Here is a 106,120-nt window from a genome sequence, read left to right as displayed (position 1 = left end):
TCTGCAGATATTCAGCTCATGTCGGCGTGCAGTTCCACGAACGGTCAGCAGATGGCGCAGTGTGTTGAACTGCCAGGTGTGCAGGTGGGACTTCGGAGCCGCACTTCTCAAATGTATGAATAGTTTTTTAAAATGACAGTTTGGATGTAATTTACTCCAAATCAAGAGTTGTAGTTTTAATTTAGTGAAATTATGACACAAAAGAAGCAAAGAAACCTCAAAACGCTCATCACCAAACCAAAATAAATCCCGCTGAACAGAAATTATGCGGCAGGATCATAAAATGAATCAACTTAAATTTACTCAAAAAACACAAATTCATCAGACATTCGCAAACTCTAATTATTTAAAAATCATTTCAGAAGCTCAGCAGAAAGCATCAGGTGCAGTTCCTTCCTCCAGCAGCAGAGGGCGGCGTGGAGCCGCGGCAGGTTGGGCAGCCGCTCAACGATGCCTTATATGGGCATGAGATGCGGCGCGAGCGCTGAGAGCGGGCTGTTTCCTGGTGACAAGGTGTTGGGGGAAAGGGAGGGGTGGTCAAAGGTCATACATGCCCGGTTCTCCATCAGGTGTTCATTCAGCAGTAAAGTCCATTACCTGCATTATCCCCGATCCGGACTAGGCAGCATCATGCTGGGGATTATAGGATAATCATCACCATAGCAACATAAAGACCAAAGGAAAATAGTTGCTGGTTCCACAGCTCCGATCCCACCAGCCCATCTTTGTCACCATGGAGATGGATGTTCTCTAGATGAGCTCTGAGACCAGAACCAGAACCAGCTGGACTCTGGAGCTGATCAGGTGATTTATTCATTTAGAGGTTGAATAAAGTGCACACCGCACTTTTCAGATCTTTATTTGTGGAAATGAATCTTTCTCCTCCCAGTCCAAGTTTTACTTTGCTGTTTGTGATGTGAAAAGTTGAAATCAGACAGGTTGCCGGTTGAATGCCGTCCCAGTTAAACCCAGTTAACCCAGTCAGTCTAGCTGACTGCCTCCCTGTTGCGGAGCCACAACAGCTGATTGGCCGGGCCCGGCTCTGGCCCCGCCTCTCTGCAGGTGAGGACTCATCTTTAGGCTTCCTGCCTCGTCTGACTCCTTATATGGTAAAACTATCTGCTGAGCCGCTCAACAGGAAATTCTTCATTTGAATGAGAAGCTTGAAAAGCAGAAGTGGCTCTCTGTAGTCGCTGACCTCTGACCTCCACCTGTCCAGAGGAGCTGCTGCTGATGGAGCAGCACAACATTCATATTTCTAACTGTGCAGAGCGGATCGGAGGATTCTGCGGTTTTAAACCTGAGAATGGTTTTCTACTTCCTGTCTCTCCTCCTGCTGCTGCCAGCAAGTCAGAATCTGGACGACTGAGCAGATTCCCAACCAGCTGTGAGGAAAACCTGAGCTGCTGCCGCCTGCGTCTCGTCACCCTGCAGCTAGAGCTGCGTGCAGCAACACGTTTCTGCCGAGTCGATAGTCTTTCTGTTTGCAGACGTTTCCCACAACTTCCTCATTCTGGTTGTTCTGAGAGCAGCAGCTCAGAGGATGCTGAACCCCCGCGCTAATGCTACACGATGCTACTGCTGCAAGATGCTAATGCTGCACGATGCTACTACTGCAAGATGCTAATGCTACACGATGCTGCTGCTGCAAGATGCTAATGCTGCACGATGCTACTACTGCAAGATGCTACTGCGGCACGATGCTAATGCCACACGATGCTACAGCCGCAAGATGCTACTGCGGCACGATGCTAATGCTGCACGATGCAACTACTGCAAGATGCTACTGCGGCACGATGCTAATGCCGCACGATGCTACAGCCGCAAGATGCTACTGCGGCACGATGCTACTACTGCAAGATGCTACTGCGGCACGATGCTAATGCCGCACGATGCTACAGCCGCAAGATGCTACTGCGGCACGATGCTAATGCCGCACAATGCTGCTGCTGCAAGTTGCTAATGCCGCACGATGCTGCAAGATGCTACAGCCGCACGGTGCTACTGCGGCACAATGCTAATGCCGCACGATGCTGCGGCAGGATGCTAATGCCACACGATGCTACAGCCACAGGTGCTAATGCTGCACGATGCTAATGCCACACGGTGCTGCTACGGCACGATGCTAATGCAGCACGGTGCTACTGCGGCATGATGCTACTGCGGCAGGGTGCTACGGCCGCACGATTCTACAGCTGTACAGTGCTAATGCCGCACGATGCTAATGTCGCAAGTTGCTAATGCCGCACGATGCTGCAAGATGCTACAGCCGCACGATGCTACTGCGGCACGGTGCTACTGTGGCACGATGCTAATGCCGCACGATGCTGCTGCGGCACGGTGCTACTGTGGCACGATGCTAATGCCGCACGATGCTACTGCGGCACGATTCTACTGCGGCACGGTGCTACAGCGGCACAGTGCTAATGCCGCACGATGCTGCTGCTGCAAGATGCTGCTGCTGCAGGATGCTACTGCGGCACGATGCTGCTGCCGCACGATGCTACTGCGGCAGGATGCTAATGCCGCATGATGCTACGGCCGCATGATTCTACAGCTGTACAATGCTAATGCCGCACCATGCTACAGCCGCACGGTTCTACAGCTGCACGGAGCTAATGCCGCACAATGCTAATGCTGCACGATGCTACTGCGGCACGTTGCTAATGCCGCACGATGCTGCTGCGGCACGTTGCTAATGCCGCACGATGCTAATGATGCTGCTGCTGCAAGTTGCTAATGCGGCACGATGCTGCAAGATGCTACAGCCGCACGATGCTACTGCGGCACGGTGCTACTGCGGCAGGATGCTAATGCCGCACCATGCTATGGCCGCACGGTTCTACAGCTGCACGGTGCTAATGCCGCACAATGCTAATGCCGCACGATGCTGCTGCGGCACGTTGCTAATGCCGCACAATGCTGCTGCGGCATGATGCTAATGCTGCATGATGCTACTGCAGCAGGGTGCTACGGCCGCACATAGCAACCATTGTTCATCTGATGGACAGAGAACCAGTTTTGGTTCAAGAACCAGAAAGGATCAACTTTCCCCACAAAACAAGCCAGACTCTGGTTTGGGTCGGCTCCAGAACAATAGCCGGGTTGTGATTGCTGTGGCGTGTGGGGCCTGCTGCGGGAAGGAGGCGGCCCGAGGAATGCAGCAACGTTCTGCCGGTCCTTGTTCGGACTCCCACAGGTTCTGCATGCCAACATTCCCTTTGCATGCAGAGCTGCGTCTCTGACCGGACCATCTGCCCGTTGGCCCGCTAGTTACTGCAGCTAACCACTGATTCTGATGCAGTGTAACCGGAGCCTTTCTGCGTTGTGCTGGTTTTATTGATTGATCAGGCTGTGACACAGTTTGTCTTTAAAATGGATGATTTCTTGATTTATTCTGACGAGAACAAACAGAAAGCAATCGTTACAGGCCGCCTGCTCCAAGTCCTACACAAAACAAAAATACATAACAGAATTTAACTTAATAAATCTAACAGTGTTGTGTCATCAGGACTCAGTAGCTCAATAAGCAGCGTTGCTGCAGATCCTTCCTGCAGCTGTTAGATTCCAACCATCGCTGCCTCCACCAAACTGCATTAGTATTCAAACCCCTGCAGTTTTTATTTTCTCTTATCGACAATAATCTAATAAAAAATAAAAAAAAACAGTTTTTTGAGTGTAAAAGTTGCATTTTTGATAAAATTCAACTTTTGCTGTTAAAATCCTCGCTTTACTGGATATTATTTTATTTGTTTTTATTTTTCATGTTTTATGATACTTTGCTGATGTTACACCTGAATTTTCCTCCTGAGGAACAACTTACTGTTTTACTTCTCTGCTGTTATTGCACGTGTATTTTTTACGCTAAAGTCATTATATTCTGTTCCACTTCCTTTGGATCATGAAGACGATATTTCTGTTAAACTGTACACTATGATATTAATGTATTTATAAATGTTTGACCTTTTGTGTGACCTTGGTGTCTGTTGCAAACCACAAGCAGCTTCATGACTCAGAATCCAACCTGGAAGATCAGCAGACATAAGATCTTAAATTGAGATTCAGACACACAGACAGAATCTGGAAAATCCAAACATCAAATTTTATTTTGAAATGACTTGTTTCTGTTTTCTTTTTTGCATGGTTTTTTTTGGAAAATCTTCACCAAATGATAAAAGATAGAAAAATGAAAACAATAAAACTCTTGTAGAAACTAATAAAGACAGAAAAATGATTCTTTTTCTTTATTCTTGGGGCAGGGAGAGTTGAAACAGAATAAAACCAAGCGCCTCACATCCTGCAGGAGCAGCCAATCACAGCGCAGCGTCTTCCAGCTCCCATGATGCACCTCTCTCCACTAAGGCAGCCGCATCACCGTTTGCATGAACCGATCTGCATTTTCAGAGTGAGTCCTGAAGCAGCTGCTGGTCTCCATGGCAACACAGGAGCTAAAGCTAACAGCTAGCGGCTGCAGGCCTCTGAAGATGGAGGCAGGTTCTGTCCTGGGTGAGCTGGTCCAGGTCAGAGGTCAGGCCCAGCTGAGCCTGCGGCGTGTTGATGAACCTCAGAGGCCTGGATGACGGGTTTCTTTAAGGTGCCGATAAAACCTGCTTTTAGTTCAGTAACAAACCTAAATGCCTCGTTTGCTTCACTTCTAATGAACAGGATGAAATGGGGTTCTACGGAGCACTTATGGGTATCAACTATATTACTTTACAGGCTAGCTTCCTCCACAGGCTACAGCTAATGGCTAGAGATTTTAAAACAAGTCCAAACTAAATATTTTTATGAAGTTTAAGAAAACATGTAGTTTGCTGTAAATTGTTGTCACATGGAAACGTTCAGAAGAAAACTTGTTAAGCTGAAGACTCTCCTGTGATGAAGATAATAGCCACTCATACACACTTCACAGAACCCCAGTCACATAACATGAACTATCCCTTTAAGACCTTGGGGCTTCAGCTGTTAGCTTTGTCAGAACATTAGCAATTTCAGCTAACAATGTTAGCTTTACATCAAGAAGTGGAAAAAATGGTTGAGAATCATTTTTATAAGACCGATGGAAGCAAAATAAACCTAAGACTGAAGCTCCAGGCTGGATCCCCGATTTCCAGTTTTGGTGCTAAGATAAGCTAGGCTACCATTTAGCGCCCACTAATCCCAGCTTCTCCAGTAAAAGCTCTTCCTTTAGCAGGTGCAGAAAGTTGTTTCTGGTACCAACAGGTTAAAGTGGGGATATAAGCACCAGACAGACGACACGAAGCAGACGGCGTTTCCTGTAGGATCAAGTTTTCATCAAGTGGTGTAAAAATCTAGTGGTCATCTGTGCTCTCTCCCTTCCTGAGAGGTAGCAGCCCCGCCCCAACACTCCCTCCCCCCAGACCCCGAGTCCAACCGCACCCCGTTCCCCGACCCGGTTCCCTCCACTGGACCTCCTCTACTCGGCCTGAGCGTCGTAGTTGGCGCCGCCGGCCTTCTTCAGCTCGGAGCGCAAGTATTCCTCCTCCAGTTCCCGCGGCTCGCTGATCATGAACTCCTTGGCAAAGTTCTGCAGAGAACAGAGTTGCGGTTAAAAGAAACCTCGGGGTACCGACAAGCAGCTGGTTCTGCTCTGGGCCCGGTTCCCCCGGTTCCTACCTGCACCACATCCTTGACGAGCGTCTTGTCGGTGCTGATCTTGGCGCGCTGCAGGCCGCCGACGCGCTCGCCGATCCAGGTGATGAGCGTGAACTTGGCCCGCTTGCTCAAGGCGTCGCCGGTCGTGAAGCGGACGAAGCCGAACAGAGGGATGTCATCTGGGGACGAGGAGAACGTGAGCGGTTCTGCAGAACTCCCACCCAACTAACACCAGTCTGATCCGAACCACCAACTGGGTCCGGAAACATCAGTACCGGAACCGGATTCTCATTCCTGTTCTGGATCTGCAGCATTACGTTAAATTCAGGTTGTTTCAGCGCGACTCGGTCCGAGTCCGAGTTCAGCAGATCCGAATCTGGATCCGAATCTGGATCAGAATCATTGTAAATACAGATGATCCAGATTCAGAGCAGAATGAAAACAGCCGTCACAAACTGGAGCCGGACACAGACCCGGTTCTGGTCCCGGTCTGGAGTCAGTTTTCTCCAGTCCTGCTCCTCCCCCACCTGTTGCTGAGGAGAGCGAAGCAGCGCCACCAGGAGTCTGATGGCGGTAGTGCAGGCTAACACACCAGCCATGTGGCTCCAGAACCAGCAGAACCAGGCGGGCTGACCAACTGGACCCGGAGAAACCGGAACCTGGATCCAAGGCAGCGGTTCTCATCGGATCAGTATTCGGGTCAGAGCCAGAACTCCCTGGAGGTTGTTTGGAGAAACGACTGAAATATCTGAAGCAGTTTGAGCTCAGAGGTTCCGACCCGGTCCAGTAGAAGCTTCCAGAACCTCCATCAAACAGCAGAACTACTGGACCGGGTCAGAACACCGAATCACCGGATCGGAGCAGCTCGTTTATTATTCCTGTTTCTGTCACAGATTGAGGAACCAGAACCAACAGAACCCCGCAGCCCAACCCAATCCCTCCACCGCCTGTACTTCTTCAGGCACTTCCTGTTTCGTGGCTCCGCCCCCAACTCGAAGGAAGCAGCAGGGAGCCGATGAGGCAGCAGAACCAGAACCGGGACAGATTCTCCTGACAGTTTCTATTAAAAAACTAAAAAGTCCAATTTTCTCCTGTTCCTTAAAGGCATCACAGCCAGGAACTGTGTTCCTTGATTCATCTCATACAAACCAGAACCAGAACCTCTAAGAACCTGGACCTCCTCCAGCCTTGAGGCAACGTTTCACATTTCGCTTTTCAAACAATATAAAAACTGAAATATTCAAAATGTGAAAATTAAATCTAAGAGCTGGAGGCTCGCCGGTCGGGTTCTGGTACCGGTTCTGGAACCACGAAGTGGGTTTAACATCCCAGACAGTGTGAGAAGGAACCTGCTCTGAGCTGAGCCGTCATCACTTCCTGCTCTGCTGTCATCACTTCCTGCTGCTCTCCAGGATCTGATTGGCTCCTCCCTCTCAGCGACTCGCTGCTAAATAAGGAGCTCAGAGACCCGAGAGCCGCTGAGCAGGAAGTGATGCAGCAGAACCGGGCCGAGGCTACAGCAGAACCCGGCCGCAGCATCACGGTCACTGAACACCTGGCTCCCAGCTCACCTGTGCACAGCTCCTTGAAGTCCTGGTAGTTGGACCCCACACCCGCCGGGACGATGGTGGAACCTTCGTACTTGAACGCAGCCCTGCAGGAACAGCAGCATGTCGTTACTGCACCGAATCACCGAATGTCACCAGTCAGAGATCAGCTGGGTTCTGGTTCTGACTCCAGAATGGGTCCAGGTGATGGTCGGGATCCCCCCTCCTAGAATGGTTCCTGTGACGTCACAGCCTAAAGCTCCATGAATACAGGACAAAGTGAATTAGTTCTGCCCCGCTGGGCCTCCCCAGCACCAGAACCGGGCCGCTGGCAGCCGGAACCGGACCGGAATCGGGAAGCTGCGTTAGGAGGTGAAGCAGCAGGTGCGGTTCTTTGTTTGTAATCAAATCTGTGAATTAATGAGGCAGAAACAATCCGAGCTCCTCTAATCTTCAGCTTCAGCTTCAGAATCCGCTTTGTGTGAATGAAGCCGCTCAGATTTAAACAGAAAAACCAAATTAAAGGGTTCGCCCTGATTACATGAAATAAAAAGGGTTGACAAGCCGAAGAACTTCGAACTAGTCGATGGTTCCGATTCTGGCCCGCTTTATGTCCGTGACAGATTTTGTTTAGAGAATAAAGAGCAAAATGTGTTTTTTCTGAATGGACTCACCAGCTGGTCTCCGTGTTGTCGTCCCGAACTTGGTTGTAAGCTTCTCTGCAGGCCTCTTTATCGATCTGGGTCGTCATGGTTCTGGAGGAAAATACACCTAAATTGGACCGAACCGGGTTGAAACAGCAGCTGAGTAGAGCGGAGGATGCTGAGAGGAGGACGGGAGTGTGCGGGAGAAAACGAGTGGCGGTGCGGCGCGGCGCGGCGGGAGTCGCTGAGTTAACGGGACGAAGCGGCGCTTCTGCTAGAAAGTGTCTTCATTTCCTGGATGGGTCCACTTTATGGGCGTTGGTGCTGTTAGTCAACCAGGCTGCAGGCACGAGACGCGATCACCTCCTCCTTCTGGCCGCTCGGCGTCTCCAGGGGGCGCTGTCAAGCTGTGCCAAGACGCAAACACAGCTTCCGGGACTGAGTCTTCAAAATAAAGTCCACAAGAAACCTGGAGAGACCGACTCAAATAAAGACTCGGGTTTATTAACAATTTCGATCATTCGAGCTGAATATTTGACTGATGATCATGATTACACTAAAATTAAAAACATTTTGAATATTATTTGGTTATCTGGTTCTTGTTTGCAATGTTGCCATAAAGAAGAAGGAAAAACTCCAAACTCTTTAATAATATCCTGATTATTTGTCAAAAAGCTGAATGTGAACAGTTTAAACTCAACTTGATGTTTATGATGAAATCCACAAAGACAAACCGTGAAACCACCAATCCACAGAAACTTTACGGAAACAATAATTCAAACATTAAGAACGCTCCAGGATTATTTACAATACCTGACAGAACCACAAACACGACCTGGCATCAATTACATCACAGGGAAAATTATATTAATCTGCAGATCTACAGCAACCCAACACCTACAGCAACCCAACACCTACAGCAACCCAACACCTACAGCAACCCAACATCTACAGCAACCCAACACCTACAGCAACCCAACACCTACAGCAACTCAACACCTACAGCAACCCAACATCTACAGCAACTCAACACCTACAGCAACCCAACATCTACAGCAACCCAACACCTACAGCAACCCAACACCTACAGCAACCCAACATCTACAGCAACCCAACACCTACAGCAACCCAACATCTACAGCAACCCAACATCTACAGCAACCCAACATCTACAGCAACCCAACACCTACAGCAACCCAACACCTACAGCAACCCAACATCTACAGCAACCCAACATCTACAGCAACCCAACACCTACAGCAACCCAACATCTACAGCAACCCAACACCTACAGCAACCCAACACCTACAGCAACTCAACACCTACAGCAACTCAACACCTACAGCAACCCAACATCTACAGCAACTCAACACCTACAGCAACCCAACATCTACAGCAACCCAACACCTACAGCAACCCAACACCTACAGCAACCCAACATCTACAGCAACCCAACACCTACAGCAACCCAACATCTACAGCAACCCAACATCTACAGCAACCCAACACCTACAGCAACTCAACACCTACAGCAACTCAACACCTACAGCAACCCAACACCTACAGCAACCCAACACCTACAGCAACCCAACACCTACAGCAACCCAACACCTACAGCAACCCAACACCTACAGCAACCCAACATCTACAGCAACCCAACACCTACAGCAACCCAACATCTACAGCAACTCAACACCTACAGCAACCCAACACCTACAGCAACCCAACACCTACAGCAACCCAACACCTACAGCAACCCAACATCTACAGCAACCCAACACCTACAGCAACCCAACACCTACAGCAACCCAACACCTACAGCAACCCAACATCTACAGCAACTCAACACCTACAGCAACCCAACACCTACAGCAACTCAACACCTACAGCAACCCAACACCTACAGCAACCCAACACCTACAGCAACCCAACATCTACAGCAACCCAACATCTACAGCAACCCAACATCTACAGCAACCCAACACCTACAGCAACCCAACACCTACAGCAACCCAACATCTACAGCAACCCAACATCTACAGCAACCCAACACCTACAGCAACCCAACACCTACAGCAACCCAACACCTACAGCAACCCAACACCTACAGCAACCCAACATCTACAGCAACCCAACATCTACAGCAGTGGTTCCCAAAGATTTTCTGGCCCCCTGTGGAATACAGTAGCAAAAAAGAAAAGAAAATCAACTGGACACACATCTTTCAACCAGACATAAATCTTTACACATATTTTGTTTTCAAACTCCACTGAAGTTTATTTCACTCTACAATTTGCAACAAAACAAATTACAAACCATCTTTACAGTCAAACACTTTTGTGTAACTGTTGTTTTTTTCATTCATCCATACCGCTTCCAGCGCCCCACTGCAATGGCACTGCGCCCCCCTTAGGGGGCGCACCGAACACTTTGGGAACCACTGATTTACACCAACCCAACATCCAAACGTCTCATCAAGAGGTCAGAGGTCATATGTGGGGTTCCCCAACGCTCCACAGGACCCCTCTGTTCAATATATATGCTCCCAATGGGTCAGGTTATAACAGGAAGTAAGATCAGTTACCATGACAATGCAGATGATTTACATTATTATGTCACCAGATGACTTTTCACCGAATCCAATAACTGAATAGATGCTGACAACAGATCAGATGAGTGGATGAGACAAAATTTTCTGAACAGAAGCTGAAGTTATTAAAGAGGAATGATCTAGAATTATAGATCTAGAATTATAGATCTAGAGTCAACACACAGCTTCAGTTCTTACAGCTGGAAACTAGAGATTAGGGTTCCTTCCTTTTTTCTTTTCTACCTTCCTTCCCTCCTTCCTCCATCTTTTATTCTGAAGGGTGAATGAATCATTTCCGGTTCCGGCTTCACTATATCGAATCTGATTTGATTAATTCCTGTTTCAATGGATCATATTCTGAATGTTTAATAAAAGCAGCTCTAGTCACAGTTTCTGTTTGTCGTTGATTGTTAATTATTAGTGAAAACATGCGGTTGATTTCAGGCTGAGAGCCTCATGCAGCAGCAAGTGCTGCTTCCGTCCTCCATCACTTTCACCTGCTGCGTGGGAGCAGCAGCGTTCTGCCCCCTGCTGGTCACTCAGGTGTCTGCAGCTGAGACACAAAATCACTTCAGTTGATTTAAATTCAAAAATCCCAAACAGAAATTATAAAATGTCTGTAAACAGATGAATAAAATGTGCTTTTGTTGTTTGATTTTGAGTTTAGGTTCAAATGACATGACTTTGATGCCTAAATCAGGATAAATGATCTTGTTATTTTCTGTTTCATTCAACATTTTTGACCAGGAGGTCTGACAGGAAGTTGACCCGCTGACCTACTTCAGTCAGTCTGAGGTCAGAGGTCACAGAGGTCAGGGAGTCACTGATCCAGGTGAATGTATCAGATGGGACAGCTGGTTCTGGTTCTGGTTCTGTCTCTCCAGTGGGGATCAGAAAGTCATGGTGGGGAATCATTTCTAAAACTTAAATATTTATCATCATGTTAAAAGTAGAACATTTTGTTGAAGTTATGAGAAATATATGTTTAAAGTTCTAGCAGATTCTCATAAAAGCAGGTTTTTCATAGAATAGAATAGAATAGAATAGAATAGAATAGAAGTACTCTATTCATCCCAGCAGGGAAATTACTTTGCAGTTACAGCATAGAGACAAGACACAATAACAACTACCACTGAGTAGTAGTTGTAGATAAAATAAAAAATAAAAATAAAATATAAAATGCTATGAGTTGTAAAAATATAAAATGCTGTTAATATAAAAAGCAACTTAAGAGCAGTCCTTGCAAAGATTTTAAAAAAATGCAGATATGTATATGTAAATATATGTACAGTAAGTGTGCCACAGTGCAGTTGTGCAAAATCGGACTGATTAGTGCAGAACAATGATTTAGCTTTTATTGTACAGTGAAATTCATGTTTTTAATCTAAATTTTAAAAACTCATGAATGAGAGTTTTAATTTCTAATGAGGGTTTTATTTTACAGTGATAAACTGTGAAGATGCTGGATGGAATAAATGATCACAATAAAGGCAGCGTGGAAATATCAATAATAAAACTCATAAATCTGATGCCATGAGGAAGTCAGGCTGATGAAAACCACAAATAACTTGTCGACTTGTTTTCCTCATTGGCCCGGTGCCAGAGCTCAGCATCCTGCGCCTCTGTGAAGAGTGGGCTCAGTCAAAGTCACGTCAGGGTTCAAGGTTCAGGGTTCAGGGTTCAGGTTCACAAGCAGCAACAGTGTGAGGATCGGGACAGAACAGCCCTGGCTCGTAACTTCACATCCAAAATGGCGGCACTGGTCACTGTTGAGGCATGCTGCTGTTAAAATGTACAACTACAACAAAACAGATTCTTTTAAATGTGAAAAATAAAAAGACTAATGGAACTAAAATGTCCTTTTTAAAGAAACTATGAATGTTATGACTTTATTAACCAAAAATGTAACAATAGATTAATCAGTTTTCTCCTTCTCTAGTCTGAGAAGAAAACATTTAAAAATCATGACAATAAGAACCAAATAGCTTTCTATTCCACTCCCACAAAAACTTAAGATATTAAGATATTAATTTCATAATTATGTGTAAAGTTTTCTCTATAATGACTTTCTGCAAAAGAAATTCAAAATAAATATCAATTCCTACATTTTGTGACATTTTGAGATAATAAACATTTTTTCAGTTGAGAATTAAAGATTTTAGAAAGATTTCAAAAAGTGGATATTACACAAGAAATCTATTCTATATTGAAGTTTTAATATAATACAATTTGGTCTTCTAACGGGATGATGAGTTAAATAATGATGTAATTTATTCACAAATACGGCTTTCTAGAAATCACCTCCATTTTTAAAGTGAAATAATTTTATTTTACAGAGTGCTTATACGTTGCAACGTCACAAAAGCCCAATATTTATACCAACATGTTAATATCTTAATTTAAGATTTTAAATTTGTCTTGCATTTGTGACATTTTGTTTTACTTTTGTTAGTTTGTGACTATTCTTTTTTACTTCTTTTTTTTTCTGCTGTTTATCAAATCAAACTTTTTTATTATTAATGTGCCCTGACAAGTTATTTTCTTTAAATTTTCTATTAAGACTCGAACAAGCAACAAAACATTGCCATAAATTCGCCTTTTAACTCAAAACGTCACATGCAGCAATGGATTGTGGGTAATTGTGGGGACTTTGGCAGTTCGCCAAAGTCCGCCTGCAATTACTGACATGGTTTTTTTAAAGTCTTGTTAACATTTTTAGTCTTGAACGCTCACACAAAGAAGGCAAAACTTCCGGTTGAAATATTTGATTTAGAAATAAAAGAGACAGGAAAAACGTTCCGATTTCTTTCACAAAATAAGTATTTTTCCTCGTCCTGTTGTCACGTTTGTAGCTACGTTTTACTCTGAATTAAATTATTTTAAAGTTTATTTTAGTTTTATGTTTTGATGCCCTGCGGGCTGTAGTACACATCGTAGACTGAAGGGGGCCAAAGATGGACGCTGCCTATATCACCATGGCAACAGACTTTGTGAACAGAAAGAAAACAAAAGAAAAAACACAAATTTTCTTAGGACCTTATTTTGAAAGCCCTTAACGGAAGTTAACAGTAGAGATAAGCTGACATGAAAACTAGCAGCGGGTTTCCTGCTTGGCTCAAAAAGAAAATGTCCCCCTTCCCGGTGTGTCCCCGCCGCAGGTAAGGACTCTGTCTCCTCCTTGTTCGCTGTCTTTGTCTCTCAGTGTCTCTGTCTGTCTCTGTCTTTGTCTCCCAGGTGATTGTCATGGACGGACCGGACCATCCGGGTCGGTTCTGCCGGGTCAGCGAACCATCGCAGGTGAGAGCAGTTCAGCTGCAGCAGATACTGGGGCGTTTCATGGTTTGGACTGTTGCATTCTGGGTAATGCAGTTCTCCAGTCCCCTCTGGTGTTTTCATCATAACTCCATCCTCTCCACCACCGAGTGCAGCTGATTGATGTTGGTTGCCATGCCAACGGCCGTTACCTGACCATACCCTGTCTGGCCCGGTTCTGACTGACCCAGTTCTGTCTGAGCCGGTTCCACCAGAACCAGTGCAGCATCTCCGGGTTCTAACGGGCCTCTGCCTCCCTGCAGACGTTCCGCTTCCTGGACCAGGCCCTGGAGGTTCTGCGGGGCTTCAGCGATCAGCGCCAGCAGACCCGGTTCTGTGACGTGGTTCTGGTGGCGGCGGGCCAGCGGTTCCGGGCCCATCGGGCCCTGCTGGCCGTCTGCAGCCCCTACTTCCGGGCCATGTTCACCCTGGGCATGAGGGAGGAGCTCCAGCCGAAGGTAGGACAAAACTATTCACACCGTGGAAACACTCAGATTCTGATGGGACCGGATGGTTCTGATCGGACCTCTGCCCTCTGTGAGTTCAGAGACAAAAATCATTTATTTCCAGCAGAACCAAACAGACGTGTCCTAGTCAAAGCTTCATTAATCAGTTCTTGACGTGTCCCAGGTGCAGCTGGTGGGCGTGTCCTCTGTGGGCCTGGAGGCGGTTCTGGACTTCCTGTACAGCGGACAGCTGCAGCTGGACAGACGAAACGTCCACGACGTGCTGCAGGCCGCGCACCTTCTGCAGGTGAGACGCTGCCACGGTACCGGGACCAGAACCAGGACCGGGACCAGAACCGGTACCAGAGTCAGTGGGCGTGGCCTATTCAACGCTCAGACTTCCTTAAGTGAAATCTCCTCGTTTGATCCAGTGGCTGTTTCTCACCACCAGAATGTTCTGGTTCTGGTTCTGGTTCGGCAGCTGTGGCGTGCCGTGGATTTCTGCTGCCAGTACCTGGAGCAGCAGGTGAGCGAGGAGAACTACCTGGACCTGCAGCAGCTGGCCCGGTTCTACAGCCTGGAACGGCTGGACAGCTTCATCGACCGCTGGGTTCTGGCCCGGTTCTCCAGGCTCCGCCTCACTCCAGACTTCCTCCAGAACCTTCCGCTGCACAAGCTGACCTCTTATCTGTCCAGCAGCCAGGTAAGACTCCTGAGCCTCAGGTCCAAACGTTTGGCACCAGTTCTGGAGCTTCTGGTTCTGCCTCAGATCCAGTACGACAGCGAGCAGAACCTCTTGCAGGCCGCTCTGCAGTGGCTGGGCCAGAACACGGACCGGACTCCCCAAGCCAAGCAGCTGCTGACCCACATCCGGTTCCCCCTTATGCCGGCCGGAGACCTGGTGGGCCGGGTTCTTCCGGCGATCCGAGCCCAGCTGCCCGACGGAACCGGCTGCCAGCAGCTGGTGGAGGAGGCTCTGCGGTACCAGGCCCGGCCCAGCGCCCAGCCGCTGCTGCAGACGGACCGAACCGCGCTGCGGGGCGGGGCGGAGCGGCTGCTGCTGATTGGTGGAGAGGTACTGCCGCTTTCCTCCAGACCAACCTGAAACATGAGGTCAAAGGTTAACACCGGTCTGCGTCTCTCTGAGGTGGGCGAGCCCGGCCAGGACCTGAGCGGCAGCATGTGGCGGCTGGACGGCGAGTCGGGCCGCTGGGAGTTGCAGGCAGTGGTGCCTGCGCCGCGCAGCCACCACTGCCTGGCGGTTCTCGGGGGCTTCATCTACGCCGCGGGCGGCAGCGCCTCCAGGGACAACGACGAAGACGCCGCCTGCGACCGGCTGCACCGCTACGACCCGCGCCTTGAACAGTGGACCGAGGTCAGAGGAAGTCCTGCCTCTTCCCCGCTCAGAGCTTCCTGTGCTGACCCGCCTGTCTCCTAGTTTGCGCCGATGAACCAGCGACGGGTCGACTTCTACCTGGCAGCCGTTGGCGAGTCGCTGGTCGCCGTGGGGGGCAGGAACGCCGGCGGGGCGCTGGCGTCCGTCGAGTTCTACCGCCCTGCCGAGGACCGCTGGGCCTATGGGCCGCCGCTGCCCAGGTAGGGACCCTAGTTTAGGCGCTTTTCCACTAACCCGCCTCTAACCGGTCCAATCCCGGTTCTGCTCGGCTGTTTACAGATTTTCATACTTACTTCAGGGATAGAACCAGCAGCGCCCAGGGCGCCGAAACGATTTGATTGGCTGCTGGCCGCATTCACTAATTGGCTCGTGATTTACGTTTCCATGCCGACTGCTACCAGAGCTGCTCAGTCGGAGGAGCAATCAGAGTTTAACCAGCAGCAGCGCAGTAGCACATGCGCTAAGTTTAGCAGCAGAATGAATTAGCAGCGCTGTTAGCTGTTAGCCGCTCTGAAGAACAGACAGCAGTAAAAACGAGAGAAACGGTGAAGCTGCTCAGCTCTCTGACCTGCAGTTTAGCACAGATGGTGTGAAACACCAAAACTACATAATGTAAACTTGTGATGTGAATTTTATGTATTTATTTTTTATTAAAATATAATAAAGCTTTCGGATTTTGCATCAAATAGGATTGATAACAGATTCAAGTTATGGATCTCAAAAGGATTAACTACCTATTATTCATTTGTCCACAAAGAGTTTCAGTTTTGAAACCTTACAAAGGATCATGGACTGGAAAAAATGATTTTTTTTAGGTACCTGCAGGTGAGACATTATTTTCATAGACATTTTAAAATGATTCAAGTTTCATGGAGGTGTTTCTATCACTAATTAAATCCAGATCAGACAGCAGAATTATCTCTAAATTATATAATGCCATACAGCTATCTAAACATGAGAATACAGAATACATAAAGAGGAAAAGGAAATGAAGGTAATAATCTCACAAGAAGGCTGGGAGGAAATCTGTCAGCTGCAGTGGATCTCGACCGGATCAAACACATGGCGGGAGTTTTGCTGGAAAAACCATTTTTTTGTTCCACCCATTGAGAGACGATATCAAAGCAACTTGGTGGCTCTAACGGAGCCAAACCACTTCCATGTTTTTTGGACTGCCAGGTAATAAAACCATATTGGGAAGAGATCCACAAGCACATTGAAAATATATTCAATGTAAAAATTGAATATATTATGTGCCCTGCCCTTGTATGCTCTTGTGGTTTTTATTGATCGAGATGGTGCAATCCCCATTATTGTTCAATTCTGTTCATTTTTGTTATCGTTTACAACAGAAATTAGTAAAAGTTTATAAAAGAAAATACCAGAAATGCAGTATGGACAAAATCACTTGGACTCTCTGGTTGTAAACTCATGTACGATCTTAAATGGGTAAAGCTGTAATTAACGAATGTGATGGAAATCTGGCTTTCTAAATAAAAAAATAATTACAAAAAAATATATATATAATAAAGCTTAGGCGTGGCTACTAGTTTTTTGTTTTTTTTTTGTAATTCAAATTTTTTATTGATTTTCTGAAAATTATCTCACATAAAACACAAATACAAAACAAAAAAGGCTGGTGCACCACCCCCCGCCCCCCAATACCCAGGGTACAATCATATATTATATGTGTATTACAGTGTCAATTCAAAAACATTCAGTAGTTGAGAGAAAGGTAATTGTCTGGGAAAATCAGACTTCATCCAGATACATTACTCGAAGCCATAGTTCTTTTCAATGAGTCCCAAAAGCTATCCCATTCCATGTCCCTGTTCCCATCCATGTTGTTGAGCATGACTTCATAAGAAGCTGTATCCATCATTGATTTAATCCACTCATTTAGCTCGGGACACTTTGTGGTCTTCCAATGTCTTAAGATGATCCTGCAGGCTGTCACCAGACCGACCATCACAACTGCAAAAGCTCCTTTTGGGGTGTTTGGCATTTGAGATCGGTCTCCCAGTAAACACAGTTCTGGAGTCTGAGAGATCTCTGAGCCAAGCCATGAACTCAGAGCCTCCAAGATTTTAATCCAAAATGGTGAAACCAGAGAGCAGTCCCAGAAACAATGCAAATATGTGCCCACTTCTTTCTTACATTTCCAACACCTATTGTTTGACATTATTTTCATTCTATGTAACCTCGTAGGTGTATGATAATATCTATGTAGCACCTTATACTGTATAAATTTGCTTCTGGCCTCTTTCACATATTTACCACTCTCTGACATTACCCTCAACCATCCTTCTTTTGTATACTCTTTTCTCAAATCTTTTTGCCATAGGAGTTTAATATTTGACGATTCACCACTCAGATTACAACTTAGCAGCTTATAAAATTGAGAGGCAGTGTGTCGTTCACGCGGCATCTTAATATAATTCAATATATCATTTTCTACAATCTTTTTAAATTTTGAGGTAACACAATGTCTCATCTGTAGATATTTCCAAAAATTTGCTTTACCTTCCAAATTAAATGTGTGAGTAAGTTCATTGAAGGACATGAATTGTCCATCTTTGTACAAATCACCAATGACGCATATGCCACGTGAATGCCACTGCCTCCAAAACACAGGTGTTTTACCAATACATATCTCAGGATTATTCCAGAGAGATGCATACTGCTCTGCCTGATGTGGGAGCTTTAACAGTTTGTGTACCTTTGACCAAACTTTACAAGAATGAACATAAACTGGGTTTGTTGTGTCGATCTTTTGAGATAATTTGTGTTTAGGGTCAAACAGCAAACATATATCCCTTTCAATATGTAACCATTCCTGCCCATTCTCACCTTCCCAATATTTTACTAATTTTGCCATTTCAAATGACAAGCAATAGAGCTTAAGATCTGGAAGTTCTAGGCCGCCCTTTTCCTTAGGAGCATATAATTTTTCTAATTTTATTCTCGCTCTTTTACCTTCCCACAAAAAATGTTTAATTAAATTTTCATACCTTTTAAAAATATCAAGTGGAATTGTAATAGGAAGCATCATAAGCAGATAATTAAACTGAGGGGCGGTAATCATTTTTATAACATTAATCTTACCCCATAATGTTAGTTTTATCTTCCCCCACTTTTCAAAATTTGTTTTAATTTTTGAGAGCACCGGATCAAAATTTAGTGAAGGTAACGCTTCCAACTCCCTACTGAGCCTAATCCCAAGATACTTCATACCTTCAGTTACCCATTTGAATTTAAAATCTTTAACCATGTGTGAATTGCATAAAGAGGATAATGGCATGGCTTCAGATTTAGCCCAATTTATTGAGTACCCTGAAACCGTCGAATACATCTGCATAGTGTCCATCAGGTGCGGCAAAGATGTAAGCGGATGTGTTATAAGTGATAAAATATCGTCTGCATATAAAAGCAGTTTGTGTTCTTGTTGTCCCCATAATATTCCTTTGATGTCCTTATTTATCCTAATGCTCACTGCTAAAGTTTCAATAAACATGATGAATAATAATGGACTGAGAGAACAACCCTGACGGGTCCCCCGTGATAAGTTATAAGAGGATGAAATGGTGCCATTGGTTATGACAGCAGCCTTTGGTTCTTTATACAATATTTTGACCCATTTAATAAAAGAGGGTCCAAATCCAAAATTTGAGAGAGCCGAAAAAAGAAAGCTCCATTCCACTTTATCAAACGCCTTCTCCGCATCTAAGGAGATAGCAACGACTGGCTCCTCCTTTGACTGACTCAACCACATCAGATGTAACAATTTTCTAATGTTATCAGAGGAGGAGCGGGTTTTCATAAAGCCTGTCTGATTCTGATGAATAATACTAGGAAGGACTTGTTGTAAGCGCACAGCCAGCGCCTTGGTTAATATTTTACAGTCTACATTTAATAAGCTAATTGGCCTATAATTTGCCGGGTCCGTGCTATCCCTATCCTTTTTTGGAATCAAGGATATCAGAGCTTCATTAAAAGTAGGAGGCAGCTGTCCTCTCTCAAAAATCTCTTGATAGACCTTTTGTAACACTGGAGCAAGAATATCTATATACTCCTTGTAGTATTCTGATGGAATACCATCATACCCGGGGGATTTCCCCACCTTCATCGCTGAGATTGCCTTCCTAATCTCCTCTTCAGTAATTGGTGCTTCCAACCACTCTACATGCTCCTGAGATAGCCTTGGTAGCTTGAGTTTGGAGAGAAAAGCATCACTTTCTCTTTGGTTTGTCTCGTTAAACACTGAAGATGTATACAATGTTTCATAATATTGTTTGAAGCCATTGTTTATGTCTTTTGGTAAGGTTACTAAAGTATCTCCTTGTTTAATGGCAGGGATTGTGTTCAAAAAATCCTCTTTTTTAACTTGTCTTGCTAATAATTTGCCCGTTTTCTCCCCTCCCTCATAAAATGAAGTTTTTAACCTGAATAGAGAATATTCCACTTTTTTGTTATAAATTTAATTTAACTGAAACTTAAGCCCACAAATATCTCGATAAAGTAAATCATCATAACACCTAGCCAAATTGCTTTCTTTAAGTTTGATTTCTCTTTCCAATTTACGAATTTTACATAGACTCTCTTTTTTCTTCCATGAAGTGTATGCTATAAGTTTACCTCTCAGAAATGCCTTAGAGGCCTCCCATGCAGATTGAACATGCTCTGTACTGCCAATATTTATTTCAAAAAAGTATCTCAGGTCCTGCCCCAACTGTTCTTTAAAAAGTTTGTCCTGTAAAATCGAGACATTCATTCTCCATCTTGAACCTCTTATATTCCCCAGTCCTAATCTTATGCATAATTCTGTAGGTGCATGGTCAGTGAGTGCAATAGTTTTAATATCACAACTCCGCACATTATTTACCATGAGTTTTGAAACCAAAAACAGATCGATCCTAGAATAGGATTTGTGACAATGAGAATAAAATGTGTACTCTCTTTTAGACGGATTGATTAACCTCCAAACATCTACTAGACCCAAATCTTCCTTTAACATATGGACTGCATCTCTTCCTTTAGAGCTAAGTGAACCTTTTGGTGCGCTTTTATCAAGTATAGGATCCATAACTTCATTAAAGTCCCCTGCTAATATTATTTGTCCTTCCATATCCCCCAATATACTATTTATTTTGTGGAAAAAATTAGGGTCCTCCTTATTGGGTGCGTATATGTTGCAGAGTATGACCTTTACCCCTTCCAGCATTGCTTCGACGCAAACTATTCTTCCCTCTGTATCATTAGCTTGTTTTATCAATGAAAACTGAATATTTTTCTTAATAAGGATAATTACTCCATTGCGAGCACTCGAGTGAGAGCTATGAAAAATATGTCCTACCCAACCCATCTTAAACTTGGACTCTTCCCCCTCATTTAGGTGAGTTTCTTGGAGAAATATTATATCGGTTTGATTCGTCTTTAAATACGCCAATATTTTGCGCCTTTTGGCTGGATTTCTGCATCCATTAATATTCCAAGATGTGAATTTTATATACTTCCCAGTCATTGCAGATTATAGATTGATACACGTTTTAAACCTGTAACAAAACACTCTGAACTGATATATCTATACCCCGGTCCCCTGATCCCCAACCTGCTCTGTGAGTGCACCCAGCCAAAATGAAAACAATTTACATGGGCAATAAACATTCCCGTCATGTAAACGGATAGAAACAACATAAAAAACAAACTTAAAACCTACTCTATTGCTGCTGTCTACCGCAGCTGAAAAAGAAAAAGAAAGAATAACTACGAGAAAAAACCTTATCAGGTCCGTGGACTCTGCTTCTCTCTGTTCATGATGACAGGTGGCGAGGTCCGCCTCCCAACAGTCAGACACAACATCTTCTATGGGCTCCTAGGAATTACATCAATCAGTTGAATTTGGGGTGTCCTCCCCCTGCTCGTTCTCCTCCCGGCTCTCCTCATTGAAAAACTTCTCTGCTGCTTTCGCCGAGCTGAAACTTATGTTTTTACCCTTCCACCTCAGGCGCAGCGTGGCTGGAAACACCAGGGTGTATTTAGCGTTGCGCTCTTGCAGCTTCTTTTCCACTGCGGTGAAAGCCTTCCTCTTCTCCGCCAGTTCTTTAGACATATCTGGAAACACTGATAGCCTGCATCCTTGCCACTCAAACCCGCGCTTCTCCTTAGCTGCCATAATCACTTTGTCCCTCGCTGATTGCCTCAGGAATCGAATAAGAACCGGTCTCGGGGCTCGATTCGGGTCGGGTAACGGTGCGAAGACCCGGTGGGCTCGTTCAATCTCGAACTCGGCGTCATCGCGAACTCCAAGACCCTCGATTAACATCTTCCGAACACAGCTCAAAAGTGTCCCATCAGTACCGATAGTCTCTTTCAACCCAATAACTCTCACATTATTCCTCTTACTGTGATTTTCGAGAACTTGCATGCGGTCCAGCATGGCTTCCATTAGCTTGCTTCTCTCACCAACTGCGGTGTGCAGCCGCTCCGAAGTGTCCTCCAAGCGGGAGATACGTGTTTCAGCCTCCGTTAGCCTTTCTTGCATTGCAGCCACCGCTGCATTCAGTTCCGACGTCGTCTGCTTTATTGTGGAGACATCAGCAGCTACGCTTTGTAGCATGTTACTCATTTTAACCACTTCCGAGAACAAATTCGTTATATTAGGAGGAGAAGGTGTTTCCCCCTGTTCTTCCTCATGTGGAGGGCTGTGACGGGTCGACATGCGGCCTATACTCTTTGAGTGTTTCGTTGCGGCCATTGCAGGATTAAAGTACTTTTTTCCCCAAAAAGAAGTCCACAAGCCTATACTGCTCCCTCACTTGCTGAGAACGGTATCAAATAAGAGCCCCTTACTACAGTATCGTCGTCTAATTACATGTCGGGAAACGGAGAGCCGTTAGCCAGCTGCCATCTTGTTCGCCTGCCCACGTGACTCCCTGGCTACTAGTTTTTATCTTCTGACCGCATTATCTAAATCCAAAAGGTTGCACATTTTAAAAAATAAAGTTCTAGAATGTAATTTTAAGGAAGAATAATTTAACTTTAACTTTGGACAAAAAGTTTGGCCTCTCCTTCCTTAGAGTCCCGGAATCTCTGGCAGGCGGGCTGCGGCTGGAGGAAGTGAAACCACGACACTGCGCGTTGACGTCACAGATCACGGAGTTTAATCTCATACAAAGCAATCGACAACAAAGCTGCAGAGGAACAGAGATATACATTATATCACAAAATAAGACACACAAGGGAAGACAAACGAACACAGAGACAGACAAAGGCACCACGTGGAGAAAAGATGAAAAAAACTCTCCCTCTCCGGTGATGACCCGAAACTATAAACCAAAAGGGTGTTTCCCTATTTAATATATGCAGTCAAGGCGTTCCGTTCTTTGACCAATTAGAAACTTAGAAACTCCCCTCATCACAGCCCCGATGTCTGGTTTTTGTCTAGGCGAAAAGGGGGGACCACTCCGTCTTGGGCCGTGCCAGGTACGGGGAGAGGCGCCAAGAAGTCTCTTCTGCTCTCTCGGAATTGTAAATTTTATTGCTGTGTCTGTCAAAAGGGGGAGGAAAAAAGGCCCTGCTTTGTCTGCTGAATTCCCAACTGCTCAACAGAAACTATTCCAAATTAAAGTGTTGGCTATACCTTTACACATGTCGTGGATTAGCTATATTAAGCACCAAACAATAATTATTTTCTTTACAATTCCCCCTTTTGAGGTCTTCAAAAAGACCTCAATAAAAATTGATTAAGCCTTCTAATGCAGAACCAAAACTATGTATTAAAAAAATAAAACAAAACAAAAAAATAGAAAACAAAAGGTTGACGTAGCCTAATTATATACAGTTCCCCCTTTTCAAACAAAACCCAAGGGTAAAAACGACTTATCCTTACAGAAATATAAAATCATAAAACAAAAACACAGGATAAACAAAACCCAAAGTGCACAATGAAAAATAAAAAAATAAAACAGGGACATACATAGTAAAATTAGTAAGAAATGCTCTGCAACTTAAAAGACAACATTCACCACCCAAGTACAACCTGTCAAATGAGAAAGACACAAAATTACAATCTGTTGCTCGTCCTTGTCTGTTTTTTTTTTTTTTTAAATGTCCATCGACAGTCTCTTAAAAAATATGAAGTCTTCGTCAGGAATTGTTCAAAAAATGCGCGCAAAAAACAAAACGACAGTCCTTTCCAGAGTTCACAACGAACGAAAAACACGCAATAAAAGTTTATGATGATCCTCTTGCAGCTTGATCTTCTTCGACTGGAAACCTCAAGAAACGACCTGTCACAGGTCATTACACAGACATTTTGTGTTCAACATGAATTTCATTAGCATCAGAAACACAATTACCACATTCTTTAATATCATCTTCATTACAGTCAGCATAATCAAACGATGGTTTCACCTAAAAATAAATTTGTTTTGTTATTTTCCATCCAGGGAAATTATTTTAATCCTTTTTATCAAAGAACGCAGACTTTGAAGGAGACCACATCCGCAGGGCACCAGGAAACCAGCTGCAAAACTATAATGACAAAACAGAGATCAGATTTATCCAAAGGCATCATTCATTTGTGTAATTCAACACAAACATCTTCAATTCACTTTGTGTTCAAGTGAATCCTCCAACGCTCGTGGCTCTGTGGCTGTTATCTTCGAAATAAGTGTGAAGCCGCTTCTCCAAGCAGCCCCACCCCCGCCTCGCATGACACAGCTTGTATGACAGAGTCCAGAGTCCTGGAGCACCGAGCTCCAGGGCAGTCTGTGTGTAAAACCATGAGCAACACATCACGTGAAACCTTATCTCCTACTCTGTCCAGTTCTGTTCATCAAATGGTGGATGTGATCCCTTCAATTTACGTTTCTATTATAATATACTATAGCTCCTAACCGATGGAAAACACCAAAACCCTGTAATCATTTGCTTCAAAAGACATGTTTCCAAAGTAACGTTTTGCCAGAATATCAAACAAATGCAGATCTTTTCTTAAAGCAATCTTGTAAAAATAGGATCAAACAAACGAAACAAAACAAACACAAAAACCTAAAAATGTAGTTGTAAAGCTTACATTTACCATCAAAAATGAAAATCAATGTAAATTAAACAGTCCAGTTTAAATTACTTTTATAGAACAAACTAGATCTTACTGGTTATTTGTCTAAATCATTTTACATGCATTCCTTAAACAAAATTCAAAAAGTTAGACTTGGAGAAATTATAATGAAACAAATCCAGACATTTTCAAAATATACCGACATTACCTAGGCTTTTACTTGTCGTCGAATTTAAAGTTTTATCCAAATTCGTTGTAAATGAATGTAAATCAAAAAATCAAAATCAAGTTTACAAAAATCATTATAATCCCGCCTATGTACTTTTACTGATTAGTGATAACTTTAATCAAGAACAGATTCTTCAAAACATTTCTTAAAACATTCATGCTCCATTAAATTAATGCTCTGAACATGGCTGACACAATAATATTTTAATTTCTATAATTATTTTCCCAAGTTAATTAACCAAAATGTGCTTCATTATCACTATAAATTTATCTATTTTCTCAAAATATGTTAGCCCATTGTCAGAAAATCTTTTAATGGAGAACAACTCAAACCTATTTAAAATAAGCACATATATTACCAGAAAATATTTTCCTTTCACTTTTATGTGTAGCACAGATCAGACATGTTCTTCAAAAATTTGTTTAAGTATTATAAAAGATGAACCCATGCATCTTCTCCCCCTTTGATACATTACTGGCTAATGTATCACTATTTCTAGTATGTGAAATAACGATGTTGATGAAACAGGGTTATTATTCAAGCTAAGAAAAATCCCACCGATATGCAATGTTGCCCTCGTCTAAAAAGTAAACCTTTCAAAAACAAACAGAACAATTTATTGTAGCATGCTTTAAACCTTCAAGATTATTATGTTCAAAAAACATTTCACATTACAGTTTCAAAACTCAGTATTCAATTTAACTCTCATGATTATCAAATAATTCGTTGTAGAAACTTCTCAAAAATTTTCAGCAGTGTTTGACAAAACGTGTTTACCAATTAAAAACTCAGTGAAGGTTATGCATAAACCAGGCAGAGAGACGTTGAAAAAGGAAAAAAAAAAAAAAATTCAAAATATATTCTTAAGAAAATCCAAAAATGATAAATTTTGACAAATACTGGTCAGAATATTACCAAATCAACAAATGAAAGAAATTAAACTGAAGACTGAATTTCCCCCTCCCCCTTTCGAACGGGTCAAGAGGAAACTGGTAACTCAAAAGAAAGAAATTAATTTGGTAGATTTAACAAAATATAAAGAACTGACATTTAAAATTAACTAAATGGGAGTCAAACCAATGAAAACAAATTTTAGAGAAAACGGTCCACTAAATCTAGGAAACCAAACTATATCAAATCCTGCGTAGTGTAACGCTAAACACTCTCTACAACTTCCTATACTCTACAGTGGTATGCAAAGAGGCTCCACATGTTAATTAGTGGAATCTAGTGGGGCAGCCTTTACAGCTCAGCTCTGTGGCCCTCCTGGAGCGGCTGCAAGTCCCCTGATCTACATTATTCTCTACAAAAGTCCCACCAAATCCTCTTTCATTAACCCATAAGTTATTTCTAACTTAACATGATCCTTCAATAACAAATCTTGTCGATGTTATCAAACTTGTCTATATTTAATCAATTTCTATTTAACAAGTGAGTTACTTCCATTTTATTCTGTCTTATTATCAGTAAGTCCTGTAGATTTAATAATATTTAAACTATGCTAAAGTGTTGGTCAGTTTGAAAAAGACTGATTGTGAAACTATCTAGAGTCAGTTGCATATTGCAGTTTGTTGTTATCTGAGCAATTCCTCTTACAGTTAGAGCCTGTTTCTCTAAAAATCTGTTCTGTTTTTTGTCTGTATCCTCAACTCATTGAAAAGGTCCTATTTTAACTCATTGTATTTTATCCTATTTTTCTGCTACCTTCTCAGCGTAGAAGGAATAATTAACATTTTATCCACAATTTTAGTTCTCAATTCTATACACAGTTTTATTTTATTTATTTCTCTACCTAATCAGTCATGTATTTAGCCATTTATTCATTCAGGATATTTATGTATTTAACTATTAATTTGCCAAGACAGCATTTCTAGAATCCTCTGTGACCTAATTTTCTTGGCTTATTCTTTCTTTCTTTATTTATTTATTCATTTATTTAACCTTAAAACCCATAAGTTATGTTCAAGTTGTTCAGATGATTTATTTTATCAAGATACTACCCTTTAATCACCTTCCTAACTTTACACTGCAGTGCACACTTACTGCTGTTATCGTTTAATTTTAAGAAGTTAGTTCAATTTAACACAGAGGATGTTTGTAAAATCTAGAAATTTTGCACCATCATACAGCACTGAGAAATTGCTCTGTATTTATATGACATAAAATACCAAATGGTATCTTATCTCCAATCACACACTCTTTCAGACCAACACGAATGACAACACAAACGAAGACAAACAAAACACAAAACACAACACATCTGGCCAAGTTTTATAGTCAGTCAAAATTTCCTCAGTCCCCAAGTGTCAGTCTGTGGTCATTATTCTATCAAATTTAACTATAATTTTTATCAAATTTACTGAAGCTTCAGGAATTGTCCAATGGTTTGTTAACATTTTTCACGAATTCAATTAATTTTAAACTCAAGTCTTCAGGAACGTATGTAAAAATAGCGTGCACGTTTAAAAAGAGACATCTCAGAATTATGTTAAAATTTAACCACAACCAATAATTTTGTTTTCTGGTACCAGTTTTATGTACTTAACTCCTTACCTAGGATGTTGCGGAAGTAAGGCAGCGTTCGGAGTTTGACGTGGCGACAGGTCCGGCAACGCACCCTCTTGTGCAGCAACCGGTGTGTAATGAGGACACTGCCGAACCCAGTGACCATCCTCACCACAATAAAAACACCTATCTCTGCGTCTCCCGCCCCGTGCACCTCTTTCCCGGACCCCCGACCATGCGGGGGCTCCTCTTCTACCCCCACGCCATCCTAGAACACCAGGCTGGCAGGTCGGAGCAGCATAGATGTGCGGACCAGATTGCGTCACCGCACCCGGGACCCCAGCCAGAACCGAAATTAAGCGAGCAGCATCTGTTAGCATAGTTTGAGCCTCCCTCTGTTTTTGTCTTGCTTGACGAAGCTTCTGTCGTGCTTCACCTAATTGAAGCCGTAGTAATTGTGTCTTAAAATTTACTTGCTCCGTCTCCGCCTGAGGGGAAGAAGCTAAAGCAGGTGTGGGGCAGCTTAACCGGTGTGTAATATGAGTAATGCCCGGGGAAACCGCAGAAGGAGGCAGAGAAACACAAGGTTTTCCACGCAGGTCCTGATCTGCCATAGGAAAACTACCAGCACTGATAAGGTCCTCCTGTTTGCGGACCGCATTTTCCAATTCATCGGCCTTCACATTAAGCGAATCCAGACCAAGCTGTTGATCATACATATTAAGTAAGTCAGCAATCTGGTCCCGCAGACTAATCCGCGGAGCCAGATTACCTGGACGGTCTACATCTTCGTATGTCAACTCAGTGTCCATAATAACTGCACAATAAAACGCAGCAAAAGCAATGCAAATTCACACAAACAGCTTCTCACTCTGCACAGACACACAGCCAGCCCGAACTCGCGCACGCGCACACACACGGCCACACCGATACACACGCAGCTACGCACGCAGATACACATACACACACTCTGGAGACGAACCCAGTGTCAGACGAACGTACGAGACAGAGGGAAAAAATAATCAAAGTCTACCCCAAACTATTTTCAGAATCTAAAGCCTACCGCAGACTATGTTCCAAAGCGTCCCGTAAACTATTTTAAAAGCGTACCAAACACTACTGACAAAGCTTCCCGCAGCTATTGTAGCTTCCCGCAAACTATTTCAAAATGTACCACACACTCAGGAAACCTACCCCAGGTTATTTTACCGTATTATTCTGAAAATCTACCTCAAAGTTTGCCTCAAGCTAAACCAAGAATTTACCACAAATTCCATCTGTCGGCCTACCTCAGACCTATCTAGTTCAAAAACAAAATACACAAAGCTTGCCTCAAGCTAAACCAAGAATTTACCACAAATTCTGTCTGTCGGCCTACCTCAGACCTATCTAGTTTAAAAACAAAATACACAAAGCTTGCCTCAAGCGAAACCAAGAATTTACCACAAATTCTGTCTATCGGCCTACCGCAGACCTATCTAAAGTGTACCACACACTAATCCTTAATTCCTAAAACCTACCGCAGGCTATTTTCAAAGTCTACCCCAGACTATTGTACGCACGGAAATTCATTTTTTAGGGACCCAGTCATTGATTCCCAGGGCACAAGAACACAATTAACAAACCCAGCTGTAACGACGGAGGGAGCGCAAAATCCTCCGTCTGAACCCGCCACGGTCCCCTGTGGTGCGTATGTCTATAAAGTGTACAACACACTACCCGTCAAAGTCTACCACAGACAAACATTCCAGCCTTTTAATCCAATTCTAAGTCAACAAAGTCAAGTAGAAACAATCTATCCTCTCCTACAGCTCCGAACTCCGAACAGCTGCCGCTGACTACGCCAATTCACGCCGGCCCAACCACAGACGACCAAAAAATAATCAAATAGTATCTTACCGCATCAAGCCGTCGAGCCGAAACAGGCCGATCCGCCTGCCAAAACTTCAGAACCGGACGAAGCCCCCAATTTTTAAGGAAGAATAATTTAACTTTAACTTTGGACAAAAAGTTTGGCCTCTCCTTCCTTAGAGTCCCGGAATCTCTGGCAGGCGGGCTGCGGCTGGAGGAAGTGAAACCACGACACTGCGCGTTGACGTCACAGATCACGGAGTTTAATCTCATACAAAGCAATCGACAACAAAGCTGCAGAGGAACAGAGATATACATTATATCACAAAATAAGACACACAAGGGAAGACAAACGAACACAGAGACAGACAAAGGCGCCACGTGGAGAAAAGATGAAAAAAACTCTCCCTCTCCGGTGATGACCCGAAACTATAAACCAAAAGGGTGTTTCCCTATTTAATATATGCAGTCAAGGCGTTCCGTTCTTTGACCAATTAGAAACTTAGAAACTCCCCTCATCACAGCCCCGATGTCTGGTTTTTGTCTAGGCGAAAAGGGGGGACCACTCCGTCTTGGGCCGTGCCAGGTACGGGGAGAGGCGCCAAGAAGTCTCTTCTGCTCTCTCGGAATTGTAAATTTTATTGCTGTGTCTGTCAAAAGGGGGAGGAAAAAAGGCCCTGCTTTGTCTGCTGAATTCCCAACTGCTCAACAGAAACTATTCCAAATTAAAGTGTTGGCTATACCTTTACACATGTCGTGGATTAGCTATATTAAGCACCAAACAATAATTATTTTCTTTACAGTAATTATAGTGAAATATTCAGCTAATCTGAGTCTTTATCATTATGTTCGGGCGAGAAATGAATTTCTACAAGACAAAATGAACTAGAAAATGTGCATTTTCTGCAAAAAATACAGTGTGAATGCTGTATTCTGAATGTTTTTTAAAAACAGTATTACTAATACAAACAGTATTACCAATATGGAGGACCTAAATAAAAGCATAAGCATTTATGCTTTTATTTTTTATTGTCAGTTGTGGTCCTCCATATACCAATTGGTGCAGAACAGTTTTTTAAACCTATTCACTTTTCCCCAGGTGTTAAAAAGCTGTTTACTGCCCAACCTCAAAATGGCTGCTGCCTTGTTTCCTCCCTGACAGCTCTGAACCTGCCTGGTTCATTGTAGTAGACAGGAAATGACCTATGACATTTTATATTGTCATTCTCAATCCTGCCACAGGAGGGAGCTGTTGCTGTTAGTCCATTCATTTCAATGGGGCTGAAAAAATTCCTAAAAAGCTGAATATTCTAAAAAGTATAAAGTTTATGAATACCAAAAAATATAGCCAACATTAGCAGAACAAGCTGAATGGTATAAAAGTTGAATAGTAAAAATGGCACACAGGATGCAGAAGAAGCCGCGCCCCAAAAAATATCTGGTCTGTTCTGCTCACTGATGGACTCTGAGGTTCTGCTTGTCTTCCAGGCCCACCTATGGCCACGCCGGCGCCGTCCACCATGGGGCGATCTACATCTCTGGGGGTCACGACTTCCAGATCGGGCCGTACCGGCGGGACGTGCTGAGCCTAGACCTGGCCCGACCCGGCGAGGCGTGGCGGAACCGCCCGCCCATGTCCGTGGCCCGCGGCTGGCACCGCATGGCATCACTGCACCACCTCGTCTACGCCATCGGGGGCAGTGACGACCATGCCGACACCGGCGAGCGCTTCGACATCCTGGAGGCCGAGTTCTTCGACCCGCGGTCGGATCAGTGGACCCGGGCGGCGCCACTACTACGGCCCGGCAGCGAGGCGGGCCTGGCGGTCTGGGCCGGCAGGATCTACGTGCTGGGCGGCTACAGCTGGGAGAGCGTCGCCTTCTCCCGGGTCACGCAGGTGTTCGACCCGGATGCCGGATTCTGGTCCCGAGGGCCCGACTTGCCCATGCGCATCGCCGGCGCCGCCGCCTGCGTGTGCATTGTCAGGGCGGAACCGCCGCGTCCGGAACAAGAGAAGAAGGAGCCGGGCTGAGGAGGCGGGAGAGCATCGCCGCCTTAGTTGCGCTGATTCTGCTGCTGCTGGGTCAGAACCACTGGAACCACGAGTTCTGCTCTATAACTTATGCACATTTTATTCTCTATTAGAACCAGGCCCAGTTCATCTGCTGCACGTCTACCAGGTCGGGTCGGTCCACCCAGCTGCCGCTTAACCTTCATTGATCATTGCAGAAATGCCTTCAAGACTTTTATTGTGAAAGAGCAGAAACAGGAAACCAGCTTCTTCAGATTTATTTAAGATCAAAGGAAGAAACAATCTGATCAGATGTTTGCTTTTTAAAATGTTTCCAGGAGAACTAAAGCGCTGCAGACGGTTCTGTTCCGGAGCGGTCCAGAACCACGGGAAGGAAGCGGGTCTGCAGGTCCAGACAGAACCAAGTAGCTTTTGATACCTTGTGGTTCTGTCTGGACCTGCTGCCAGGCATGGTAGTGGCAGCATCGTGCTGTTTGAGCTGAATTGAGAATATGGTTGTTGGACCCAGAAGAACCCCGGAACCAGGCGGGTTCTAGACTGGAAGAATTTAGATTTAGTGGGAGGGTATGTAAACATTTGAGCTTGTGTGTATCTGAGAAAATCAACAGCAAATTCAAAGATGGCCGACAGATTGAAACCGAAAGCCGACATGACGCATGCCGGGTCGACAGTTCTGGTTCCAGGTCTGTGGTTCCGGGTCAGAGGTCAGAACAGACTTTGTTTTTTAGCTCTAAGCAGAAACTCTGGAAGAATCAAAGTATAAAAAATGAATCGGATTTGGCGGTTCATCAGAACCAGCCAGACTGGACCTTTACACTCCAGAGGTGTTTATGTGCTCAGTACTGTAATAAAAGCATCAGAACCACCAGAACCAGGTTTTCGTTTCAGATTGGGTCATGTCGTTCTTCATCTCCATCATGCGGTCCGGCTGGCTCCGCCCCCTCCGTCACTCGAACGGGTAGTAGGGGTGGGACTTGATTCTGAGGAACACAACCACAGTCAGCATGTGGACCCGAGCAGCCGGGTCCGATTCTGGTTCTTACTCACTCGTCCAGAGCGCAGGCCTTCCAGCCACGGTCCAGGCCTCTCAGGGCGTCCATGTCGTCTTCGCCGAGGTCGAAGTCGAAGACCTGCGAGGTTCAGGCTGGTTCAGAACCTCAAGGAGTTCTGGTAGAACCGGGTCCGTTTTCCCAGAGAGCCTCGCCCGGCGGCGCCGAGTCGGGGAAAATCTATGAAAGGTCGGCCTGCCTGGCGACGGGGTCGGCATGCCTAGCGACGGGGTCGGCATGCCTCAGCGACGGGGTCGGCATGCCTGGCGACGGCATGCCTGGCGACGGGGTCGGCATGCCTCAGCGACGGGGTCAGCATGCCTAGCAATGGGGTTGGGGTCGGCATGTCTAGCAATGGGGTCGGGGTCGGCATGTCTAGCAATGGGGTTGGGGTCGGCATGTCTAGCAATGGGGTCGGGGTCGGCATGTCTAGCGACGGGGTCGGCATGCCTCAGCGACGGGGTCAGCATGCCTAGCAATGGGGTTGGGGTCGGCATGTCTAGCAATGGGGTCGGGGTCGGCATGTCTAGCAATGGGGTTGGGGTCGGCATGTCTAGCAATGGGGTCGGGGTCGGCATGTCTAGCGACGGGGTCGGCATGCCCGGCGGCGGGGTTGGCAGGCGCGTCTCGCCGTTGGGTTTCCTCCCGGTCGTTCTCGGTAGCTGAATGAATCTCTGACAGGAAGCTTTGGGCCGAGGCGGGGGCTCTCTGGGAGGATCTGAGGAAACGGTCCTAGGAGCGGTTCTGGACCGGTTCTGTTGGGCTCTACCTTAGTGTTCTCCAGGATGTGATGAGGTTTGTCACTTTTAGGAATGACTGGGATACCCTGCTGCACATGAAACCTCAGCAGAACCTGCAGAGACACGATTCAGGTCAGCACACACACACACACACCCTGCAGCACACACACACACACCCTGCTGACCTGTGCCGGGCTGCGGCGGTGCTTCCCTGCGATGGCGGCGACCACCGGGTCCTGCAGCAGCTTGTGGGGGTCGGCCTCGCCTCTCTTCCTGCAGCAGAGCAGAGAAATAAAAGGTCAGCTGACCTTGGATTAAAACCCTCAGCACTCTAAACCTGAACCAACATTTTAACCTTTAAAAGCTCCAGAAAAACAGAGCAGCAGGGCCGACCCAGATTCACTCAGGGCCCGCCTCCTGTCCGGACTGCAGAGAATAATCTTATTTTCTGTAAAGTTTAAAGGAAATGTAAAGTTTTCTTTAAATATTAAATTCATTTACTTTATTGATGCTGAAAACATCAAATCAACCAACATTTTCTGCGGGGCCCCCTGGTGGCTAGGGCGCTTATATCTAGGGCCGGGTCTGTGAGGGCTTCAGTGATTGGCTGATCAGCTAGAGCGTTTTCTCCACCAGGACGACTGCTGGCCTCTGTGGCTTTCTCTCAAACCGCTGGTCGGCATGGAGACAGAGGTTAGAGGCTACTATGGCAATCCCAGGATGAACTCGGTCTCCCCAGTTCCTAAAGAACATTCTCTTGTTTTCCAGCTTTTGCACAGTGGCTAAGATAAATAACTGCTGTATTCCAGATGAACAGTTGGGGGCGCCATGTGTGGTTTAAAAAAAAAACGGAGCTTACTTCTGCCGAATAAATTAAAGATATTTAACGAACATTAAAGGTTGAATTTATGAATCTGTTCATTTAACAGTTCAGTTTAAAGGCTTCAGTCACTGCAGTTTAACAACAACAAGACTGTTTCAAGTTTAAATGATAAACAGACCGACTTCCGCTTCCGGTATGCCCGAACAGAGACGCTTAGAGCGCGCTCTGACCTTCATACCTTAAATTGCCGTAAATCCACCTCTATAGAAAACTATATCATAATGACATCCTCACAAGACGACCAGAAGAGAACAAAAAGCGAGGAAAGATGATTCAAAAGCAGCTAGCGCTAGTTGCTAACTTAGCTGAGAAATGCTAATGCTAACAGAGCTCCGTAAATTTCGAGAAGAGTCTGAAACCGCGCAGCGAGACATCATGGATGGAGGAGCTCTAGCTTTAGCTAATCACCTGCATGTAGGCTATTCTGACAGCTATGGTAATCTGATGGAACATCGGATTAAATGTTAACAAGACGAGCTATAGAACAGATATAAGGTTAAATGGGATCACAGCAGATTCAGAAGGAAAAGAGATGATCCTTTTGTTACAGATTTTTAAAAATTTGCGCTGAAGGCATTTGGTCACAGAGCAGCAGCACTGAGATCCAGGGCAGGTGTTCTGTTTATCTGTGCTACCCGTAAATCCGTCCTACCTTGTGGTAATGTGCACATCGATGCTACGCAGGGGCGCCGTGTAGGGGGGAAAGTTAGGACAATTCCAGGGGCCCCTGACCAACATGGGGCCCTTCACTATTTATTTATTTATTGTTCATAGAAATGTCCGTTCTCTGGCTAATAAAATGGACGAGTTACGACTATCCATCACGAGTGACAGACGGATTATGGACTCAAATGTCATGTTTTTCACCGAAACATGGCTAAACAACAGCTGCCCGGACAATGCTATCCAGCTAAGTGGACGCCACACACACCGAGCCGACAGGACAGCAGATGACTCCGGCAAGACCAGAGGCGGAGGTTTGTGCATTTATATTAACAAAGCTTGGTGCACAGACTCTGCTACTACCGAGAGTCACTGCTCACAGAATGTGGAGTTTTTAATGGTTAAATGCAGACCTTATTACCTCCCAAGGGAATTCACCTCGATCATCCTCACTGCCGTGTACACCCCCCCGGATGCTAATGCCAAGCTAGCCATGAAAGAACTCTATGCGGCTATTAGCAAACACCAAACCAAATACCCCGAGGCTGCTTTTATTGTTGCAGGTGATTTCAATCACTCCAACTTGAAGACAGTTCTTCCCAGATTCCACCAACATGTCTCCTGCCACACCAGAGGAGACAAGACCCTGGACCATGTCTACTCCAATCTGGCTGGAGCCTACAATGTGACACCCCTCCCCAACATCGGACAATCAGACCATCTCTCCCTGTTCCTCACACCTCGGTACTTACCACTCATCCAACGTGTGAAACCTACCGTGAGGACAGTAAAGGTGTGGCCAGAGGGCTCAGACGCTGTGCTCCAGGACCGGTTCAGGAATACAGATTGGACTATTTTCCATCATACAGACATGGATCAGTACGCCTCATCTGTACTGAACCATATTTCCACCACCATAGAACGTGTCACCACCTGCAAACGCATTACCATGTACCCCAACCAGAAACCCTGGATGAACCGAGACGTTCGTCTCCTGTTGAAGGCCCGCAACATCGCCTTCAGGTCAGGGGATGTACAGACTTACAGTGCAGCCAGGGCTGAGCTGAAGAAGGGAATCAAGAAGGCCAAACACCACTACAAAAGGAAGGTGGAGGATCATTTTTCTAACTCCAACCCCCGACGTATGTGGCAAGGCCTTCAGATTCTCACAGACTGCAAGAACCCCAATACCACCCCCGCTTCTACTGATGTCTCCTTCCTCAACGAACTTAACAACTTCTATGCTCGTTTTGAGAGAGGGAATACCACAACTGCAACCAAAGCAGCTACCACCCCAGGCCAACAGCCACTGACTTTCCTCCCCACTGACGTAGGAGCGGCTCTGAGCAGGATTAAATCCCACAAGGCTGCGGGTCCTGATGGCATACCTGGACGTGTCCTCAGAACGTGCTCTGGGGAGCTGGCAGGAGTGCTGACGGACATCTTCAACCTGTCCCTGGCCCGCGCTGTGGTACCGACCTGCTTCAAGTCTACCTCCATCGTCCCAATCCCCAAGAATCCCAACCCAACCAGACTCAATGACTACCGCCCGGTAGCCCTTACCCCCATCATTACCAAGTGCTTGGAGCGGCTGGTCCTAGCTCACCTCAGATCCTGTCTCCCCCCCACACTAGACCCCCACCAATTTGCATACAGACAGAACAGGAGCACAGAGGATGCAGTCTCTATAGCGCTGCACTCTGTCCTTTCTCACCTGGACAGTAAGAACACTTACGCCAGACTGCTGTTCTTAGATTTTAGTTCAGCATTCAACACTGTCATCCCATCACAACTCATTACCAAACTCACAGACCTCGGCATCAGTCCACTCATGTGCAACTGGTTGCTCGACTTCCTGACCAGTCGACCTCAACATGTCCGGCTGGACAACCACTTCTCATCCACCATCATCATAAACACCGGAGTGCCACAAAGCTGTGTGATGAGTCCCTTCCTCTACTCCCTCTTCACCTACGACTGCAGACCTGTCCACGGCTCTAACGCCATCATCAAGTTTGCAGATGACACCACGGTGATCGGCCTCATCAGAGATAATGACGAGGCCGCTTACAGGGAGGAGGTAGACCGTCTGGCTGAGTGGTGCGACAAAAACAACCTGCAGCTGAACACCGAGAAGACCAAGGAGCTTATCGTGGACTTCAGGAGGAACGCTGACCCACATCCACCCATCCACATTAAGGGGACAGTGGTGGAGCGTGTGGACACCTTTAAGTTCCTGGGAGTCCACATCTCCGAGGACCTGACTTGGACGACCAGCTGCTCCAAACTCATTAAGAAGGCGCATCAGCGCCTCTTCTTCATGAGGACCCTGAGGAAGAACCACCTGTCCTCAGAGATCCTCACGAACTTCTACCGCTGCACCATTGAGAGCATCCTCACCAACTGTATTACAGCTTGGTACGGGAACTGCTCTGTCTCCGACCGGCAGGCGCTGCAGAGGGTGGTGAAAACTGCCCAGTATATCGCCGGGGCACCGCTCCCTGCCATCAAGGACATCTACAGGAAGAGGTGTTTGAAAAGGGCCGGGAAAATCACAAAGGACTCCACTCACCCAGCACACACACTCTTTTCCCTCCTGCCCTCTGGGAGGCGCTACAGAAGCCTATGGACCAGAACCACCAGGCACCGGAACAGCTTCTTTCCCACAGCTGTCACGCTTTTGAACGCCTCCTGACATAAAACATAAACTATAAGGACAGTACTCCCCTATCCTCTCATACAACAATAACACATGGACTATCCTCACACACACACACATCACGGACTGTTTTCTTCACACACACATACAACCTGTAAATTTTATCTGCCATTAATCTTGTATTATATTATATACAGTACATATATAATCCATTCCCTAACATTCTTGTATAATCTGTATAATCTGTGCATATAGCTCCCATATTTATACTTATACACAATATCTATATCTCTTGCTATAACCCCTTATAGTCCATACATACATAGTCTTGTACATCTGTAAATAAATATTTATATCTGGTAGAGCACTTCTGGATAGATGCAAACTACATCTCATTGCTTGTACTTGTGACAGTGCAATGACAATAAAGTTGAATTCTATTCTATTCTAAAAAAAAAAATGGGGCCCTGTGAATTGCAAAATTTATCATAGTGTATTTTCTCAGATTGTTTTTAGCAGTAAAAATGAAATGTTCCCCTTCCCAGACCAAAAAAACACACATTTGCCCTGAACCTCCTGGATCTGCAGGAAATGGTTCCTTCCTGCTTGACTGTGACGATGTTCAGCAGCAGACAGTAGAAAACAAGAACGGCTGTGGCTGTTTCTATGCTGCTAAGAAAAATAATAAAGTCAGGTTTTCAAAAAATAGAGACAGAGAGAGAAAAATGTAAAAGTGTAAATTTATAACCCAGTTTTTCTCTGAGAGGTGGGTAGACTGAGATTATCAACCATTTAGCATAGTTAGCTTAGCTACAGACTGTTTGCCTCCATTTCACTAACATTTAATGAATTAAGGAAAAAGGTTACAAACATATTCATATATTTAACTTGAACCTTTTACCACTTAACAACAGGTGAGTCAGTCAGCAGCAGCTCTGACCTCCTGACCCGTCCTCTCTCCTCTCCTGAGAGATAATCTGTGAAAAATCTATTTCCTCTGCTTTCTCCCAGTTCTCTCTAGAAACAACCAATCAGAGACAGGAGTGTTTTAGTGCTGTCAATCACAATCTCGTGGTGCTGCTCATCCCTATGCTGTAGCTAGCGCAGCCTGTTGTGAATCCTCAGTCTAGTTAGCATAGCTACCAGTGACAGCAGATAAACATTTTTCCTGTAATGGTAAGTTGTTTTTCCACCATTAGCATATTTAGCAGCGAGTGAATGAGTTGATTGACAGCGCTAAGACCCTCCTCCTGGTTCTGATTGGTTGTTTTGGTCGGAACGTTGCATTACTTTAGCTAGCAATAGCAGCTCAGGGAGCAGGTGGAGGAGATTGATTGTTCTCACAGATTATCTGTCTCATAACAAACTGTCATGACATGATGACAGCTTTAACAAATATGGAGATGTTTTATTAAAGTTATAAACTACAGATTGAATAAAATGCAACTACATAGCATTTATTGAGAAGTCTGGATGCTTCATGTATATTTTACACGTTGCCTCTGACTGTTGCTGGTGGGGAAACATTTCAGTATCTAAAACTAACAGAAAAACTTTAAGCAACCTACTGCAAACTGTACGTATGTGGACCGTTGGATGTAAAATTCATGAGCAGTAAATATTGTGTTAGTTATCAGTACTGGACCAAAGAAAACAAGGCAGTTGCAAGCCTTTAAAATTGTTACACTTTTGATGGGTCAGATAGACTCAAAACATTGTAACAGCAGCTGCGTGGGGGGCCAATTTAATTTTTTGTCATGGGGCCCCAGATTCCTGGCAGCGCCCCTGATGGTACGTCACATACTTTGTCTGCAAAGTCATTACTGTAAACAAGTTATTATTTGGCGGTTAATCAGGACAAAAATACGTTGTTTTTTGGGCTATTTTGTCCCAATACTTTAAAATATTTAGTTTAATTACACTCTTTTTTTATTACTAAACTTTGCTAAATAGAAGTTAGCGATACTATGTGGGATTGATTGTAATAGCCGTGTAATATTAATGTATATTAATCATATCCTATCATTTCAGTGACACATTGTGGCTGCATTTAATAAAGTCTGTCATACAACAGATTAATGCACAAAAAAGAGTTGCAGTGATCTGTATTTGTCTTTAATTTAATTCCAATAAAAACCTGTTTCCTCTGTCTGATACTGTTTTATCCTTACAAACCTCTGTATCTAAAATCTTTTTAACAGGTAGGATATTCTAGTAAAGGATTAGTGCAAACATCTACAGCTTTTCATTTTAAACAGGTAGATATTCAGATGAAGGAAGTCATCTTCTTGTGGTTTCGTCATGGATAGAAATTGTTCCAATGCTAAGCTAACCATAACTGCTAAGCTTCCACTTCAGTCACTCTAATATTGTTATCCAATATATTTAACAGTAACAACCTGATATAGTTTTCTGATTGTAAACATGACGGTAGCAGTTTTGGACGCGTAGCACCGACAGACAGACTTAGCCATCTATCCATGCTACTGTAAAATCTGATGAGGTAGCACTGACGGTCAGAACACCGGTTCTGTTTGGCCTTCAGCTGGTGCCGCAGCCGGCGAAGGAAACCAAATCAATACATGAAGTTTTTTAAAAAACTGGAGGAGAGCATCATCACGGCGCAGTGTCCATTCCCAGGAAAGATTTCTAAATGCTTCCAGGCTGAATTTTCTCATTTTCAGTGGAACCGTCTAGTCTTTGATTTCTTAAGCTAAGGAAAACGTTTCCTGTTTGACGTCCTTGTGTTGCTGTAACCATAGCAACAAAACAACGGCCAGCTAAACCAGTCCACTGACTGGCTTAAGAGAAGCTGGAACCACTGATATGTGTAACATATTTTTCTGTTAATATGTAGACAAAAGCAGCACAGCAATATCCTCCCTTTATTTTAATTGATATTTTTTATCTCCTCTAAACTGTAGAGAAAATATTTCCTAGGATTTCAGCTTGTTGAGATGTTCGCATGTTTGGTTTTACTGGAAATGATGTTTGTGACTTGATGTGCTAAATATGGAGAATGGAACATTTTTTTATAAATAATAAAATACAAGGAGTCAGAAAACTGAACAGATAAAGATGGCCGCCGCTCCCCAAGTTCAGATCAGAGGAGATCTAACAAACCGGCTCTTACAACTCTGAGGGTCTTCCAGGGGAGCCAAAGGGGCTGTAGGCCGTCAGCGCGATTTTTTTGGACCTGCAGTACTCGACCAGATCCTTCTGGACCATGTAGGGATGGAGCTCCACCTGCCAGAGACACCGGATCAGAACCGGGTCCGAGGTGGACCAGTTAGTTTCAGATTACAGCCCTTATCCTGCCGGGAAAATACAGTGGAAGCAAAACATGAAATCTGGAGACATGGGCTGGTTCTGGCAGCACCTGGTTGACAGCAGGAGGAACCCTGCAGAGGGCCAGCAGGCGCTCCAGCTGCAGGACGCTGAAGTTGGACACGCCGATACTCCTCACCCTGCCGGCAGCCTGCAGCGCCTCCAGACCCTGGAGGGACGGGAGACAGATGGAAGGACCGGTCATTCATTAATACTTGATTTATTGATCTAGTTACGCAGATACGATGTTCAGTAAGAGTTGAATAAACATGGCCACCGGGTCTCACCCGCCACACGTCCACGTAGTCCGTGTCCGACGTCACAATCTTCCCGTCCTTCCTTGGAAACAGATCGTCTCCCGATTTCTGCAAAACCAGGAAACATTTTGAACAAAGCAGCTGCTGGTCCTGAGCTGTGGAGCTCTGCAGCTCCTCCAGAGCTGCCGGTCTGTCTGTGAGGAAGCTAACATGCTAACGCTGATCTCAGGACCTCTGTGTTAGCTCTGGCAATTCAGTTACCATGGTAACGGACGATAACGCTGCTGCTGAAAGCGCTAACCTTCCGGACAGAACCTGAGCTTCCTGTAAGAGCCCTCTGAACTCTGACCTCTGATCTGACCTTGAAGCCGACGGGGAAGTGGATGAGGTACAGGTCCAGGTAGTCCAGCTGCAGGTCCTGCAGGGAGCGGTTGAGGCAGACGGGAATGTCCTCGGGCTCAAAGTGCGTGCACCACAGCTGGAGGACAGAGCAGAGGAATTTTAATGGCGGCGGCGGCAGCGGCGGCGGAGGCTCTCTCACCTTGGTGACGACGAACACGTCCTCCCGCCGGATGATGCCCTGCTCCATCTTGGAGCGCAGCGCTTTGCCAATCTCCACCTCGTTCCCGTAGCTGAAGGCGGTGTCGATGTGGCGGTAACCGGCGGCGATGGCGGCCTCCACAGCGGGCTGGACGGGCGCCTGATGGAAGGCCTGAGGCGAGCGAACGCGTCAGTCCGACTCAGTGACATCATCGCTGCAGCTAGCGACTATCGCAGTGGAGATTAAACATGGCCGCTTTCTGCAGGTTTCAGACACCTGGACTGATGGGAAAGAAGCTGAGGGTGTTTGTGACGCCGCCGCCACTTCCTGCCGCATCGGCAGCTTCCTGCAGGAAGACACTTCATGTTTCCCTCATGACATCACAGAAACAGAAGCTGGAGCTGTTATCGGACGTGATCGATAATCACGTCCGATTATCGATCAGATTATCGATCAAATTATCAATCAGCTCCAACCAGCTTCTGTCTGTGTTTACAGGATCTCAGGGTTTCGGCTGTTTTTCAGTTTTCTGGAAGTTTGTTCCAGATCTGTGGTGCATAGAAGCTGAATGCTGCTTCTCTGTGTTTGGTTCTGGTTCTGATACAGAGCAGAACCAGAACCAGAACCTGGAGAAACAAGTGTGTATATCAGTGTGTGTACCTTCCATGTCCCCAGGCCCAGCAGCGGCATGCGGTTGCCATCATTCAGCTGAACGTGTCTGTCCTGCTGCCGCTCCATGCTGCTGTTGCTGCTGTTGCTTCAGTTGCTACGGCAGCGTTCCTCTTCTTCCTCTCTTCTTCTTTTCTGGCCTGATTTTGTTTGGTTCTGACCCCGTTTGTTCCTTCTCTCTGTGTCTCTCTCTGGTTTTATCAAACAGGAAGTTCATTATAGGGCAAAGGTCAAAGTTTTGCTCCTCCAGCAACTATTTATGAGTAAATACAGGAGTGTACCGGCTGGGTTCAAAGGTCATTGGCTTTAAACTTGCAGCAGGACACACACACACATGTTTGCGTGGCTATCTTTGTGGGGACTTTCCATTGACTTCCATTCATTTCTAGATATTACAAACACACACACACACACACGCGCATGCAGGGCAGTCAGATGACAGTGCATGTGTCTGCGCTGTAATGTCTTCAGTTGGCCAGCAGAGGCAGTTAGAGGTTTTATTCATGTTCACTAAAGTGGAAACAGCCTGCTATCTTTTCCATGACCTTTCACCCTGGTAACCATGGTAACAGACTTTGGCCTCAGCAGGTTTCTACCTGGTTATATAAAGATTCATAAATAAACAATTAAAAAAACATACACTCAGTTGCACATTGGAGTACGATATTTCTGTTTCTGCTAAATACACAATTACATAATAGTTATAATCCTGAACAATATATTATTATTTTATTGTTAGTCTTGCATTTTTAAATAAATGTTTAACTTTTGGAAGTGTTAACATCTCTCTGGGAAAATAAAGGTTGTTTCTATGATATTTTATGAATATTTTATAAGAAACAAATCGCAGTCAGCCTATCCACTGGTGTTTTTGAGCCACGCCCACTAAAGCAGGTATGACCTTATATGGACATCTGTCCCAGGAAATCTCCATTGTTGATTTTCCAACTTTCCTAACTGGAAGCTGATTGGCTGCTGCAGCTTCTCATCACACACGAAAAGACTGAGATTGTCTCAGAGAGGACATGTGAACTTTGACCCAAACTCAGCAGAACCCAAGTCACTCCACAGGATGCCGGTTTGTTAGATCCCCAAGCTGCTCCAGACTTCCTTCTCTCTGGTTTGTTCTTCCCTTCATGGTTTCAAGTTTCAGACGGAGACTTTATCAGTGCTGCTCTCATTTTAATCATCGTTTCTTCTTGGAAGTGGATATATTTACGAAGGCATCATAAATAAAACCTGTTATTGTTACCAAATATTGAATCTCGCGACCCGAAGGCTGCAGACGCGTTGAGACGAAATAAAAGCCCTTGAGCAGCGGCCATGACAGTTTTATTAGACAACCAGAAACAGCAACAGGAAAATCATTTTATGATAAACAGGAAACGGTAGCAAGTTCAGCTTAGCATGGTGATCCAGAAGATCTGAAGAATCGGATCAGAACCAGCAGGGCCGCACCTATTTTAGCATTAATAGATCACTAATAACTCCTTAATAGATCACATCCAGACTCAGTTTATAAATATACAAAAACAATGGAGGGTAATATTTTAATATTTGCTGCCTGTATAAAATATAAATATTAGGCGACGTCCCTGAACCTCCCAGCATCACAGAGGACACAATGTGGACGAGGACTAGCCGGGTCAGAACCAGCCGGGTCACTGGTCCAGGTCGTTGCCGTCGCAGCTGGGCGGTCGGTACCAGGCCCGGCAGAACTCACGGATCCGGCCGCAGGCCTCCAGCATCAGCTCCTCTGGAACCGTCAGAACGATGCGGAAGAAGTCTGGATACTCGAACGCCTGAAGCCAGAGGAAGAGCAGCTCTGCCTGGCGTCCTCATTATCACTTATTGATATTAGTGATTATTGATGATTGTCTCACCGAGGCGGGCAGGCAGAAGACGGACTGCTCCGTCACCAGGCGCTCCGTGAAGTCCACATCGTTCTGAAACTCTGGGAAATGGTCCATTTCAATCCCGACCTGTAACAACACACGGCGTTCTGTTAGAGGCCGCTTCGACTTCCTGCCGTTTCTCTCTGCCGAGAATAAAATGATGCTGATGCTGTCGGGTCTCTGGTCCAAACTCTGATCCTTCTGCAGTTTCTGCTTCATGACCAGCAGAATGACTCCGGTTAAATCCAGAAGTGAACAAACAAGGGAAGTAAGTCTTCTCTGTATTTTCATGAAGTCTGTGCAGTGATGAGGGACGACGGAGTCCCTGCTCCAGATTCAGTGAAAGAGGTGAACGGAGCCTGGTGCCAGAAGCCCATTAAAATGCTGTTTACATCGTTTTAAACTGTGTGACCGTGAGGGGGAATAAAAATAGCAACAGGTATTTTGTTCCATATAACACAGCAGGAGTGTAACAGGTAAACCTTTATGGATGCAACTCCACTAAAAACCCACCTGTTTAGGATTGTATTTGAAACGTAATCAATTACAAATTTATTGATGGAACCTGAATTAATGTCGTGTTTTGATTATTGATTCTATGTTGCATTGTGTTTCTGTGTTTGATATGATGTAAAGCTCTTTGCTGCTGCTGAAATGTGCTATACAAATCAAATTTGATTTGATTCTTCCCTCAGACCGATGATGATGACGGCCTCAGGCTGACCTCTACTCACCATCAGGTACATGGCTCCGGACGGCATGACGGGGTTGAGGCCCGGGACGGCGCTCAGCTCGCTGAAGCAGATCTCTGCGTTGGACTGGAGGAAGAGCACAGACTAATCTTTAACGCATTCCTGTCAGAGTGAGGCATCTGCCTGCTGTTGGCCCATCTCTGGGTGGAGGCGGAGATAAAGCTGAGCCCTGCAGGCTGATTGGACCAAACTAAATTCATTTTTCATCACATCAGCAGCGTCGTATGAAACTGAACATGAAGATGTTTCTGGACCAAATTAAGATTTTCAGCTTTCAAAACGGGAAAAACCTGAGGACGGCAGAGGATGTGTCATGCTGTGGGCCTGACTCTCTTTTCAAAGGTTCTGCGATCATCAAGTCCCAGAACCTTTGGACCGGCATCAACACAAAGGCGGAGCCCACCTTCATCATCATCAGTAGCATCCCAGAGCTGATCGCTGATTGATGATCAATATTGGTAAACTGCATCCTAATATGGATTATTATTCTGCTGCAATATAATCTGAATTAATGTTCATGCTGTCCGTCTGCAGACTGACCTGCAGGCAGCTGATGGTGCTGCTGTAGAAGCCGGGCGGCGTGTCATTCAGGATGCTCTCTAGCGCCCCCTGGACGACGGTGCAGGCTCCCAGGATGCGCTGGCTCAGCCTCACCAGGCCCTGGCGGATCTGAGGAGGTCACATGACAGCCGGGTCAGCAGCAGGTGGGGGTCGGTCAGCCTTTCTAATCTGATCGTCGGTTTATAATCGATAATGGAGGCAAATATTAGAGCAACACATTAAACCTGAAAACGATTTATCGACTCAATAGAAGCTCAGGCTGAAGGCATTTATTGATCAGCTGATCGATCAGAAGGAAGTGAAGGTGAAAGCAGGTCGGACCTCCGATCCGAAGACCCGGTTCCGGTCGTGGATGAGGATCCAGCCCATCCTCCAGCCGGGAACCAGCCAGCGCTTGGCCAAGCCGCCGCAGGCCAGAACCGGAACCTCGCTGCTGAGAGACGCCAGGGAAGGACTGTTGCATCCTGGGAAAACCTGGAGAGGATCAGAGCAGACGGCCATGTTGGATCGGGACAAACTGACGCCGTCAGTCGTCAGACATGGATCAGTGTTCCGGTCTGGATCTCTGGGTTTCGGCTGTTTTGAAGTTTCTGGAAGTTTGTTCCTGATTTGTGGCACATAGAAGCTGAATGCTGCTTCTCCAGGTTTGGTTCTGATTCAGAGCAGAACCAGAACCGGTCATATTAAACATTAAGGTCAGCGGTCAAATGCTTAAGGGTCCACTAAATTAGCCGGAGGCCTCCAGAACCCAAGCTGCTCCTCTGGTTCTGGTTCTGATGAGGAGGAAGTGAGCGTGAGACAGCCCAGTTACCGCTTCTACTCAGAACCTGGTTCTCATTAGAGCCGGACCCGCCTCCCGCCCCATTGGCCAGACCCAGTTACATAACTCTGCTGCAGTCATAAAGCCAGCGGTTCTGTTGGACCACAGAGCCGGTCCGGAACCGCCCCGCCTCGCGCCCACAGAAACACATCTGAAACTGCAAAGTCATGCTGATCTGCTGCTGTTCACCGGCAGAAGCTCGGATGGTTCTGGTGAACCCAGCGACCCGTCAGAACCGCCAGAACCTCCCAGCTGCTGGAAAAACCCAGGAATGTTGCGGACCCGTGGCAGAACCGATGGAAGGTTCTGGTTCTGACAGGAAACCCAAAATATTTATGCTCTGCTAAACATGACTGGGTCCAAACAGTTCACCAGAACCAGAACCTCTGACCACAGATCAGCTTGAAAGGAACCAATAAAGTCCAATCAGAACCGCCTCTGAAGGGAAAATCACAGGAAGTGGACCTTAAGGCCCATCAAACATCCAACCGCTAGAGACCATCAAAATCTGCTGTTAGCGTCGCGCCCGCTTAACCTTTGACCTGCTGAGGTCAAATGGGTGAAAGGAGAGGTTTCAGGTCAGTCTCCCTGAAACCCGGTGGAACTAATCCCCCCTCTCTGCTGATTCTGGGGTCATGACTGACCCGACTGACCCTACTGACATGACTGACCCGACTGACATGACCGACACGACTGACATAACTGACATGACTGACCCGACTGACATCACTGACACGACTGACATGACTGACCCGACTGACATGACCGACCCAACTTTCATGACTAACACGACTGACATGACTGACATGACTGACCCGACTGACATCACTGACATGACCGACCCGACTGACATGACCGACCTGACTGACATCACTGACATGACTGACCCAACTGACATGACCGACCCGACTGACATGACTGACCCGACTGACATGACTGACATCACTGACATGACTGACCCGACTGACATCACTGACATGACCAACCCGACTGACATGACTGACCCGACTGACATCACTGACCCGACTGACATGAGTGACCTTACTGACCCAACTGACATGACCGACCCGACTGACATCACTGACGCGACTGACACGACTGACATGAGTGACCCGACTGACATGACTGACCCGACTGACATCACTGACATGACCGACCCGACTGACATGACTGACCCGACTGACATCACTGACATGACAGACCCGACTGACATGACTGACACGACCGACACGACTGACATGACTGACATGACTGACTCGACTGACATCACTGACACGACTGACATGACTGACCCGACTGACATGACCGACATGACTAACATGACTGACCCGACTGACATGACCGACCCAACTTTCATGACTAACATGACTGACATGACTGACATCACTGACATGACCGACCCGACTGACATGACCGACCTGACTGACATCACTGACATGACTGACCCGACTGACATGACTGACATCACTGACATGACTGACCCAACTGACATGACCGACCCGACTGACATGACTGACCCGACTGACATCACTGACATGACTGACCCGACTGACATGACTGACCCGACTGACATGACTGACCCGACTGACATGACCGACCCGACTGACATCACTGACATCACTGACGCGACTGACACGACTTACATGAGTGACCCGACTGACATGACTGACCCGACTGACATCACTGACATGACTGACCCGACTGACATGACCGACCCAACTTTCATGACTAACATGACTGACATGACTGACATCACTGACATGACCGGCCTGACTGACATCACTGACATGACTGACCCAACTGACATGACCGACCCGACTGACATGACTGACCCGACTGACATGACTGACATCACTGACATGACTGACCCGACTGACATCACTGACATGACCGACCCGACTGACATGACTGACCCGACTGACATCACTGACCCGACTGACATGAGTGACCTTACTGACCCAACTGACATGACCGACCCGACTGACATCACTGACGCGACTGACACGACTGACATGAGTGACCCGACTGACATGACTGACCCGACTGACATCACTGACATGACCGACCCGACTGACATGACTGACCCGACTGACATCACTGACATGACAGACCCGACTGACATGACTGACACGACCGACTCGACTGACATCACTGACACGACTGACATGACTGACCCGACTGACATGACCGACATGACTGACATGACTGACCCGACTGACATGACCGACCCAACTTTCATGACTAACATGACTGACATGACTGACATCACTGACATGACCGACCCGACTGACATGACCGACCTGACTGACATCACTGACATGACCGACCCGACTGACATGACCGACCCGACTGACATGACTGACACGACTGACATGACTGACCCGACTGACATGACCGACCCGACTGACATCACTGACATCACTGACGCGACTGACACGACTTACATGAGTGACCCGACTGACATGACTGACCCGACTGACATGACTGACCCGACTGACATCACTGACATGACCGACCCGACTGACATGACCGACCCGACTGACATGACTGACCCGACTGACATGACTGACATCACTGACATGACTGACCCGACTGACATCACTGACATGACCAACCCGACTGACATGACTGACCCGACTGACATCACTGACCCGACTGACATGAGTGACCTTACTGACCCAACTGACATGACCGACCCGACTGACATCACTGACGCGACTGACACGACTGACATGAGTGACCCGACTGACATGACTGACCCGACTGACATCACTGACATGACCGACCCGACTGACATGACTGACCCGACTGACATCACTGACATGACAGACCCGACTGACATGACCGACCCGACTGACATGACTGACCCGACTGACATGACTGACATCACTGACATGACTGACCCGACTGACATCACTGACATGACCGACCCGACTGACATGACTGACCCGACTGACATCACTGACCCGACTGACATGAGTGACCTTACTGACCCAACTGACATGACCGACCCGACTGACATCACTGACGCGACTGACACGACTGACATGAGTGACCCGACTGACATGACTGACCCGACTGACATCACTGACATGACCGACCCGACTGACATGACTGACCCGACTGACATCACTGACATGACAGACCCGACTGACATGACTGACACGACCGACACGACTGACATGACTGACATGACTGACTCGACTGACATCACTGACACGACTGACATGACTGACCCGACTGACATGACCGACATGACTGACATGACTGACCCGACTGACATGACCGACCCAACTTTCATGACTAACATGACTGACATGACTGACATCACTGACATGACCGACCCGACTGACATGACCGACCTGACTGACATCACTGACATGACTGACCCGACTGACATGACTGACATCACTGACATGACTGACCCAACTGACATGACCGACCCGACTGACATGACTGACCCGACTGACATCACTGACATGACTGACCCGACTGACATGACTGACCCGACTGACATGACCGACCCGACTGACATGACTGACCCGACTGACATGACTGACCCGACTGACATGACCGACCCGACTGACATCACTGACATCACTGACGCGACTGACACGACTTACATGAGTGACCCGACTGACATGACTGACCCGACTGACATCACTGACATGACCGACCCGACTGACATGACCGACCCGACTGACATCACTGACATCACTGACGCGACTGACACGACTGACATGAGTGACCCGACTGACATGACTGACCCGACTGACATCACTGACATGACCGACCCGACTGACATGACTGACCCGACTGACATCACTGACATGACCGACCCGACTGACATGACTGACCCGACTGACATGACCGACATGACTGACATGACTGACCCGACTGACATGACCGACCCAACTTTCATGACTAACATGACTGACATGACTGACCCGACTGACATCACTGACATGACCGACCCGACTGACATGACCGACCTGACTGACATCACTGACATGACCGACCTGACTGACATGACCGACCCGACTGACATGACTGACATCACTGACATGACCGACCCGACTGACATGACCGACTCGACTGACATGACTGACATCACTGACATGACCGACCCAACTGACATAACCGACCCGACTGACATGACCGACCCGACTGACATGACCAACCCGACTGACATGACTGACATCACTGACATGACTGACCCAACTGACATGACCGACCCGACTGACATGACCGACCCGACTGACATGACCGACCCGACTGACATGACTGACATCACTGACATGACCGACCCGACTGACATCACTGACCCGACTGACATCACTGACCCGACTGACATGAGTGACCTTACTGACCCAACTGACATGACCGACCCGACTGACATCACTGACGCGACTGACACGACTGACATGACCGACCCGACTGACATCACTGACATGACCGACCCGACTGACATCACTGACGGGTCGGTGATGTCACCGACCCGTCAGTGATGTCAGTCGGGTCGGTCATGTCAGTTGGGTCAGTAAGGACCCGACTGACATGAGTGACCTTACTGACCCAACTGACATGACTGACCCGACTGACATGACCGACCCGACTGACATGACCGACCCGACTGACCCGCTGCTACTCACCATGTCGCTGTAGATTTCATCCGCCAGGATGGGAACACAGAGCTTGGAGGCAACTGGAAGACAGAGGCATCGAGGTGAGACACTGCAGGAACCGTTGACCCCGTCAGAGAGGCTCAACTCACCTGTCAAGATGTTCTGCAGGTGTTCCCGGCTGAAAACGGAGCCGCAGGGGTTGGACGGGTTGGTGACGATCAGACAGGAAGTCCTCTCGTCCACCAGGCTCTCCAGGTGTTGCAGGTCGATCTCCCATGACTTCTCAGGCTGGAAATGCAGACGGGGTCTCTGGGTCAGAGCTAGAAGCACACCTGCTGCACCAAGGTGAACTTTAAAGTACAAGTCAACGAGTAGACGTGGTCCTAGTTGCCATGACAACAGAAGGGAACCAGATGATCACTTTGTGTTGCATCTGGTATTTCAGTAAGTAGTTTAATTATATGTCATGGTTTTGTCCCAAATTATATCATTTATTCTTGACCGATTGACCATCTATTTATTGGACAGATTTGTGTCCAGAGTTTACTGAACAGAGGCTTCCTGTCGTTCTACACTTGACATGTTAACTTGCAGTTTGTTTAGTTGGTTAAGCAGTAACAGTAGATAACTACAGCACATAGAAGTTATGTGAATCTCTTCTAAAGCATCAGAGGATTCAGTTTTAAGGCACGCTTCGTTTCTCCTGCTTCAAGTTCAGAAAACAGATATGGAGAAAATGACAATAACACCAATAGATTACTGTAATCCCATATACAGTAATATGCTGATCACATTAATCTGTAGAATAACAGTAAAATAACTGTATTCTGGCCTAACAGCAGGTTCCTGTTGATTTACTGTATTCAGTTTAATGTAATGTACAGTTCAAACAAATGACAGGAAGTAAACAGTTACGGTTAGAGATGCACTTCCTCCCCTCAACCATCAGGCCACTGGTCTGAGGGGAACTGGTCACTGGAAGCAGCTTTTCTCACCAAAAGGTCGTAGAGTTTGACCTCGATGCCCATGGAGACGGCCAGCGTCTTATACAAGGAGAAGCCGGGCCGAGGGACCAGGATGTTGTCTCCTGGGTTACAGAGGACACCCATGGACAGCTCAATGGCCTGGCTGCAGCCGCTGGTCAGGATGACGTCCTGCAACGGAGACAAGCTAAGCTAACGGGCAACGGAGACAAGCTAATGGGCGAGAGAGAGTACCTCTGCCTCCAGTGGAGCTTCAGGTCGGCTGCAGAAGTTTGCCACGGCCTGCCGGCTCCTCAGGTAGCCTGCAGAGATGCAGCAATGCAGAGATGCAGCAATGCAGAGATGCAGCAATGCAGAGATGCAGCAATGCTGCGTCCAGCGCTGCGGCGTCCAGCGCTGCGGCGTCGGGACCTTCAGGTCTCCAGAGACTCACCCACAGACGGAGCATAGCCGTTGAATCTCTGAGAGTCGATGGCGTCCTTCATGGCCTGGAGGACGGTGGCGTCCGTCGGCAGGTTCCCAAACACAGTGGGATCACCTGCCAGACATCAGACATTAACATCCAACATTAAACATTCAGACATCAAACGTTGAGAAACCCTTTATTAATGGCAAACACATGTTTGCCATTTTAATGAATTTAACTTCTGCTTCTACAAAGGAAAGTCTAATTTGACATTTTTAAAGTCTGATTTATCAGTCAGAGAAGAAGTCAAAGTCTTAGATCTGAGTCACAATTACGAAAATCAAGACTTTGGAGCTTAAATATTCATTTTAATCTCATAATGAAAGCCTTCTTTCATAAATATGACTCTTTAAAATGGAACGTACAAGCTCATGTTTATTATGCCTAGAATCTTGGTTTCCGTAGCAACCGTTTTACAGACCCACCGATGGACAGAGAGATCATGGGCTTGGCCGGGTTGGGGATCAGCTTCATCCCGTCCACAATGGCCCGGATCGGGTTCAATGTGTTGCGGGACATTTCCGACGGCTTCACCTCCCAGCGCTGCCTGCGGCTGCGCGGCTTGGCCGGAAACGGGCCGCCGACCTTCCCGCTCAAGGTCAGGGGCTTGCTCTTCATCTGAACCAAGTAGGCCTGGTTGTCCATCCTGCAGGACAAGAAGCAGCAGCCAGACCAGCTGGCGTGTTAACAGCCTGGAGATCATGTGATCAACTGGGACAGAAACAATTCAGAAGCAGAAAAATAATCCACTACATTTTTTATTTTAAGTCAAAGAATTAAAAATGGGGCAAATTTCTCATATTTGATTCGTCTTCAACTCTAAAAATCACTGAATGACTTTAATATTTAACACATAAAAGTAGATGGTCTAATGTTACTATTAGTTATGTGTGGGAAACATAAACAAGCAGCAATAAATCACATTTATGAAGTATAGACTGTTGTCAGAAATCAAAACTGATGCATTTCATTTATTAATTAATTTCAATTAACTAAATAGTAATTTAATTTACGTGGAATCTATCATGTCATTAATAATCAAACCTTCTTTCACATTTCTACTTGTTTCTTGTTTTAGTCAATTCTTAGATCTGAATAATTGATCGTTTTAAGAGACTAAACTAATCAATAATTCCTCCAGTCTTGTCAGGCAGGATGGGAACACAAATACAGGTTTTATAAATGTAGTTAATTTGAACAGCTACCATCATTTTATTTTGTTATTTAAACCAAATGTTGTAAGTTTAGGTTTGTGTTTTAAAATCACAGCGAACTTTAAAAGGCTTCATAACTTCCTGCCTGGATAATTGGGAGAAATCGGCTTTTACCGAATGACCTCTGATCAAACCACGGTACGCCTTTCATAACGCTTTGATAAAGCTCGTTAAACTTTGATAAAGCTCATTAAACTTCGCCAAACTTGGTTAAAGTTTGTGACACTTCTCAAACTTTGTTAGACTTTGCTGAACTGTCTTTAATGCTACAGATTGACCACCAGGATTTCTGAAATATTGGAACTGTTGGTGTCAATCGCTGAGCGTTAAACACCGAGTCCACCGAGACTCTGAAATAAGACTGACCTCTGACCTGGGCCTCTTCAGGTTAAGATTCGAAACAGAAATGTTCAACATGGTTGGATGCTCAGAGTGCAGCATTTTTATATCTTATTGCACGTTGGTCGACTGACTACTTGTTGTTAAAGTTTATAGAAATGATCATTTTGTCATTATTAGGATTTTTGTTTTGCTGATTTAATTGAGGTCTTCTGCTGTGTTTCTACTAAAGTATCATCAGCAGATCATTTCTTTAAATCCTAAAACATTCGGGTCGCCGTGGTAACGGGCCGTCTTAAAGCTACTGTCCGAGTAATTAGAGTAATTACTAGAGTAACTGGCATCCAGTCCAGCAGCAGCTCATCAAAACTTCCTGCTGCAATATCTGCAGGCAAACAAACAAATAATGACATTTGATTCAATAAATTACATTTTTATTAAATAAAATTAATTTACATGAAAGCTCATAAATTAGCTCCTCATCCATCATTAACAGCAGCAGATCCTCATTCATTCACCGTCAGGGTCAGAGTCAGGGTCAGAGTCAGGGTCAGGGTCAGAGTCAGGGTCAGAGTCAGGGTCAGGGTCAGAGTCAGGGTCAGAGTCAGGGTCAGAGTCAGGGTCAGAGTCAGGCCACTTCACTACAATAATGGAACAGAAAATCATTTTACCTGCTGAACGTCTGGCTGCTGGAGAACCGCTCAGGATTTTATCCAAAAGCACCACTGGAACCAGAACCACTAGAACCAGAACCACTAACGTCTGGCTGCTGGAGAACCGCTCAGGATCTCATCCAGCAGATCAAAGCTGCTTTTATAGATGCTGAGCAGCAAAACCTTTAGACGCAGCGCTCCCATTGGCCGAGGCCGGGGGCCGAGCGGGAACGCCCCCCTCCCACTCCTCTCCACCAGTAACCAGAACCAGACCGGCTGCAGCATTTACTGGGAGGGCATAGTGGTGGGTATACTGGTGCTGGGGGGGCGGCTGCGTTCGTCACGCGAAGGCAAACAGAGATCAGCATCAGAGCAACAAGCTGCGATCGATTAAAGTCTGTCGGAATCAGCTTCAAAACCTGCAGGTTCTGACCCGGTCCAAACAGAACTTCCTGGCCCTAGTGGGGGAAAGTAACAACCTGAACACAGCATCCATACAGTGAAGCAAGGTGGTGGCAGCACCATGCTGTGGGAAGACGGATCAGCAGCTAACGAGGCTAACTAGCCTCCCCGGCCCGTCGGGGGTTAATCTCGACCCGCTGCCCGACCCGCTTCTGTTCCGATGAAATGACGCAACAGTTTGCTCTCTGCCGGCCGTCGACCTCGCGGCGCAAACAGAACCTCGGGTCGATACCTGGCCCGTTCTCCAGTTCCCCGCAGGAACCGACCGGACTCTGACCTCTGAATCCTGGGAACAAATATGATGCGACACAAACACACTGACGCCACAGAACACTGATAATGGACCGGAACCAGGACCACTAGAACCACAAGAAATCATCTCTGACCCAACAGCAGCTTCTGGAGGGGCCATCACCATAGCAACGATGATGCAGTCACAAGGTTCTGAAGAGGTTCTGGTGTTTAACAACAAGCACGCCACACTTTTCAGATCAACTCTTCCTGACTGGCCGCCGTTCGTCTGATTGGCAGAACAGGAAGTGAATACTTTCCCGACCCAGGTTCTGGTTCTGACACCTGAGACGATGTTTGCTTCTTCTTCTAACCTAACCTGATAGACTAGAAGAAGGCGGGTTCTACTGGGTTCTGGACCATCACCAAGCAGAGGAAGGTCAGTGTTTACCACCTTAAAAGTGCGGCATGTGTTTTCTCTTCCCAGTAAACCCAGTTGGTTGCTGGAACTGGATCAAATAGGACTCTGATACCGGATCCAGGTCAGAACCGGTACTGATTGGACCCGTTGCTGTGAGGTCAGATCATCGAAGCAGGTTCATTACTGTATTTAGAGTCTAGAACCAGAACCGGCCCGGTTCCGTTTGGACTCTCCTTCCCGTCCTCAGAGGGAACCGGACCCTCCGGACCCTCCGGATCTCCGACAGGAATCTCTTCCTGTTGACGTGAGGCCGGTAGTCTGGATCTCTGCTGGGCCGGCGGGCCGGGCCGGGCCGGACCTCCTGGTTGCTGAAGGAGCAGCACTGCTTGGCGTTCAGTCGGGTCAGAACCACACACGGCTGCAAGCGGCCCAGAAGGGCTGAGGTTCTGGAGCCGGCAGGAGAACCCGGCTGGGATCTGGACTGAACAGTTCTGCTGGTTTGGGTTTCACGATGGATTCTGATGGAGTTCTGATGGACACCTTGCTGAGCTGGGTCAGTCGGAACCTGTGAGGCCCGGTTCTGTAGGTCAGAGGAAGGGACAGTCTGTCCTCCCAGAACCGGGCCAGAACCTGCAGGCTCCAGGACGTTTTGGTCCACCGATGTCCGGCGGGCCCAAGAACCCGGACCAGAACCACAATGAGCTGCTTTGACCAGAATTGCAGAGACGGGTTGAGACAGATTGGACCCGAGTCGCCTCGAGACGTCCTCCAGCCGGACCACTGGAACCAGCAGGACGGGTCCATCAGAACCTTCTGAAGTTCTGGGCAGAGGCGAGACCAGGTCCGACGGCGTCTGGTCCGAGGACGAAACCGGGGTCGGGTTGGACGAAACTGGGGTCGGGTCGGACGGAACCGGGGGCGGGTCGTCCTCAGCACAGCCTCTTAGGAAGTTGTCCATCCAGCGCTGGTGCTTGGAGCAGAACCGAGGGGACGGAGGGACATCCTCCTCCTCCACTGTCCCTGGTCCTGTTCTGTCCTCTGGACCATGGGGTTCCCCAACATCTGGACTGGAACTAGAACCGACCTGCAGGATCCAATCAGGCCCAGGCCGTCCCTGCTGGGACGTCTCTGAGGGACGAGCGTCTGGAGGACAGAAACAGAGACATCTGGCCGGGCTGGAAGGGTCATGGTGTGAATACTTTCGACATATTAAAGAGTAGACCACGCATTGGCAGGACAGGTGGCGGCCATCTTGGAGAGGGCGTCCATCCCACTCGGCTAATCTAACATATACTTAGGTTATCTGACATCTGCCAGATTACACTGACTGAATAAGCTATCGACCTCTCCAAAATGGCCACCTTACGGCCAATAGCTGAGGGCGGTCGTTGCTCACCACACAGCAGCAGCTTCCTCCCAGCTAATGAAGGTGAGCTCTTCTCCTCCTCATCCTCAGGATGTTGCTTGTTCATCATCTGAGTCAGAGTAATGAGACCAGGTTGGGGTTGGTTCGGCCCGGTTCTGCCGCTGCAGGTGTCTGCAGATAGCGCCCTCCGCAGCTCCTGCAGATAAACCAGCAGCCGCTGCTCCACCTTTTGGGCGTAGCGCTCACCGTAGCGTTCCTCCATGTCACCCTGGAGACGACAACAATCGTTCTCATTGGCTTGTGTAATCATCCAATCATCGGCTTTCTGGCTCAGTCATACAATGGACTAACACCAGCCACTGACTCTGTAGACATGATAATAATAATAATAATAATCTTTATTGTCATTAGAGAAACCGTAGAGTCTCTGCTGGGCCTTCTTTGTCAGTTCTGCTGTGTTTACATCCCAGGCCAGGTTATCCGTGATATGAACTCCCAGGAAACAGAAGTTTGACACCTTCTCCACCAGCTCTCTGCAGATTTTTATTTTTAATAATAGACCCCTCATTGGCTGCTCGGGCGCAGGAAATACAGCGGCCATCTTGGAGCGGTCGTCCCTCCTACTTGGCTAAAACCAAAGCAGTAGAAGAAGCAAGAAGGACGTCGCTGCAGCAAACAGAAAGGGGCGAGGACAGACCACTAGCAGACTCATACCTTTGTGGTATTCTCATTTAATGTAATTATATTAGTTGTGTTACCACCCCACGCCACTAGAGGCAGTATCATGCCAGAAAAGATGCGACTAAGGAGCAGATTTAGAAGTTCACAGAAAGCTACAGAATCTGTTAAAAACTGTGAGCTGCACTGAAGTAAATAAAAGAGAAAAGTTCAAATACATGCTGGGAGTGAAAATCCTTCCTACACATGAAGAAGGATTCATGTTTAGGAATAAGTTGTAATTATTTTCTTAATATTGATTTAGATTATCTGACATAAGACCCTACATTAGAAATGGAACAATATATTGTAAAAATTAGATTACATGTTAAAACATTCACCAGCAAAGTTTACACAGATGGCAAAGACTATTATTAATACTTAATTCTTTCACTTTGTCAAAAGTAAGATGGCTCCCAAATCTCCTGGTTTTGTTTTGAAGGTTTCCTAAAGACACGATGTGAGGAAGAAGTGGGAAACGGATTCACTGCACAGGATGAATCTCACATCGGATCTTGGGGTGCATTCAGACCAACCCAGGATTAGAGTCCTGAATCTAATCTCTAATCTGTTTGTATAGAAACTCTGATTTTTTGGGGAGGTCAGAATGCAAATTTGAATTCCCAGACGGACTTAAAAAGCGAACTCCGATCCACCTAAAAGTCTCGGTCTCGGTCCGGTTGAAGTGACCCCTATTTGGACGATATATTGGTGGCTAGTCCCTCTGCGGAAGAAAACAACGTGAACCTTCGTCAGCTGTTTGTTAGACTCAGTGATGACCTGATCGTGAACCCGGCTAAATGCCAATTTGGTCTGCCTGCTGTTGAGTTCCTGGGACACAAAGTCTCTTTTCAAGGGGCTGTTCCAATGCGGGATGAGCAGGAATCTGTCACAAAATGATCGTAGCGCCTTTATTTCTTACCCGATTTCTATAAACAGGGCTTAAATTAAATCTGAGGACGTTGCTGATGTTTGTAAGTATTCTCTCTTGATCAGGGGCATCTTTGTTTTTCTATATTTGTATTATTTTGTGTTTGTATATTTATATAAATATAAACTGAAGTTGGGCTGCACAGTGACGCAGCTGGTAGCACTGTTGCCTTGCAGCAAGAAGGTCCTGGGTTCGATTCCCGGGGTCTGCATGTTCTCCCTGTGCATGGTGGGTTCTCTCCGGTTCTCCGGCTTCCTCCCACAGTCCAGGAACATGACTGTCAGGTTAATTGGTCTCTCTAAACTCTCCCTAGGTGTGTGTGTGTGTGTGTCCTGTCTGTCTCTGTGTTGCCCTGCGACAAACTGGCAACCTGTCCAGGTGACCCCGCCTCTCGCCCAGAACGTTAGCTGGAGAGGCAAGCAGCTCCTCCTGACCCCAGTAGGGACAAGGGTGGAAAGAAAATGGATGTATTGATATTACTAAATATATGAAAAAATTATGAACGGCTGTGTGCCTTGTAAAATGCTCATCATACATCAATATTCTATTCTGTTTTCCCCACTAAGAATATTTAAATATGCTGAACCATATATCAATATGTTTTAAAATAAGTGTCCTTGCACATGTAGCCATGACAACTGTTTGAATGAGGTTTCCAGTAAAAAAGTGTGAAAATCTGTTGAGTATTTAGTGAGTTATGATTGATTAAATGCTCTGATACTTCATTGAGTATCACTCATATAACACTGAGTGGAGCGGACAACCTTTCCAAGATGGCACAAACCTGACCTTTGACCTGAGATACGAGGGTTTTTAGCAGCTCTGTGCCGCCCCCTGCTGGACATAACCAGCAGCAGAAATGGAGGTGGAGCCGAGGCTTAATCCAATCAACAGGTCCAGTCGGGTCCTATTGGGTCCTACTGACCTTCATGTAGTCCTGCAGCCTCTCCTTGGTGAAGGCCAGGTTCTGGGCCAGGCGTCTGAAGTCGGCCTGGTTCTTCCTCATCAGGAACATTTCTCTCTGGTTCTGTGGAAGCAAAAGGATCGGCTCTTGGATTCGCACCAACAACCTCTGACCGGGATCAAAAGCAGCTCTAACGGTCAGCGGTCCAGTTCCAGTTCAATTCAACAGAACCGGCACCGCTGGTTCTAGTGGGTTAGATACTTACACACTGATCTTCATACTGAGGCAGCTTGTTGGGGAAGAACCGGATGATACTGGACACGATGTGGACCGTCCCTCTGCCTTCCCTCAGCATCCGCATGACGACCTGCAACAGAACCAGAACCTTCAGAACTACCAGAACCGTCCCTCTGCCTTCCCTCAGCACCGCATGACGACCTGCAACAGAACCAGAACCTTCAGAACCATCCCTCCTGTCGTCCTACCATGGTCTTCAGGCCGAACTGGATCTTCATGTGTTTGATGGCGGGAACCAGCCCGGGTAGCAGGCGGTGCATCGCGTCCAGGAACGCCATCACCGTCTCAAAGTTCTGCACGTCCCGGTTCCTCACGATGGACAGGGCCTGGGCAGAGAGGACCCGCAGCCGCCTCGAGTCCTCCAGGTTCAGGGGCCGAAGATCCGGCTCGGTCCGGCCGGAGACTACTGCGGAGACACGAGATGTTCTGATCAGGTTCTGCTGCGGTTCGGTCAACAGGAACTAAGTCCAGCGGTGGCCAGCAGGGAACTTTGGATCAGATACTTTCACCTTCTCCAGTCAAACGTCCAGAACTTTCCAAAGTTCTTTTTTTTTCAACTAATTTTGAATTAAACGCATCAGGATTTTCTAGCAGGTGTTTCTCCAGAAGTTTCCAGACGTTATTCAGAAGTTATTCAGTTTCCTCTTTTAACAGCTCGGTCCCGTCAGCTGGACCTACCTTGGTGAACCGCCATGATTCTGTAGATCAGCGGAAGAGCCTGGGTGGACCCGGCCCGGATCAGCTGCTCTCTGCGGGCCACAGGTCCTCCGGCAGCCCGGTCTCCTCCACCTCCAGCGGGACATGCAGAGACAAGTTCAGCATCCCTCACAACCTGCTTGTATCTGGATTTAAAAACGAACTACTTCCGCTTCCAAGTCAACGCTTACCTTCAAAATAAAATCTCCTGAAGTCCAGAGTTTTAATAATCAGTGTAAATATTTAGGGAGAAAAATAATAATTTCAGTTAATTATATGATTAGTTGACACCAACATTTCCTTTGAGAACCATGACCGGCAGGAACAGAACAGGAGCCACAGTTTGAGAACCTTGGTCCAAATATAGGCTTTTATTGTGAAGTGAATCGTGCTGCGCATGCGTGGTAGACCAGGAAGTGATCACAGGGAGCGCCTCTCCTCTGTCCTGGCTTCTCCTTCCAGAACTGAGATATTTGTAGCTCAGGTAGCTTCAGCATCAGCGGACCTGCAGGTAACAGGAAGTCTATTAACCACTGACAAGGAAATACGTCATTTATTTCAGACTAAAACCGCGGCAGCGGTAATACTCAATAATACTTTGTGGAGTTGCTGGATAGGAGAGCATGTTTTAATGTACCAGACAGACCGGGCGGGCGGGGTTTAATGGTGCGCTTAACTAAACTGGTGGTTTCTGATTAAATCAGAAATACATGTCTCAGGCATAACATTATGACCACCGACAAGTACAGTGGCTGATGACCCTTCATCATGGCTGCTGTAAGTGGGTGGGAATTACTGGACTTAAGACAGGGGCAATCCCTGTCCTCTGGCGTCCTGCGACTCTCAGCTGTCTCTCTGGTCCAACACAGCAGAATCTCCTCCTCAGTGCAGTCAGGTTCTCCAGAGTCCTGCTAATCACCTCGATTATGTGACTCAGGTGTATTGAAGCAGAGGCGCACCTAAACTCTGCAGGCATGGGCTGCCCAGCCCTGGCTTAACATTTAGGCAGGTGGTCATAATGTTATGCCCGATCTGTGTAAACAGTGAGGTGGCCTTCAGAAGGTTCTGGTTCTACTGAACATTTCCCATTTCTTCTTCTTCTTCTGTGACTTTAACATCCCTTTTGTCCTGATCCATCCTGACCTCCAGCGTCGCCATGACCTCCAGCGCCGCTCTGCTCGCCTGGTCCAGATTCGGGTTCTGTGCGTCCAGAACCGCTTCCTCCTCATGCAGAGTCCTGGTCCGATCCGCCTGCAGTCGCTCTTGGTCCAGCGGCGTTAAGGTGCGCTCCTACCTGCAGTACGTGAAGCGGAAGCTCCGCCCCCCTCCAACCCCCCCTTACAGCCACGTGTGCCAGGTGGGCGACCCGGTCCTGCGCTGCCGGGCCGCCGGCGTGGACCCGGCGGCCATAGCGGGCCCGGAGATCCAGCAGGTTCTGGTAACCATGGTGACGGTGATGAGGAGGCTGCAGTGCGTGGGTCTGAGCGCGCCGCAGGTGGGCGTGCCGCTCCGCATCCTGATGCTGGAGTATCCCTGGAACCTGTTCGAGGCGGTTCCGCCCGCGGCCCGGCGGGCCCTCGGCCTCTCCATCCAGCCGCTCCGGATCTTCCTGAACCCGGAGCTCCGGGTTCTGGACAGCAGCACGGTTCTGTCTCAGGAGGCCTGCGAGAGCGTCTCGGGCTTCTCCGCCGCCGTGCCGCGGTTCCGGTCCGTGGAAGTGTCAGGTACGTCTGGAAACCCGTCCAGAACTGGATTCTGCTGGTTCAGGAGAAAATCAACCCATGAAATGTTTCCATTTCGTCCTCTTTAATGTAGCAAAGCATCAGAACCGATCAGGTAAGGAGGCTGGTTCTGATCGGTTCTGATTGGTTGAGTTCTACTGATGGAGTAGATTTATGGTACTTCTGGCTGGTGAAATGACCTTTGAACTCTATAAACAATCGGAACTTTAAGGAAATTAATAATGGAGCATTCAGGGGTTCTGCTTCCTGTTTTCAGGCCTGAACGAGAAAGGTCAAGAGGTCACCTGGCAGGCGAGCGGCTGGCCGGCCCGGATCCTGCAGCACGAGATGGACCACCTGGACGGAGTTCTGTTCCTGGACCGCATGGACTCCAGAACCTTCGTCAACATCAACTGGCAGGAGCACAACGACTAGCGCCAGCCGGCCCCGGGCAACGCAGAGCTGGACCCTGGTTCTGGTGAACCAAACAGGTCAAATAAAATCTCTTTAAGATGAAATGAGCTGAATCTGATCTTCATCAGTCTGAGCACAAAAGATGTTCTGAACTCGACCCGGTTCTGGCCCAGCTGGTACCAGAACGTTTCAGAACCAGAACTGAGAGCAGATACTGAGCAGAGGTCCAGGTTCTGGAATATAAAATCCCCTGATGGGTCTGAGGTTCTGTTGCCTTTCTTTGACAAACTGAACTTTTTTCACCAACAGGAACCAGAGTCATCAGAACCTCCAGAACCATCAGAACTGACTGTGTGGATCTATTCTCGTTATTAAGGAACGTTTCTCTGATTTTCTGAAAAGTGAAACCAAGCAAACTCTGAAACCAGAGGTTCTTCTGGTTCTTTACCTCTGTGCTGGTAGGATCCGGTCAACATCGGATCCGGTCCGTCAGGTTCTGCTTGAGGCCCTGATCGCCTTGGGCCGGCCCTGCATGAAGAGCTGCTCTCTGCTGGACGCTCACCTCCAGCCCATTTAGCCCAGCTGTGGGGCAGAAAGATGAAATTGAAGCCAGATGTTTTCTCTGTATTTGGGGGCGTCGTCAGTTTTTCTGCTATTAGAGAACAATTAGCAAAATAAATAGAAACGATTTTTCTAATTTCAACATCAGACGTACGGTTTTATTCACAAACAAATGCATGTTGGAAAAAAAAATATTCTTGCCCATAATTTGATAGAGGCGTAGATCCGCCCCCTCCATGAGCCCGGCCTCTGAACAGCCAGACTCATTCATTTTGCTAAATTATTTTTAGCTAAATACTGTTGAGAAGCACAAGCAGGCCTCCTGACGCACAGATTTAAAAAAAATACTCAAAAAAAGGCAGTAGGAGCATCAAGGTCCGCTCCCCTGTGGTATTCTGATTTAGTAATGTAATTTTATTAGTTGTGTTACCACCCCACGCCACTAGAGGCAGTATCAGGCCCGAAAAGATGCGACTAAGGAGCAGATTTAGAAGTTCACAGAAGCTACAGAACTTGTTAAAAACTGTGAGCTGCACTGAAGAAAATAAAAGATAGAAGTTCAAATACAAGCTGAGAATGAAAATCCTTCCTAAAAGTGAAGATATATCACAGATTTCAAAGGAAAATAAAAATGGGAGACCGTGGATAATATAGGTAATAGAGCCCCCTTCACTTCCGGAGTGCAATGGTCCCGTTTCCAAATAAGCTATGGGACTGACAGCGGTCCGTCCCGCCCTTCCTGTTTGCTGCAACAAAGTGAACTTGCAACGTGTTGCTCTCTCAGGCACTGAGGTTCGGCTCATTGAGCCCGAAGAGCAGGAAGTCCTCAGACGGAGGTGGACAGGTCGGTGGACAGGTGGAAGCTGCGTCCGCAGACGCAGGTCAGCGGGTTCTTGTACCAGCAGTCCCTGCAGAACTCGTCGCCGCAGTAGAGGCACAGGACACGCGGCGTCCCGCAGCAGGACTTCCCGCAGGAACACGTCCCCAGGCAGCGGGTCCGGTGGGCCAAGCGGCACAGCTTGCCCTCCACACAGGCGGCGCCGTGGACGGCTCTGCAGGTGAGGCACAGCAGGTGGGGGTTGGCGCTGGCCGCTTCACAGTGGTAGCTGATTGGCTGAGAGGCGGCGGTGTCACCGCAGGTGGCCGTGTCCTCGGGGACGGCGTCTCGGGGACGCTCCTCCCCTGTCTCCGGCCCCGTCTCTGGGACGCCGCTCGCCGGCTCCACCTGGTGGCGCTGCAGGCTGCAGTCGGTCAGGTGGACGCAAGTGATGTCATGGAGGACACCGCAGTCCAGGCAGCGCTGGAGACTAAGCGGAGTCTCCATGACCTCTGCGGCACGGAGACAGCCGCAGAGGTCGTGGGGTCGCCCTCTCTCTGCCTCCAGCGGCGGGGGAACGACCGGACCAAACCTCCTGCTGCGGGGCGCCGCCACCGGCCCGTTGCTGCGCCGCTGGCCACCCGGGGGCGCCGTGCTGTCGTCCCGGTACAGGTCCAACTCTCCCTCTGCGTCCTCCAGGACAGACAGCAGCCGCTCAGCGTTGTCAATAGCAACCTGTCCAAAGACAAACATTCAGCTTCAATCGCTTCCAGTGGCAGAAGAAGAACCGGGCCTTTAAAACCAACCGGACCAGAACCAAACCATAGCAGAAGCTGAGCTCAGACACCTGCAGGTCAAAGGTCAGACTCCTTTGACCTGCAGTCCTCCATCATTTCCAGACTTGGAGCTCCTAAAGTATAGCTGACACAACAAAATGATTTGAAAAGACAAACTGCTGCTTTAATTTTGCAACACTAAAGAGTTTAATAAATATTTCTCACAGATTACAGAAAGTAGAGCAGCGGCGCCATCTTGTGACATAATCAGGGTAAGTCAAAACATAGCAGTCAAACTGTGCGTGTATCCGCCATGTCTACCAGCAAACAATCGCTCCGTATTTTCATCAGTTAAAAACCTTTTGACTTTTGTGTGCGAGTCCCTGTAAAAATGAGACAAACGTATCCATGGTGAGGAAGTTGAAGTTCTGTAAATAATTTCATTAGCCTTATTGTAAATAGTTTAAATATAATATATTGTTGCTTTCTTTCTGCAGACAACATGAACACAGAGTGAAAATCCCTAAAAAAAAAAACAACCCTGAAATATTTACGGTTATCAGAAGGAGACAGACGTTCAGATCCAAACCTTCACCGTTTCTTCTTCTCAGAAACGTTTGAGTCATCGTCACTTCCTGGACTTTATTGATCAATAAATACTAAATATGGCTTCCGACTCCCTCCTCTTCATCACTCGATGTGGATCCTTCCTCCAAAACGGCAGAGAAATCGCTCTGATCAACTCCCTGCGCTTCCGTTAATCGGTCGTTTCAGGTTCGACTTACCTGATGATGTCATAAGATGGCGCCGGCGTTTGACCCAATTATTACTGAGAAAAACAACAATGCTCCGTGGAATTTATATAATTCTGTGATTTATAGAATAATAAATATTCTGTGAATATTTATTATTAAAAGCTTTTGTGTTTACAGAACAAATACAGTAGTTCATGTTTTCAATCATGGAAGCGGTTTTATCGTGTCAGCAATATTTAAAGGGCCGGTTACGGTTTAGAACCACCTGGTCAGCCCCAGGTGAGGCTCCACCTGGAGGTTCTGAGGCAAACCGGGCTGAACTGGATTAATGGTTCAGGAGAAACATCTGCTATAAATACTTTAATCGTTTTTCAGTTAAATGCTGAAATTCCTGTCTAAGAAGAAGCTCCTGGAAGGGAATCAGAGTAAATAAAGATGAGACCTGGAGACAAGGTGATGCATTAAAGTTGAGGTCAAAGTTCAGCAGCCGTACCTGCAGCCGCTGGCCTTTCCGCCGCTCCCGCACCACGCCTAGCTCCCAGCGGGCGCCGCCACGCTTTCCCAGGGCGGCCAGCAGGAGGCGACACTCGCAGCGGGCCAGGAAGAAGGCGCAGGCCAGGCGCAGCAGCTCCCGCGGCGCCGCCACGCCGCCAGCAGGCTGCAGGCGCAACAACCGGGTCTGGGCCGGGCCGGGCCGGTACCCCAGCAGGCCGAACACTTCCTCGGTCTGCGGCGCCGAAAGTACCGGAGCGACGCAGTGGGTGAAGGTACCGGAGTACATCTGGACCAAAGCAGATGAAACGCCACAACGTTAAACGCTGAGGAGGCTTCAAGCTAACTTCTCCATGACGACCTGCGCCTTTAAGAACATCGGGCGCCCCCTAGAGGCGAGTGCAGCTTCACAAAACACAGCTCAGATTTTAATAAAACTGAATAAATCTACTTTTAGTTAAAGTTAGTTAACATGTGGGAGAAAAATGTTAACTTAGCAGATCTGGATCATTACAGATGAAAGCAAAGGAATTGTTTTAGGAACTGTCGGTTTGCACTTTGGCTCTGAACAATGAATTATCGTTATAGACAGTAAATAATAATAATTATACTGTTCGTCAGTCGGCCGCTCCAGGGTCCGGCGGTACCTTGATCACCCGGTACTCCTCCCTCCAGGGGCCCAGGTACAGGTTCAACGCCGCCTGCTCCAGAACCTCGAAGGTCCGGGCCAGGCCACGCAGACCCGGACCGCACCGGGCCTCCAGAACCTCCTCCATCAGCCGCAGCGGCTCCAGGCCCAGGCCGTGCAGCTCCCGGGGGTCGGAGGTCGCCAGGAGGCCCTCGACCTCTGACCTCAACATCTCGTCCTGACAGGCCTGGCACGACCCCTGACCCAGGATCTGCTGCTCCAGAACCCGGTCGTACGCCCGGACCAGGTCCACACCGTGCATCTCTGAGGGACGAGAAGAATATCAGAACCGGGACCAGGACCCGAACTCGGTACCCAGCGAGTGGACCTTCATCGTGAGGAAGAGGAGGATCGTGGCTTTAATATTCATCACTAATGAAATCTGAAAAGTGTGGAGTGTTTTTATATCCCTCCTGTCTGAGTCAGAACTCTGCAGAACCTCCGGGGTTAGGGCGTCTTCAGCCGTTTTCCCACAGATTCCAACGTATTCAGGTTTGGACTTTGACTAGGCCGTTCCAACCCATGAATGAGCTTTGAACTGAACCATAATATTTCTGGCTGCTGTAAGCTGAACTTTGACCCCAGTCTCAGCTGAGTGTTTTGATTATCTCTGCCCATCTTCCCACAGTATGATGCTGCCACAACTAAAGTAGCTATTTAAAACATCTTAATTTATATTTTTAAGGTTTTTACTTGTGAAAATGATTAAAACTATGGGGCATTTTCCCAAACTTTTACTGTTTTAATCAGTGATGATGTCAGTTCCTGTCTTTCCAGTTCTCCATCAGCTTTCATCAGAAGTAAGAAAATAAATCCAGAATTAATAAAACCAGACAGGGACATTATGAACCGGAAGTGGAAGTTTAAATATAATCAAACAGGTCAATCTGTCTCTGTGTAAAGTTATTAGTTTTTCTGTTGTTCTTCCTGAAGCAGTTCCTTACAGAAATTATTTCTGCTGTTCTTTGAAGTAAAAATTGAATTTCAGAATCGGAAGCTAACTTCAGTGCCCTGAACTCAATGCTGAAGTTAGCTTGTGATTCAAAGGTGCAGTAAAGGGCTATTTCCTGTTGTATTTTTTTAAAATGTTTTTTAAAATCAGCTCTAGTTCAAAATAAGATTCTAAGAATAAAAACTTTAGTTTGTTGCATTTTTCCTTCTGTTTACTACGATGTGTGTTGTGTTGTTTCTTTATTACTTTTTATCATTATTTTATGTAACTGCCAAAATCTGCCAATAAAGTTTGAGCTCAAATGAAACTTCAGCAGGAAACCTGAAGAAGGTTCTGACCGTCTAAGGTTTGGAAGAAATGAGTTCATTTTTTGGACAGGGTCAGACAGAACCTGAAGCCGCAGTGAATCCAGCCCAAATAAGCCCAGATTATATCTGATTACATGATATAAAATAGCAGGTAACCAGTGAAATTCTGGGTATTTTTGTGTTATCATCAGAGGTCCAGATTGGATCAGAACCAGAACTGTGCTGCTCTGGACCCACACTGCAGGTCCAACCCTGATGTAATGCCACCAAGGGTTCCGAGAAGATGGCGGACAGGGCAGTCATGTTTCTCTGAGCTCCCTAAGAGGTCCCGACTCTAAATTACTTCATGAAGTAAAACTACTAGTAAATATTTGTAAAAATCAGTTCTCAGCTTGAAGTATGAAGAAAAGCAATAAGTTTCTGCCACCTGCAGTCAAGACTTTGCATTCTAAAAGTGATCACGACTATTCTGTGCCAATGGAATCAGCTGCAGCTGGCAAACGGGGAAGGGAAGCCAGAACCCGACCAGAACCCCGACCAGAACCCCGACCAGCACTCCGGAAAAAAACACACACATGGAAAAAAGAGCTAAAGGTTCGTCCCAGGATCAAATGAACACTGAGGCTATTTTAAGAGCTATAAGTTCCTTAGGACAGAAAGTAAATGACCGCATGGAAGAAGTTGGCTTGCAAATAAAGCAGCACAGTGTTATGCTAGCGGCTATTGCTAAATCGGTTCAGCTCAACTCAGAGGAGCTAAACGATTGCAAAAAGAAAATAATAGAATTGGAGAAACAAGTGGATACACTCTCCAAAGAGAACATGCAGTTGAAAGAAGGAGACCTGAACAGTGAAAGATATAAAAGATTTGGTGCCTCGGCATAAAAGGAAAACTCTGGTGAGAACATCCGAGATGAAGTTGTGGCGCTTCTGTGCAAAATTGCACCTGATTTGGCTTCAAAGATGGATGAAGAGGTTGATGTTGTCCAGAGTGGGTCGAAAGATGCATAACAGGGACAGACAGGTTATTATTCTGTTTGTGAGACGAGCCTTGAGAGACGACATCTGGAAGAGAACTAAAACTTGAAGAAGGAGTTCGCTTCTCTGAAGATTTGACACCAGAAGACTGGAAAGCGAGACAAGAACTGTGGCCAAAAATGTAAAAAGCAAGAAAAGAAGGCAAAGCTGCAGGTTTCAGGGCCCGTTTGGGTTCATCAGAGGCATCATGGATGTTTCTACAGTTGAGAACTGAGATGCAGCAGAAATGAACATGGAAACTTAGAGGACAGTTCTGTTAAAGTCTCACTCAAGGTTTTTTTCACTCTCCTAAACCGTTTGTTCATGTGTTCATCTGTTCATGTGTTCATCTGTTCTACTGTTCAGTTAAAAACCGATTTTTCTTTAGTTTCTTTTAACACAAGGGGACTAAAAGATTCACTTAAACGGAAAGCAGTTTTTTGTTTTGTAAAGGACAACAAGCACACTGCAGCTTTTTACAGGAAACTCATTCTGATGCATCTGACGTGAAGTTCTGGTCGCAGCAATGGGAGATAAAATTCTCTTCAGGGACAAATGGACCTGCTGGAGTCGCCATCTGCTTTCTCAGGTGTCCAGTAAGATTTTGAGTGAGAAAGCAGATAAGGATGGACATTGGGTAGCCTGTGTTTTAGAAGTTGATAATGTCCCAATAATTTTGTTAAACATTTATGGATATAATAATGATCAATACAACAGGAATCTGTTACATCAAATAACAAGGGTTATTGTGGAGCTCACTGCTAATTTTCCTACTGATCATATCGTAGTTGGAGGGGATTTCAACTTGGCTCCAGATGAATGTATGGATCGATGGATCAATGGATCCATGGATCGATGGATCGATGGATCGATGGACCAATGGATCGATGGATCAATGGATCGATGGACCGATGGATCGATGGATCGATGGACCAATGGATCGATGGATCGATGGACCAATGGATCAATGGATCGATGGATCGGTGGATCGATGGATCGATGGATTGATGGATCGATGGATCGATGGCCTTCACTGCTGGTCAAAGAAACTCCAAATCCTATTCTTAAAGAATTTGTTAGTAACACGAAATTAATAGACGTGTGGAGAGCGCTACACAGTGGAGTCAAACAGTTCACCTGGCACAAACCTAATGGTTATAGTAGATCAGGTATTGATTATTGGCTGGTATGTGCTGCAGTCCTAGAGTGTATTAAAGAAACAGAGATAGCAAACTGTCCTTTAAGTGATCACTGCATTATCAATTTAAAACTACAAAAAGTAGATAGAAGTTCTAAACCCAATAATTACTGGAAATTTAATTCAAACCTTCTTACAAACTTAGAGTTTTGTCAATTTATTAAGGAACTTATTCTAAATATATCAAGTGACAATTCTATTGAAACACCAATTCTTAAATGGGAATACTTGAAATATAGTATTAGAAAATATTCAATTAAATTTGGTCAAGAGTTACATAGAAAAATAAAAGCAGAAGAGACAATGGTGATTAAAGATCTTATGTCACTTTACAGAAAATTAAGTTGGACTGATGAGGATAAAGAAATAATAAATAAATTGCAATCTAAATTAGATGAGATTTACATAAATAGGGCAAAAGGTGCTTATGTAAGGTCCAGAGCCAGGTGGATCGAAGAAGGAGAAAAAAATAGTGCTTTTTTTTGTAACTTAGAAAAACATAGACAGGAATATAATAATTAATAGTCTTATAACTGATGAAGTGGAATGTTCTGAGAATAAGAGAATAACAGAAGAAGTATTTAAGTTTTATAGTAATCTTTATAAATCTTCACATACAGAACAAATTACTTCATCCTTTTTTGATAAAATAAATAATCTAGTTCCTGTTATTGATGAAAACTTCAAAGAAATTTGTGATGAAGAGCCAAGAATCTCTGAATTTGACATTTCTATAAGAAATATGGCTTCTGACCAGACGGCCTCACAGCTAATCTTTAGAAACATTTCTGGGAGGATTTAAAACTTTTGTTGTTTCAGGCTGTAGAAGAATGTGTTAGTAGGAAAGAACTCATGGAAACTATGAAACAAGGCGTAATTAAACTAATCCTAAAACCTGGTAAAGATAAGAAAAATTTAAATAATTTAAGACCTATCACGCTGTTGAACACTGACTACAAGATCTTAACAAAAGTTTTGGCAATGAGGTTAAAAACTGGCTTACCTAAAATAATTAGTCAAACCCAATCCGGCTTTCTGAAAGGCAGATCCATCATAACAACATCCGCCTGGTTCTGGACCTGATTGATTATAGTCATTAATAAGAGATGATGGTTTTATGTTGTTTTTAGATTTACACAAAGCATTTGATTCTGTGGAACAGCAATTTATTGTTAACACGTTGAGACATTTTGGTTTTGGAAATAGTTTTCTTAATATGATTACCATGTTAAACACCAATATTAACACTTATATATATTGTTATATATTAATATTAATATTAAGCTGTGTGTCTCTGTCACATGCCCCAGATTCAAAGTAGAAAGAGGAATCAGATCAGGCTGCAGTATCTCGCCTCTCTTATTTATTATAGTCACAGAACTACTTGCAATAACAATTAAAAACTCTAATATTGAAGGTCTGAAAATAAATAACCAGAAAATAATCATTAGCCAATTCGCAGATGATACAACCCTCTTCCTAAAAAACAAAGAACAAATTCCTCCAGCTCTAAATAAAGTTGTTCTCTCAGCCTCAGGGCTGCAGATGAATGTAAATAAATGTGAAATTATGAGTATCCATAACTGCTCTGATTCTTCAATTTTCAATATTCCAGTTAAAAATGAAATTAAATACTTAGGCATGTGGATTAAAGCTACCAGTGTTAGAAAAGATTTACAAGACAACATTGATAAATGTGGCAAAACCTTAAATATTTGGCTTCAAAGAGGCTTGATGTTGTTTGGTAGAACTTTATAAACAAAAACTGAATCCTTAACCAGGCTGACGTTTCCTGCATATTCCTTAGCTGTCCCTCCAAATATCATAAAACAGATTAACAGAATTAATTTTAATTTTATTTGGAAAAACAAGCACCATTACATCAGAAAAAGTGATTTGCTAAAACATTTTGAGGAAGGTGGTATCAAGGCAATCGATTTTGAAATTATGAATGGTGCTTTAAAAATTAGATGGCTTCAGTCCTTTTTAAAAAACGGTGATCTTATTTGGTTTGTTATGCCGTCGTTCGTATTTCAAAAAGTTGGAGGTATTGAGCTGTTATTGAAATGTGATTTTGAATTATCTAAACTCCCTATAACTCTCTAATTTCCACCAACAGGTTTTGTTACAGTGGAAGTTAATGTTTAAACAACTTCAGCCTCATAATGTCCCACTGTGGAACAACAGAGCCATTCTATGTGTAGAAGATCTATTTTTCTAGAAGATTGGTGGAATAAACAAATCTGGTCAGTTACTCATTTACTGGATGGAAATGGTGAAATTCTACGTTTGGAGGAATTTAACAGGAAATATGGAGCTGATTGTTCACTAACAATTTATTAAAAAGTTTTATATAGTTTCACTAATGTCCTCATTCAGTCACTTAAAAACTATTTACCTAACTTCTTTATTCCAAGACTCCATAAGATTCAAATTGAGCATGTGGACATTACAGATAATAAATGCAATAACAGGTTTTTGAATCAGTATCTATAAATATTATGTACACAGGAAGAACAAAAAGCACAGTTTTCTTACAAAATTTTAACAAATCTATGATAGTCAAAATTAGGACAAATTATTTGAAATTCCCAATTCCTCCTAAATATAAAGAATTACATTTTAAAATAATAAATAACATATATCCTTCAAATGAGTTCTTAAGAGAGAGACTTAAGTTTAATGTTGAGAATTGTGGTTTTTGTAAAACTCAATTGGAAACAACTAAACATTTGTTTTACGAATGTAAAGAAATATTAAACTTATGGGATCAACTTCGAAACTTTCTGTCTTCTAAAACAATAAATGTGGATTTTATTTCCTTACAAAACATTAAATTCGGTTTATCTATCAAAGACAAAAATGTGGAATTTTTAGTAAATGTTCTAATGATTATAACCAAATATTATATCCATAAATGTCGCTATGCAAAATGCTGCCTCTCATTCTCTGCTCTAAAAAATGATCTTTCCTTTTTTAAAAGATTTCTGAGAAAAATGCAGAATTTAAACGCAATTAAAATGTTTGAGTTAATGGAAGAATTTCAGTTAGTAGTCCCCTCTGATTAAGTTATTTTATTTTATTATTATTTTTTATTATTATTATTTTATCTAATTTTATTTTCTTTTTTTTTCATTATTTTAATACTTTGTTCTAACCTTGCATCTAATTGGTTTTGTTAACAGCAGGAGTTGTGATATTTGTTTTTTTTTGTAATGTCTGTTATTGACGTGTTGTTTGAGATTGTTATTGTTATTTTTGTATATTCAATAAAATAAAAAATAAAAAAAAATGTAATGCCACCAACCTGAAACTGTTTTGTTCCGGGTTTGTCTTTCCTCTTTAACAGCGTCAGTCATTCAGAACCAACCAGTTGTTCTTCATTCCTTCATTCATAAACTGCTGCTATAGCCAGCAGAATCAATGCAGATCAACACTAAGCTTAACTGGGACTGGACTGGTCCCTGTTCAACTGGTCCCAGCTCTGCGGTTTTAAAACTCAACTCCGTTTATGCTCATTTAATTGCTAAAAAATGTCTTTCCAGATAAATGAAAACGTTTCCAAACCATAAACCATGTTTTCAAGAATCTGAGGGATCAGTAGAATAATTCGGTTCGATTAAAACTCTAGATAATCAAAAGTAGACCTGATTCCTTAAACTCGTGAAATAGCCCATTAATGAACCACCGAACCGGAAGCTAACTTCAGCGCCGTTTAAAGTTCTGAGGTTGATCCAAAGTAAAGTTCGGTCCTGTCCCGGACCCGCCCCGAATAAAAGCTCGGTTTTGGTCAACTCCAAACGCCTTAATTCTGAGGTTCGACACCACCCGGGCTTTCAGTAATTCTCAAAACAAAACCCATTTCTCCTTTTTCTCAAAGAAGTCTCGGTTCTGAAGCCAGCGCTGGCTCTAACACCAAGTGGAGGCGGACGGTTCGGACATGGGTCCAAACAGAAGAAGAAGAAACAGAACCTCACCTGCCGCTGGACCTCTCGACCTCTCAGATCTTTTTCTTCTTCTTCCTTTCTGTGTTAGAGGATCGCAAGCGACTTGTAGGTGCACAGCGACACCTCCTGTTCATGAGTGGAACATCCTTACTTTCCACCCACCGGATCCAGTCTGAGTTTTCTGTCATGGATATAAATGAATAAAGTTTCTCTTTATTTTCTTTATTTTTCTCAGGGTTTTGGTGGTAAAAACACATTAATTATATTTCAGTTACCCACTTTGTGTGGGAGGAAGAGGAGGATGAGGATGAGGGGGAGGAGCCTCGTCACCGATAAGGTAAACATTGTCACCTGTTTTGGGTATTTCCCAGAACCTACTGCTGGTCCACCTGAATCCCCTGAGGGTCAACAAAGGTCAAAGGTCAGGCGAAGAGCTATGTGAGTATGAATGCCTCATGTAACACAATGGGGGGAGGGAGAATAAACGAGATTTTACTTTAATATAAATGGTTAAACAAACCTTTATGTAACATTTCAAATAAAATAACCATGTTTATTCATACAAAATAAACAGAAAGGATATAAACAATGACATGTATAAAATGCTGAGTAATTATACTCAAATTTACACAGACATTAGCTCATATATTGCAGAAATCTAAGGTTTCCTATCTGAAGTCAATTTCTTTATGCAAAATCAGTCTAATCAAGCAAGAGTAGGAATAATATTAGTCAAGTAAAAGACTAATATCAAGTGCAGTGCATTAAAATTATTCTTATAAGTAGTTTCCCCAAAAAAGTTACTAAAGTAAATGTAACCAGCACTACCCACTTTTGAACATAGATAACGAAATTAGTAGCCTACCCTTGTTAACAAGCTTAACATGATATATTGGCATTAGCTAGTCGTGTAGCTAACATTAGCTAGTCACCAGGTAGCTAACATTAGCCAGTCATGTAGCTAATATGAGCTAGTCACCATCTTCAACCAGTCCCTAGCCCTGTCTACAGTCCCATCCTGCCTGAAATCTTCCACCATAGTCCCCATACCCAAGAAACCTCACATCTCCTGCCTCAACGACTACCGGCCAGTGGCACTAACCGCTGTGGTGACGAAGTGTTTTGAAAAACTGGTCCGGGGTCACATCACAGCACTTCTCCCTCTTGGCTTTGACCCCCACCAGTTCGCCTACAGAGCCAACAGATCCACAGAGGACGCCGTGATCACGGCCCTCCGTGCTGCTCTGTCACATCTGGAGCAGCAGGGGAGCTATGTGCGGATGCTCTTTGTAGACTACAGCTCTGCTTTTAATACCATCCTCCCTCACAGACTGGTGGACAAACTGGGGGACCTGGGCCTCCCTCACTCCACCTGCATGTGGATTCTGAGCTTCCTGACCAACCGACAGCAGAGAGTTAGGGTGGGAAAACATACATCCACTGCCCTCAGCCTTAGTACTGGCTCTCCACAGGGCTGTGTGCTGAGCCCCCTGCTCTATTGTCTGTACACATACGACTGCACCTCTGCCCACCACAGCAACACCATCATCAAGTATTATGCGCATTACAGAAAAGAGCCAGTCAAATAGTTCACAAAGTTGATTTTTATTGTCATACCAACGATCTATTTATAGATTCTTATTTTCTGAAATTCCCAGATTTGGTAGAGTTTCAAACTGCACAGTTTATGTATAAAGTAAGAAACAAATTATTGCCAGGAAATATTCAAAAATAATTTACTGATAGAGTTTGGGGATATGACTATAAAGAAAACCTCAACTTCAGAACTTTATATGTTCGAACAACAATGAAAAGAATGTGCATTTCTGTCACTGGAGTGAAAATTTGGAATAAACTTACTAAAGAGCTGAAGCAAAGTCCAAGCATGAGATATTTTAAGAAAAAACTTAAAATGGTTACTATTCAAAAGTATAAGGATGAACAGGGGTGATGAATTTGTGTGATGAATTTGTCTTACAGCACTGTGGATGCAATGGGGTGCAGGCGTGTGTATGTGTGTGTAAATATATGTGGGTGTGTAAATAGGCAAATATTATTTATGTATATATGCAGGTAGATGCGTATGTATACTGTACGGACTCGGGTCCTGGCGGTGGACGGATGTCCTCGCGGTGGGACGTCCTGGCAGGCGTCTTCTCTGCAGGCCGACAGGATGTTTTGCCATGACGCTGTTTCCTGTCCTCTCTGCCAGACTGTTCTTCTGTGAAACTCTTTAATGGTGATTAACCATCTTCCAGTTCATAAAGGCGCTTTTCCAAGCGGTCCGATCCCGGTGTTCTGTCCCGGTTCCGTCACCACCAGATTAATTTTCCATTAACAGATCCGGCCCGGTTCTGCTCGGCTGTTTTTTTCAGATTTTGGGTGAATCATGAAACTGAACAGATACTTAGTTCAGGAGTAGAACCAGAAGCACCTATTCAGTGGACACGAACCATGTCTATGGCCGGGACGGCGCCGAAACGGTTTGATTGGCTGCTGCTACCAGAGCTGCTCAGTCGGAGGAGCAATCAGAGTTTAACCAGCAGCAGCGCAGTAGCACATGCGCTAAGTTTAGTTGTGAGGATTTGGTTTTTCTGTGTGTTTATTTAGGTTTCTGTGTTCGGTTGTGTCTCTGTCCCGACAACCCTTGATTGTCCTCAGCTGTCCCTCGTTTCCCTTGATTACCTTCCTTGTGTATTTAACCCCACCTGTGTTCCCTGCTCCTTGTCGCGTCTATTCTGTTTGTCATGTCATTTCTAGCCTTTATACCAGTTGCTACCGGTGTGGGAGTTATTGCTGTCGCTCACCTGTGCTGCCTGGATTGTGCAACTTGTGACTCATCATTAATGTGGCTGCCATCGGCGGCAGTTCTACAGTTTGGGTTCATTTCATGGTTATAAGTTGGTGTAGATAAGTTAAAGTGATGTAAAATATTTTATGTTTATTAAAGATTGTACAAATGTTACCGGAGCGGAACCAATGTTTAATTTGTTTTAGGCTCATATTTTTAGTTACACGCCGCACTCGGTAGAGGGCAGCATGCTTTATTTTCCTGGTTGGTGGAGGTTCGGTGAGGCGTTCACCGAGGCTCGTGTAGCTGGGTTGGTTTCTTTCTGAACCCTTTCAGGTTGAAGCGGTCAGTCAGGTACGCATTTTTGTATTTTAGTTTTGTGTGGAAATAATGTTTATTTGAAGAATTTGTCGAGTTTGTTAGCCACGTCTTTTTAAATGTGACGCAATACGTCTGTTTTTTGTAAGTCAAGCCACATTATTGTAAATGTTTTGCTGTGTAGTAGTCTATCTATGAGTGTCTTTCTTTCTGTAAAAATGTATTTAGTGTTTTGTACAGTTCTCACGGCATCGTTATTAAATGCCAGTAACTATCAAGAACGCCTTGTGTCTGTTTTCTACCCGGAGGGAGTTATAATCATCTGTTTTCACACCACAACCTGTGTTCTCCGCCTTCATCCTCACCACCAACTACCGCAATTCATAACATTAGCAGCAGAATGAATTAGCAGCGCTGCTAGCTGCTAGCAGTTAGCTGTTAGCAGTTAGCCGCTCTGAAGAACAGACAGCAGGAAAAACGAGAGAAACGGTGAAGCTGCTCAGCTCTCTGACCTGCAGTTTAGCACAGACGGTGTGAAACTACATAATGTAAACTTGTGATGCGAGTTTTATTTATTTTTTATTCAAATATAATAAAGCTTAGGCGTGGCTACTAGTTTTTATCTTCTGACCACATTATGTAAATACGAAAGGTTGCACATTTAAAAAAATAAAGTGCCAGAATGTAATTATAGTGAAATAATCAGCTGATCTGAGTCTTTATCATTATGTTCGGGCGAGCAATGAATTTCTACAAGACAAAATGAAACAAATGGGTTTATTTTGGTCCATCAGAACCAGAACCTGGAGGTTCTCCATTGTTGAAGGACGTTGGAAACCGCAGCAGAGAGCCGACCAGGTGCTGCTGCTCACGGCCCGCCCAGGGAACGCAGCGGATAATACCTGGGGTAGAACCAGACCGAACCGGGCCGGACGTTAACCGGCCAGGGACTCGTCAGTGGAAAAGCGCCTCATGTGCAACAGCTGAAGTCACCAACCAGTACGAAGAACCAACTCCCTCCACCAGATGGCGCTGCTTCCCTGCTCTGCATGATTCACTCATTCATAACGGGCTGATCTCTAATGATCTATTATGAGGTTTATCGGCATGTATTTATCTGAGCACCCATAATCTGATGCTACAGTAGAACCGGTATAAGAATATATAAAAATTTAATATTTATCAGATTCCTTCAGAAAATCAAGGGGAACATAGAAATAAAGCGTCATAATAATCTTTAATAATACAGATCTTTAATTGTAATAATCTACCACTAATAATAATAGCAATGGGGCAGATGCATAACATCAGATTTTGTGAAAAATATATTTGAGTATCTTTTTAATCAACAGCTAAAATAAAAGATTTATGCAAAGCCTGCAAACTGAATTTAATTCTACTTGAATCATAATTTAATCTCAGCTTCATCTTGACTCATCCATATTCTAAGGCATCAGGAATCTGAACAAAAACCTCCAAAGCTCCAGTCCCTCCGAGGCGCCGCGGCCCGCGGGCGGAGCTTGAGCGGGCCGTGAGGGGCGGAGCTTCTCCTCCGCCTCGGTCTGCAGCTCGCTGCGGCCCAGAAGCGGTCCGCTTCAGGTCCAGTTCACACAGAACCTTCTCCTCTTGTCCATCTGCGGTCATGTCCAAGTCAGACCGGGTCGTGTTGGTTCTGGGAGGAGCGGGGACGGTGGGCTCTGGTATAGTCAAAGCCCTGCTGGATAAAGGTACATTATTATTATTATTATTATTATTATTTATTGTCACTCTTATTCAGCGCAGTTTTGCGCCTCGCGTATTTTAGTTTTTATGAGTTTTCCTGGCGGTTTTCAATATTTTCCAGCCATGAACTGCTGAACTATTTATAATCTATTGTGTTTTTAAGCGATTTTATGGGTAAAACCAGCCGAACCGGAACCCGAAACAACCCACGTTCCTCCATTATCTATAATCTCACATCTTTAGTCAAACTGAGAGTAGACAGCATAAAGTTATTAATAGTAGCTCAACCAAACATTGGAATCAACTCCTTTACTTGAGGCGGTTCCAGATGGATGATGTTCTGAAAAGTCCAGAATGGAGCAGAACATCTTCCTGCTGAACCACAGCAATTCTCAAAGGAGAGCCTGTAGAAAGAAGACAGATTTTAGGGTTTAGTTTTTTGGTTTAGTTGTGTTGTAGTTGCTGTTTTGGGGTTTAGTTGTGTTTTAGTTGCTGAGTCGGGTTGCTCCGTTTTCAGGGTTTAAGGCGGCGGTGATCTCCAGAGACGGCGGCCGACTGGAGAAACTCCGGGCCTTCGTCTCTCCCAGCAGCAAGGACAACCTCATCGCTGTAGTGGGGAACGTGGGTGAGTTGGCCCACAGCATGATGCTTCTCCTGGTGAATGGCAGTAACAGTACAAAACAAACAGTTCGGCAGAACATTATGGCCACCTGCCCAGGTGGCCCAGACGGACTGCTGGAGTCCGTCTGCTGGAGCAGCTGACAGACTCCAGCAAGTAGTCCCGTCCCAACAGATTTATAGCTTAGCTGCTAGCATGTAGAACAGGAGTTCTGCTCCACAGGTGCTGATGGGGGAGTGGGTTTCCATGGTGACCCAGAGGTCCCATTTCTTCTTCAACCATTTTCGCTGCTTAAGTTCTCAGTGCTTGAATTTACTGCTGAGTGTAAAACTGCAGATGCAAAACATCAACACGTTAGCATGTTAACGCGTTGATTTAACGTAACGTTAAATCAACGCGTTAACATGCTAACGTTAAATCAACACGTTAGCATGCTAACGTTAAATCAACACGTTAACATGCTAACGTTAAATCAACGCGTTAACATGCTAACGTTAAATCAACGTGTTAACATGCTAACGTTAAATCAACACGTTAGCATGCTAACATTAAATCAACACGTTAACATGCTAACGTTAAATCAACACGTTAGCATGCTAACGTTAAATCAACGCGTTAACAATGCTAACGTTAAATCAACATGTTAGCATGCTAACATTAAATCAGGTTAGGGATCAAAAGATGGCTCATTGGAAGGCCTAAGAAGAACAGTGACACGCTGAAAAGGTTGTTGGTACCAGTGAGAGAACTAAAGCATGCAGGATGCCGGCCCTCGAGGACCGACTTTGGGCACCCCTGCATTAAATCAACAGGTTAGCATGCTAACATTACATTAAAAGGTTAGCATGCCAACCTTAATTCAACGTGTTAGCATGCTAATGTTAAATCAATGCGTTTACATGCTAAAGCGATGATTTAAGGTTGGGACGCCATGCGGACACGCTCTCTGTGTGTCCAGGCTCAGAGGTCGGAGCGCAGCAGGCGAAGCAGCAGCTGCTGCAGCAGGTGGGGAAGGTGACGGACGTGGTTTCTGCCCTGGGCTTCAGCTGGTGGCAGGGCGGCCCGCCACACACCCAGACCCTCCAGGACCTGCACTGGGTCAGCACACACACACCCTGCAGCACACAGTGATCGTGAATGTCCCCTGCTGTCCTTGTCCTGTTCCTTCCCGTCCCTCATGTCCCCCATGTCCCCTGCTGTCCTCATGCGTCCTGCCTGTCGTCCTCTGCAGGTTTTGGACGCGCTGCTGTTCAGCACCTTCGTCTCCTGGAAGACGTTTTTCCCCCTGGTGAGGGACGATCCGTCCTGCAGCTACACCTTCATCACAGGTAATCATGGCAAAGTATTCAAAGCCCGGGATGCATCGTCATTGGCAACAAGACTCAGAAGTAATAAGCTTCTTTGACTAGGCCATTCCAGCTCATGAATCTGACCTCTGGCTGGTCGCCCTGCTAGAAGCTGAACTTTGACCCCACGTTTTCCTCCAGTATCGTCCTGATTTAGCTGCGGCCATCTTCCCACAGCATGATGCTGCCACCACCATGTTCCACTATAGAGATGCTGTTTGTTCTCTAAAGTTCTCTAACAAACCCCAAAGAAACATGTTGGGGAGGTGCAGCTCCCAGTAACCCCAGTCTGCTCCATGTGGCTCTGCCTCCAGGGGGAGCCGGAGAGCAGCTGCTGATGCCGGGGACCGGCTTCCTGACGGTCGGCGCCGCCAGCGCGCTGGCCTTCTGCCAGGTGCTGCGAGACGAATACCCGCAGGTAGACTGCAGGCTGTGCCAGGTGAGGGGGGACTGACCCCTGGCTCTGACCTCTGACCCCTCCCAGCACTTTTAATGTTGTCATGTTTTAGTTGTTTTGCTAAATCTGCCATTTTTTATGGTTCATCTCCCACCATGCAGTTCTTCCAGCCTCCTCTTCCTCTCCAACAGGTGAAGATCAACACAGGTGTGGCGACTCCGGAGCGCCTGGCGCCCGGCTACCTGAACCATTTGGACTTGGGCGTTGCCGTGGCAACCTTGGTGGAGCAAGGAAGCTCCTCCCACCGCGTTTTCACCGTCTGCAGCCCTGCGGACCTGCAGACCCAGCTGCTGGACGGGAGCCTCTAAAACCCAACAGAACCGGTTCTGGTTCCGTCCAGATTCAGGCTAAAAGAATTCCTGTAAACAGAACCGAAAATTTTCTGTCCAAAACATTAAAACATGTTGAAAAGAAAAACCCGAGGAATTCTGGGAGATTTTTTTAGCAAACAGAGTTCTGGAGAAAAGTTCTGTCCGCAGATCCAAGTTTTGACCAGTCTGGTTCTGGTTGCTCCTGCTGACTGATTGCCTGTGGCAGGTTGCTGTGTTGACCCAGGCTGACGAGTTTCCGGCTGACAGCCGACCGGACGCAGCGAAGCGGCAGGAAATCGTGTCACATCGGGTCGCGGCGAGTTGCTTCTGACGAGTCCTCGGCTGACCCGGCCTGTGGAGGACGAGGCGACTCGGCTGCAGATTCTTGGACTAGAGACTTTTAGGAAGGGACTCGTTAACCCGCCTGGTTCTGGGTTCGAGTTTCACCGCAGTGAAGTTAGTTTCAAGTTGGATATTCGATATTCGAGCTCCGCGGAGTAAGCGGCGTTTAGCTCAAGGTTGATCCGATTTATGAACGCTACTGTCGGCCAGCGGTTCTCCACCGCTCCCGGCCGCAGCGCCCGAAGGTTCACTTAGGGACTATCAACAAATTACTGAACCTAACATTCCTGTCAAAGAAATATAATGTTTTCTTCAATAGCTTCCAGGTCATGTGACCTATTGACTCAAAATCACTTTGGAATAATTATACTAGTCTCTTTAGATGAGGCACAGTCATTTGTTTTCCATTTTAAATCATTTTCAATTTTTAATTAATTTTTTTCATCAAAATTGAGTGTTTTTCTTCAATAGCTTCCAGGTCATGTGACCTATTGACTCAAAATCACTTTGAAATAATTCTAATAGTCTCTTTAGATGAGGCACAGACATTTGTTTTCCATTTTTAGCCATTTTCCATTTTTTAGGAATTATTTTCTTCAAAATTAAGTGTTTTTCTTCAATAGCTTCCAGGTCATGTGACCTATTGACTCAAAATCACTTTGAAATTGTTCTACCAGTCTGTATAGATGAGGCACAGACATTTGATTTCCATTTTTAGCCATTTTCCATTTTTTAGGAATTTTTTTCTTCAAAATTGAGTGTTTTTATTCAATAGCTTCCAGGTCATGTGACCTATTGACTCAAAATCACTTTGGAATAATTATACTAGTCTCTTTAGATGAGGCACAGACATTTGTTTTCCATTTTTAGCCATTTTCCATTTTTTAGGAATTATTTTCTTCAAAATTAAGTGTTTTTCTTCAATAGCTTCCAGGTCATGTGACCTATTGACTCAAAATCACTTTGAAATAATTATACTAGTCTCTTTAGATGAGGCACAGTCATTTGTTTTCCATTTTAAATCATTTTCCATTTTTAAAGTATTTATTTCATCAAAATTGAGTGTTTTTCTTCAATAGCTTCCAGGTCATGTGACCTATTGACTCAAAATCACTTTGGAATAATTATACTAGTCTCTTTAGATGAGGCACAGTCATTTGTTTTCCATTTTTAGCCATTTTCCATTTTTTAGGAATTTTTTTCTTCAAAATTGAGAGTTTTTCTTCAATAGCTTCCAGGTCATGTGACCTATTGACTCAAAATCACTTTGAACTTGTTCTACCAGTCTGTATAGATGAGGCACAGACATTTGATTTCCATTTTTAGCCATTTTCCATTTTTTAGGAATTTTTTTCTTCAAAATTGAGGGTTTTTCTTCAATAGCTTCCAGGTCATGTGACCTATTGACTCAAAATCACTTTGAAATAATTCTAATAGTCTCTTTAGATGAGGCACAGACATTTGTTTTCCATTTTAAATCATTTTCCATTTTTTAGGAATTTTTTTCTTCAAAATTGAGGGTTTTTCTTCAATAGCTTCCAGGTCATGTGACCTATTGAGTCAAAATCACTTTGAAATAATTCTAATAGTCTCTTTAATTGAGGCACAGACATTTGTTTTCCATTTTTAGCCATTTTCCATTTTTTAGGAATTATTTTCTTCAAAATTGAGGGTTTTTCTTCAATAGCTTCCAGGTCATGTGACCTATTGATTCAAAATCACTTTGAACTTGTTCTACCAGTCTGTATAGATGAGGCACAGTCATTTGTTTTCCATTTTTAGCCATTTTCCATTTTTTAGGAATTTTTTTCTTCAAAATTGAGTGTTTTTATTCAATAGCTTCCAGGTCATGTGACCTATTGACTCAAAATCACTTTGGAATAATTATACTAGTCTCTTTAGATGAGGCACAGTCATTTGTTTTCCATTTTAAATCATTTTCAATTTTTAATTAATTTATTTCATCAAAATTGAGGGTTTTTCTTCAATAGCTTCCAGGTCATGTGACCTATTGACTCAAAATCACTTTGGAATAATTATACTAGTCTCTTTAGATGAGGCACAGTCATTTGTTTTCCATTTTAAATCATTTTCAATTTTTAATTAATTTATTTCATCAAAATTGAGGGTTTTTCTTCAATAGCTTCCAGGTCATGTGACCTATTGACTCAAAATCACTTTGAAATAATTCTAATAGTCCCTTTAATTGAGGCACAGACATTTGTTTTCCATTTTTAGCCATTTTCCATTTTTTAGGAATTTTTTTCTTCAAAATTGAGTGTTTTTATTCAATAGCTTCCAGGTCATGTGACCTATTGACTCAAAATCACTTTGAAATAATTATACTAGTCTCTTTAGATGAGGCACAGTCATTTGTTTTCCATTTTAAATCATTTTCCATTTTTAAAGTATTTATTTCATCAAAATTGAGTGTTTTTCTTCAATAGCTTCCAGGTCATGTGACCTATTGACTCAAAATCACTTTGAAATAATTATACTAGTCTCTTTAGATGAGGCACAGACATTTGTTTTCCATTTTTAGCCATTTTCCATTTTTTAGGAATTATTTTCTTCAAAATTGAGGGTTTTTCTTCAATAGCTTCCAGGTCATGTGACCTATTGACTCAAAATCACTTTGGAATAATTCTAATAGTCTCTTTAGATGAGGCACAGTCATTTGTTTTCCATTTTTAGCCATTTTCCATTTTTTAGGAATTTTTTTCTTCAAAATTGAGAGTTTTTCTTCAATAGCTTCCAGGTCATGTGACCTATTGACTCAAAATCACTTTGAACTTGTTCTACCAGTCTGTATAGATGAGGCACAGACATTTGATTTCCATTTTTAGCCATTTTCCATTTTTTAGGAATTTTTTTCTTCAAAATTGAGGGTTTTTCTTCAATAGCTTCCAGGTCATGTGACCTATTGACTCAAAATCACTTTGAAATAATTCTAATAGTCTCTTTAGATGAGGCACAGACATTTGTTTTCCATTTTAAATCATTTTCCATTTTTTAGGAATTTTTTTCTTCAAAATTGAGGGTTTTTCTTCAATAGCTTCCAGGTCATGTGACCTATTGAGTCAAAATCACTTTGAAATAATTCTAATAGTCTCTTTAATTGAGGCACAGACATTTGTTTTCCATTTTTAGCCATTTTCCATTTTTTAGGAATTATTTTCTTCAAAATTGAGGGTTTTTCTTCAATAGCTTCCAGGTCATGTGACCTATTGATTCAAAATCACTTTGAACTTGTTCTACCAGTCTGTATAGATGAGGCACAGTCATTTGTTTTCCATTTTTAGCCATTTTCCATTTTTTAGGAATTTTTTTCTTCAAAATTGAGTGTTTTTATTCAATAGCTTCCAGGTCATGTGACCTATTGACTCAAAATCACTTTGGAATAATTATACTAGTCTCTTTAGATGAGGCACAGTCATTTGTTTTCCATTTTAAATCATTTTCAATTTTTAATTAATTTATTTCATCAAAATTGAGGGTTTTTCTTCAATAGCTTCCAGGTCATGTGACCTATTGACTCAAAATCACTTTGGAATAATTATACTAGTCTCTTTAGATGAGGCACAGTCATTTGTTTTCCATTTTAAATCATTTTCAATTTTTAATTAATTTATTTCATCAAAATTGAGGGTTTTTCTTCAATAGCTTCCAGGTCATGTGACCTATTGACTCAAAATCACTTTGAAATAATTCTAATAGTCCCTTTAATTGAGGCACAGACATTTGTTTTCCATTTTTAGCCATTTTCCATTTTTTAGGAATTTTTTTCTTCAAAATTGAGTGTTTTTATTCAATAGCTTCCAGGTCATGTGACCTATTGACTCAAAATCACTTTGGAATAATTATACTAGTCTCTTTAGATGAGGCACAGACATTTGTTTTCCATTTTTAGCCATTTTCCATTTTTTAGGAATTATTTTCTTCAAAATTAAGTGTTTTTCTTCAATAGCTTCCAGGTCATGTGACCTATTGACTCAAAATCACTTTGAAATAATTATACTAGTCTCTTTAGATGAGGCACAGTCATTTGTTTTCCATTTTAAATCATTTTCCATTTTTAAAGTATTTATTTCATCAAAATTGAGTGTTTTTCTTCAATAGCTTCCAGGTCATGTGACCTATTGACTCAAAATCACTTTGGAATAATTATACTAGTCTCTTTAGATGAGGCACAGTCATTTGTTTTCCATTTTAAATCATTTTCAATTTTTAATTAATTTATTTCATCAAAATTGAGGGTTTTTCTTCAATAGCTTCCAGGTCATGTGACCTATTGACTCAAAATCACTTTGAAATAATTCTAATAGTCCCTTTAATTGAGGCACAGACATTTGTTTTCCATTTTTAGCCATTTTCCATTTTTTAGGAATTTTTTTCTTCAAAATTGAGTGTTTTTATTCAATAGCTTCCAGGTCATGTGACCTATTGACTCAAAATCACTTTGAAATAATTATACTAGTCTCTTTAGATGAGGCACAGTCATTTGTTTTCCATTTTAAATCATTTTCCATTTTTAAAGTATTTATTTCATCAAAATTGAGTGTTTTTCTTCAATAGCTTCCAGGTCATGTGACCTATTGACTCAAAATCACTTTGAAATAATTATACTAGTCTCTTTAGATGAGGCACAGACATTTGTTTTCCATTTTTAGCCATTTTCCATTTTTTAGGAATTATTTTCTTCAAAATTGAGGGTTTTTCTTCAATAGCTTCCAGGTCATGTGACCTATTGACTCAAAATCACTTTGGAATAATTCTAATAGTCTCTTTAGATGAGGCACAGTCATTTGTTTTCCATTTTTAGCCATTTTCCATTTTTTAGGAATTTTTTTCTTCAAAATTGAGAGTTTTTCTTCAATAGCTTCCAGGTCATGTGACCTATTGACTCAAAATCACTTTGAACTTGTTCTACCAGTCTGTATAGATGAGGCACAGACATTTGATTTCCATTTTTAGCCATTTTCCATTTTTTAGGAATTTTTTTCTTCAAAATTGAGGGTTTTTCTTCAATAGCTTCCAGGTCATGTGACCTATTGACTCAAAATCACTTTGAAATAATTCTAATAGTCTCTTTAGATGAGGCACAGACATTTGTTTTCCATTTTAAATCATTTTCCATTTTTTAGGAATTTTTTTCTTCAAAATTGAGGGTTTTTCTTCAATAGCTTCCAGGTCATGTGACCTATTGAGTCAAAATCACTTTGAAATAATTCTAATAGTCTCTTTAATTGAGGCACAGACATTTGTTTTCCATTTTTAGCCATTTTCCATTTTTTAGGAATTATTTTCTTCAAAATTGAGGGTTTTTCTTCAATAGCTTCCAGGTCATGTGACCTATTGATTCAAAATCACTTTGAACTTGTTCTACCAGTCTGTATAGATGAGGCACAGTCATTTGTTTTCCATTTTTAGCCATTTTCCATTTTTTAGGAATTTTTTTCTTCAAAATTGAGTGTTTTTATTCAATAGCTTCCAGGTCATGTGACCTATTGACTCAAAATCACTTTGGAATAATTATACTAGTCTCTTTAGATGAGGCACAGTCATTTGTTTTCCATTTTAAATCATTTTCAATTTTTAATTAATTTATTTCATCAAAATTGAGGGTTTTTCTTCAATAGCTTCCAGGTCATGTGACCTATTGACTCAAAATCACTTTGGAATAATTATACTAGTCTCTTTAGATGAGGCACAGTCATTTGTTTTCCATTTTAAATCATTTTCAATTTTTAATTAATTTATTTCATCAAAATTGAGGGTTTTTCTTCAATAGCTTCCAGGTCATGTGACCTATTGACTCAAAATCACTTTGAAATAATTCTAATAGTCCCTTTAATTGAGGCACAGACATTTGTTTTCCATTTTTAGCCATTTTCCATTTTTTAGGAATTTTTTTCTTCAAAATTGAGTGTTTTTATTCAATAGCTTCCAGGTCATGTGACCTATTGACTCAAAATCACTTTGGAATAATTATACTAGTCTCTTTAGATGAGGCACAGACATTTGTTTTCCATTTTTAGCCATTTTCCATTTTTTAGGAATTATTTTCTTCAAAATTAAGTGTTTTTCTTCAATAGCTTCCAGGTCATGTGACCTATTGACTCAAAATCACTTTGAAATAATTATACTAGTCTCTTTAGATGAGGCACAGTCATTTGTTTTCCATTTTAAATCATTTTCCATTTTTAAAGTATTTATTTCATCAAAATTGAGTGTTTTTCTTCAATAGCTTCCAGGTCATGTGACCTATTGACTCAAAATCACTTTGAAATAATTATACTAGTCTCTTTAGATGAGGCACAGACATTTGTTTTCCATTTTTAGCCATTTTCCATTTTTTAGGAATTATTTTCTTCAAAATTGAGGGTTTTTCTTCAATAGCTTCCAGGTCATGTGACCTATTGACTCAAAATCACTTTGAAATTGTTCTACCAGTCTCTTTAGATGAGGCACAGTCATTTGTTTTCCATTTTTAGCCATTTTCCATTTTTTAGGAATTTTTTTCTTCAAAATTGACTGTTTTTCGTCAATAGCTTCCAGGTCATGTGACCTATTGAGTCAAAATCACTTTGAAATAATTCTAATAGTCTCTTTAGATGAGGCACAGACATTTGTTTGCGATCTAAATTAATTATAAATTTAAAAAAAAAGTTTAGACAGGAAATTGAGGACTTTAATTCTATAGTTTCCAGCTTATGTCACGTATGCATCTGCAGTCGGTCTTTCGTAACAGCATTTCTGTTTGTTTGATGTTCGAGACAGACTAAGGTGGAAAAAGGAAAGGTTTATTCATCTCTGGAACAATATTTCTGTTTGTTTTTCATATTTTATGTATTACCGTTAAGCAATAAGCACCGTTGTGAAATACCACAAACTCACCACACACATTTACATGGCCTCTCCTGTAATATATAAATAGTGTTTGGACAAACAGGGAAAAAGAAAACGAAAAGAGAGGTGAGTCACTCTAACTTAGCACTTATGACACTTAATAGACTGTACACAAAGTTTAGTTTTAGTAAACCGTAGCATTACTGTCGCTTGTTTTTCTCTAACAATTTTCTTCCCAACCCAGACAATCACCTCACTTTTCAAAGAGCAGTTGTGCAGAGCCTGGAACAAAAGGATCAATTGTAATTATTGAAATATCAAATAAATACTTAAAAATTATTGTGTGAAAATGGTTATTGATGCAAATCTATTTTTAAAGTGTAGTTAAAAATAGAGTAATTTTTAAAGGTATAAGGTGCAATAGGTGCTGTGAAAGTGCTCTCTATATATGTACATTTATAAGTATGTATAAGTACACATGGATAATATATAAAAAAGTATATATGAGAAATCCTCATGAAACACACACGATACCAGTAGGTGGCGTTAATGCTCCAAAGCTTGTTTTTCTTTTTGACAATCATCAAAGAAGAAGAAGTAGAAAACGAAGCGCACCTGAGAAAGCGTGTCATAGCTCTTGTCAAAATGGGCCGTTTCAGGAAAGGACAGAGCGATAAAAATCGAAATCTTTGGGAAACAGCAGGAGGCATTGATGCCATAATTAAGTGTTTCATTTCGTTGAAGTTTAGCGAGGCAGTGCCAACTTATGACCAATGGTTGTCTCTTGTTTTTTATCTATTTAAAAGTAATGATAAAAAATATTTTAAGTGGTTGAAGGTCATTTGGGCTTCAGATCGCAAAGGAATAAGGACGAAGGTGCTTAATACAGGTACTTTTTTTTTTTTTTTTTTTTTTTTTTGCTAGTTACAGTGTTGTTACAGTATTCTTTGCATATTTTTGTGTCACAAAGATGGAGAGCCATCTAATTCAAAATTAAATAAATAAATTAAAGAAACACAAAAGGAAAATATGTCTCTTAGAAAAACATGGTGTTTGTTGTGCATGATAAAGTGAAATTTTTTATTAGTAGTTATAATTTTCCTGTTAGGGGCTCTTATGAGCACCTATCAGTATCCTTCTAGGGTCTCATAAGATTTTTATTTAACATACATATATAATAAAAATGTACAATTAATATGTGTTATTTTGGATATGTTTCTCGTTAGGTAGCCAAATCAGTGAGAAGGGCAATGTGCCAATGACGATGTTTGGAAATGGGACCCAAAATCAAGCAGAGAATAGTACAGGACAAGAACATTCTGTTTACTACACAGGACAAAATACCATTCAGGACAGTGAACAGTCATTGGAAAAAGCTAAATTACATGTTAAACAACCACAGTCAGAACAGCAGACAGGATATAATGATGAAAATGACGATATAACAGAGGATGCAAAAGTTCCAAAATCAAAGAAACCTCTCAAAAGAAAAAAAAGGGACAGAATAGGCCAGGCAGTTGTTCAGCCCCATGAATGTTTGGACACACAGAGTAGTACAGCACAAGATGCGTACTCTGAAGACACAGGACAAAATACCACTGAGGACAGGGAGCCGTCACAGGACAAAGTAGAAGTCAATAAAAAACAGCCAGATTCACAACAACAGACAGGACAGGAGAAAACAAAAGAGGCTCAGAATGCGGACAGAACAGAGGAAAGAACAGAGGATCAGAATGAGGAAACAACACAGGACAGAACAGAGGATCAGAGTGAAGAAACAACACAGGAACAGAATGAGGAAAGAACAGAGGAACAGAACGAGGAAAGAACAGAGGAACAGAACGAGGAAACAACACAGGAACAGAATGAGGAAACAACACAGGAACAGAATGAGGAAACAACACAGGAAAGAACAGAGGAACAGAATGAGGAAACAACACAGGAACAGAATGAGGAAACAACACAGGAACAGAATGAGGAAACAACACAGGAAAGAACAGAGGAACAGAATGAGGAAACAACACAGGAAAAAACAGAGGAACAGAATAATGAAAGAACAGAGGATGGAAATGATGACCAGAAATGTGCTACATCTAGAATAAATCCAAAAAAGGACAAAAAGAAACAACATAAACACAGCAAAAGTGACTACAGACAATGCAAGGCAGGCCCCCGTAATTTTAAAATAAAGATAACAAGAAAAAAATGGAAAAAAATCAAACCCAAACATCGCCACAGTCAATTACGTCACCCTTGGACTGAGATATTATATGATCAATTCAACAAAATAAATCCATGTTGTACACTTTCCTTTAAATATCAACACGTGAAACTCAGCAGCAGCCGTAAAAAAAGTGTCCATTTTTTATTGCTCGTGCCAAATGCACCTTTAATGGATGCAATGCAATTTATACTTTTAGAAAGAAGAACATCCCTAAACCATTTGACAGCGAAATCTCTTTTATTGTGAAACGGCTTGGTTCGGTGACACACCGTAAAAAAGAATGGAGATTCAGACCAGCAAAATACTTAAAAAGAGGTAAGATAGCCAAAGCTGTAGCAGATGGTGTGAGTAAATACTACTATTCAAAGTTGAGGCAGACACCAATCCAAGAAATCACAGCGGGGAACATTACGAAAAGCCTCACTAAAGATGTTTTAAGAAAAATTTCATCAGAATTAAAGAAGAGTACAAGACTCCATGATGACATAATACTTGAGCTCATGTTAACACAAAAACTGATTAAAGAAACAAGCATTAATTCAAACTCCAAGGGATATTTCCAACAACTTCACATTGACCCTTTTGCAGTGCATTTACAAACAGACACCGGATTACAGATATTGGCCCACCATCTAAGAAATTCATCACCTGTTACCCTCCATCTTGATGCCACAGGGAGTGTTGTACAAAAAATACCTGGTCAGGAAAAAAAAATTCTGTATTACGCTATGGTTTTGCCAGGGATGGGCAAGGACAAACCTCCTTTGCCCATAACTGAGCTACTGACCAACAGCCATACTGTTCCTTCCATTTCACACTGGTTGATGGAATTTAACAGAAAACTGACCCACACTACCAAAATCAAAATAGCACAGATAGAAACCGACTACAGCTGGGCTCTCATTAATAGTGTGCTACTAGCCTTTAACAAGGAGGATATTTCAAAGTACCTAGACAGAGCGTTTGAGATTGTACATGAACATAAAGCTGAAATGAAAAAGTTCACAGTATTGCACCTGTGCTCTGCCCATATTATGAAGGCTGTTACACAAGCTTTTGGGACAAAGACCCGTGATCGAGGCTTAAAAGAGTATGCAAGCTATTGTTTCGCATCCCTTTTAAACTGCAATAACCTCCAAATTGCCATGGAGGTGTTTTACAACATGTGTGTACTATTTGATGCAAAACATTACAACCCCTTAGTACAAACAAGTCAAGCATACCTCAACAGCTGTATCTCCAAAAACAAGTCAGAGAAAGATGAAGATGGCCATCATACAGCAGAAGCACAGCACAGCAAAAGTGACAAAAGCAACAGCATTATTGCTAACTCACCATTTACAAAGACTTTCCAAGTTTTACGGGACCAAGCTCAGGTTGACATTCTGTCCGAGGAATCAGAGATCACAGAAAATCATTACTGCTGTCCTGGTATAGTTGATGTGCTTGTGAAGAACTACATGGGAATCATCCCACTGTGGAGCGGAATGTTACTTGGCGACTTAACACGGTACAAAACACCCACATCTGCTGCAACAAATAAAACAAGCAAATCAAGAGAAACAAACTGCCATGTGGAGTTGTGGTTTGGCTTGGTAAAAAAGAACATCTTGGCCAAAAAAAAGTACCTCAGACCAGCAGACTTCATCACAAAATTGTATACATCTTTACAAGGTCGGTATGTTGAACATGTTATGCAGCATGGTCTGCCAGACAAACTTCTGGACCAAACTGTCAGAGTTTTGAATAAACCGGCAGATGATCCCAAAGAAAAATGGAACAAGAGGGAAAGTTCTGCTGGTCAGACAAAGACCAAATCCAAGTATTTCAATCCCCCGAAGATATTACCCAATCCCAGAACTTCCAAAGGCCCAAAAAAACAAATCACCAAAGCTGAAGATGATAACAATAATAAAGAATCACAGGTAAGGTTTCACCTACCTTTGAGGCTCTGTTGCAGTTCCACATAAAGAATTAGTTTGTTAAAACAATGAATTTATCTGATAAAATTTTTTTGTAATCTTCATTTCTTAAATTTCATTAGAAGTAAACAAGTAATAATAGCTTGCATTTCACAATTTCATAATGTGGTTAACATGGGATAACATAACTGACATATATGTATTACAGTCTGGTGTAGATTTTGTCTTTATTATGGCCGGCTGTTAGCATAAAGTATTATTTAAATTTTGTAAAATATACATTTTTGTTGTATTACTTTCAAATGTTTTGATTTGTTTTTTTTTTATATCTGATTTGCAGTTAACCTTGCTTTGGAAAAAGAGTGGTACAGAAGTTGTAGTAGCAGTTGTTCCGTCACAAATTAAAGGTCGGAGCATTGTGATTCATCATTCTGACTTGTGCACTCTTCGACCACATCAATGGTTGACAGGGGAGGTATGTGTTTGTTTCAGTCATTTGTAAAACATCTTCAATCTCAAGATTAATACAAACCAATTTTTAGATTTGTGTGAGAAGACTTTTGGATGCATGTTTAATATGTGGAAACGCTGATATTCCTTGTGCAGATCATTGAAAGCCTTCTGCATGTGGCTGCCCATGCATTGGGAGTCATGGACACCTTCTACATCCTGAATCACTACTCAGCTGGTGTGATTTTGTTCGGGGACAGAACTGAGCTTCCTAGACAAAGTTTACCAAAGGTAATGGATATCTTTGTTGCTATATTATGTCATTATAAGATGAATGAACAGAACTTTCACAGTTACACATCAGTTACACAGAGCTACAAAATTGACAACAAAATTACTTCGAAGATGAAATCATATGTAATGTGTTTATGGCAAATATGTGTGCTTGTTGATAAAAAGAAGAACAAGATGTATTTTTTTAAAAGGTTTGAATTAAAAGCTGAGTTGTTTTTAAAAGAGTGTTCTGAAAGAATTGCCATGTTTTACTGACTACTTGGCTGTTTTAAACATTGAAACACTTGACAAAATTAATGTAATTGTTCACTTCCGTGCGAGTTCCAAATATAAGTGTCACAGAGGGTTATCCAGGCAAATAAGGAGCTGAACATGGCAGTAAGGATGGACAACTTCTTTAGACAACATTACATAATTAATTCCACATGTAAAAAAACTTCTGTACTGGACACTACATATAAGATTTCAGAGTAATGTAAATGTCAATCATTTAATAAAGTAGAAGTAAGAATCTTGATCTAGTTGCACCCACATTAATCTTGGCTAAGTAATTTCATTTGATATCTTGTATGTGTCCTAGTAACTAACATCAACATCACTGCAAGCTTTACCCCATCCCACAGCAGCCTGTACAGGGCAATGTTTAGCACCTTAACTCTTGTAAAACAGTGTATTGATTATTTTATCATTTTTAAAACACCTTCTCATTGAAAAGCAAAATTGTCAGTAAAAGTAAATACTGACATGTGGGAAAAGATTAATTGCGAGACATGTGCTTAAAGTTTGTCTTTATGTTAACATTTAATTTTTGAACATTTTTAATGCCATTTCAGGTAAACTTTGACAACTATGAAGCAGTTCTGTCATTTGTCCTTGTGAACAACAATCACTGGAAGTTGCTGGTTTGTGATTTTTTGTCTATAATCAATATTTTTTCATTTTATGGTTTGGATAGAGCATGACATATTCACATTAGTTTTAATGAAATTTTTCTTTGTTATGCCCCTTTACTTTGTTGATCTGTTTTAGTACATCAATGCAGAAGCCAGAACTGTATTCCTAATAGATCCTGCACAAGTATCATCTGAGCTTGTGGACTCCCAAAAGGCAGCTAAAAGAATACAGTAAATAAAGCTCTAATAAATTTTTAAAATGTATTAAAAATTAATAAATTTGCAAAGTGACCACATAGAGATTGAGTTAAAAATCTGAATGTATGTGACATTCAGATTTCTGAATATATTATTGAAATATATTATCCATAACATTTTTTCAAAATATATTATGTAAAAAATATTTCTATTAATTTAAATGTTTATGTAAATATTAATTTCAATAAACTTAACATTGTTGTTGTTAACAGAAACTGATAAGAGGAAAGCGTGAGTTGTCTTATGAGTGGAATTACAGAATACAATTGCTCTTACACAAATCATTTTGTTTGTTATCCAGAGAATACTTCAAAATGAGAAGGACATGCCATGGAAAAACAGACTGGGTTGGGATCCAATGGAAAGGGGGGACAATGCGCCACCCTATTCAACAAGACGGAAGCAGCTGTGGAGTTATTGTAGTCAAAGTAAATTAATGAGTTCATGTTTTTTGTTATACAAGTGTGGATACTGTGTAATTATTATAGAGAAAAGTTGTCTATCATCAAATACAGTCTCTCTGGTTAGTTAAAATGGGCTTTCGGAATTGTGGAAAGAGTGTGTATTCACTTGGAGGAATACAGACTCCCCCAACAGTAGCCCATAACTGGGGTCAGTGCAACATGCCACACAGTATTTGTAATTACAGTTCTTTCATCATCTTCTAAATGTTGAAACATTTAGATGTTTCACTACAGGTATCTGTACTAACAAACATACCTGTTTTAGTATATGTGGGTACACTATATATGTCCACATGAATGTTTTAAGTCTGATGCATTATAATGCCATAAAAAAGTCTTTAAAAACTTTTTTTTTCTTTAGATGGCAAAAGCACTGATGGAAGCCTTCCCTCTGATGCCAGATGTAGATTTTGACACAACAAAAAAGGCAATGAAAAGTGAAAGAAGAACTCTCGCTCTTCAAATCCTTGATGCATCAGGTATACCATGTGCATTTCGACTTACAATACATAAACATACACACATATATATTGCAGAATCTCCCCAGCTCTTACATTACTGAACCAGTCTTGACTGGTGAATTTAAGGTTTTTTATTTTATTTGATTAAGATCAACCACCATCATCAAAGTCACCACAATAACCTCAATAAATGTGAAAACTAAAACATATACAAACATTGTAATACAAAACATGAACTTAACCAATAAAGATAACAAAACTAAACAGACCTCGCTGCTTTCGCTGGGGAACACTAAGTTTTGATTTCTTTGTGACAAGCACATCTTGACAGTTCAATTAATTCACTGTTTCAATGACTCTTTCAACTTATATAGAGTCTGCCCTCATTAGCTCCTGCAGCCCGTGAGGTCAATAAAAAAAATAATAAATTACAAAATGCAAATTCCATTTCACAAAATATAAACCACCAACAGTGCCAATCCAAACAGACAAAGATATCTAAACGATATGCAACATTGATAATTTAGAAAATTTACTTTAGTTTACAAATGTATTTTATATAATCTCCAAGTATTAATAATTTTAAATTAATTTTCTGAAATAATTAGCTATTTTGTTATATATATATCGATCTATCAATCTATCTTGTTTGAATATGCTGTATATTCTTCTTGATTACAGTATTTGATGACCACTGTTGGTGTGCGATGTGCGCTGCATACAAAGCCCCGGGGTCTGGCCCTGGAATGACAGACTGGGTGAGAAATCAAGAGTTGTCAATGTAAAATTCAGAATTAGACACAGGAAATGACTCTTGGGAGCCATGAAATGTTTTATATAATAAATGACAAGCAATTAAACACCAAACTGTGTGACAGGAGATGAGTAAGTTCAATACTGCTAAACATGTATATTTTCTTGTATTTGTGAACAGATCCAGTGTGACAACTGTGACCGATGGTACCATGCCCTGTGCATAAATATGAAGAGCACAGAATTTCAAAAGAAAAAAACAGGCAGTTGGAAATGTGTATTGTGTAGTGAATCTGAAAACTAGAAACTGTGTTCATTGTTGTTCGAAATACGTTTTGAAAATATCTGTGGAAAATGAAAATGTAATATGTTTGTGTGGCATTGATGCTATGTGTGATGTATAAAGTGTACTGGAATCATTTCAAATTGATAAGTAATTTTATGACGTTATCTGAAAGCTATTGAGCAACAATCTTAAACTTTAAGGAAAAGATTCCTAAAAATTATAAAATAAAAACATAAACATAAATAAATGTCTGTGCCTCATCTATAGGGACTAGTATAATTATTCCAAAGTGATTTTGAATCAATAGGTCACATGACCTGGAAGCTATTGAAGAAAAACCCTCAATTTTGAAGAAAAAAATTCCTAAAAAATGGAAAATGATTTAAAATGGAAAACAAATGTCTGTGCCTCAATTAAAGGGACTATTAGAATTATTTCAAAGTGATTTTGAGTCAATAGGTCACATGACCTGGAAGCTATTGAAGAAAAACCCTCAATTTTGATGAAAAAAATTAATTAAAAATTGAAAATGATTTAAAATGGAAAACAAATGACTGTGCCTCATCTAAAGAGACTAGTATAATTATTTCAAAGTGATTTTGAGTCAATAGGTCACATGACCTGGAATCTATTGAAGAAAAACTCTCAATTTTGAAGAAATAATTCTAAAAAATGGAAAATGGCTAAAAATGGAAAATAAATGACTGTGCCTCATCTATACAGACTGGTAGAACAATTTCAAAGTGATTTTGACTCAATAGGTCACATGACCTTGAAGCTATTGAAGAAAAACCCTCAATTTTGAAGAAAAAAATTCCTAAAAAATGGAAAATGGCTAAAAATGGAAAACAAATGACTGTGCCTCAATTAAAGGGACTATTAGAATTATTTCAAAGTGATTTTGAGTCAATAGGTCACATGACCTGGAAGCTATTGAAGAAAAACTCTCAATTTTGAAGAAAAAAATTCCTAAAAAATGGAAAATGGCTAAAAATGGAAAACAAATGACTGTGCCTCATCTATACAGACTGTTAGAACAATTTCAAAGTGATTTTGACTCAATAGGTCAAATGACCTGGAAGCTATTGAAGAAAAACCCTCAATTTTGAAGAAAAAAATTCCTAAAAAATGGAAAATGATTTAAAATGGAAAACAAATGACTGTGCCTCAATTAAAGGGACTATTAGAATTATTTCAAAGTGATTTTGAGTCAATAGGTCACATGACCTGGAAGCTATTGAATAAAAACCCTCAATTTTGATGAAAAAAATTAATTAAAAATTGAAAATGATTTAAAATGGAAAACAAATGACTGTGCCTCATCTAAAGAGACTATTAGAATTATTTCAAAGTGATTTTGAGTCAATAGGTCAAATGACCTGGAAGCTATTGAATAAAAAACCCTCAATTTTGAAGAAAAAAATTCCTAAAAAATGGAAAATGATTTAAAATGGAAAACAAATGTCTGTGCCTCAATTAAAGGGACTATTAGAATTATTTCAAAGTGATTTTGAGTCAATAGGTCACATGACCTGGAAGCTATTGAAGAAAAACACTCAATTTTGATGAAAAAAATTAATTAAAAATTGAAAATGATTTAAAATGGAAAAACAAATGACTGTGCCTCATCTAAAGAGACTAGTATAATTATTCCAAAGTGATTTTGAGTCAATAGGTCACATGACCTGGAAGCTATTGAAGAAAACATTATATTTCTTTGACAGGAATGTTAGGTTCAGTAATTTGTTGATAGTCCCTAAGTGAACCTTCGGGCGCTGCGGCCGGGAGCGGTGGAGAACCGCTGGCCGAGAGTAGCGTTCCGAAATCGGATCAACTTTCAGCTAAACGTCGGTTACTCCGCGGAGCTCGGGCCGGGAGCGGTGGAGAACCGCTGGCCGACAGTAGCGTTCATAAATCGGATCAACCTTGAGCTAAACGCCGCTTACTCCGCGGAGCTCGAATATCGAATATCCAACTTGAAACTAACTTCACTGCGGTCGTTATATCTTAAGGTCTCCATGTTGGGCCGTTATATCCTAAGGTCTCCATGTTGGGTCGTTATATCTTAACGTCTCCATGTTGGGCCGTTATATCTTAACGTCTCCATGTTGGGCCGTTATATCTTAAGGTCTCCATGTTGGGCCGTTATATCCTAACTTCTCCATGTTGGGCCGTTATATCTTAACTTCTCCATGTCGGGTCGTTATACCTTAAGGTCTCCATGTTGGGTCGTTATATCCTAACTTCTCCATGTCGGGTCGTTATATCTTAACGTCTCCATGTTGGGCCGTTATATCCTAACTTCTCCATGTCGGGTCGTTATACCTTAAGGTCTCCATGTTGGGCCGTTATATCCTAACTTCTCCATGTTGGGCCGTTATATCTTAACTTCTCCATGTCGGGTCGTTATACCTTAAGGTCTCCATGTTGGGTCGTTATATCCTAACTTCTCCATGTCGGGTCGTTATATCTTAACGTCTCCATGTTGGGCCGTTATATCCTAACTTCTCCATGTCGGGTCGTTATATCTTAACGTCTCCATGTTGGGCCGTTATATCTTAAGGTCTCCATGTTGGGCCGTTATATCCTAACTTCTCCATGTCGGGTCGTTATATCTGTAAATAGCTACTAAATGGTGAAATTCTTCTTTTTGTTTATTGGTACCACAGTGACACTTAGTGGTTGATTTGTGAATTTATTTTATAGAGCGGTAGAGTTCTTCTTCGCGTATTTTTGTGTTAGGCACTTCCTGTTTGCTAACCACGCCGAGTGAGCGTTAGAGCCTGAGGAAAAGTAAAGAAAATCTGTAAAATAGCGCTCTTGGGAAGCAGAACGAGGTAGGAATGTGCGCAATTGTGTTTTGTGAACATTTATGTTTATTTATACATCATGTATCCTTTGTTTATACTGCAGTTTTCACGGTGTCAGACAAGGAAGGCTAATAATAAACTGCACCCGTTTGGAACTCCCTGCGTCTGGCTGTTCACTCCAAGAGGCCGCTACAATATCTTAACGTCTCCATGTTGGGGCCGTTATATCTTAAGGTCTCCATGTTGGGCCGTTATATCCTAACTTCTCCATGTCGGGTCGTTATATCTTAAGGTCTCCATGTTGGGCCGTTATATCCTAACTTCTCCATGTCGGGTCGTTATATCTTAAGGTCTCCATGTCGGGTCGTTATATCTTAACGTCTCCATGTTGGGCCGTTATATCTTAAGGTCTCCATGTCGGGTCGTTATATCTTAACGTCTCCATGTTGGGCCGTTATATCTTAGGTCTCCATGTCGGGCCGTTATATCCTAACTTCTCCATGTCGGGTCGTTATATCTTAAGGTCTCCATGTTGGGTCGTTATATCCTAACTTCTCCATGTTGGGCCGTTATATCTTAAGGTCTCCATGTTGGGCCGTTATATCCTAACTTCTCCATGTTGGGTCGTTATATCCTAACTTCTCCATGTTGGGCCGTTATATCTTAAGGTCTCCATGTTGGGTCGTTATATCCTAACTTCTCCATGTTGGGCCGTTATATCTTAAGGTCTCCATGTTGGGCCGTTATATCCTAACTTCTCCATGTTGGGTCGTTATATCTTAAGGTCTCCATGTTGGGTCGTTATATCTGAACTTCTCCGTGTTTAAGAAGTTTTATTTTGCTTTGTTTGAATGATATTCAGTTAAAAGGCAGTAAAGCTTTGTGACAGTTAATTTGTCCTGTCTGGTGCGCGTGTCATGAAGGTGTGAGGGGGGTGATGTCTGAGGTTTATTGTTGCCTGAGAAGACAAAGTTTTATAAGACAGTGGCAATGTAAAACATTAATATTGTGTAATATTAAAGGTTTGTTTGTTAACAAATAAAGAAATCGCAATCTAGATGCTAACGCCAGCGCTACGATCGTCATTGCTGACTCCTGTTTATTTGTTCTCCAGATTGTGTCATCACTGTTACAGCAGTCCTGACACCCGGGACCTGCAACAATAATAATGCAAGAACACATTCTTAAAGATCAATAAACTTTAAATTCTACTGAATATTTAACCCTATATCCAGAAGACATTTAAAATTTTAAAAATAAATAAACAAAACAACAAATAAAATGAATTATGAAGTGTTTGTAAACCAAATTGTTCGTAAAATTAAGGACTAGATGAGACCGAAGCACCAGACTGAGGAGTTTTGTCATCCAGTTTTTGGTAGAAAGAAATCACGCAAATGGAAAGTATTGTGTTTGTCTTAAATTATCATGCGTGTAGCAGATCCCCCCCCACCCAAATGAAGGATTTTGGCTTTACTGATGAACAGCCTGGTTTATTGAAATAAACCATAAGTTTCACCGTAAGAGCTGTTGCACAAACACAAAAAGACAGTGTAAGATACAAAACATGCTCTTACAATCGTAACGTTTGAAAACTGAAAACAACGTTCATTACTAACATCAACCGATTCAAAAACTATACCGTATAAACCAAAAATCACAATTCAATTGATCAATATTAGAAATATCCTATTTACAAAATAAACATAAATATAGCTTTCTGTTGTCTTACACACAGTCCTGATACTCGGTTACTTTTAACAGTAGAATGGACACTAAGCATGGTAGTTAGCTTTAGCTCTGCAGGTTGAAGTTTGTAGCTGTTTGCTTACTCCTTCACTGACAAATGTGCTGTCCCTTTGTGTGTCTAATAGTGCGTACACTAGTTGTTCTTTAGATGGGGTTTGAACTGTGGACACCCATAAAGGAACAATCATTGATGTGCTGTTTGACTGACCAACCTTTGTAACATTGAGAGCTGTAGCTGCCGTGGTCTCATCTGGAGTGCTTGAAGCTGCGTTGATAGAGCTGAGAAGTCTTTCCTCTGTTTTATAATTCTCATCATGCAGACAAGTTGGATGCCTCTTTTTTTTTTTTTACAAATGTCACATGTGTTGCGATAGTTGCAATCCTTAACATTATGTCCCACTTTCAAGCATCTGTAGCAGAGTTTATTATCCTTAATATATGTGCCCTTCTCCTCCAAAGTCTTATTTGAGAAGTGAGGGCATCTTGACAGCTGGTGTTCTTCATCTTTGCAAAACAAGCAGGGCATCTTTAATGTGCTGTCTGCTCTTTCTTTGCTGTTTTGCACCATGGTTTGGGTTGTGAAAACTTGTGTGGATCTATTTGATTTAAGGTCCATTGTGGTTCCTTTCTCATAGGATGAGGTGCACGAGTGAACAGTATATGGCGAAGTAATTGGGTTGACTGCACAGAACATAATCAGTATATCAGTAATCAGTAATATAATTTAGACATGGTGTTTATATAGTGTTTCTATATAAAACATATGTGGGAGTGAGTCATCAGTCTGCTCCATGGTCTTTGCAACTTCCATTTTTAAAGCTGGATTTATCCACCTTAAATTTATGGTGCACTAATATATTTGTACTGTAAAAATGGACTGAAAAGAACTGAAAACGTAGCTCTGTATTTTAATCAGTAACAGAAGTTTTAAAAGTGAATGAGATTTTAAATTATCTCTTGCCGTGTTTCTAGACATGGAAGGAAACGGGGCATTTAACAAATATTTTTTATAAATACCATCTTATCTTTCAGTGATGAACAAATGTACATCCTTTCATTATAATATAAAAGATCATATAATTTTTATACACGTTACTAATCTGGACACAATAAAAATTAAGGGAAAAAAGCAATATAGATAATCTTAGTCAGTTTTATTTTTATTTTTTGCCTAATAGATGATATTGTTGTTTTTTTTTACCTCTGTTTTATTTATTTTTCTGCAGGCTGAGGTTGATGCTGCTGTCCGGCTGCTACTGAAGCTGAAAATGGACTACAAACAGATGACTGGTCAGGACTACAAAGCAGGATGTCCACCGTCAATGAATGATGCTGCGCCGAACAACGGCCCGGCACCATCCTGGGTCAGAAAAACACCTCCGTGGAGGAGGGAAAAATACCCTGAAGCAGGTTAACACCTCCTTGGAGCAGATAAACAACATCCTGGAGAAAGAAAAGATCGCTCTGAACAGAACTTTAAAGGAGGATAACACCACCCCCGAGCAGAAAACCGACAATACAACGGACCTTAGCTAGAGAGACACAGAAGCTCCATGGCATCTTGATAGAAGTGGGCATGATATCCATTGAGAGATAGTCTCTGATTAAAGGAAATGAGGAGCTGGAGATTCAAGATATGAACATAGAACAAGCTGCACTTGAAAAAGTCAAGCTGCTTCGGGAGAAAGATGAGGAATTACAAAAAACTGTTGGATGTAAACAGAACCTTAAAGGAGGATAACACCACACTGGGTCAGAAAAACACCACCCTGGGGTAAAACACTGCTTTGGAGGAGGAAAATAATACCCTGACAAAGGAAAACACAGCCTTGGAGAATAAAAGCAACTCCTTGGAGCAGAAAAATTCAGCCTGGAGAATGAAAAAACTGCCCTGGTACAGACAAGCAACATCCTGGAGAAAGAAAAGATCGCTCTGGAGCAGAAAACATCACCTTGGAGCAGAAAATCACCGCACTGGAGAAGAAAAAGACTGCTCTGGAGCAACAAAAAGGATCAAAAATGAGTCAGAGCAGTAAGGCTTCATCTTCTGATTCAGAGAATGAGAAAATACAACAGACCTTGGCTAGAGAGACACAGAAGCTTCATGGCATCTTGATAGAAGTCAACATGATATCCATTGAGAGATAGTCTCTGATTAAAGGAAATGAGGAGCTTTTTCAAGCTGCACTTGAAAAAGACAAGCTGCTGTGGGAGAAACATGAGGAATTGCAAAAAACTGTTGGACGTAAACAGAACTTTAAAGGAGGATTACACCACCCTGGAGCAGAAAAACACCGCTCTGAGGCATTAAAACACAGCTTTTTAGGAGGAAAACACTGCCCTGAAGCAGAAAAGTACTATCTTGGAGCATATAAACACCGACCTGCAGCTTGAAGTGGAACAGCTGCACAAAAGACTGAGGGACACAGTGGAACAGCAGAACCAGCAGCCATTTGAAGAGGAAACCCACAAAGCCAGCCAGTCGGTTTCAGACCAGCCACAGAATCAACCGCCTGTATGCAGTCGTGGGACCAGAGGCTTCTCCAATATACTTCTGAAAATGTACCAGACAGGCACTCTCAGGTACTGGGTTGAAAGATGGTTCTTCTAAATAAAGAAGTGCCATGAGGGCTCCAAGCTTCATGCTTGATTATCAGTAGCAGAAAAGATTGAGGGCAACAGGACTGCGGAGCTTGACACCTGGGGCCTGATGGCGGAAGAGCTTAACCCTTGAAAGTTGTTGGCACTAGAGGGAGAGCTTGAGGCCCGCAGGGCTGCGGTGCCATGGGAACTTGAGACCATCAAACGCAGGTCTCCTTCATCACCAGACGATTCCTTTGTCGCCAGGTCATCAGACACTTATTTATATTATGAACTCTAGTTTTTTTGTTTTAGATAGGTGTCGTATGAGGAGCTTGGGGCCAGCAGTGCCGCCAGCGCCAAGTTCTCTGTCCGGCATTACAGACCTGCAGACATCATATCCCTCCAGCCTCCCGGCCTGCATCCAGGCCTTCGTCGTGGGTCCTGTAGGTTTCCCCGCCAATCTCCAGGGCTTCACAGCGAGTTCCGTTGGGATCGCTATGAGGTGAGATCTGCTAAGTTACTGATTAGTTGGCAGGATTTTTTTAGACAAGCATTACTATTTTTAAATGTTATTAATGAACTTATCTGTTTATTTTTATGTCTTCTGTGTAAGGACAAACACTTCTGTTGGTGTTTTGGTTCCTCCAAGAAGCCAGTGGCGAAATCTAACTTGTTGTGCAGTGATTCATTATTTTATCAGTTTATCAGCGTGGGACAGTTTTGATTCCCGAACTGTTTGGAGAGAATGAGAGTGTTTATTCTGTTTTTTTACTTGGATACAAGAAGACTTCATGTCTCTAAAGTGGGTTGCTTTTGTTCCTAGAACACTTAATTGTGAAAAAAAGTCAGATATTTGTCTTCATCACATTTTTTGTTTACTTATAATCAATGATATTGTTCATTTTATTCAATTGGCAACATTAGTCGTGTTTTTATTGTAAATGTGCACAAAACTTTGTAAAATTTCCACTAACATAAAAAAGATCCACACAATTGCAGTGTTTCCGTTAAATAAGAAATGCAATTAAACCCATATGTGAATAAGTTTTGTTTTTTTTAACAAAACATGCAGCGCCACGATCGTCCTCCACTTCCTGTCTTCTTCGCTGTTTCCATTTGTAGTAACATCCGGTTGTTGATCACATGACCCGTGTGATGCTCAAAAATGCAGTGTTTAATAATAATACTTAAATTTATATAGCACTTTTTAGGACACTCAAATTACTCGTGAAAATAAATAATAATAATAATAATATGCCATTGTTGCCTAGTAAAAAGTGTCTGTTTTTTAGCAGAATATCAACAAAGTTTTGTGTATATTTGTACAGGAAATGTATCTAATGTATTTCCAAATACAATAATTTCGCTACCACAGAGAAAGCACCTCATCCTCCTGCAAACGTTTTTCCATTAAGCTAATTTATTTTTGTCATTTCAATTTGCATAATTACATGGTCAGTGGAAACACAGCTACTGTTGTACATTAACACCTTGCATTCTGGCACAACACCAAACTTTGTTGCTTCCTATAAAATAAAAAGCATAAAATAGTTACATTTTTCTTCTGTGCTCATAATTTTTAAGGTTTACTATTTTTTGAATCCAACTTTTCTACTTGTTGAATAAAACTTGTCCAACATGTCTTCATACAGTGTTGTGAAAAAGAACCATCCCATTCAGATTTCTTCTGTTTTTATTGTTTTGTCAAACAAAAATAACCCAAATAAATGAAAACACACAGGTTTCTAACAATAATATTATGTATGAAGTAAAATATTATCCAAAACAACCTGGACCTTTATGAAAAAGTAAACCCCCTTTTATTTGATTAAGAATTAACTGTGATTAACCTTTTTTTTTTTAAAATATAAATAAAACTCCACTTGGCTTAGTCACTGCCTGTAGGATCGACTAGTTTACTTTATCTAAACTGGTCTCCCAACAGAAAGTAGGCTAAAAGATCTAAAAGATTAACTTATCATGTCCCAATCTACAGAAAATCAAGAACAGATACAGAATAACTGACTGGACTGGATGATCATGCAACAAAAAAACTGAAATTATTTTGAAAAACAAGAATTAGCTGCACACTCAGAAATGTCCATCTTTTTCCTAGCATTTTTTAAAAACTATCTACAATAGTCCAAGTACACCATCATAGGTTCTTGCCTGTGGTGGAGAAATGCAGAGTAGCTGGAATATCTTGTGTCCAAACTTTTTGTA

General features: G+C 43.3%; 8 protein-coding genes and 3 long non-coding RNA genes across 26 annotated transcripts in view; 6 read left to right on the top strand and 5 right to left on the bottom strand.

The window, feature by feature from the left end:
- Positions 1-2,246: 2,246 nt before the first annotated feature.
- Positions 2,247-4,400, top strand: LOC116708710 (uncharacterized). The gene is made up of 2 exons (XR_004336750.1): positions 2,247-2,659; positions 2,967-4,400. It is a non-coding gene; the product is annotated as an uncharacterized LOC116708710 (long non-coding RNA).
- Positions 4,232-8,187, bottom strand: cotl1 (coactosin-like F-actin binding protein 1). Its single transcript, XM_032546622.1, has 4 exons — positions 7,838-8,187; positions 7,188-7,270; positions 5,638-5,795; positions 4,232-5,548 (listed from the first exon to the last, which is right to left on the bottom strand). Exons 1-4 carry the CDS (start codon positions 7,912-7,914, stop codon positions 5,438-5,440), a joined length of 429 nt encoding a protein of 142 aa, XP_032402513.1. The 5' UTR covers positions 7,915-8,187; the 3' UTR covers positions 4,232-5,437.
- A 5,253-nt stretch (positions 8,188-13,440) lies between these two features.
- Positions 13,441-32,100, top strand: klhl36 (kelch-like family member 36). Of its 4 annotated transcripts, XM_032579481.1 has the most exons (9): positions 13,441-13,555; positions 13,632-13,694; positions 13,973-14,167; positions 14,340-14,462; positions 14,607-14,858; positions 14,925-15,230; positions 15,303-15,530; positions 15,594-15,751; positions 30,686-32,100. In XM_032579481.1, exons 2-9 carry the CDS (start codon positions 13,641-13,643, stop codon positions 31,227-31,229), a joined length of 1,860 nt encoding a protein of 619 aa, XP_032435372.1. In that variant the 5' UTR covers positions 13,441-13,555; positions 13,632-13,640; the 3' UTR covers positions 31,230-32,100. The 4 variants fall into 4 exon arrangements, with proteins under 4 accessions (XP_032435372.1, XP_032435380.1, XP_032435362.1 ...); XM_032579489.1 differs by having other exon boundaries at positions 13,482-13,694; positions 14,637-14,858; XM_032579471.1 differs by having other exon boundaries at positions 13,482-13,694.
- A 10-nt stretch (positions 32,101-32,110) lies between these two features.
- LOC116730383 (aldo-keto reductase family 1 member B1) lies at positions 32,111-43,245 on the bottom strand. 6 transcript variants are annotated; one of them, XM_032579570.1, is made up of 10 exons: positions 42,009-43,245; positions 41,349-41,519; positions 41,157-41,285; positions 40,838-40,915; positions 40,603-40,719; positions 40,357-40,469; positions 33,204-33,291; positions 33,048-33,131; positions 32,277-32,359; positions 32,111-32,209 (listed from the first exon to the last, which is right to left on the bottom strand). In XM_032579570.1, exons 1-10 carry the CDS (start codon positions 42,084-42,086, stop codon positions 32,176-32,178), a joined length of 975 nt encoding a protein of 324 aa, XP_032435461.1. In that variant the 5' UTR covers positions 42,087-43,245; the 3' UTR covers positions 32,111-32,175. The 6 variants fall into 6 exon arrangements, 5 of the variants coding, with proteins under 5 accessions (XP_032435461.1, XP_032435473.1, XP_032435446.1 ...); XM_032579582.1 differs by having other exon boundaries at positions 41,169-41,285; positions 42,009-42,727; XR_004341311.1 differs by lacking the exon at positions 32,111-32,209 and adding an exon at positions 33,374-33,444 and having other exon boundaries at positions 32,323-32,359.
- Positions 43,246-43,333: 88 nt separating this feature from the next.
- Positions 43,334-60,515, bottom strand: tat (tyrosine aminotransferase). Of its 3 annotated transcripts, XM_032579523.1 has the most exons (13): positions 54,344-55,612; positions 54,002-54,057; positions 52,545-52,765; positions 52,087-52,191; positions 51,888-51,955; positions 51,666-51,824; positions 50,820-50,958; positions 50,698-50,750; positions 45,547-45,699; positions 45,205-45,333; positions 44,647-44,730; positions 43,901-43,999; positions 43,334-43,819 (listed from the first exon to the last, which is right to left on the bottom strand). In XM_032579523.1, the coding sequence occupies exons 3-13, from the start codon at positions 52,762-52,764 to the stop codon at positions 43,679-43,681; spliced, it is 1,350 nt and encodes a 449-aa protein (XP_032435414.1). In that variant the 5' UTR covers position 52,765; positions 54,002-54,057; positions 54,344-55,612; the 3' UTR covers positions 43,334-43,678. The 3 variants fall into 3 exon arrangements, 2 of the variants coding, with proteins under 2 accessions (XP_032435414.1, XP_032435406.1); XM_032579515.1 differs by lacking the exon at positions 54,002-54,057; XR_004341304.1 differs by lacking the exons at positions 43,334-43,819; positions 43,901-43,999; positions 44,647-44,730; ... (6 more) ...; positions 52,087-52,191; positions 52,545-52,765 and adding exons at positions 56,836-57,073; positions 59,379-59,480; positions 59,623-59,724; positions 59,843-60,060; positions 60,333-60,515 and having other exon boundaries at positions 53,996-54,057; positions 54,344-56,582.
- LOC116730415 (uncharacterized) lies at positions 54,064-54,466 on the top strand. The gene is made up of 2 exons (XR_004341314.1): positions 54,064-54,209; positions 54,277-54,466. It is a non-coding gene; the product is annotated as an uncharacterized LOC116730415 (long non-coding RNA).
- A 112-nt stretch (positions 60,516-60,627) lies between the features above and the next one.
- spata2l (spermatogenesis associated 2-like) lies at positions 60,628-74,124 on the bottom strand. 2 transcript variants are annotated; one of them, XM_032579543.1, is made up of 6 exons: positions 74,026-74,124; positions 66,534-66,838; positions 65,888-66,175; positions 62,934-64,598; positions 62,377-62,546; positions 60,628-60,855 (listed from the first exon to the last, which is right to left on the bottom strand). In XM_032579543.1, the coding sequence occupies exons 2-4, from the start codon at positions 66,834-66,836 to the stop codon at positions 63,873-63,875; spliced, it is 1,317 nt and encodes a 438-aa protein (XP_032435434.1). In that variant the 5' UTR covers positions 66,837-66,838; positions 74,026-74,124; the 3' UTR covers positions 60,628-60,855; positions 62,377-62,546; positions 62,934-63,872. The 2 variants fall into 2 exon arrangements, with proteins under 2 accessions (XP_032435434.1, XP_032435426.1); XM_032579535.1 differs by lacking the exon at positions 74,026-74,124 and adding an exon at positions 73,356-73,992.
- Positions 60,761-63,188, top strand: pdf (peptide deformylase, mitochondrial). Of its 2 annotated transcripts, XM_032579606.1 has the most exons (3): positions 60,761-60,861; positions 61,500-62,074; positions 62,349-63,188. In XM_032579606.1, exons 2-3 carry the CDS (start codon positions 61,507-61,509, stop codon positions 62,504-62,506), a joined length of 726 nt encoding a protein of 241 aa, XP_032435497.1. In that variant the 5' UTR covers positions 60,761-60,861; positions 61,500-61,506; the 3' UTR covers positions 62,507-63,188. The 2 variants fall into 2 exon arrangements, with proteins under 2 accessions (XP_032435497.1, XP_032435507.1); XM_032579616.1 differs by lacking the exon at positions 60,761-60,861 and having other exon boundaries at positions 61,184-62,074.
- LOC116730419 (uncharacterized) lies at positions 64,598-65,577 on the top strand. Its single transcript, XR_004341323.1, has 2 exons — positions 64,598-65,050; positions 65,137-65,577. It is a non-coding gene; the product is annotated as an uncharacterized LOC116730419 (long non-coding RNA).
- Positions 74,125-77,055: 2,931 nt separating the features above from the next.
- Positions 77,056-82,075, top strand: LOC116729963 (uncharacterized). 4 transcript variants are annotated; one of them, XM_032578892.1, is made up of 8 exons: positions 77,056-77,140; positions 77,899-78,103; positions 78,555-78,831; positions 79,344-79,451; positions 80,404-80,543; positions 80,677-80,773; positions 81,106-81,230; positions 81,350-82,075. In XM_032578892.1, exons 3-8 carry the CDS (start codon positions 78,747-78,749, stop codon positions 81,554-81,556), a joined length of 762 nt encoding a protein of 253 aa, XP_032434783.1. In that variant the 5' UTR covers positions 77,056-77,140; positions 77,899-78,103; positions 78,555-78,746; the 3' UTR covers positions 81,557-82,075. The 4 variants fall into 4 exon arrangements, with proteins under 4 accessions (XP_032434783.1, XP_032434775.1, XP_032434800.1 ...); XM_032578884.1 differs by having other exon boundaries at positions 77,899-78,201; XM_032578909.1 differs by having other exon boundaries at positions 77,899-78,831; positions 81,106-81,209; positions 81,380-82,075.
- A 23,947-nt stretch (positions 82,076-106,022) lies between these two features.
- The window catches only part of LOC116711077 (tryptophan--tRNA ligase, cytoplasmic-like), an 8,241-nt gene continuing 8,143 nt past the window's right edge, over positions 106,023-106,120 (bottom strand). The window contains exon 11 of the mRNA XM_032550453.1: positions 106,023-106,120. This exon is cut by the window's right edge and continues 997 nt beyond it. The gene's annotated coding sequence lies outside the window, so the exon portion shown is untranslated.

This window comes from Xiphophorus hellerii, chromosome 2 (genome assembly GCF_003331165.1).
Source record: "Xiphophorus hellerii strain 12219 chromosome 2, Xiphophorus_hellerii-4.1, whole genome shotgun sequence".
Lineage (NCBI taxonomy): Eukaryota > Metazoa > Chordata > Actinopteri > Cyprinodontiformes > Poeciliidae > Xiphophorus > Xiphophorus hellerii.
The sequence above is the reverse complement of the archived record's forward strand: the minus strand, read 5'-3'. Positions and strand labels throughout refer to the sequence as shown.

Excerpts from the sequence above, each read along its gene's own strand:
- cotl1 (XM_032546622.1), bottom strand. The coding sequence starts at position 7,914 with ATGACGACCCAGATCGATAAAGAGGCCTGCAGAGAAGCTTACAACCAA. Across the intron at positions 7,271-7,837 it reads GACAACACGGAGACCAGCTG|GGCTGCGTTCAAGTACGAAG; the intron begins GTGAGTCCATTC and ends CTGTTCCTGCAG. Across the intron at positions 5,549-5,637 it reads TCGTCAAGGATGTGGTGCAG|AACTTTGCCAAGGAGTTCAT; the intron begins GTAGGAACCGGG and ends TGTTCTCTGCAG.
- klhl36 (XM_032579481.1), top strand. The coding sequence starts at position 13,641 with ATGGACGGACCGGACCATCCGGGTCGGTTCTGCCGGGTCAGCGAACCA. Across the intron at positions 13,695-13,972 it reads GGGTCAGCGAACCATCGCAG|ACGTTCCGCTTCCTGGACCA; the intron begins GTGAGAGCAGTT and ends GCCTCCCTGCAG. Across the intron at positions 15,752-30,685 it reads TATGGGCCGCCGCTGCCCAG|GCCCACCTATGGCCACGCCG; the intron begins GTAGGGACCCTA and ends CTTGTCTTCCAG.
- LOC116730383 (XM_032579555.1), bottom strand. The coding sequence starts at position 42,086 with ATGGAGCGGCAGCAGGACAGACACGTTCAGCTGAATGATGGCAACCGC. Across the intron at positions 41,286-41,348 it reads ACGTGTTCGTCGTCACCAAG|CTGTGGTGCACGCACTTTGA; the intron begins GTGAGAGAGCCT and ends TCTGTCCTCCAG. Across the intron at positions 40,720-40,837 it reads ACTACGTGGACGTGTGGCGG|GGTCTGGAGGCGCTGCAGGC; the intron begins GTGAGACCCGGT and ends CCGTCCCTCCAG.
- tat (XM_032579523.1), bottom strand. The coding sequence starts at position 52,764 with ATGGACAACCAGGCCTACTTGGTTCAGATGAAGAGCAAGCCCCTGACC. Across the intron at positions 51,825-51,887 it reads AAGCTCCACTGGAGGCAGAG|GACGTCATCCTGACCAGCGG; the intron begins GTACTCTCTCTC and ends TCTCCGTTGCAG. Across the intron at positions 43,820-43,900 it reads TCTTCTGCCTGCCCGCCTCG|GCGTTCGAGTATCCAGACTT; the intron begins GTGAGACAATCA and ends CTCTGGCTTCAG.
- pdf (XM_032579606.1), top strand. The coding sequence starts at position 61,507 with ATGACCTCCAGCGCCGCTCTGCTCGCCTGGTCCAGATTCGGGTTCTGT. Across the intron at positions 62,075-62,348 it reads CCGGTCCGTGGAAGTGTCAG|GCCTGAACGAGAAAGGTCAA; the intron begins GTACGTCTGGAA and ends TCCTGTTTTCAG.
- spata2l (XM_032579535.1), bottom strand. The coding sequence starts at position 73,407 with ATGACTGACGCTGTTAAAGAGGAAAGACAAACCCGGAACAAAACAGTT. Across the intron at positions 66,839-73,355 it reads CCGGAACAAAACAGTTTCAG|AGATGCACGGTGTGGACCTG; the intron begins GTTGGTGGCATT and ends CTCGTCCCTCAG. Across the intron at positions 64,599-65,887 it reads GGAAAGGCCAGCGGCTGCAG|GTTGCTATTGACAACGCTGA; the intron begins GTACGGCTGCTG and ends GTCTTTGGACAG.
- LOC116729963 (XM_032578892.1), top strand. The coding sequence starts at position 78,747 with ATGTCCAAGTCAGACCGGGTCGTGTTGGTTCTGGGAGGAGCGGGGACG. Across the intron at positions 80,544-80,676 it reads CCCTCCAGGACCTGCACTGG|GTTTTGGACGCGCTGCTGTT; the intron begins GTCAGCACACAC and ends CGTCCTCTGCAG. Across the intron at positions 80,774-81,105 it reads CAGCTACACCTTCATCACAG|GGGGAGCCGGAGAGCAGCTG; the intron begins GTAATCATGGCA and ends CTCTGCCTCCAG.